At 35.4% G+C, this 144,179-nt stretch overlaps 8 protein-coding genes across 9 annotated transcripts; 4 read left to right on the top strand and 4 right to left on the bottom strand.

The window, feature by feature from the left end:
- The first annotated feature begins 1,545 nt into the window (after positions 1 to 1,545).
- Positions 1,546 to 6,033, top strand: LOC149951635 (uncharacterized). Of its 2 annotated transcripts, none has more exons than XM_090170090.1 (3): positions 1,546 to 1,603; positions 4,917 to 5,335; positions 5,959 to 6,033. In XM_090170090.1, exons 1-2 carry the CDS (start codon positions 1,592 to 1,594, stop codon positions 5,316 to 5,318), a joined length of 414 nt encoding a protein of 137 aa, XP_090026216.1. In that variant the 5' UTR covers positions 1,546 to 1,591; the 3' UTR covers positions 5,319 to 5,335; positions 5,959 to 6,033. The 2 variants fall into 2 exon arrangements, with proteins under 2 accessions (XP_090026216.1, XP_090026217.1); XM_090170091.1 differs by having other exon boundaries at positions 5,962 to 5,999.
- Positions 6,034 to 14,332: 8,299 nt separating this feature from the next.
- On the top strand, positions 14,333 to 15,179 carry LOC149951634 (uncharacterized). The gene is made up of 2 exons (XM_090169627.1): positions 14,333 to 14,392; positions 14,694 to 15,179. The coding sequence occupies exons 1-2, from the start codon at positions 14,333 to 14,335 to the stop codon at positions 15,150 to 15,152; spliced, it is 519 nt and encodes a 172-aa protein (XP_090025753.1). The 3' UTR covers positions 15,153 to 15,179.
- Positions 15,180 to 19,460: 4,281 nt separating this feature from the next.
- Positions 19,461 to 19,805, bottom strand: LOC149951633 (uncharacterized). Its single transcript, XM_090169626.1, has one exon. The coding sequence runs from the start codon at positions 19,803 to 19,805 to the stop codon at positions 19,461 to 19,463; it is 345 nt and encodes a 114-aa protein (XP_090025752.1).
- A 40,565-nt stretch (positions 19,806 to 60,370) lies between these two features.
- On the bottom strand, positions 60,371 to 89,750 carry Sf3b3 (splicing factor 3b subunit 3). Its single transcript, XM_090168119.1, has 23 exons — positions 89,677 to 89,750; positions 88,254 to 88,482; positions 87,096 to 87,172; positions 86,491 to 86,584; positions 85,972 to 86,144; positions 84,942 to 85,083; positions 84,762 to 84,874; positions 84,375 to 84,437; positions 84,129 to 84,307; positions 83,465 to 83,799; positions 82,002 to 82,153; positions 71,074 to 71,229; positions 70,432 to 70,587; positions 69,452 to 69,706; positions 66,389 to 66,718; positions 65,278 to 65,483; positions 64,013 to 64,295; positions 63,468 to 63,680; positions 63,304 to 63,402; positions 63,090 to 63,233; positions 61,759 to 61,863; positions 61,553 to 61,648; positions 60,371 to 60,826 (listed from the first exon to the last, which is right to left on the bottom strand). The coding sequence occupies exons 2-23, from the start codon at positions 88,477 to 88,479 to the stop codon at positions 60,782 to 60,784; spliced, it is 3,642 nt and encodes a 1,213-aa protein (XP_090024245.1). The 5' UTR covers positions 88,480 to 88,482; positions 89,677 to 89,750; the 3' UTR covers positions 60,371 to 60,781.
- Positions 89,751 to 92,375: 2,625 nt separating this feature from the next.
- On the top strand, positions 92,376 to 96,434 carry ppl (glycine cleavage system H protein, mitochondrial). Its single transcript, XM_090170086.1, has 5 exons — positions 92,376 to 92,598; positions 95,343 to 95,422; positions 95,803 to 95,866; positions 95,952 to 96,083; positions 96,174 to 96,434. Exons 1-5 carry the CDS (start codon positions 92,451 to 92,453, stop codon positions 96,269 to 96,271), a joined length of 522 nt encoding a protein of 173 aa, XP_090026212.1. The 5' UTR covers positions 92,376 to 92,450; the 3' UTR covers positions 96,272 to 96,434.
- robl (dynein light chain roadblock) lies at positions 96,351 to 100,259 on the bottom strand. The gene is made up of 4 exons (XM_090168118.1): positions 100,095 to 100,259; positions 97,817 to 97,892; positions 96,523 to 96,690; positions 96,351 to 96,465 (listed from the first exon to the last, which is right to left on the bottom strand). Exons 1-4 carry the CDS (start codon positions 100,098 to 100,100, stop codon positions 96,419 to 96,421), a joined length of 297 nt encoding a protein of 98 aa, XP_090024244.1. The 5' UTR covers positions 100,101 to 100,259; the 3' UTR covers positions 96,351 to 96,418.
- Positions 100,260 to 101,352: 1,093 nt separating this feature from the next.
- On the top strand, positions 101,353 to 118,488 carry LOC149951629 (glutathione synthetase-like). The gene is made up of 12 exons (XM_090168117.1): positions 101,353 to 101,533; positions 102,338 to 102,518; positions 105,228 to 105,303; positions 106,547 to 106,689; positions 108,750 to 108,786; positions 109,747 to 109,820; positions 113,352 to 113,513; positions 113,839 to 113,908; positions 117,193 to 117,384; positions 117,448 to 117,529; positions 117,650 to 117,839; positions 117,909 to 118,488. Exons 1-12 carry the CDS (start codon positions 101,449 to 101,451, stop codon positions 118,030 to 118,032), a joined length of 1,416 nt encoding a protein of 471 aa, XP_090024243.1. The 5' UTR covers positions 101,353 to 101,448; the 3' UTR covers positions 118,033 to 118,488.
- Positions 118,489 to 124,248: 5,760 nt separating this feature from the next.
- On the bottom strand, positions 124,249 to 124,830 carry LOC149951628 (uncharacterized). The gene has a single exon (XM_090169625.1). The coding sequence runs from the start codon at positions 124,828 to 124,830 to the stop codon at positions 124,249 to 124,251; it is 582 nt and encodes a 193-aa protein (XP_090025751.1).
- Between the last annotated feature and the right edge of the window lie 19,349 nt (positions 124,831 to 144,179).

Raw genomic sequence — 144,179 nt, 5'->3', positions numbered from 1 at the left:
CTTTACGATAATCCTATATTTATCCAACAGGCTTTATAAAGTAGAATTTAGAAAATTGGATTTAACATTATATTACATTTACATTTAATTATATTTAATTATAAACATAATTTAACACATTAAGTCTGTAATAAAAACTGTTACAAAAATAACGTATAGTTAGATGTACGATTAATAATTTCATACATTTTAGCAATGTCATATAACTTCGATGTGAACATTTTCTAAGACTTAAAGTATATCGGTTTTTAACAGCTTTTCCAAATCCTTCTTTATACTATCTTAACTATTATTTCATAACAAGAACCAAATAATGTTACTAAGATTCAAAAATTAAAATTATTTTCAGATAATGTTTTAAAATTACGTTTATGATAAACCATTCGTGTAGTAAAAATAATTTTTATCTCTATTACATATGGTTTTATAATACGTATTTAATATTTTTAATAAATTATAGTAAAAATAAGTGAATTGAGCTAACTTGATAACTTAAAAACGAAATAATCTTTAAATCTAACCCGTTTTGTTAATAAAACTTTGAAAATCTATCTATATTTTGGGCAATTTTTCTTAGCCAATGAGCTTTCAAACTTTCCTACCCACAATTCCCCTCCGAGTTTCGTTAAAGAAATTTAATCGTGCGATAGAGAAATTCCATAACTTGTTTAAGTACATGACAGATGCGCAATTACAGAAATCTAAGTCCTATTACGAAGTAATTTAGGATTTATCATTAGAATTAAGGATTCACTTTTTAAAAACGTAAAAGCCAAGGTTGAAATGCGTACTTCATAATCAAATTATATAAAATGGTTGAAAAGGATTGCGTTGATTAGGCAAAATCCTGTAGATGCTAAGCGGAAACTTCGGGGGGAAACTTCAACAAGAACTATGGACAGGTAGACGTTTCTGTTGGAACGTTAGCCTAGCGTCGGTGTCTGTTCGTTCAAATCATCACGGCCATTTAAAACAGTGAATAAAAACCAAAATTTAAATTTCGAATTGTTTCTGAAACAAAAATCTTTTTAATGATAAAGATACTTATAATATAATATATCATTAACGCACGCATCCGCGCCTGTTTCGAATGATTTGTCGGGTCGTACAGCGTCGTACATCTCGACCCCGATTTGCTAAAACGTGCTGATATATACGGGTATTTTTTTAAGAGATATTAATCTAGAAAGTGATGGATTTAGCTTTTATTTTTCACTCAAAAATTACCGCGTGCAAATGAACAGGGTCAGAATCTTAAAAGTCTTTGTTGTACGTGCAGTTGGAGCTCCGTGAAAGTTGCAACACATTTTGTCGCTTTGGTGTCAGTAGAACTAGCGAAGGAGAATAAGAAAAATTTTAAAGCGAGTGAAATGAAAATATGGCAAATAATAAAAAAAAAACCCGTTACCTGTGGGTGATATATTAGCCGAATATTGTCTTCATTCTTGTAGCCCGTCACGTGACTTTACGGGGATACCCCGACTCGTAGGCGGACCATATAAAAAGGACCCCTCGCTTTCATCCGAAATCATTAATTCAGTCCAACGGCGAATAGAACTGATCAGGATTCGTACTTTCCATCCAACGCAAAATGAAATCGACGGTGAGTGCATCGAAAAATAAATTTCATTTACAGTTCGCTTTAGATTTCGGGAATTTGAATCGTTAAGGACGAAAACGCGTATTTTTTACTACGAAAGCTTTGTCGGGTTTCCAGTTTATATTGATTTCATTTTTGTATTATATGGGATGTTTTATTCCCAACTCAAATGTCCACAACGGTTTTATTTGATGAAAGACATTCAACGGACAGTTCCACCGCGACCAAGTAGATAGCTTTTTATTTCGCGGGATCCTCTTCGGATGACGGATTTTGTAAAGATCGAGGCTATTAGTTCAAAACCTTTTGATGTTTAGTTCACTAGAGCACGGTATTTGACCATATTTCCTTCAAAAGGTACGACAATTATTAAAAATACCTGGAAATAGCATTTAGTGTATAATTTAAATTTGAACGTTAGTGCGTCGAAAAGCGGGGCAACACCTGAATGCATTTTTTTAATTCGCGTCCTCACTAGCTTTCAAGCGGCTTTGGTACCTTAGCGCTAAAAAAGGCGCGGATTTTTTCTAGCAACGCCGGATATATAGTTCGATAGATAAAGTGCGATCGTCTGAAGCAATATTAAATTAGAATTAATTTAGATGTATTTTCTGTCACAAATATGTGGGGTGGCGGAGTGGTTAGCACTTTCGCCTCGCAGCAAGAGGAGCCGGGTTCGATCCCAGCTTGTGGCACTGGGTGGAAACTCGGAACAAGTTCTCTCCCCACTGGTTTAAGGGGTTTTCCCCCGAGCTCTTCGGTTTCCCCTTCTATAAATTTGTTGAGGTTAACGGTAATAGTTAGTATAGAGAGCTTTTGGCTCGCGTGGCTTGCAGGGCTAGCCACCACCCTCCTACGCATTGTAACCCGGCCACCTGAATTAATGGCTTCAAAAGTCGCTTGATGACTTAGGCCTAAGGTGGTGCCTTGGGTATTAGCCTAGCCTAGCTGATTATTATTCAGATCTAAAGTTAAAGGATCTACGAATACGAAATAATTATTATTTTCTTTAAAATATTTAGTTAAAATTCAAATTGATTTTAATTTTTCCATCTGATTAACATTTAGCATAGCCTAATAAAAGTCATTTGAAATATACTTTTAATCACTATACAGCTATTTGCATAGCAAAAAAGATATTTTAAGGTATATTAACGTTAAAATATTAGCTATGAATTCAACTCCAAAATGCTCACTTTATTATAGCCTATTTCGCAAATTCATTTATTTCGCCGCCAATAAAATTAATTGAAGTTTTTAAGTATTTTCACGCACAACCAAAAGTATATAATATACCTCTTAAGAGGTAAGATTCCTTTAGACTAGATAAAAATTAAAACCAAAGATAATATAACTACGTACCCTAGATTCGAAATCAATCTCCTTGCACGTAAACGCAGGCTCTTACTGAGATCCCGGCGGAAGTCGGAAAAAACTGCCTCCATCGAGCTGGCAGGGCTACCGACATCTAGTTAAAACGTAAAGTTTTAGTGAAAATTGCGCCGTCGTTTTTGACTCGCGGTTTTCAAGATACCAGATATTTTTGCGTTATATTGTTTTAAAACAATAATGGATCATACCTGTAGCTCTAAAAATGTTTCTAAACGAAAGAAAACTAAAGGTGAGTTATATAATCTTGGGTTATCTATTGAAATTCCTTATTTCTCACCCTGCTATGGAGCCCGATTTTTCCGACTTCCGGCGCGAACTCAGTAAAAGCCTCACGAGAAAACGCGCTATCGAGAAACGCCGTAATTTCGAATCTAGGGTGCGTAGTTATATTATCTTTGATAAAACCGAAACATTTCCCTTCCAATTCTCTTTAAAGGGCAACGCAAGTGGTCATGCAGGGGGGGGGGGGGGGAGCTATGTTTTCTTCAACAAGCCGTTAGTAGGTTTTCCAAGGATGATTTTATACAGCGCGAAAGCCTTATTCTCCTTGGTGTAGCCACGTGGCGCGATTTCGCTCTCATTCGCGAATTTTTCGATTTTCTTCGCTGAGTTAGCTCGCAATCAACGAAGCCAGGAATTTAGTCTTAGCTTAATTTATTTATTATGGAGAAAAGAACTGGGTTAGTTTCCGAGAGTTCGACTTTGATATTTTCGATTTAACAATGTTTTGGAATAAAATTATTTGTGAATTGAATATTTTTAATAATGGAAGTTGAAACATTAGGCCTTGGACGCGGTAAATCTCTGCCGCTAGCCTCACATTGGATTAAGGAAATTCAACATCACACACACTCCTATATCCCGTCTCCCTTAACAATTTCCCTATCATTATACCCCGACAGAATATTTATCTTTTTTTATTACATTTATTTTGTAGAAGTTTAGGATCCGATTTGTCGGTAAGCACGGAGACTTCACTTTCCTCGGCCATTTTCGCGACTAAAGAATTCGTGGATTTTGCGTAAAAACCGCGAAAGGCGCATTTATACAAAATAAATTCGGCAAATATGGTTCTGCTTTTTTACAGAGGGAAAGGCTATGGCAGATAGCGCATGCGCAGTCGTTCTTTTTATCTATAAGATAATTTACCCTCCTGCATGGTCACTTGCATTGCCCTTTAATGATTGCGATTTTTCCCGCCAACCACGGAAGCGTACCACGCAGTGGCGTAAATAACGGTCCCCGAAGAAGTAGATCCCCATCTAACGATGTAACAATAGAAAATAAAATGCGTGTTGAGAGTAACTTATTTTTAAACCATATTTCTCTAATTTAATAGTTATATGATATATTTCGGCTAAAGCGCAATTTTTCTTCCAAAACGCGTTTGAAAGCTCAGTCTGATTAACCTGTAAAAGCAAAATTTTAAATAAAGTAGAAAAAAATCTAAAAATCGTCTGCATACTGGCGCTACTAATTTTGATTAACGTAACTAGCGTCAATCACTCAATCACCCCTATAGCGTTTACTAAACCTAATGGGAAAAACGTGAACTTAAAAAGAGTCCCAAGTATCGTGCAAAATATACAATTTATTAATGCCAAATTATTGGTTCATATCCGATGTACCAATGAAATTTATATTTAATTTATATTTAATGGGTTTTTTATTGTGGGTTGCCATAATTTAGCTTGTAAAAATTATTTATGTCTGCTACTTCGATAATAGCAATATTATATGCTAAACAGACGACGTGTCAAAGGTTAATATCATTGCTTGAGTTTCAAATAGTTGCATATCTCAAACGAAAAAAACCGGTCACCTAGTCACCTACACGAAAATTGTTGCGTTTCGGTCCACCAAAAAGAAGTATAATCTGAACGCTCCTTTACTTAAGCTGAATATTTTATTCGACTACTTTTAGTTCGCACTTTTGACACTCTCGGCGCTGCTAGTAGCGGTTTTGGCCGGTGGCTACGGTGCTTATGGAGGAGGCTACAACCGTGGAGCGTATGGCTACAATAGGGGCTACGGCTACTCAGGCTACCCTGCAGGATACGGCGGGTACGGAAACAGATACGGGAGCGGATACGGAAGTGGATACGGAACCGGATATGGGTCAGGTTACGGAAGTGGATACGGAGGTTACGGATCCGGATACGGAAATAGATATGGAGGATATGGTGGCTTCGGAAAAACCGGATACATTTCCAATTACGGAGGTTACGGCCGTGGTGGATACGGCGGCTACGGCTCAGGCTATGGCTCAGGCTACGGCTCAAACTACGGCTCAAACTACGGCTACGGCGGAAAACAAGGATGGTAATCAACGATAATTCTAAGGTAATGTAATTAAATTTATACATTAATTTTAGTTTGGGCTCTTTAAAGGGAGTAAAAGTATTTTAAAAATTGGGGATAGTTATTTAAATTCACACTCAGCCAAATTTGTACTTCGGTATAGTATACTAGTTATGAGTTTACACAGTGAGTTGTTTAATAAACCTTTTTTGCATAATTAATCTTCTACTAAGCTGGGTAGCCCTCGGGAGCGAAAAAATTTTCATAAGGCAGTAGGGATAGAGGCTACTACAAGCGTTTCATCCTAAAAGTCAAATCAAAAACGAATGAGACGATTTTTAGCGTTGCTCCAAAATCCCCTCAAGGTCGATGAGAAAGCCCCGCCTCCCAAATTAGCCCGCTATCTCACTGGTTCCATAAAATTTAAGCCTTCCGACGTGATTGAAGTGCACGCCGGTGACGGATTTCCTTCCCCCACTCTCGTGCCAATGGACATTTCAACTTTGATGCCCGCACATCGTCTCAAAAGATTCATGTTCTACCCGCAACAGTATAACAAACAAACAAATTCTGGTTTCCTTTAATGCCACTTGATAAAAAAATTCCATTATTGTCTTGTTTCTAAAACCTGTCAAAAATTGAGAACACTTTTTGATCTTTTCTAGCAGACTACCAAGTTGGAAAATACCGCTTTGTTTGAAGAACCCATACAAGCTAATCCAATTCATCAATGACTAGAACAAACCATTTGTCACGAAAGAAATAAATTGAACATTTTTATCTACGTTTCGTGTTTTTTTCGTTTATTATATATTATAATAATCATCTAAGCTAATACGCAAAATAATCAGCTAAGCTATTACCCATAATAATCGGCTAAGCTAATACCCATAATAATCGGCTAAGCTAATACCCATAATAATCTGCTAATCTAATACCCATAATAATCTGCTAATCTAATACCCATAATAATCGGCTGAGCTAATACCCATAATAATCGGCTGAGCTAATACGCATAATAATCAGCTAAGCTAATACCCATAATAATCAGCTAAGCTAGCTAATACCCATAATAATCAGCGAAGCTAATACTCATAATAATCAGCTAAGCTAATACCCATAATAATCGGCTAAGTTAATACGCATAATAATCGGCTAAGCTAATACCCATAATAATCGGCTAAGATAATACCCATAATAATCGGCTAAGCTAATACCCATAATAATCGGCTAAGCTAATACCCATAATAATCGACTAATCTAATACCCATCATAATCGACTGAGCTAATACCCATAATAATCAGCTAATCTAATACCCATAATAATCAGCTAAGATAATACCCAAGGAACCACACAGGTCTAAGTCGACTAGTACGTGACGTTTGAAGCCAATTACTGATGGTCGCGTCACAATGCGTAGGAGGACGGTGGCCAGCCCTTCATGCCACTGGAGCCGTTTTCCCGTATAAACATTGGTACGACGAGTATAGCTTGTACTAGATGTTAATGACATTTTCCTACCCATCATGCAGGCCATAATAAGTGAAACCACGTATATATCTAGCTAGATAAATTCATTTATAACAATAAAAACACTTTACGACAACGGATACTTCATAGTATTATGTTTATTTAAAACAATTATTTAAATAATTTTTAAATAATTCATCATTTTTAAATAAACATAATGCCATCTAGGAGCAACAAACACAAGGAGAACGCAGCTAGCCTTTAAACACGCTAACGAAGGGTTGTGTACGAATTTCATTGGACGAGCGTCATGAGCCTTTACGCTGACCGTTTTACGGGCGGGGGGCAAGACAATTTCCGAATTTTCCCCTTCCGAAGGCAGAAGGCGCTAAAGCGTCTAGCCAATGAAAAACGTACACAAGAAAATGCACGACTTTTGACCGGTTGCGTTCTCTTTGTGTGGGTAGTTGTGTTTGTGGCTCCTAGATGCCATGAAGTATCCGTTGTCGTAAAAGTGCTTTTATTATTATAAGTAATTAATAACCATGGCAAAAAATTAAACCTCTACGATTAGGTACATTCATGGTGAAACCGGTTTACCTTCCAAATGAGAATTATCTTTGTAAAATACTGTACCCTCAAACGTAAAAATCCCAAGATCGCCCACAATTACTAACGCGCCATCTACTATCACCCGTTTCTATACTCTATAGCATCTTCAATAAATACTGAAGTGGAGTATTTATTCTACAAGTATAGCCAACGAAACGTATTTCTCTTGTACTAGGCCTACTTTTTCGTAAAATATTTTTCATTTTTCTAACCAACCAATTTTGAAAAAATTCAGATAAAACTTGCCAAGGTATATGTTTCAATAAAACATTATTAGCAGTACAATATAATTAAAAGGTTTGAATTTCCGCAAATAGGGCTAGCGATTTTTCAGAATTTGATAGGTCGGATGGCTTGTCACGAGGTGTAGAAAATCAGGCTAAATTATTTAAATGATTTCTTTCTGCGATATATTTTATATATTTCTTGCAGTTCTTATTTTTTTAATTATTTTATCATTTTAACAAATATCGTGTTTTTAAAGGGCCATAGAATCAATTTAAATTTGAGGGTGGAGCTACATTATCACTTGTTTTTTTAAAGAAGACCGAAAGTATACCCGAGTCACGTGACGGAAGGGGGGAGCTGGGTACAATTCGTTCCGAATTTTTCAAATCCATATTTATAAACATTAACAATAATATAACAATAGATTTTTAAAGATATGAGGAAAAAAATTATAGACAAAATTAGCATTTTACATAAACATACCAATGATTTTTGAATATACTAAGGTAATTACGTAACTGATCGCCAAGTTATTATTAATAAAGGCTGTACTCTTTCATTTATGCCTTTCGGTGTACAGTTTTTAGATCATGTTAAGCCCCTTGGTGGAGTTAATCAATTTGCATCTTCACTTATGTCGTAAAAGGTTATTTTCAACTTATGGACTTATTTGGACGAACTTGAAAACCGCCTTAGTTTTGGATAATCCTAAAATCTTGATAAGAAAATAGGTTTCTAAATACTAAAAATTAGTTACTGATTTATTATTATAATGAAGTAAATATTTTGTTGAATTAAGTAAATTTTTTATATTTTTAAAGATTTATTACATTTTTGAAAAATCTGAAATTTTGGGTGGTTTTTTGAACATGGATAAACCAGGTGGTTTAAAACCGAACTGGGTACCACCGTGCCGACCCTGCTTTAAAGAAAGTATGCACGAAATCAAAAAATCGTCTGGTAGCCCGAGCTAAGACTAGTTTTGAACTTAACTAGCGCCAAACACCCCTAGCTTCTGTTAAATATGGTTGCAGAAAAGTAAAATTCGTTGAAACATACTCCCTTTAAGAAAAAAAAAGATAAGAAACCGATTTAGTCATAAAGTGAATGCCATAAATAAGAGAGTATTGAAGTTGACAAATCGTAAACACAGTTTCTCGTAAACCTTGGTGAAACCAACCCAAATGTTCACGGAGAAAAACGTAAAAACGCCCCGAAACAAAAAATGAAAAATAAATTTCCTGCGCGAGATAACCTACCTGCACGGATATTAATCTTAAACAGCCCGTATTTCCTTTTTTGTCCCCGCATGATTCAGAGAAACACTTTGAAGCTATCATTTACCTTTTGTCTGCTATGCTTACGAGGGTCAAATAAAAATAAAAAGTATATTACAAAAAGTGACAAAACTCTAAAAAAGCGAAGGGCAGATCACTCTTCTTTCAGATGCATACTTAATCGGATTTCATACAATTAAATGTATTAAATCGTGTTAATCACGATTTAATTTTTATTCCAATTTAATCACATTTTAATATTTTTTCTAGATTTAATCTTTTTAATCTTTTATTCTAGATTTAATCTTTTTAATCTTTTATTCTAGATTTAATCTTTTTAATCTTTTATTCTAGAATTAATCTTTTTAATCTTTTATTCTAGATTTAATCTTTTTAATCTTTTATTCTAGATTTAATCTTTTTAATCTTTTATTCTAGATTTAATCTTTTTAATCTTTTATTCTAGATTTAATTTTTTTAATCTTTTATTCTAGATTTAATCTTTTTAATCTTTTAATCTAGATTTTATATTTTTAATCTTGATTTAACTTTTTACTCTTGATTTAATCTTTTTAATCTTGATTTAACCTTTTTAATCTTGATTTAACCTTTTAAATCTTGATTTAACCTTTTTAATCTGGATTTATCATTTTTAATCTTGATTTAACCTTTTTAATCTTGATTTAATCTTTTTAATCTTTCAATCTAGATTTTATATTTTTAATCTTGATTTAACCTTTTTAATCTTGATTTAATATTTTTAATCTTGATTTAATCTTTTTAATCTTGATTTAATATTTTTAATCTTGATTTAATCTTTTTAATCTTGATTTAACCTTTTTAATCTTGATTTAAACTTTTTACTCTTGATTTAATCTTTCTAATCTTTCAATCTAGATTTTATATTTTTAATCTTGATTTAACCTTTTTAATCTTGATTTAATATTTTTAATCTTGATTTAACCTTTTTAATCTTGATTTAATCTTTCTAATCTTGATTTAACCTTTTTAATCTTGATTTAATCTTTCTAATCTTGATTTAACCTTTTTAATCTTGATTTAACCTTTTTACTATTGATTTAATCTTTTTAATCTTTCAATCTAGATTTTATATTTTTAATCTTGATTTAACCTTTTTAATCTTGATTTTATATTTTTAATCTTGATTTAACCTTTTTAATCTTGATTTAATATTTTTAATCTTGATTTAATCTTTTTAATCTTGATTTAATATTTTTAATCTTGATTTAATCTTTTTAATCTTGATTTAATCTTTTTAATCTTGATTTAACCTTTTTAATCTTGATTTAAACTTTTTACTCTTGATTTAATCTTTCTAATCTTGATTTAACCTTTTTACTCTTGATTTGATCTTTTTAATCTTTTAATCTAGATTTTATATTTTTAATCTTGATTTAATCTTTTTAATCTTGATTTAACCTTTTTAATCTTGATTTAACCTTTTTACTCTTGATTTAATCTTTTTAATCTTTCAATCTAGATTTTATATTTTTAATCTTGATTTAACCTTTTTAATCTTGATTTAATATTTTTAATCTTGATTTAATCTTTTTAATCTGGATTTAATATTTTTAATCTTGATTTAATCTTTTTAATCTTGATTTAACCTTTTTAATCTTGATTTAAACTTTTTACTCTTGATTTAATCTTTCTAATCTTGATTTAATATTTTTAATCTTGATTTAATCTTTTTAATCTTGATTTAACCTTTTTAATCTTGATTTAATATTTTTAATCTTGATTTAATCTTTTTAATCTTGATTTAATATTTTTAATCTTGATTTAATCTTTTTAATCTTGATTTAATCTTTTTAATCTTGATTTAATATTTTTAATCTTGATTTAATCTTTTTAATCTTGATTTAATATTTTTAATCTTGATTTAATCTTTTTAATCTAGATTTTATCTTTTTAATCTTGATTTAATCTTTTAAATCTTGATTTAACCTTTTTAATCTTGATTTAACCTTTTAAATCTTGATTTTACCTTTTTAATCTTGATTTTATCTGTTTAATCTTGATTTTATCTGTTTAATCTTGATTTAGTCACAAGCTAATCTGTTTAATCAAGATCTAATCTTTAAGTCACGATTTTATTGACTTAATCGTTATTAAATTGATTTCCATTATATAACAAGCACTTTAAAAAAAGTGACTTGCAGGTCCTGGCTCTCGGAAAAATTACTTCTTGGCGATTTCCTGGGAGGATGATTTATTGAAGCGCCTATTAACCCCTTTTTATTACGTAAATAATGTTGATTTATTTAATCTTTATTGAAGGGATATTAGTAAGTCAATTTAAAAAATAAGTAATATCAGAAGTATATATGATGTCTCTCAGGGGAAAAGTATCCATCTCGGCCGTAATAAGTGCCAATTCCCCGCTAAACTGCGGTAAAATTTATTTTAAACTTTTTGGTTGAAATAATAAAATATGAATTAATTTTTAATATCGATTAATTGAATGCCAGACTATAATTTCAAACGTGTGACGAAAAATGTTTTAATTTATACTTATAGGGACCATGAGTTTGTTGAAATGTGGCCATCATGATGGAATTTTTGCACTGGCACGAAAGGGGGAAGAAAAAACGGCACAGGCGTGCGCTTTAATCACGTGGGAAGACGTCCATTTTTAAAAACCAATGAGGTACCGAGCTGATTCGATATTTTTTATGGAGATGGAGCTAAAAATCGTATCAACTAGTCATTCTTCCGAAGTAGAAATAAATATATTCTTGGCATAACATAGTTGGGGAATTCCACAATAATTCTCGCTGAATCAGTAGAATATTACGTTTGTCAATCGAAAGGCCGAGTGCCGCCTGTTTGTAGAAGAACGCGATGTATACTAAAGGGTGTTCCGCCCTTTAAGAAAGTAAACTCGCAACATGTTAACTAAACAAATATCCGGGCTTAACTATTATATAAAGGCGAATGAATGGAAAATCTAGGTAAAAGCTCCAACTTTCTTGAGAAGAGGACCAAAACACTCTACGATCGAAAACGTAAGTAACTCACTAATTTCTTCTTTATATAATCGAGTCATACGTGCACTTCTATGTTGCGATAGTAAAAAAGATATTTCATTTTCATACTAAATTAGAAACTAGAATGGTATCTCAAAAAAGAATGTCTATTTATTTTTGCATCTACGCTATAAAAATGAAACATGAATCTTCGCAGGTTTGGGGTGGGTTTCAATAGTCGCGATTTTCCTGCCAAACCTAGGATGTGTACAGGGGCGGACCGTTAACTTTGGGGCCCTGGACTAACACTGTTTGGGGCTTATACCAACTTTGGGTTAGTTGTGTCGTCATTTTGTCAAAAATATCTTTTTTTACCCCTTTTAAATTTTTAATTTAAATTGTTTTTATTCATTTTTTACCACGAAGGGACCATTTGATTTAAGGGGCCCTGGGCTGCAGCCCATAAAGACCATGCCTAAATCCGCCCCTGGATGTGTACACCGCATTACGACTGAGCATTTAGCCCCACTGTTACCGGGACTAACGATGTAAAATGTAGAAATGAAATTTTGGAGCCAGTTCATGCACTAATGAAAATGAAAAATTGTTAATATTTCGAGGAATTTTTAATTTGGGGTCAGGCTATGCTTTTCAAATATGGTTTCTACTTTTGGCGGCTGGTAATTGATGATTACTGGTTTTGAGTTTTTGGCCTTTTTTGGCGACATTGGCGGTTTCTGCTTTTTGAACGAGTTAGATGTTTTGCGGTTTATCTTTGCCCGTTGGACGGTTAGTTATCTTACAATGTTATTTGTTCAAACTTGTATAATATATGCATGTTTATTTATCATTCTATTTGACTTTGAAAGTCATATTTCGGTGTCTTTTCAATTATTACTGAAAATATTACTCTCCAAACCTTAAATAAGTTTTAGACTTTTAGACTTAACTATACTTTTCCGAGGCTATATCTTTCATTTCACGGAATTGAATTTTAAAGAAAACTTATCGATAACTAGCTTTAATACCCAGCTTCGCCCGGGGTCTTAGTTTTAATGAATTAGATCTGATTTGTACGTAAGAAAGGTAAACGCGGTAGCAAATACGTAACACGCGTAGCAAAAAGTCCTGAACTACTTAAAAATCCCAACTAAACCTCCCCAGCTACGAAGTCCCTTTCTTTCACACTAACTCCCCTTCTACGAATTTCACACTCACCCGTTAAAAAAGTTTAAAGGTCGAGACGGGCGCAAGGAACTCAAAAGACGAGATAAGGGAAGCAAAGCGTTGGAAGTCGAGAAAAAATAGAAAATGGAAGCAAAGAGGCGAAAGTCCAAAGTCGAGTAAAATAAAATTGAATTATGAGCGAATTATTAGATTAATAACCATGTCAGGTATTTGGAATTAGGCGCTTTAGTTGGAAATCAGGCCCTGAACATTTAGTTAAAATTTCAAAGCTCTAGAGCTAACCGCCTCTAGTTTTTAGGAACATGACATACAAATAAATAAATAAAAGGACAAACTTTAAGACTTATAGTTATAGATATAAAACAAAAGCCATGAAATGATTAATTTCAGTATCAAGTTTCAAAGGAACCGATTCAGTTTGGTTCATTTTCAGTTAGACAGTTGAAATAACGTTTTAAATTACTTATCAACGTTATATTTAGTAAATAACAACAGTCTTCAACAGTACGTTTCACGTGTAAATTACGTTTTTTATCAAATACATGAAAGTTAACAGTTTTCAACAGGACATTTCAATAGAATTGTACACTTGAAAATGACGTGTTTCTTATTTACATCTACGATGTTTCTACGTAACAAATCAACGTTTCATTTTCGTGTTGCTATCTACAAAAACTACTTTCTACTATTTATAATGAAAGCCACTAGGTTATCGTATCGCTAGTTTTTAAAGAAAGCTGTAGACTTAAATTGCAAAACATTTTTGATCAACATATGGACCAATAAAAGATATTCATCTTTATTATGAACATCTTTTATTGGCCAATGGTCAACAGGAGTTCAGTGTTGACCATTGATAAAATATTTTTAAACCTTTCCTCACACATCCTTTTGATTTCATCAAACTAAATGGTAATATTAAAACTAAATAGCTTTATTAATATAGGCAAATTATTTAGTAGAAAAAGAATTTCCGACTTTCATGGGAGATGTGAGGTGTCGGAAGTCGATTAAAAAAACTCCCAGACCCCTAGAAAAACTATTTTTAAAATATTCCCACCACTGCTTAATGCGTGAACTAGAGATAAAATGACCGGGTGAGTTCGGTTAAAGTTGACGGAACCGTAGAGGGGGATTGAAGTGGTCTTCTGATGGTTGAACCTTAAATAACGGTACCGCAGCGCCAATACGGGATCATTCGGAAACGTTGTGCGAGTCATTTAAATTAAGAAACGAGTCGACGCGTTTTTAGTTTTGGACAAAGATCTGAAAGATGGATTTAGATCACAAATATTCCAAACCTAACCAGAAAAAAGAAATGAAACTGAAGGAGGTAAATATTAACTAACGAAAAAATTGGATTAATCGTAAATATTACAGCAGGATCCGGTAGTGGCGCTGCGGCACCGCGATTTGTGGTCTTAAAACATTGAAGTTCCGCCCCCTCTAAGGTTGCTCTAAGGCTCGTCGTCATAGACTACACCCCAATTAACCAGCGATTTTACCTCCCGTTCACATAGTCCTATATAATCTTCGCACCAGCAAATGTAGGCAAAAAATTTGGCTCGTTTAAACAGGCCATTAGATATTTTATTTACAGAAGTATATCAATAAAATCTTAAATGTTTTCGCAGATGAAACTTTTTATTCTACTCGCAATGTTAAGTTGTGGATCATATGGCATCTCTTCGAGTAGTTACGGAAGTGGCAACAGAAACAAAGGATTATATAGCGGCTATGGTGGAAATAGTTACGGAAACCCAATGAGTTCATACGGAAGAGACTATAATAGCTACGCCTACAATCCGCTGAACTATGGAAATGGCTACGGTAGTGGGTATGGAACTTACGGAAGTGGCTACGGTAATGGTTATGGAACTTACGGAAGTGGCTACGGTAATGGTTATGGAACTTACGGAAGTGGTTACGGTAATGGTTATGGAACTTACGGAAGTGGTTACGGCAATAACTACTATCCCGATATGACTGGGTACGAGCCTTACGGAAGTTATGGCAGTTCGTATGGTGGATATGGAAGTGGATACGGAGGTTACAGCAACGTGCTGGGTTCCAGAAGGTACAACTCTAAGTAGACGTTTCGCCCATACCAGAACGTTTTGTTATAATCTCGCGAAATTAAGATGTACCGATATATAAATTTAATAAAACCATTGTTCATATCTAATGGTGGTTTTGATTTATGCTCTTGGACAACACTCAGATCTCATATCGAGCTACATAATTTAAGATAGTTAATTGACAACGTGAAGTCATATATTTTTGTCTTGAGGTACCGATGCACAGGCTAATACCCAGGGCCTAGGGTATCAGTGGCGTCACCAGGATTTCAAAACTGGTGGCGCTTAAGCCATTAGCAGTGGTCAGGGGCGTCCTATAGTGAGTGATATGGGGGAGGGGGGAGCTCCCAAAAAGGTTTTAAATTTGAATTATTGAGGCCGACTATGAAAAAATTAAATTTTTGATGCCCATTTTTAAGTTCGAAGAAACGTTTCGACAAGTGAATTGGAAAAATTGGGAATTTTAGGTGGCGCTTCAGAAATTTGACAGGTGGCTCAAGCGCCGCCTAAAACACCCTAGCGACGCCACTGTAGGGTATTAGCTTAGTTGATTAATATTATGTACATTTGGGGTATCAGCGGGAATGGGAACCAGCAACCAGCCCTCCGATAATTTGGATTTTTGATATTAATAAAAAAAAACTATTTAGAAATTCCAATATTTTTTTGCGGTGTTTGGTAAGAATTTTTAGATCAAGAATGTAGCTATTTATATTTAGGGAGAATTACTCTGCTATGACGATTTTTATCGTTCCTCCCAATCCCCCTTCCATTGGTTTCTATGCTGGAGAAAACTAGACATACGGCGTATCGCCTGAGCGTAGTCCTTCTCCCGAGAGGTCCCACATTCACCAAAAATGGGTACGGGATTTTGGAATTCGGAATTTAACTCTGGATTTCATTACTTTTTGTGGGTTTTTGGATTTCTTAACTTTTGTCCCGATTTCGGTATTTCTCATCGGACTTCTCGATTTGGAGATTTAACGATTTCTCGTCGGATTTCGGGATTTTTCGATTTTTGGAATTAATGTCGAATTTCTAGATTTCTTGCTGGATATCTAGATTTTGGAAAAATCTCCGAATTATGAAGAAATTGAGGCTGGATTTTGGATGTCTGCTTGGATTCCTTGGAAAGTGGACGGGATTTCTTTGAATGTCCGACCACTCGCCTTCTCCCTAATTATAAATAGATACATTCGGGGTTGTATTATATTTTAAAGTTAAAAAATCAGAAATTCGAATTGATTTGGAAATAGATCTAAATATGAATCATATTTTTGAGGAATTATGTCACTTATGGTAATAGTACGATAATTTAATGTGAACTGTTATGGATTGCCTTTTAATGATGGGAAATGTGCGGTTCTCCACTTAGGCCCCAAGAACTCCAATTTCACTTACTCAATTAATGGTAATATGGTTAAGTCCACTCTATCTGAGCGGGACCTTGGTATCTTCTCATACCAATAAAGTCACTAAGCGTGTCCATTTCATTACTGGACTTGTAAGCCGGAATTTAAACTTCCGTTCCCCTATCTTAATCAAAACATGGTATAACGCCTTAGTTCTTCCCATTTTTGATTTTTGTTTGACACAGCATTTAGCTACCGATAAATTAGCGTTGCAAAAGGCTCAAAACTACTTCACGAAATTAGCCACAAAATTTCAAAGGCTACCTGCCCCATCGCGTTTAAAATCATTGTATATTCTCCCAGTTACCATTCGTCACAAAATTACAAATTTATGCCTTTTACATAATGTTTTCACAAAAATTTAATACATAACTTCTCCGATTTTTACCTCTCCGAGGGGACAAAGTCCCCTAGGAGGGGTTATACAACCACCGTGGCTGTCTGTGGGTCTGTGGGTCTGTGGGTCTGTCAGGCCTGCGAACGCGTTCGCATTTTCGGTGCAAAGTGTAATCACTGCGTACGCAGTTTCTCAAAGGGTTGGCAAAACCACCGTGTGACGGTGAGCGTTAACGGATGCATTTGCGGTTTGGTTTGGATGGTGTTTTTTCGCTCACCGTCGTGACGGTTTGGTGTATTACGTTTTTGTAATGTTTATGCGTAGGTTGTGAGTGTTGAATTTGTTATGTTTGTGTTCTGATGGTTGTGCATGTTGAGTCTGTTGTGTTTATATGGGCGTTTTCTCTCCAACTTCTTCTTAATGACTTTGAGACGGACTGAGTGTAATGCTACCTCTCAACGTCCAATGGCAGGGTTTCCACCAGTTGTACACGGTATTCGTCTTAGTATCAATTTGCGATCGCATCGGGCGGGATTTGAACCCGAGACCTCCTGATTGACAGGCGGACGTTCTACCACAGAACCACCGACACTTGTTACGACTTATTGAAAATTAGACCTTCAGCTTTATCGGAAGCGTATTTAATAGAGTACGAAATTTTGGTTTAATTGAAATAGAATTGAAATTGAAATTATTGCATCGAAGAAATTCTAATTTAGCGTTTCTCTATTGATTAAAAACAAATGCGCCACCCAGGTTTCGAACCCAGACCATTCGGCTTGGCAGTCGAGCGCTCTACCACAGAACCACCGATAGCTGCTTCGATTCACTGAAATTAAGACAGGCATCGTAAGCATAATAGGTAATAAAGTCTTTTTTTATTAATGAATTTATGAAGGCCTAATCTGGTTTTTTTAAAGGTTAAATCTTGTTTTAGCGCAGTCAGCCGAGATTAGAGGGTTAAAGGGTAGACCCTGTGGGTGGTCCACTTTGTTAGTTTTTTTTGTTATTTATTTACGGGTATTATTAACGACCTATATATAGTTGTGTTAATTCAAAGGAGATAATTTAACGTTAATTGCTTTAAGAGCTGGCGGTTAGTCAAGTGGCTCTCTGTGCTTTGTTGATGGTAAGGTTTTTGCTTCTTGTAAATATATTTGGTGTGGATATTTGGATATCTACGATTTCTAACGCAGTCAATGATTTCTTGGGTGTGCGAGTCATTATATGATATTGGAAATTGGACGGCATTGGTCTTTTTCATGCGGTATGTGTCACAACGTCAACTGGAAGTTGAAATAAAATAAGCGTTAAAGATGCGGCAAGTATTTCGTAAACGAGAAAAATACAAATACCATCTGTAGATGTTTCTTTCATTAAAATTTGCTTAGTATTATATTCAACTGATAAACATGTACTGTAAAAAGGGTTAAATTCAATTGTGCATTGTTTTAGTGAATCTAACTCGCTGTTGTAACTACTTAATTTATAATATTCTGAATAAATTAAACTCGATTGTTTCGTCTCAATTATTTAAATTAAAATTAAAAGTTTATACCGGGCAGGGTTTGAACCGAGAATACGTTTTTCGTAAATAACTCTGAATTGCGGAGATATCTTTGGGGGTCGTGTCGAGAAATTAATACCACTAGGGACCATACTTCCGAGGAGAGGTATATTTTGGCTTGCCAACTTGTTTTGTATTGATTAAGGGGTCTCGTACCAGACGCCACTCTAATAAATTAACTAAACCCAGGGCAATATCAACTGTTAGACTAAATTTTTTCTCTTATTTCGTTATCAGTGATTGGAATGACCTTCCAAATCCTTTGTTTCTGAAAACAACTATAAAAAATTTCGGTGATGTTCGATCAATTACTGCGAAATGTATACTCGACGGACCAGTGTATATTACTTATGCAAGGGATACTAGCTTAAACTTAAAGGGTTCTAGTGACGACAATAATTGTAAATTAAAAACATTCTTTATTATTCGGGAGTGATACAAGGAACAATGATGATTACAAATTCGAATTTCAGCGTAAATATACTTCGTTAACAGAAAAACAAACAAAGAAATCTTTTTTTTTTCCCTTTCTCCCCGCCTTGACGTCATAGTCAATTACTTGGGATCTTCTTTTATGGAAGCGGACACACTTTCACTACGGGCCTTTTGTATGTCTTGTTATTACTCTCCAACGTGATGACTCGGACGAAACCATCTGATCCAGGGTGAGTTTCGATGAGCCTTGCGAGACTCCAGCGGCGGGTAGGGGGTAGCTGCTCGTCTTTCAGGAGTACGATATCCTTGACTTTTAATCTGGCTGCGTGATGGCCCATTTTGGACGTGGCTGGAGTCCGGACAGGTATTCCCGTGACCAACGGTTCCAGAAATATTGAGTAAGTTGTTGCAGACGACTTCCGGGTAACGCACAGAGTGGCCGAGAGTTCAAACATGTTTCGATTTGTGTCAGTAGTGTAGCGAGTTCTGCAAACGACAGCAGTCAGTTGGCTGTAACACGACGAAGGTGGCTTTTTGTTGACTTAACGTCAGCTTCCCAAAGTCCGCCGAAATTAGGAGCTCCAGGTAGATTGAAACGCCAGGTCCGAATGCTCTGGAGAGCAGGATTCTTGCAACAGGTTCCTGAGTTCCTTATCCGCCCCGACGAAGTTAGTACCAATATCTGAATACAGTTCGGCACAGCGTCCTATGCGAGCGATAAATCGCCTGAAGTCAGCAATGAATGCTTGTGAGGTGAGATCACTCACCAATTCGAGATGGATGGCCTTCGTCACCATGCAGATTCGTTGCGTCCCCCGTAATCTGGATATTTTGACACAAAGTGGACCGGCATAATCGATGCCGCTCTTTAGGAATGGACGTGCTGGTTGCAAACGAAATGATGGTAGATTTCCCATCAGTTGTGGTATCGCTTTAGCCCTCTCACGATAGCAGATGATGCATTTGTGGACGACATGGCGGACCAGGTTACGAAGTCCCAATATCCAAAATTCTTCTTAAACTGTCGTAGTTAGAAGCAAAGCCCCTGCATGTAGATTTTCTCCGTGCGCTTGTTGTACGATCAATTTGCCAACAGTACTATTACTTTCCAAGATGACGGGATGCTTTGACTGTACACTACGTTAGAGTGCATAATTCGTCCTCCAACTCTGATCAACCCGTCCCTGTCTAGGAACGGGTAGAGCATGCGAAGGCGAGATTTACTAGATACGACCTTATTATTACCTAAGTCTTCTAATTCTTGGGTGAAGGACGTCGATTGCGCAGAATGGATCAATCTGATAAACGCTTCTTTTAATTCCATGGTAGTAAGGCGTCCAACTTTCCTTAGCTGTTGAGCTAGGGTACCTTCTCTCTTAGTCTTGAAATTTTGACCGAAGCAGATACAAAGAGCCGTGGTTATCTTCAATTTAGTTAACGACGAAAAGCGTAATAATAACTCCAGCTCTTCTACCGGATGTACGTGAAACGTGCGGATTGATTTTTCGTCTACTGATGTGTCCTTGATTATGATCTTTGGCCATTGATTTTCGTCTTCACTCAGCCATTGTGGCCCGGACCACCAAAGCGAATGCTTTGATAACTCCTCCGTTGAAACCCCTCTCGTAGCACAGTCAGCTGGGTTGTCCATTGTGCTAACGTGGCGCCAGTGTTCGCGGGTAGTTCTTCTTGAATCTTCGCAACACGGTTCCCTATATCCAGCTCAACGTAATTGTAGAATCAGACCAGACGTTTTTACATGGTAAGGCTTCCTTAATCTTCACCAGTAGTTCCGATAGCAGGAGAGCACTGCAAAGTTCGAGTCTGGGAAGAGACTTGCTAATAGAAGATGAACCCAGGGATGGTCACCACACATGACTCAAAGATAAGCGACCGCTACATAAGCTGTTGGTGACGCGTCGCAGAATAGGTGTAGTTGATAGCTTCCATCAGGTTGAAAACCAACCCATCGATTTACTTTAATTTCCTGAAGTAAGAGTAATTCAGATCAGTATTTGGTCCAGATTCGTGGAATATCTTCTGGTCAGAATTAATCCCAGGCCAATTTTCTCAACTAGAGCTGTTGGAACATGATCTTGGTGGTGATGATAGTTGGAGCCAACTAGCCCAAGGGATCAAAGATGCGAGCAGCCTCAGTTAGAAGTCCTCTTTTCGTTACGGCGTCGACGCCTGGTGGTAGTAAAACGGAGAAACGGAATTCATCAGTCGCAGGGTTCCACCATAGCCCAAATGTTTTAACCATATCTTTATTCGTGATCTCCAGCGGCAGTTGATACTCTCGACCTATCGCTGGGACTGATGATAACACAAAACTGCTGTTCGGCGACCATTTTAGAAGCTGAAATCCACCGGCATTCAGGAGCTGGATGACCTGTTTTTGAATTTCGAGAGCTGACGTGACATCGTATGCCCCAGATAAGCAGTCATCAATATAGAAATCATCTTTGAGGACAGTAGCCGCCAACGGCAATCTGTCGCTCTCGTCAACGCTGAGCTGTTTTAGAACTTTGGTCGCAAGATATGGAGCTAGCAGCAGTGAGGCTATCCCATAGGCTAGCGTCTCGAACGTAGGTAATACGTTCTTCGGAGATTCCAGTTCCCACTACCGACGAGCCTCTGGGGCAAGTTTACTTAATACCAAATATACTATGAGAGTATCCCAATGTTCCGTTTTTTGACCAAGTACTTGTAGGGAACGAACTGGTTCTACGGTGGTTTCAAGTAGTTTACGAAGATCTGACGTGGATTCCTGTTGCAAGGCCTTCTGTCCAAAAAGCGTATCCAAATGCGATTGGATGATGTAACGCTCATCAGCAATGTCCATGCTTCCTCATAATTGGCGTCGGTAACAGAAAACGACCGGACCAAGGAAGTTGCTTCTCCTTTCAAGGAGGACTTCAGATACTGGAGTCGTTGTGCGCCCGTTAGTGATACATTTTCGTGAATGGCGGCAACAAAAAAGATCTCGAAATGACAACAAGTCTTGATAAAAGTAAAAAAAAACCAGTAAGTCCAGTCGAGGCAATTTTACATTCTGAGCTGTTCGACTGTTCTGGACTGTTGTTGATAGTTTCTCTATGACGTCTTGAATGTTAGCATGTAATTGATAATACATCGTCTTGAACTACATCCGCTCAAACTCTTGTAATGAGACTATTTCATTGTTGGTACATAAGTCTTCTATCAATTCCTGTATTTCTTGAAACCGATGCCATTGATCTTCTACTGTTTTAAGAGGTATTTCCAGCTCGAACTTCGACATACTTTGCTGAGTGAGAGAGGTCTGAATTCTGGTGACAGCTCCCTTGATAGTCCTCGTTTTCTTTCCAGCGCATCCATCTATGATATCGACCGACCAAAAATGATGTTCAATCAATTACTGCGAAACTTATACTCGACGCACCAGTGTATATTAGTAATGCGAGATTAAACTTAAAGGGTTCTAGTGACGGCAATGATTGTAAATTAAAACCAAACAAAGAAATAGTTTATTTTTATATTTTCGAACAACTAAGTAAGATATTTCGTTATTTATTTTCTATTTTTTATTTTTTTTGGTTTATGATTGTTTTATTTATATTTTTTTCATCATCAGGTGGCTTAATGCCCGGGAAAACTTTCAGTCGTGATGCGGTGTATGCAGGGCCACGATATCAGATTTTCGGGCCCTTGGAAAAATGTTAAATCTGGGCCTCATACATAGCATTTTATTTTATTTTTATTATACTATGGTATATGCACTTCTTAAATATTTATTAAAATACCAAAGTCACTGAACTGGACCCTAGTAAAAACGAACCTGGGAGTCAAAAGGATAATATTTCGATGGAGAGTTTGTGACTGATGCACGCCGTATCGCGTTCTGTTACAACATTAGTCGGATTTGTATTATTATTTCGGACACAGCCTTATAAACAAATGAGCAGCAAAAACAGGCGCTTCAATAAAACCTCTTCAATGAAATCGCCAAGAAGTAATATTTACGAAAGCCAGGACCTGTAAGTTACTGTTTATATACGGCGTGTTGAATTAATGGAAATTCTTCACCTGTACTTTATGCAACAAGTGTTTCCTTTTAACCAGGTATCTTTTTTTTGACATATTAAGGCTTAGCAAAAACACGACGTTCTGTTTGCAGGTCAAAAGATTCCATTATTTCAACCAGCATTATATAAACAATAACTTGCATGTCCTGGCTCTCAGAAATATAACTTGGCGATTTCCTTAAAGAGGTTTTATTGAAGCGTCTATTGGACATCGCGTATTGTTCGATAAATTTATTGGAATAATTTTCACCACACGCGATGTAATTGTAGCTTTATTATTTTGGTAAAATTTATGTTAAAAAATGTTCCATGTAACGAAAATTTATTTTATATCAAAGCTAACTTTAATTACCTTTTGTGGTCCATGATTAACTAAGATTTTTGAACAAAATCGGTTCAAAATGAAAAGTAACTTTTGATGAATGGTTTCCATTGAAACTGCATCGAGTTACATGTTTCATTTTCCTCTCTCGGAAAAAATATATTATAACCTTCTAGTAGTACACGATAATATTTGATAATACACAAGAATATTTGATAATACACGAGAATATTTGATAATACACGAGAATATTTGATAATATGCGATAATATTTGATAATACAGGAGAATATTTGATAATACAGGAGAATATTTGATAGTACACGAGAATATTTGATAATACACGAGAATATTTGATAATACACGAGAATATTTGATAATACACGAGAATATTTGATAATACACGAGAATATTTGATAATACACGAGAATAGTTGATAATACACGAGAATATTTGATAATACACGAGAATATTTGATAATATGCGATAATATTTGATAATACAGGAGAATATTTGATAATACAGGAGAATATTTGATAGTACACGAGAATATTTGATAATACACGAGAATATTTGATAATACACGAGAATATTTGATAATACACGAGAATATTTGATAATACACGAGAATATTTTGGAATACAATATAATATTTGATAACACACGACAATATTTGGGAATACACGAAAATATTTGATAATACCAGATAATAATTCGGCATTTCACGAGATAATTAGTGGTATCATTTCAGCTTATTTGGTATTTCAAAATATTGTACACCGTAATAAGAAAGTGTTTTCTCTTCGATCTCAACCAGCACGCAGTGAGCCAATTAACAAGGCAATTTCCGTTAAAAAAGGTGTTTTATGTAGCGTGATTTCAAAGAATGGGGATATAACAGGCCTATCACTTTCACAACAAAACTATGAATGGCTGGGTGTTCTAATAAATGGGTGTCTTTCATTCTGTCACGCCTTGTGAATAAATACTGTGGAGAGTCGCCGAAAATTTTGGCAATATACGATATCTATGTCTATGGTACCGCGTCGCACTCATTTTAAATTTTACAAAAATTAACCTATATAAAAATGAGCGAACTTGCGCACTTATTTTGAAGTTTATAAGATAAATATTTCTATATTTTAGGTCTTTTCAAAGGCGCGATTAAAGTATTTCGCGACGTTTATCAAACCTTAGCGTAAATTTAAGTGCTGTTGTTAATATAATTCCAAACGGGATAGTTATATAAATATGGAGTTAAATTTACTGAGATTCATAGTCAGGTTTCTGATCTTAAAGACGAAACAACTTCACTAAAATTTGCAGCGAAACGAAAAAAAGTTAAAACATTTGGGTAACTTCAGAATCGTATATAGAAGAAACTAGTTAATATGAAATCTGTTGTAAGTATATTTTTGTTTAATATTTATGCATTTTAGCTTAATTTTTATATCGTTAGGCGGAGAAATTCGCGCGTTACATTTTGAACAGTGTGGTTTCAAGCTTTTGCAAATTTGCAAAATGTTCGTGTTTTACGTTAATGAGATCGCTCGATACCTAGCTGACGAAATATATATATATTTCGATGTGGAACTGAAAACGGGGGTTTCAAAGCAAAATAAAGCGTTCGTGTAACTTCGTTTCATTTACTTCTGTTTTTACTGAAAATGCATCAGAAATTTTTAATAGTTGATAATTCAAAATAACGGTAGAAAACGCCGTCGTTCAGTTTAGCAAAATATTTCGGCGGTGCAAACCTCCACTTTTTTCGGTTTGGAGCACCAGCACTGCCAGGCAGAAAAAGCTTGTCAAAAAATAATGTTCAGCTTTCGTTTTCCCGCCATAATGTGGGAGAAGGAAATTAATATTTTGCGGCCACGAATATTATCAAACACGCTTAAAGATGTGAGCTGATTTTTTTATAATATTTTTATTCTTTTTTTTTACAGATTTCAATTTTGTTTTTGGCTTCTTTGTTGGTGAACGTTTTCGGCGGTTATATCGGTGGAATCGGAGGCTATGGTCTAGGAGGCTACGGAGGAGGCATTGGAGGCTACGGAGGAGGCATTGGAGGATACGGAGGAGGCATTGGAGGATACGGAGGCGGCATTGGAGGATACGGAGGCGGCATTGGAGGATACGGAGGCGGCATTGGAGGATACGGAGGCGGCATTGGAGGATACGGACGCGGCTATGGCAGGGGATTCGGAGGTTATGGAGGGTTCGGAGGTGGATTTGGCCGTGGATATGGTTTATACGGCGGAGGATTTTACGGATAAAATGTTATATATTTGCTCCAGTACACAACTCAAATTAATTAGGTAGACACATTATCATATATTAATGTTGTTTGTAAACTTTGTATAATAACTATTTATTGATCATAAAATAAAATATTTTAAAATAATCCGTAAATATTTTATTCTAAACACATTAATTTGAAGGTTTTCGCGACAAAAGCTATCTTTACGCCCTCTTTTGATTGCCATCGAAAACTAAAAAAGTTGCGTCTAGGGTAACACAGAGCAATTACGACGCCCAGACTTGGGCTTTTTCTCTAATTTGATCATAACAGAAGCTACCTTGAAAGATCGTCACGTCGTAGCGCTACCTAGACTCGGTTCCATAGGTCAACGGGCTCGGGGTCACCCTGTGAGCCCAAGCTCAATTTGAGACCGAGCTCAGGTATTTTAAATAAATATTGTCACCTTGAGACGAGACCGATAAGTTTTCACGTCAAAGCCGAGCCCGAACTGAGGTATTAAATTAACGAACCAAGAGGTCAACCTTGAGCCCGACATAATATTTGAGCCCGAGTTCGAGACTGATTTTGGTAGTTTTCATATATGAGGTGAGCCGAGCCCGAGACCGATTTGAATACTTTTTTAGTATCTGACGATGAGCTCGACCTCCATCGAATTCGCGATATTGTTTAGCCCTAAGCCAACGTTTGAAATTTATTTTGGCAAAAAAAAAAGCGTTAGAAGATAGCGCCGTCTTGATTTCCCAGCTCAGTACTGCCTGACCACCTCCGACTGTCTTCCAGGTGTGCCAGTGATGCCGGAATGGAGCTCGAAAACACGAATTGGGGATATTTGATGAATAAATTGTGCGATGAAACATCGAGCTCCTGCTTGAACCTTTAATAGTTTTAAATTATAATAATAATAATCAGCTAGGCTAATACCCAAGGCACCACCTAAGGCCTAAGTCATCAAGCGACTTTTGAAGCCATTAATTCAGGTCGCCGGGTTACAGTGCGTAGGAGGTGGGGACAAGCCCTGCATGCCACGCGTTCGAGCCAACAGCTCCCTACACTAACTATTACCGTTAACCTCAACCAGTTTTTATGGAAGGGGAAACCGAAGATCTCGGGGGAAAACCCCTTAAACCAGTGGGGAGAGAACTTTCAAACTCTACGCAGAAGGAGTTGTTCAGAGTTTTCACCCAGTGCCACAGGCTGGGATCGAACCCGGCTACTCTTGCTGCGAGGCGAAAGTGCTAACCACTCCGCCACCCCACCTAGTGAGACCAAGCTCGAGGCCACCATTTTATTTGTAAGTAGCATAGTGAGCCTGAGCCCGAGATAACATGTCAAATTGTAGTTGTTGCGAGCCCGAGCCTGAGCCCGAGATGACCCGGTGATTTGTAAATATAGTGAGCGCGAGCCCGAGACTGCCCGTATATTTATAACTACAGTGAGTCAGAGCTCGAGACGGTTTGTAGGTTTTAAATCTACTGAGCTTGAGACCTCACATCGGTGGGGAAATTTAGATTGCGAGCTCGAGCCCGAGACCCGGCCAATAATTGGTGAGACCAAGGTGAGCCCGAGACCAACCGTAAGCTCATTTACGAACTCAGTGAGACGAGCTCGAGCCCAGCTCTTGGCGTTGATCTATGCTCGGTTCGGTCGCGAATTCTTTTAAGAATTTTTTAGACAAATATTCCTTTAAAGTTCATACTCCAGTATTTTTTATTTATCTTATGTAGACCAATATTCTTAAAGTAGTTTGCGTCATCCTAATAATTCGGAAAACGTTTCAAATATGGCAAAAAAATTAAATAACCAAAAATTTCAAAAGAGCGTGATCTACATGCTCTCAGATTTGAATACCACTATTGCAAACCTTAATTCAAAAGTAAACTTAACCTTGGAGAAACTTGGATGTTCACAACAAAAATGAAGATATTGAAATCGAAGAATTACCTAAAATGCCAATTGAAAATTGAGATGATCTCCAACATTTAAAAAACATCTTGCACTCAAAAGAGTCAAAGAAACAATTGAGAGCTGTTGCTGGTGAACTAGGGCACAATAGTAATTAATCAAACAATTTCTTGATAAGTGCATAATATTATCCTTTAGAACCAGAATGCGCTAGACAATGAAAAAGTTACTACCGAAAATTAATTGCAATTTAACACAAATTTTTATATTTTGAATTAAAATATCAGATAATTTAATTTTAAACTTTTGGGATAAAAAAAAATATATATATATATCCCAAAAGTTTAAAATTAAATTATCTGATATTTTAATTCCCAATATAAAAATTTGTGTTCATTCAAAAATTTGAAATTAAACGACGTTGTTGTAAGCTAGCAGCAACAAACACAAGGAGAACGCAACTAGCCTTTAAACACGCACACGCAGTGTTGTGTACGAATTTCATTGGACGAGCCTTTACGCTGAACATTTTCCCCTGCCGACGGCAAAAGGCGCTAAATCGTGAGTTAAGCGTCTAGCCAATGAAAACTGTACACAAGAAAACACGACTTTTGACGGGTTGCGTTCTCCTTGTGTGGGGTGCTGTGTTTGTTGCTCCTAGTTGTAAGTAAGAAACAAATCAGAGTTACTTTTTTTTTATTAATTTATTAATTAATCTGAAAACATTTTAGGTGCAGTACAAAAAATATTCCTACCTGCAAAGATTTTAAGTAATAAAAATCATAACAAATTGGGTTAAATACGCTCCTGACAGAGAAGGAGTGCGAGAGAAAAGAAAAGAAGCAATTAAAATTGGTTAACCTTTTTTCTACTCAATAAAAAAGCCTAAATTTCACTTTTTTTACATTTTTATATAATATAAGCATCACTTTCATATGGAACCAAATTTCTTGTCCGTTTTCGAATTGGCCAACTGTCGCCCAGAGTTGGCCAATAGTATTTACGCAACCAATTCATCAGCAGTTGACCAGGTCGGACATTTTGACGCGAAATTCACTGAGTGGTCCAACTGTTTTTCCAACGCAGTTGGGCCAGTGGTTTTGTGCTACAAGGGAATTAATAGGGTAAAGTTAAATTTTTTCTCCCCTTAATAATTGCTCACCTGTATAATTATTGTTCATTTACTTATTGATAAGTAAATTTGAACATAAAATAGGCAGTTGTTAACAGAGTATCCAAATAAAAGGGTCGGTATTGTGTATGTTATAACCTCTTCTTCTCGTTTTCGTTATTGTTTAACCAATTAACGATCTCAACGATACTTTCTCCAAGGCTAAGGGAAGATGATGTTAATTGCAAGTCGTGGTCTTTGGTGCGGTGAAAGATATCGGAGCGAGAGAATGATTATAAAATAAGGGAAGGGGGAAAAAAGGGGGAGGTTCGGATTTCAGTCTGGTAACACTTTGCCTGCGATTAAATTCCAAAAATCTTTATTTACGTATTAAAATATATATACATACAATGAACAAATATCAGACTGTAAGGATATTATAGCGCGGGAATTAAAATGCAATACAGTAAATTAGGGAACACAAAATAATAAATGAAAGGGAAATGGAAATCTAATTCTGATTTCCTGTCATTAGCGCGGGACATTCAAATGCTCTGACCACAATTTTTAACATTAAATATTTAGATTACTCACAATTATTTATGGGATCAGTCCCAATTTCTCGGGCGAAAGCCATCGGTTTGTTTAGGCGAGGGAAATGCAAATACTAAATACACTATTCTTAAATAAAACTACAATTAACAATGCTACAATTAACTTCACTACAATTAAGACTTATATAACAAAAAGAAATACACCACACTACGAAAAAGATTTATACATATATATGGGACAGAAAACTATTCGGAACGACCGTGAAAATAGTGGGACCTCCTAAGGGATAATCTACGGATAAAATGAGCTCTCAAACTCGGGCCTGATTTTATCCTCTTCGGACCATGGCGAGGGAAAAACCCTTTTTGCTTCTTTGTATTTTGGGAATTCTTCCAGTCTTACTGGCTACTACAGATTCTGACCCTAGGTATCTACGGGGGGAGGGAAGGAACGGAAAATTGTACTCATCACTGGTTATTTTCGGCTCGTCAGTTTGCTTTTCTCTGGGACGTTGTAGCACTTCGTTACGGTACGATTGGGGTCCGGATTGCGCAAGATGCTCACACACGTGGTTTTGGTTTCGCGGGCGTGGGATTTGACAGTTCGATTCGATAACGGCACGGGACACGGATTACGGCAAGACATGGACCGGATTACGGCAAGGACGTCCGGATTTCTACGTCGAACATCAAGACGGGGGCGTTGGCGGGGATGTAGATACGTCAAGGGTTTTGATTCTGGAGTTTCCGGCTAGGCGTTGGAAAGGATCCTTGATGTCGGATGGCTTTGGATGGAATCAGCTGATTGGTTTTCATGGGCAATTTGGTTTATCGCCATGGAATTGCGAGGGCCTGGTCCGGTGAGGCGAGGGTGATCTGGGTCCCTTTCTTTCCGGACTTCTAGCGGCGGTACATCATGGGTCCCGCTGGACTTCCGGGTAGCTTATTCGTCTTGTTCCTTTTTCATTCCGGTTCGCAATGTCTTTTTTCGGTCTTGTTCCTCGGTTTTGTTTAACCGATATGGGGCGGAGTTGAAATAAAAATAATTGGTGACTTCACTTTTTCCAGTGGTCATTGGCTGGTTGGTTTCACGTGGTTGCGGGGGTTTCAGAGGTCTTCCCATTACTTTTGTTTTTGAAGAAAACATCCGGGGTTGAAATTCGGCCCTTGACAACGGATATAAGCGGGGGTATCGGTTTCTATCTTGGAGTAGGCCAAACTCGCTTCTTTGGTCTCTTTAGGGTTACCTGGAAGCCTGAACGGAGAATAGCCACTCGGAAATATCTCCATGGAGTCGCGGTCCGCTGAGGGTATTGAGAAGTTAAAGTAGACCTTGCCCGGGCGCACCTCGTGATTGTTGAAGGTCTTTTTTGCGTCCGCGCCAGCAAGTCTACGTACGTTGGGAAATACTGAGCCACGAAGAGGAAAGCTTTTAATTAGCACCACCTTGGCGACGGATTAAATATTAGCCTTGTGGAAGGCGGGGATTTAGTTTATAATTTATTTGACCTATACTATTTAAATGATCGACTTAATTTTATGTTTAAGGGCGAGGGTAGATCATTTACTATGATCCGTATAAATTTCACTTAATTCCAACAGATCGTTGCGAAGTTATTTAATTTTAAATTTAATGTTAATTGTAAATTAATTTAGTCAATTTGGGATAATTTTTATCGGTTGGGGGTGACGATTTCCGTTCTTTTGATGTATCGAGCGTATTGGTTAATTAACCATTACTATAAAAAAGGGGGCTTTTAACATAAATATTGTAACAAGATGGTCAAAACCAGTAATTTTCTAGAAGGCGGGGATTTTTATATATCAGAAATTATGCAGCGTAAGTAAATACCACTAGTAACAAAAGGAAATAAAAAAAAATAGGAATGTCTGAGGAGAAGGTGAACCTGAAGGGTTACAATGTCTAATATTTCAGTTAAAGTCCAGGATATAGATGTTTCACATTCAAACACCTATTTTGGTAAATAGTTTCAGTAATGCAGTAGGTGAAGTGCCATTGGCAGGGAGGAGACTGTTTTAACGCGGGGTTAGATAATTCTTAGCACTGTGACCACGTGTTCGTCCGGTTTGAAAAAGACCATTAAGTTGAGGACAGAGGGCTTTTGTCAACTGGGTCTGATCACCAAGGAGCGGGGGCTCATTAACCCGTGAATGAGTTTCACAACATTAGTAGTGTGATGGCTATAGTTGAAGGGTTCAAATAAGCAGTTTTGGGATAATCAGTTATTTATTATTTGAACACTTACATTAGAGCCCACTATTAACCGAATAATCAACTCAATATCATATATGTAATATACATTTAGTATCGTTTACCTTCTAAAAGTTATAGTGTATGCACTTATCAATCCTACTTCACAACGCGAGGTAGAAATGTAACAGCTAATAACTTTTATATAAACGTTTGATACAGAGAGACTAATCACTAATTACGACCAACATTAACGTTTAAATACACTTATGAAAATTATGCTTTTGTCATTTTATGTATTTTTAAATTTTGATTTTGATGATTTACTTTAATCTATTTCAATCGGGGCAGTGCCGCGTGCATAGTTTTCAACAGCACCGATATTTAAAGCATGAGATAACGATATTGTTGTATTTAACTTCCGCATCACTTCCCGATATAAGTCAGTCTTGACCGTATTTTCAGAAATAGAAAGGGGATTGACGCGAAGGAAATGAAAAACTTGTCAAAGGTCTATGCTTAAGTTGTGATTTGCCCTTTTGCGAAGACTGCGTTTTACTATTCATGCTTGTATCATTAGAAATAAAAACTAATATTTAATAACCTATTTTACAAATTTACTTCCGCAGTTTTTATACTGAAAAGTGTCACTTACCACTTACCATCAGGAACTGAATTTTCACTGCACAACGTTACTCGGACTCACTCCTACCATAGAGATAGAAAAGAAATAGAGGCACTATTGTATCTGGCGAAGTTGACCGCGAGTGCCGACCCCCTTTTCGCCAATGTAGGAAGCCATCAGATGGGCAGATTACGTGGCGCCATCGATACGCGGTGAAATGAAATACATTATGCCTTTTTGAAAATCCGCTGTCATTTGATGAAACAAAGAAAGGATAGATGGCGTTGCAAATTCTGCCCATCTCCGCTTTCATACATGCGCTAGGGGGGGGATGAATTTTGCCGCTCAAAAACAGGGGTGTCTTAACGCGGTAATTTTCCCTCTATTTCTTTTCTATCTCTATGACTCCTACAATCGGGCGAAGAAAAACCGGGAAAGCGGTTCTTCTGTCAGTGACGAATTTTTAATTGTGGCCGGTACAACGAAGACCATTAAATACCATCCCGTTTATGAACTTACTTCATCAAGGAGGGGATAGGAAAAACACGTAGCCCAGGGAAAATTGTGCAAATTATTTTGTAGACGGCATGGCTCTATTATTCATTGTAAAACCTTTTCTAGGAGAGTGGAAACCTAGCTATTCTGTGACAATGGCCATGGCTCTATCCCCACAGTACCGACTTTGATGACATCAATTCCGGGTGGATAAAATACCCACCCGGAATTTCCCGGGTGAGTACTTCTACCTACCATACCCACATTATCCACCGGCCCTGCTTGCGAGGTAGGAACAAGATGGGCAAGTTTGGGTGTCATCCGCAAACAAATACGGGTGGGAGTTGAGGATGAAATCTGGTAGGGATATTATGAATATTGAAAAAAGTATCAGACCAAGGACACTATCCTGGGGACCCCACTCTTAGGCGAGAATGCGTCAGACGTGCAAGCCCACAGGAAAACAGCGTGGCGTCTTTCCGTAATAAAGTTCGTGAGCCATTTCCAGGTATACCACCGACTCCAACAACTGTAAGTGCATCGCCAAGACCCTGGTGAGGGTGGTGTCAAAAGCCTTACTAAGGTCAACTGGCTTTCCATCGTCCAACCAGGAGGTCCAATCAATAGTAGCGGACAGTTGGTTAGATACACATGATCGTTGAGAGTGGTAACCATGTTGACAAGGGTGGAGGAAGATGGTGTGATCTAGGAAAGATCGAAGGGGGCCATCTACATAGGAGTGGTTTGATTCCAGCTAATTGTGACACTGGGTGGAAACTTGGAACAACTCCTTCTGCGTTAAGTTTAGAAGTGCTCTCCCCACTGGTTTAAGGGGTTTTCCACCGAGCTCTTCGGTTTCCCCTTCCATAAAAACTTGTTGAGGTTATTTAAGGGTAATAGTTAGTGTAAGGAGCTGTTGGCTCGCGTGGCATGAAGAACTGGCCGCCACCCTCCTACGCATTGTAACCCGGCCACATGAATTAATAGCTTTAAAAGTCACTTGATGACTTAGGCCTAAGGTGGTGCCTTGGGTATTAGCCTAGCTGATTATAACACGGACAATTGGATTGTTTTAACAATGGGTGAGTAGTTAGACGGGTTTGAACGTACACCAGCCTTGTGTTACTTTGGGTATAGATGTAAAACTTCCCACAACAATGAAACTTATTTCTTTATTATTGTCAGCTGACCAAAGTTTTGATGATTTGTTTAACGGAGTTGTCTGAACTTGTCTCCATCTGATTTTTCTCTTAATATCAGTTTGGCGGTAGATTTGAATTTCATTTGGATATTTTACAAAGGTGTTTATCACCTTCCTGTAATTTTTTATTAAAAGAGCAGTTTGGGGTTCAATAAACATTGTATTAAGTATATTCGGGAGATTTTTATCATTAGGTACCAGGTCAAAAGGGAGATGTGACCCCCTTTCTCTTTAAACGATAGCTACAATAATAAATAAATACTTCTATTTGAGGAATTAAAATAATAAAATAATTTTTATTATAGTCGAGCATATGTAAAAAAATCAAGGTGTGATACAAAAAATTATTTGGCTGTTGAAGTTTACACTGTGAACGATTCGACAAACACTCAACTTGTGTAACCCTTCAGATTCATTTTCCCCCGCATACTTACATTTTTTAATTTGTTCTGTGTGTCATTTACTTGTTATTACATTCGAGCCATCTCCACCTAGGTTTTCCCGAAAGCTTTCCAAACTAGACCCGTAAGGTCGCGAGGGCGTCTGGACATTTCCGCTTGGAGACAGAAAATCGGGAACCTCGAGACTCTTTGGCACCCACCCCCCCCCCCCCCCCCGCAATCCCGAGCGACCTTTCGTAAATCGGACGACGTCATACGTCCCATGACAGGACACGAGTCCTAGGTGCACCAATGACATAAATAAAATGGGACGTCACCAATTACTTTTAATTTCCGATCCGCCCCACAGATCCCCGGAACAAAACCAAGAGACAGAGCCCCAAGAAAGAGAGAAGTTTTTTGGATTCTCGACACAAGTCTGCCATTGCCACGAGGAGAGAACTTGTAAGAAGTTCGTCGACGTCATCCGGACACCCGTACCGTAATCCGGCTCGTTATTTACCGTAATTCGGGCATCCGTGCCGTAAGCGAGACGAACGGACAGTTAGGAACTGTCATCGCGAAACAAGAAGTCCCCCGTCGAGCCCCTCCAAGAAAACGCGTGTGCGTGTGTCTTGCGTTATCTGGAACCCCGTAACCCGGAATCCCGTAAATCGAAGAGCAGCCACGAAGAAAATCAAGTGTTAAGTACCAATTTCGTTCCCCTCCCCCCGTAGAATACCCAGGGTCAAGCCTGAAATAAGTGTTTAAACGTAGAGAGTAAATGTCTACGAAAGGTGCAGTCCCTCGCTATTGTCCGAGGAAAGGTTAAAATAGACCTCCCCCGAGTTCGAGAGCTCATATCCACTTTGTATCGTTGTACTGTTAGGAATAGATTTTGTCAATCGTGTTTTTCCCCTCGCCTTGGTATATTTATTCAAGTTTTTGGAGTTTAAAATTAATTGTAGTCGGCCATTATTGTACTGTTTTATTTTAATTGTAGTTATCAGAGTTTAGTGTATATTGTTTATATACACAGAACGTCAGAACGAAAAGAAGTTGGGACTAATCCTATTAAGAACCGTAAGAGAAACTTTTAATTAACCAATTAGTCAGAGTGATTTAAGTTTTTGTCTCTACTGTGCATGTTATCCCCCGCTTAAAAGTAAAAATAATAACTAGCATTAGTGATGGCCTAACTATCCTACTAATCAAAAGAACCATAATATCTGATTTCCCCCCAAATTTTATTACTTTGTGTAGTGTTTGTCTATGAGTGTTAAACAAAGATTTTGTGATTGACTAAAGACAAAGGGTTTCCATTTTGAATTCGAATCTCCCCTATTTTTTAATTTTTTTTCTTTCCCCCGTATGTAACCCCCTCTCTCAGATTTAATTCACGCCACGAAAGGCCACGACTCGCATTTTATCATTATTTTCCCCCGCCTTAGTGAATTAGTATCTTTGAGCCAGGGCTAGGAATATTTCCGTCCGTCATTTTATTATGACGAATTCCTAAAAAGGTTGCATAATGGCGCAGTCGACAGGATTCAGAATAAAGGGACATTTGTTATACAATCACCGTGTCTGTCTGTCCTGCGAACGCGTTCGCATTTTCCGTGCAAATGTTAATCATTGAGTACGCAGTTTCTCGAAATCTCTGCGTTCGTGTTTCTCAAAGGGTTGGCAAAACCACTGCGTGACGGTGAGCGTTAACGGATAAATTGGCGGTTGGCTACGGTTTGGATGGTTTTTTTCGTTAACGTGCACCGTCGCGACAGTTTTAACTCAGTATGATTGGATATTTCGTTATTTTAATGTTTATGTGTAGGGTGTGAATGTTGAGTTTCTGTTATGACGGTTGTGGGTGTTGAGTTTGTTGTGTTTGTATTATGACGGTTGTGGGTGTTGAGTCTGTTGTGTTTATGTTTGTTGTGATTGTACGGGTGTTTTCTCTCCAACTTCTTCTTATTATTGACTTTTGGATCGAACCGAGTGCTGAGTGTTATGCAACCTCTCAAGGTCCAATGGCAGGGTTTCCACCAATTGTTCACGGTATTCGACTTAAAGTCCATTTGCGATTTATTGGCGCCGTTTGGGAATCGAACCCGGGTCTGCTGCGTGCAAGAGATTTACTCTAACCACTCAGCCACCAACGCTTGTTAAGCTACGGTGTTTTTCTAAAAAACAGCTTTGACGAATGTCCTTTACGAAGTTATAACGTTAGGTACTATAATTTATTCTACATCATTTTAAATATTTATAAATTATATTAATCTTATATTTAATTAAATATTTATAAATTATATTAATCTTATATTTAATTAAATATTTATAAATTATATTAATCTTATATTTAATTAAATATTTATAAATTATATTAATCTTATATTTCATTAAATATTTATAAATTATATTAATCTTATATTTAATTAAATATTTATAAATTATATTAATCTTATATTTAATTAAATATTTATAAATTATATTAATCTTATATTTCATTAAATATTTATAAATTATATTAATTTTATATTTATAAATTATATTAATCTTATATTTAATTTAATATTTATAAATAATATTAATCTTATATTTAATTTAATATTTATAAATAATATTAATCTTATATTTAATTAAATATATAAGTATTTTAATGTAAAACTTGATCGTGATCAGGAATTGAACTCAGGTCGCATTGTTACAATGCGGATAGTTCACTGCCTAGCCATTGAATTCCTTAGGAACAGTATTAAAGTAAAGGAACCATTATGATAAGGCGGGGTTTTTTACTATACGGATGAATACAATATCTGTGAATTTTTTTTTATTGAACTTTGTTTTTTAATTTTTGTTAACTTTATTTTGTCGGGAATTGAACCGGGAGCGCGGTTTTAGGACTTTGATTTGTTTCCGCTGTGTTATTGATTCCTTGTACGTTGTGTTATAAATCTGTAATATATTATTCAATGACGTTGTTAAACTCTTTAATTGCCAGTAGGTTTATTTTTTCGGATACGCTTTTTTTTAATATAATATGTATCTGGGTTTTAGGCAAGGAGGGTCGTATGTTTTTTTTACTGATCGAGATAATGTTGTTTTTTATCTATTCTTTGATTTTATATTTTTATCTAAACATTTATATGTTATTTTTTTTCACGAAAACGTCCAGTTTTGGAGGACACTTTATAGCAGGGTTTAAAAAAACCCGGGTTTTTTTAAAATACCCAGCCCAGTGGGTTTTTTAGGGTTTTATCGGGTTTTATTGGGTATTTATGGGTTTTTTTGGGTTTTTTATTTTTAAAATATTAAATATATTATGTTTATTAAATTATTATTGTTTATTAAATTATTATTGTTTATTAAATTATTATTGTGTATTAAATTATTATTGTTTATTAAATTATTATTGTTTATTAAATTATTATTATTTATTAAATTATTATTGTTTATCAAATTATTATTGTTTATTAAATTATTATTGTTTATTAAATTATTATTGTTTATTAAATTATTATTGTTTATTAAATTATTATTATTTATTAAATTATTATTGTTTATCAAATTATTATTGTTTATTAAATTATTATTGTTTATTAAATTATTATTGTTTATTAAATTATTATTGTTTATTAAATTATTATTGTTTATTAAATTATTATTGTTTATTAAATTATTATTGTTTATTAAATTATTATTGTTTATTAAATTATTATTGTTTATTAAATTATTGTTTATTAAATTATTATTGTTTATTAAATTATTATTGTTTATTAAATTATTATTGTTTATTAAATTATTATTGTTTATTAAATTATTATTGTTTATTAAATTATTATTGTTTATTAAATTATTATTGTTTATTAAATTATTATTGTTTATTAAATTATTATTGTTTATTAAATATATTATGTTCATTAAATATATTATGTTTATTAAATATATTATGTTTATTAAATATATTATGTTTATTAAATATATTATGTTTATTAAATATATTATGTTTATTAAATATATTATGTTTATTAAATATATTATGTTTATTAAATATATTATGTTTATTAAATATATTATGTTTATTAAATATATTATGTTTATTAAATATATTATGTTTATTAAATATATTATGTTTATTAAATATATTATGTTTATTAAATATATTATGTTTATTAAATATATTATGTTTATTAAATATATTATGTTTATTAAATATATTATGTTTATTAAATATATTATGTTTATTAAATATATTTTAACTACAAACGAGGTGATTATTTAAAGCTTTACCATAACCTACGCTCAATTGACTGGTCCCCCTTGTACCAATCACATGATGTAAACAATTGTGTGGCTATACTTACAGAAAACGTTCAGCAAGCTATGGCAAGCTGCATTCCTAAGGCGGGACCAAGAAGAGCATCACAATATCCCTTTTGGTATTCCAAGGAACTAGTAACTGCCATTAAAAGAAAGACTATTTACCATCGTAAATTCAAACGTAGCAAGGATCCCGAGGACAGAGCAGTTTACGAGTCGCTGCGTAAAGACATTAGGAAATTTATCGCCCATGATCAGAAAGAACACGCCAGTTCAGTTTATGAAAGTTCTATATCCAAACCTAAACACCTTTGGAACTTTGTTAATGCAAGGTTGAAACCGAAATCTCCACTGATCACCCTGGAGATAGGTTCAACTTTAATTTCGGACCCACAATCAATCGCTGAAGAATTTTCGAAAAATTTCAGCAACATTGCCACCGATACCCTCACTGACGTCGACTCGTATCCGCTTACCGACTTACCACCCGTCGCTGACACGCTTTCGAACACTCGGATCGACGAGGTGCAGATAAGTAACACCATAAAAAAATGAAGTTGACTTACTCTACTGGCGTTGACAATATTCCGCTCTTTATAATCAAAGGGTGTTCTGCGATATTAGCGCCTCTATTACGCCATATTTTTCAATTATCCATCGACACTGGCATTTTTCCCGAGTTATGGAAATGCACTGTTGTTTCACCAGTGTTCAAGAGTGGTTACTCTGGTGACGTAAAGAATTACCGTCCGATATCGCTGCTGTGTTGCTTTGCCAAAGTTTTCGATGCAGTCATGCACAAGGTCATATACATCTGGTTTAAACCCAACCTCACAGAGCACCAGCACGGATTCATTCAGGGGAGATCTGTTGAATCAAATCACGTGTCCTTTCTGAATGATGTCATGCCGGAAGTATTGAGTCAAGGCCAGGTTGATGTTGTATCAATCGATTTATCTAAAGCGTTTGACCGCGTTTCGCACCCTCTACTAATAAAAAAGCTTCAACACTATGGCCTAGTCGGCCCCGCCTCTTTATGGTTAGCAAACTACCTGGATATATAAATATATTATGGTTATTAAATATATTATGGTTATTAAATATATTATGGTTATTAAATATATTATGGTTATTAAATATATTATGGTTATTAAATATATTATGGTTATTAAATATATTATGTTTATTAAATATATTATGTTTATTAAATATATTATGTTTATTAAATATATTATGTTTATTAAATATATTATGTTTATTAAATATTGTATTGTTTCTAGAAAATATATTATATTTTCAAGAAACAATTTAATTTTACAATTTTACATGTGAAAAGGCAATTAAACTTGTGAAAGTCTATAGATATTTCCGCGCTGAACCAAAACACTGGCTAATAGTCTAATAGAGTAGTAGCACTATCTGTAGCTTTGGCCATGGTCGCCATTTTGGTCGCAAATTTTTATCTTTAGGAAAGAGCATGGGTGACGTACTAGGACGTCACAGTGCCATTATTCTATAAAGATTTAGATATGAGGTTGTTTAGATAATAAAAGTAATAAAAATCTTACTCTTACAAGGACCCAGGTGGTTATCTCCGATTTGGTTCAAACTCTGAAACTCGGGTGGTAAGTAGACCTTCATGTAACTTGAAAATTCCTAAAAGGGTGGACAAGAATGTGCTTTCATATTGCCATGGCAACCAAAAATGTTTTTTACAACTTAAAAAATGATTTTCTCTATGAAAATTAACATGGGAAAATCGAAGATTTTAAGGGTCCCACCCCTAACAATATTTTTCAAAAAATTAAAAAAGGTTCAATAAGATACATAATTCAGATCATGGCTAAATCTGGTACCTTTGGACCAATATACGTCAATTTTGGTAAATATGAGAAAATATACATATATTGGGTAAATACGAGTAATCAGTTTTTAAGTTGTTAGAAACATTTTTGGTTGCCATGGCCTAAGGAAAGCCCATTCTTGTCCACCCTTTTAGTGATTTTCAAGTTACATGAAGGTCTACTTACCACCCGAGTTTGAACAAAATTGGAGATAAACACCTCGGGTAGTCTCCTAGTTAGTAAGTTAGTCTTTTTAAGTTCTTAACAAGTTGTAAGAATATTTTTAAATTTCTAAAATAATAAACATCTAAAAATTTTCCACTCGTGTTTTTTAAAATTCAAAACTTTGAATGTGGGTTTTTTAAGTGGGTTTTTTTAAGTGGGTAATACCCAAAAAAACCATGGGTTTTATTGGGCTGGGTTTTTTTTAATTCGAACCCTGCTTTATAGTGTGAACCTCGTGTGCTTTAGCTTATCCAGTGTCATTATAATAACGTCGAAAATTCCTGTTTGTTAATGGTAAGGTGTCGCACTTCTTGCTATAATTACATTTTCTATTGTTTGGATATTTGGATATCTACGATTCCTAATGCAGTCATTGATTTCCTGGGTGTGCGAGTCATTATATGATATTGGAAATTGGACGGCATTGGTCTTTTTCATGCGGTATGTGTCACAACGTCAACAGGAAGTCTACGAGTCGTCCACTATCAGATGTCGAATATAGCTATTCTACGGTATCTTCACGAAGGGCGAGTGTTGAAATAAAATGAGCGTTAATGATGCGGCAAGTATTTCGTAAGCGAGAAAAATAGAAACAGCCTCTGTAGATATTTCTTTCCTCAAAATTTGCTTCGTATTATCAAGAATGTATTTTTTCATATTTAGGAAGAATGATTATGTTGCGACAATCGCGGGCACGTTGAACGCCTTTCCCCCGTCTCGCGCGGGGGGAAAGCCAAAACGTCACCGGCGTTTGATTACCATCGCGTTAGGTGACGTAAATTTTAAGCAGCCAATGAAATACCGGGACTATTTGTTTTATTTTAAGTGGAGGAGCGTACTGGGGGGACCAACGGGTGGATTGAGAGAAAGGCTAAAAACCGTCTCTACATAGACATTCTCCTTAGGTATAAATAAATACATTCTTGGTATTATATTTAACTGATAAACTTGTTCTGTAAATAGGGTTAAATTCAATTGGTCATTGTTTTAGTACGTCTAACTCGCTGTTGTAACTACTTAATTTATATTATTCTGAATTAATTAAACTCGGTTGTTTCGTCTCAATTATTTTAATTAAAATTAAAATTTTATACCGGGCGGGATTGAACCGGGATTACGATTTTAGTAAATAACTCTGAATTGCGGATATATCTTAAAGGGTCATCTCGAGAGATTAATACCACTAGGGACAATTCTTCCGAGGAGAGGTATATTTTGGCTTGTCAACTTGTTAATTAAATAATATTAAGTTAATATCTATACTATATTCCTAAGTGTCTTCTGTCTGTCTTGCGTCTGTTTCTCTATAGACGTCCGAGGCGTTCAACCTAGGACCTCCAAATTTCTCACAGCTATTCTTATGGCGCAAAGGCAGCGAGTCACGCTATTTTCATCGATTTTCAATTTGGGTTAAGTTAATTTATTAAATAATAAAATAATAATAAGCGTCGAAATCTTTTTATTTTTGCCCCTGGAAAGGTGCCGTGAATCCTGCAACCTACATACACCTATACAACCAATATTTTTCTGTCTCAGTCAATTTGGCGGCTGCGTCATCGTCACTTGGAGAATGGAGACTGGGTGGGGGGAGGTAAATAGGGTTTTGCTTACGACTCAGGGGGGGGGGGGGGGAGAAAATAGGGTTTTGTTTATGACTCAGTCTTCACAGGATTTTAGTTATAGCTAACGTCCCAAATTTCTCACAGCTATTCTTATCTTGGAAGAGAGAAGTATTCTGGAGTGGAAAATCCCATAGCGGTAATAAGAACGTCCTTTCCCGCCTATTGCTGTTAGAATTACCCAGACTACCCCGGTTTTTGGTCGGACGTCAGCTTTATCTGCCATCATTCTGGCTATGACGTCCGACCAAAAAGTGCATGATGGGAATTTTACAAAGCCGCAGGTGGCGCCCGACTTTTCCACTCCAGAATACTTCTCTCCTCCAAGTTCTTACGGCGCAAACGCAGCGAGTCGCGCAATTTTCATCGATTTCCAATTAAGTTAATTATTTAAACCGATTTCCAATTAAGTTAATTAATTAAATCATGTATTTTTGCCCCTGGAACGGTGCCGTGAATCCTGCAACCTACATACACCTATACAACCAATATTTTTCTGGCTCAGTCATTTTAGCGGCTGCGCTGGGAGGGGGGTAAGGGTTTGGTTGATGACTCAGTCTTCACGGGAGTTTAGTTTAAGCTGGGGCCCGGCCGAAACAGTCTTCACGGGATTTTAGTTCTAGCTGGGGCCCGGCCGAAACAGTCTTCACGGGATTTTAGTTCTAGCTGGGGTCCAGCCGAAACAGTCTTCACGGGATTTTAGTTCTAGCTGGGGCCCGGCCGAAACAGTCTTCACGGGATTTTAGTTCTAGCTGGGGCCCGGCCGAAACAGTCTTCACGGGGTTTTAGTTCTAGCTGGGACCCGGCCGAAGGACGGGCTACCCAGCTAGTATATTTTAAGTGCAATTAATTATAATTTTAGGTTTTAACAAGTTTTAAGCATTCTTCATTTTAAACATAGAATAATATTGTATATTTAGTAAGGGCTAGTTTGTAATTTTATCAGACTGAATTTTTTTTTCAAAATAAAGGTACAAACCTGAACAGAAATCATACTCCTTGAAATGCAGGCTACAGACCATCTATCTTTTACCTATTTTGCTCAAAAGATGTAACTAAGCATCTTTTATCTTCAATTATATTAGTTTAAAGATTCTTACTCTTAAAACTAATTAGATTTACAGAAAATAGTATCTAAGAACGGTTATAAACTTGTGAATTTTCTATATATATATACTATTAATAAAGATTTGTTATTATTAAAGATTTATAAATGTTAAGAGAGACATTATTTACGCATCAAAACGCTCTAAACACCTCTACAGCCTTCAAAACTATGTATTCTAATATGGCGCCTTCGCGTAAAAAACGCGTCTCTTTTTCTTCATTTCATATTTATAAGGTAATATTTTTTTTAAACTATGAATTATATATAATATATTGCGAAAAGATAGTTTAACTTTATATACCTTGTTTTTTTTTCTAAAAAAGAAAGTGGAAAACCGAAGAAAATATTTTTTTCCGCGATTTCACTTTGGTGATAGTACGTTTTTGGTCGTATGTAGCGCCCCTATCGGGATTATTCATACACGCAAATTAACATTAGATGCGAGGTGATTTACGGCGCCGCTAAAGCGCGGTACGCGCGATCGAAGTTGGCCGTGGCTCTACGATAGCTCAGTAGCTCTCGTAAAAATACTTGAATCCTCCTAGAAAATACTAGACTTTTTGTCTCGTTAAAACGTCTCTGGAACGCGTTTTTGAAAAAGTATCGTATTTCTACTAGACACGCCCCTTTTTCGTAAATTTACGAGAGTTTTTCGTCACTGGAACGCGCCCTTAGACTATAAACGCAATCGACTTCCAACAAAGACAAAAAGACTTATTCAAATAGCTTTATTGGCGTGTTAGGGTGTGCAACAGACAAACATATTTTAATTGAGGTAAATGAAAAACATCCCTAAGATGATGTTGCATTCCAATTCTTAAAAAAAAACAATTCTTGCGCCCTCTGCAATTAAAATTATACCTCTATTAGGATTTACCCAATAGACGACTTTAATCAATATTTCCATAATGTTATATATTTTTCATCAGGAAACTATAGAGGTATACACTTGAAATGTCTAAGGTTCCATTGGGACGGTGATACGATAGAGAAAAAAGCGGGGCTTAACTACGTCAGGTGTAAGACGTAACATGACATTTCTAATTCATTGACTGGAGGTTTGACGCGAAAAGAATGCGTCGTCATGGTAGCAAATAGGCGATCTTCCCGCGCAAAAAAGTCCTATAAAACAATGGATTTAAAAACCTCAATTTGTTATCGTACTTAATATTTTGAAGTATTTATAATGTTCTTCGCGAAAGAAGTGTAGTGATACCTAATTTCAGGTATTTGTATGGTTATAAAAGAGATAATCAGGTAAGCTAATAATATAATTACCATGACTAGGCTTAATGACGAGTTTTCGTCGAATTAGGGTAGCGAGGCGTGAGAGTTTTTCTCGTGAGTGTTCCCGCGTTAAGACACGCCCTTTTCTACGAGCTTCATCACGGCCGTAATTTTTTTCCTGTTTTCATTTATTAAGCACTTTTATATACATATTCTGCCTTCTCCGTTGTGTCAGACGCCCCCCTTTGCTCTTTTGGTGGCGCCCTCTGTGGTGATCCCAGCAAACATAAAGATACCCATAAACATCTCCCCTTTTAATTGTCCTTCATAAAAAAAAACTTTTCTTTGAACTGGTTTCATTTGCTTAGTCCAATACAAAATCCTTTTGCCACTCCGGTCGGCATCTATTTGAGCTCGGTCGCAACTTTGGACGCTGGGCATGGCCTGTTTGTATCCGTTCCCGACTATCCAATTCAATTGGTTGACTAAGCACCCCCGCATACGTAGGACTTCTAGTTCTGACTGATTCCGGTAAACTGTTCGCACAGTTATCCATATCTGCAGACGGAATTACCACTGGATGAGCAGTCGGGATATCTTTTCCAACATGCGCTAGTGCCGTTGAGCCCTGAAGGAACCCTTGATTTAATTGCTTGCTTCCTTCTATAGTATTTCCCTGCAGCGACTTCCCCGTTTCTATTGACTGTGGTTCTGGTAGCGCTGTAATAGCTGCTAATGCTGACTCGGTGCTGGAGGTTTGTGCTGTCTGTGGTCTGAAGGGTTGATTGGCGCCCTCTCTACGTGTATACTTGTTCACTCGATGATTCGTTGGTTGGTTGGTGAGCTTTATTTGTTTGGTCTCATGCGCCTGATGATATGGTACTTGATGCCCCATCTGTGTTTGTAAGGCTGGCGTTATTTGACCTTGATACTGAGGCCGGTAAATTACGCTATTATCTTTTTTATCAGACCTCGTAGTATCCCGTGGTGGTGGCAACCGTTGTCCTCCTAATTCTTTAAGAAATCTTCTATTCCTCCGTAGAATTGCGCCGTTTTCTGTTTTGACTAAGTACGACCTCGGTCCGACTTGTTTAATTACTTCCGCTGCCACCCACCGAGATTGCCTCTCACGTGGTTGTACGTGAACTTGTCTACCTATGTTTATTCGTCCTAGGTCTTGTTTGCCCTTGTCGTATTGCTGTTTGATTTTCTGTTGTCTTTCCTTGATTAACTCTGGAATCCTCGGTATAACCACGGGCATTAACAACTGATTTGTAACCGGAAGCAGTCCCTGCGTCCGCCGTGCATAAAATTTCTGTACTGGACTCACACCGTCTTGTTGTGGTGTATTTCTCCATTCTAATAATGCCAGTTCCAATTCCTGTTTGCAGTACACCGCCTTTTTGACCAATCTTTTCGCTACCTTCACAGCCGCTTCAGCTTTCCCGTTCGACTGGCTGTGATATGGGGATGTGGTGATATGCACAAAACCCCATTGTCGAGCAAAGCGATCATACTCCTCACTAACAAAGTTGGGACCATTGTCCGTTATTACTACTTGGGGCACTCCATGCCGGGCAAAATGTTGTCGTGAGACTTGTATTAGCGCCGATGATGTTGTGGAGGTCAATCGATCAAGCTCCCAGTAGCAACTAAAATAGTCGACTGTCACAAGGTAGTTAATTCCATTGATGGTAAATACATCCTGTCCCACCATCTGCCACGGGCGCTGCGGAATTTCATACGGCTGTAAGGTCTCTAGTTTTTGTTTAGCCATGAAGGTGTTGCAGGCACTGCATTTACTGACATATCCTTTGATGTCCGCTGCCATTCCCGGCCAATAAATTACATCCTTGGCTTTCCTTATAGTAGCTTTTGCGCCAACATGACTGAAGTGTATTCGCGCCAATATCTCATGGCGAATTGAGTGTGGTATTATTATTCTTTGTCCTCGGTACAGTAGCCCTTCTTGGAACGTAATATCGCCCCTTTCTGACCAGTACTGCCTGACTTCTTGAGGTACTTCTTGTCTATTTATGGGCCAGCCCTTCAGCACTAACCGCGTCAGTGACTGACAGACTGGGTCTTCCTTTGTTGCTTGCCGCACATATTCTAGAGTTGCTGTGCTGACTGGCAAGTATTGAACTGGATTGATTTCTGATACTTCATTTAAAATCCGTTCGACTGCATAAACTATATCTTGATCTCGTGACTCTGGTGACTCCGGTAGGTAGGCTCTACTCAGCATATCCGCAACAAACAGAGTACTTCCCGGACGATACTGCAGTTCGAGGTGATAATTTTGGAGCTGTAAGATCATCCGTTGCAGTCGTTTTGGCGCACAGCGTAAAGGCTTCTGAAATATGGGTATCAGTGGTTTATGATCGGTGTGTATTGTGACTAATGGCCGTGCTCCGATATAGTGATCAAACCTTAAACACGCAAACAGAATTGCTAAGCACTCTTTTTCTATCTGCGCGTAATTGCGCTCAGTTGGTGTTAGTGCTCTCGAGGCATATGCAATAGGTTTGCCTTCCTGCAGTAACACTGCTCCGAGGCCTGATTCTGAAGCGTCGCATTGAACGGTTGCTTCCTTAGCGATATCGTAATACGCCAATATGGGTGCGTTGCTCAACTGCTCTTTAATGCGATTGAAGGCCGCGGCTTGTGCTTGTTCCCAAGTAAAAATGACGTCCTTTTCCATCAGAATTCTCAGCGGTTCCGTGATTGCAGACATAGATGGTACAAAACGTGCTAAATAGTTAACACTACCCAATAGTCTTTGTACGGCTTTCCGATCCGTCGGTGGTGGCATTTTCATTATCGCTTCCACCTTTGCTGGGTCTGGATAAATGCCTCTGGTGGTAATCACGTGTCCCATGTATTTAACTTCGGCCACGGCCAGTCGTAATTTCTCCTTGTTAAGTATAAGATGTTTTTCTCTGGCACGAACCAATAGCGCGTGAAGATTACGATTGTGATCTTCTATATATTCCTGCGGTGTTTCTCCTCGACCCATTATTAAAATATCATCCGCTATATCTTCTACACCGTCCAGTCCCTCCAGCAGTTCCAATAAGCGACGTTGGAACTCTTCCGGAGCGGAGGATATCCCAAATGGTAGTCGACGGTATTTGAAGCGACCAAACGGGGTCCAGAATGCTGTCAGATCGGTACTCTCCTCTGCTAACTCAATTTGGTGGAACCCGTCTTTGGCGTCCACGACTGAAAAAATCTTGGCTCCTTGTAGTCGAGGTAAAATACTATCCAAAGTGGGCATTTGATATTTCGGGCGCCGAATGGCTTTATTCAGATCCTTCGGATCCAGACAGATGCGAATTTTTTCCTTTCGTCGTACAATCATTAGGCTACTGATCCATGCTGTTGGACGTGTGACTCTCTCTATGACCTTTCGCCGTTGTAAATCATCCAGTTTATCTTTCAGAGGCTGCAGGAGTGCTACCGGAACTCTCCTAGGTACGTGTTGTACCGGTACTACCTGCGGATCCATGTCTATCTGGTACTTCCCCGGAAAACAGCCCAATCCTTCGAAAACGTCGGGAAATTCTTGAATTATCTTTACTGCTTCTGATTGCGCTCGTGCCAAAACTCTGGTTTCTTGGTCATCTTGTTTGATTTGAGGACAGGATGTATTCCATGTACTTGAGGTGCTTGAGACTTGATGAACGGTGAGATAACGTTTATCAAATGTTACGAGACCTAACTCTACTGAGGTTCGGGCTGACATTAAGGGTGTGACATCTTGTTGCAGTATTTGAAATTGAACGTTGTATTTATTTTCTCCCAAGGAGCACTGCAGAACACACGTTCCTTCTGGCGTAATTATATGACCATCATAAAGACGTAACTGTGAGTACGATACATTTAACGGTGGACTGTCCTGATGTGTGATGGTGCAGTAATCCCTGTAGGAAATAATGTTGCAGGTGGCCCCTGTATCAATTTGACAAGTTAGTGAAGCTGGTGGTTGTCTTGGCTGAGAAGAGACTGTTAATGTTACGAAATATTTTGCTGCCCTGTGACTGTGTCCGATGGACTCTAGTGCCTCTATCTGAGCTTCATCTTGTCCGATGGACGTGATTTCTTCAACTACGAAAAGATCTTCCGAATAGTTGCTTTATTCCTGGGTGTATTGCCCCATTCCAGAGGCTACGAGATAACTTGGTCTATATTCTTCACCTTCCACCTGACGAGCGTCATCTAACGTTTTTTGCTTCTTCTGTTTTCCGCACACTTTCTTGAAGTGATTGTAGGATTTATAGTAATCGCATTGCTTTCCCCAAGCTGGACATTCCCTTGGACCATTAATGTGGGCTGTACTGCTACCACAGTACCCACATCCACTGCCTTTATCTGCATAACTGTTCCGCCGAAAATTGCCCCGCTGCTGGACTGTGGAACCACCTCTTCTTACCGCTGCTGCGCCTCTGCGTTGATACCGCTGTATTTGGTGAATGGTGTCTGTTTCTCCTTCTGTATTGGACGCTTGGTGTGTGGCGGGATCAAGTTTGTTTAGTTCGCTTAACTGTGCTTTGGCTCTTTCACTTATGCGTAGTGCATTCAATGCTTTGTCTATTGTGACAATATCCTCCTCTCGAAATAAAGATTCCTTGGCCTTAGTGTCTTTAGACCCCATCACTAATTTGTCACGGATACACTCTTCGACCACAGCTGCGCTGTAATTACAGTCCTTGACGAGTTGTCGTAGCCTGATATAATACTGATCTACAGTTTCATTCACTAATTGGTGAGCGTGTAAAAATATGGACCGTTCGTATAGAACATTTGTCTTCGGTTTAAAATGGCTATTCAACGCTATTAAGATTCTGGTGTCATCCTGTAAATCTTCCGCAGAGAGTGGTAGGCTTTGCATTATCTTCTTACATTCGGCTCCCATTAACGATCGAAGCAAGGCCACTTTATACGTCGCTGGTTTTCGATTCAATTCCGTGAATATTAAATAATCTTCGTACGCCTCCTTAAAGTCCGCGAAATTCATGCACATGGGTGAGGGTATAGGCCCATGAGCTTCCATGATTCTTGGCGCCGATGGCAAGGCTTATCGTGGCGGAAAAAGAATTGTACTCAATATATTGCACACATCACTGACGAATTTTATCTTCAAAACTAGCTACTTCTGACACCATGTTTGTCGTTTATAATAAAGAGTCGTATTATAACTAACAAAATACTTTAATGATCTAAAAGCGTGTCTTACATGCATAGCATTCGTCAATCGTCTGACTGCCTTCTCCGTTGTGTCAGACGCCACCCTTTGCTCTTTTGGTGGCGCCCTCAGTGGTGATCCCAGCAAACATAAAGATACCCATAAACATATTCGGTTAAGAAAAATGGTAAACCAAATTATGTTTTAAAACAGTGATCTTACTGTCGAATTTACAGATTTAAATCGTTCATAATTTTACAACATCCACTGCTGAACTGACGAATTAGTACTTGTGATATGTAAATCATATGTTGGTCCCAGTAGAATACAATCACGAAGACTTCATGCCATCCGATTTTACTGTCGGATTATATTTATGTCGATATGAATAATTCGGGTCCCTAGACTTGAATATATTAGAGGCTTGGTCTCGGGCGCCCCTATCTTTTGACCAGTTCCAGGCCCTAGGATTGAACCCTCTCAGCCTATTGGTTAATTTGCCACTGCATGTATTAAGCAATAGACCCATAACAAAAGAGGGGCCGCAGACGAGGCTTAACTGAGACCTCTGGACGGAACATCCTGTTTGTGACGTTTTGAACCACGTGACCGCCATTGAAATATACAGGCGGAAGTAAGGAAACGGATGTTCCGTCCAAATGCTGAGTTGCCAGGTAAAAATTTTAATTTTCGGCCCCCCAACTTTCAACATGGGTCTATTATTAGAAAATTGAAACTAGCTTTTCAACGAGAGTTGCAAATTTTGAATTAATCTGTTTTACGTTTTACAATTTTATTTAGTGTTGTATTACCGTAAACAAACATATTGTATTTTAACCGTTAATTTCACGGTCAAAAATACGAAATGTGGGTTAACCATTAATTTAAGTATTATCTAGACCCTGTACTTCAGAATTTTTATCAGATACAACCCTGTTCAATATTTAAGAAACTCTTCGCCACGCTGGTATCATTACTTCTCTTTTCAAATCAATATTGTCGTTAAAGAGAGTTAATTGATCCTGTTGGTGATCGAGCGTACTGAGGCGTTGCTCCTCATCCTCATGTTCATAGCGGGTAGTATCATCTCGGTGTTCATCAAGGGAGGAAGAAAGGCTTTTAATAGTCTTTTCCCAAGCTGCAATAGACGCATATCTAGCTAGTACGTCAGACCTAACCTCAGCTGTATCACGTGACTATTAAGCCAGTCCTGTTTGTTTAGTAATGATTTCCGCAAGTAGGAACCGTAAGGTATTATAATGTTACTTCCAGAGTGGATGTTCCAGGTTTAGGATAGGCAGATGATGTGGGCGAGTTCAGAAATGCATCCGATGATTTTTTCGGGGGAGTTTGATTCTGTTTGAAGCTGCAGAATTGTAGCCTTTAGTCATTTTGCAGGCCGACGAGTTGCTTGGGGACTTAAGTGCCAGTTGGTCTTAGGGCGTGTCCGAATTCATAGTAGGCTAGCAGGTCGGCCTGTAATAGCGTTTTCCATTGGCCTGGTCCAAGCGATCGCGGACTGCTCGTAATATTTTTTCGTTTTCCATTGGGCAGAAAAAACCTGCTCCAAGGGAGAGTTTCGTCCACCATTGTCGGAATCGGAATCGAGTTCTGGGTCTGCTGTAGATAATGATTATTATGGTTTGATAGAGGAGCAGTGCCCCCTCAAAAATAAATGTTGCCCCCTCAAATGAAGTTTTTATTTGCCCCCACCTGCCCCCTCAATTGAATCCATTACCCCTCAAAGAATACTCTCTGCCCCTTCATCTTTATTAGTTTGTTAAACTTCTATTCGTTGAAATTTTAATTTTGTCTTTGTCGAAGATTTAGATCGTTATTTATAGGAAACTATTTCTTAATAAAATACAAGTTGTAGAATGGTCTGCTTCAGAAAGCAAGGTTTTTCTTTTTGTTGGACACCAAAAACATTTCACGGTGCCACTTATGTTAATTTTCGAAATTAGGTAACGAAAAAAATGTGCCCCCTCAGCCATCACAAAAAGCTTCTGCCCCCCTTAACGAAATTTTTCTGGCTACGGGCCTGTAGAGGAGGCAGAAGTTATAACCTCGTTTGAAATTCATGATGTGTGTAAATCGAAAAGAACAGTTTTAGAGTGGTTACAAGATAAAAAGTTGTTGGGAACATCTCAAAATTGTTCAAACTGCGGAGACGAATTGACACTTTCGGTTCGTGAAGAGAACATGCTTTGGTCCCATTCGACCGAAATCCCATTCGTTCGAAAACGATTTAACATTGAGTCCCAATTGATCGAAAATAAACCAATTGTGCGGTTTACAGCCCAATTTTGCACGTTTATATTATTTTTTATAGTACATCAAATTTCGTTTTTATGAGACGTTTTTTAAATAGGTCGAGGGGCTAACCACTCTTAGAAAGTCTGTACACCGGACTACGCTTAGATTACCACTGCCAAAGGCAGGGACTTCAAAGATTACGCGTAGTCCCATTAGTACAGTCAAAGGTACGGCTCTGTACACCGATTACGTGGAGTGATCAGCCCCTCGAAATAGGTTTACTTCTTATATAAATAAGTGTTGATATTCTTATTGGAGCCAGTTAGCTAAAATGGAGAAAATAGCTCTCAAAGGAGGGTTCGAATGAAGAAGTCGCGTTAGCCTTACTCGACGCAATTGCTACAAACTTAACCATTCACATTAAAAAATGAAATTGTTCGAATTATTGTATTCTTGATATAAATAAAAAGTTCAAAGCATAAATATATTTATAAAAGCGCGCCACCCTAGAGAAGTGAGAGACTAGCCTAACCTTACCGTTAGTACACCTGTAGCAATTTTGTTTAGGTATAACGTTTTTTGCGTACCCTGCTATATCTCGGGGCAGAAGTAAAAAACAAAACAAAAGGTCCCAATGAACCGAATCCGCCTTTTGGGCTATATTTCGGAAACATATTGAATTCGGTCGATTGGGATATACCAGAGAACATTGATGGCTTCGTTTGGCGTTGCCAGATGAAAAGAAAAGTCCCGAAAAAGAATAATAACACATTAATATCAAAATTAATTAATTTTAAAGGTATTTGTTCTCATAAATAAAGGTACTTCCTCTAAGATTAACGAACTTTAAGAATTTAATTATGCCAAATATTAATTTTCATAATTCAATTTAAATCTAAAATAACGAGGCCAACTTTCAAAATGGATATCTAACTAACCTCCGTAATTTATCATTTCAATGGGTCTGGGTCATGGTTTTGTGGTTAAGCCTCGTCCCACATAATCAAGCTAGTGACGCTACGCACGTCTCCTAAAAAGCATTTCGGAGATAAGTTCGAGCAAGAACCCATAGACGTACTAAGAACACGTAATCATAGCTTTAGCCCGTCGTGGAGCCTCCTAATCTGTATTTTCAAAATAAGCCCCGCATTTTTATATTTTCCACCTGTAGTAACTTAATAGCGTTTTCCATTGGCCTGGTCCGAGCGATCGCAGACTGCTCGTAATTTTTTTTCGATTTCCATTGGGTAGAAAAAAACCTGCTCCGAGGGCGAGTTGCGTCCTCCATTGGCGGAATCACTCGCTCGCCGACCACTCAAAACTGGTCTGTCTCGAGTTACGGATCAACTTTTTTTTTGCTCTCTCAACGATTTCGCGTCGATCCGAGTAAGAGTCCTGACGTCATCGTAGAATTCCGAGCGGTCTCCGAGCGATCCCAATGGAAAACGCTATTAAGTAACTAAGAAAAAAGCGGTCTAAGAACTATAACTGATAATTATTATTTTATGACGTCTATCGGATGTCCATAGGACGTGTTTGTGTTTGCTGGGCAGTTACAAATAAAGATGTTAATTGAAATTGGATCTTTTTGATAATTTGACATTTAAGGCACAAGTATGAAAAGTAATTAAATTACAGAAACTGTTCAAAATGACCACCTTGGGCTCTGATATAGGCATGAGCCCTTCGTACGAAAGATTGTCGAACCCGTTTGAAGATTCTGGACGTGTTACGAATAGTGTCACAGCCGTCAATTATTCTTTGGCGTAGGTCGTCAATGTCGCGGACTTCAGTTTTATACACGAGGTCTTTGAGTTGTCCCCAAAAGACTATTTTCGACGATGATCCCTGAACGAGTACCCGGGACGTCGGGAGGCGATTGGGAGTCCATCACGTTATTGTGTGAAGAATCCAGAACGGCCATCAATATCACAACTACCACCTTCAGAAAGTTCAATCACTTAACCACGGGGACTGTCCGAGGCGAACTGTCTTTTGTCAATGGCTTGTGGATAGAGTTGCAGTAGATCCAGAGTTTCCGAAATCTGTCTTATCAGCTGACGAGGCCAATTGATCCCGTGATAGTCACCAGTGGTGTCAAATAAACCCTCACGTGACTACTATTAGAACACACAAAGAGCAGTTTAGCGTAAATGTCTGGTGTGGCATTGCAGGCGACCATTTAGTTAAACCTTACTTTCTCCCATGTCGGTTAAAGGGTGAGGGGCCGTATACCAGGTGTCTTATTTGCTCGGAAAGGGTGTTTTTAGAAAAAGGAATTATAGGTAGAGTTTTGAAATTGTTAGGGTATACATATAAAGTCGGGAACTATTTAATTTCTATATTTCAGAAAAATTTAAAAAGATTTGCATGTTTTTCAAAAATGTATGTTTGGACCAGTAGGTGATAATCGAAAAGTTTCAAAGACCAAGTTGTAGAGCATACTTGAAAACGTACAAATAAAGTTGCTTCGGTTGAAATAGATCGATTTTTCACAAAGATATGAGCTCATGAAAAATAACAAACTGGTCATAGGAGGCAATAGCCATAAAAATGTGCCTATTTTGAAGAAGCCCCATCGGGAAAAAAAATTAGTGGTGTTATCTCTGCTAACCTTGTAGGCCATCTCACGGGGCCGTTCCTTCCAATCCAACGCCGAGAGAACTCAACGTTTAGATATTCAGCAACAAGGTGCTGGGGCAACGTCATGCTGGAACCAAAGCGGCCACAAATCCACAGGGTATCTACCTATAACATTTATACATATTTCGCTTTGTTTTGGTGAGAGGAGTTCGAAAATGTTACTCTGGAGACGGTAGCGCCACCTGGTGGCTACTTCGCCTACAGGTGGCGCTACATACTACTGCTTTTGATATATCATAAACCTATCATAGGTAGATTTTTATACGAAGTAAGAGTATATTTGAACGTAATTAACCCTTTCATAAATTATGATTTAGGTTGAAAACCACTGAAATTTTAACTTTTCGGTCAACTTTAACCCTAAATATTTCAAAATTGCGCGTGAATGCGCAGCTAAATATTTCGTAGAAATTTTTTTAAGCATTTTCTCAGTACATTTCGAAATTTTCAGATTGGTATCTCGTGGAACTTTTAAATAATTAATTTTCAAAGTAACGAGTAAAGTACCTGAAAATGACGGGGGTCATCACTTAAGATTTTTTGAATAACGCGTCCAAAAAATAGTGGCTTGAGATTAAAAGCAATGATTCACCATCGACTATTCTAAACTAGACGAACATTTTAAAAAGTACTGAAGATGTTTTTTAAAACGAAAACGAATAACAAATTTGCTTAAAATAAAGCATGGTAAGGTCAATGATTCACCGCAGACTTTTGTTAAAGGGAATATAACCTCTGGTATTTCTGTCACCCTCCGAGGGTTCCAATATTGCCCGCTGCCTCCCATGGCTTTTCACACCTGCGGCGCTGATAATCGCCGATTGTGAAGGGAATAAAGGAAATTTATGGGGTCTCCCATAAAGAATGCGTTGGAGGTTCTATTCCCTTTAATAGATGGCGATATTTCCGTAAACCTCTACAAAATTTTAAGGAAAGGTGCTATTAGTCGCGGATTTGAATTATACCCTTCTTATATTGGTAGCTCAAGCGAAAAAAAATGTTATCCTCAAGGATCCACGTTGGTTAGTGAGACTCGTATAGCGGTTTCTCTTAACTATCTACTGCACCATACTGGTAAAAGAATTATCGAAATACGGCGTGAAGTATTGAACCAATATTCTAAGTCTATGTCAATAAAAATTCTCGATTTGGTTTTGGTTTGCTCATGAGGTTTTGACTGCAGTACAGGCCAATCAATATACAAACAAATCCACACCGGTAATGAACCTTTTGATCTTAATTCTTTGCTAGCGACCATTGTCACTCCACTTCAGCTAAAATCGTTAGACGTAGTACTATGGCAAAACCCTGCGCCTCAGTCGGTTCGCTACTGGCGACCTCTTTCTTTAAAGTTCTTGAAGGAATCTAAAGAAACTATACTGGCTGAAAAAAAAATCAGTGGATTCGGAAATAGCAAATCTTCAAGAATTGACCTGTGACAAAGAACTAGAACAAAACGTACCTACTAAAGTAAATTTTCACATGAACGGTACCGTGATTGATGGAAAAGTATTAAGTATTTTGACTAATACTAAATCTCAGGTAACGTGCCCTATTTGTGGCGCTTAACCAAAAATGTTCAACAACCTTGAAAACTCTTCTGTCAGGTTTAAACGAGGGGCTAACCACTCTTAGAAAATCTGTACACCGGATTACGCTTATATTACCACTGCCAAAGGCAGGGACTTCAAAGATTACGCGTAATACCATTAGTACAGTCAAAGGTACGGCTCTGTACACCGATTGCGCGGAGTGATCAGCCCCTCGGGCTTAAACCAAACCCCGAGAATTTGCAATATGGCATTAGTCCACTTCACGCGTGGATACGGTTTTTTGAATTTTGCTTACATCTTGGGTACAGGAATTTTCCAGGGTTATATTGTTGGAGAGTTGAGGGAACCGAAAAAAATATAAATATGCCCAAAGAAATGAAGGTGTTCATACAAGATTTCTGAAAGAAATGGGATTAAGGGTAGATTTTCCTAAATCTGGAGGCAGTGGAACAACAAATGACGGCAATACTGCCAGAACAGCTTTCAGTATCGAAATTTATTTGCAGAAATCCTTAACTTAGAAAAGTGGCTAATAGATGACCTTTTTGTTATACTGTCCACAATTTCCTGTGGTCTACCTATTGATCCTCAACTCTTTGACCAATTCTGTCAAAACGTCGCTAAGAAGTACGTCGCGAATTACTCTTGGTACTACATGAGGTTACATTACACAAGGTGTTGATACATGGAGGAGACATAATTCTAAATTCAACTTTACCAGTAGGCGAGTCTAGAAATAAATTATATCGCCAATATAGATAATTTCACGCTAGGAAGTGAAGTAGCGTCGCTAATTTATTAGACGTTTTCAATAGATCTTTGGAATCATCTGACCCAGTCATCTCGAATTATTCGTTGGGATAACGACTCAAGAAGCTAAATAAATTCAATTTACCTCAAGGAGTACGCCAATTTGTTGGCTGAGCCACAAACAAACGTTCATACAACAGAAAATATTGAAGAGGACGAAGAAACATCCGCATTCCATTCAGAGAGCTTTGATGTTTGGATAATTTAGAATTAGACTCAAACGAATAAATTTATTTTTGATTTTCGTGTGAAATTTTAATTTGTCAATTTGCCTTTAATATTTATGGAAGACCCCCTTCATTTTCAGGTACTTTACTCGTTACTTTGAAAATTAATTGCTTAAAAGTTCCACGAGATACCAATCTGAAAATTTCGAAATGTACTGAGAAAATACTGAACAATTTTTCTACGAAATTTTTAGCTGCGCATTCGCGCGCAATTTTGAAATATTTAGGGTTGAAGTTGACCGAAAAGTTCAAATTTCAGTGGTTTTCAACCTAAATCAGAATTTTTGAAAGGGTTAATTACGTTCAAATAGACTAACTTCGTATAAAAATCTACTTATGATAGATTTATGATATATCATAAGCACTAGTATGTAGCGCCACCTGTAGGCGAAGTAGAAACCAGGTGGCGCTATCGTCTCCAAAGTAACATTTTCGAACTCCTCTCACCAAAACAAAGCGAAATATGTATAAATGTTATAGGTAGATACGCTGTGGATTTTTGGCCGCAAATTTGGTCTCCCAGCACCCTGTGCAAAGGTGTCTGTAATTACTAGTTAGCCAAAGAAATGTCGTCTTAGGTATTAGCTAATTCGTTTTGAAGGAAGGCCAGGTAGTTCTGTCCATAGATGTGATTAGGAAGAAAAGAACAGGCCAATTACACGATCACCAACCAAACCTGCCAGACGTTTAGTCTAAATTGCACTTGGTGGTGATGAGGAAATCCCCAGTGAGGATTTACGTCACTCGGCATGTGATTAAATAGCCCACACGTCGAAAACGAACATTCATCGAGCATATGATGGTAAGCCAGTTGCAAAAATTAAATCAACGTTACATATCTCCATTATGAAGAGCTTGATAGAGGGTCGCTCGGAACAGATGGAAGTGGTGGTGGCGAAGGATTCTCCAGACAGGATCCCTTGTTAAACGCAGATCCTCACTTGCGCTTCTAGTGCTTGCTTGCGGTTGTACTACAAAATAGGCTAGTATAATGTCTTCCATGTCGATGTTGTGATGGCATTGACCGCGGGATCTGGGATTGACATTTCCATTGTCGTTGAAGTCCCGAACAATATCTGAGAACGGCGTTACAACTTTGTTTTCTGTTAGGATAGCGAGATAGCGAACTTGAAACAACTAGGTAACTCTAGAAACGTTACGATTCCCTGGACCGCAAATTATTTCGACCATTAAAGTGCGCTCTTGCTGACTGTAAATAAGCATACCAGATTGGAATGAGACTGATGACAGTTAACAATATTGTCGCTTTAAATACTAAATTGAAAACCGACAAATCGTTACGATTAAAAATAATTGCATGTAAAATAGAGTTCTAATTAGTGTACCATAAACGTTTTTAAAAACTAAAAAAGGTTGTAACCGATATGGATCCAGTAGACCTGGGATCGAGCTTAAAGTATTAACTACGTACTAAGTAATGACTAAAAGACAAGAAAGACTAGAAAAAAGGTGTTTACTGTTCATCGTTTAACATCGATACATTACAACGTTCTAAGGCTTAAGCCTATTTAAATAATATAAGATTAAGAAATTAAGTACGAGTTTAAAGTAGTATTTGTTGCTTAATAATTAATAAGTACGAGAAACCATAAGGGCAAAAGTTCACTCAGCCATGGCGACCGACCGGCGAAACAGACCCTACAACTAACCTCTGTACGTCGAGATAACGACGGCAAAAACAATACTGGTCGAACTAATCGCTAACCAAGGACTAACGAGAGGGTTGTTCAGTGGAAGAACAACTACACTGGCTGGACTGGACTCTTGCAGTGGAGACTCTTCTCTCCACAGCCCTCCTGTTTCTCTCTCCCTTCTGTATGGTTCTGACCTTCTCCTTCTGCCGCCGAGGTATTTATATCTCCCGACTGACGATAACGCCCTGTCCGGTGCGTGGAGAAACGCATATAAAAAATAGTGACTTTTGCCCTATGCCCCGCACTAGGAACATAACGACGTAAGTTTAAACAACATTGAGTTAATTGATAACCGCAGTCTTCACAGTTATACAAAAAGATAATATAAGTAGGAAATAGGATGTGGCAGGTTGTCAAGTGGGTAACGCTATTACCACACTTACCTTAGGCCTAATACTATTGTAAACTAAGGAAGCGCCAAAATCCGTCTGTTACAAGGTTATCGCAGCAAACAGGGGTATTATTGAACCATAGATTTCATACGAGACTAATGAAATAAGCTATGCTGCACAGCTACAAAATAGGCACACTGTAAATTTTCAGCATTTTTTAATATGGCTATTGTCTCCTATGACCAACTTGTTATTTTTCATGATCTCATATCTTTGTGAAAAATCGGTCTTTTTCAACCGAATCAACTTTATTTATACGTTTTCAAGTATGCTCTACGATTTTATCATATAAAATTTTCGCCTTACACGTACCGGTCAAATGATAAATTTTTGAAAACCATGCAAATCTATTAAATTTTTCAGAAATTTAGAAATTAGTTCCCGACTTTAAACGTATACCCTAAAAATTAAAAAATTCTACAAATAATACTTTTTTCCTTAATACACCCTTTTCGAGCAAAAACAGACACCCAGTATATTATTGATTGGATGGGTGGTTGGGTCTGAATGGCAGGGTCAGCGTCATAGAACATAGCCTCTGCATTCTCCTTGACTACAATTTTGGCCTTCTCATTAACTTGATACCCCATATGACCAGGCACCCAATAGAGTTATAGGCGCTTAGTTCTGCGAGGATATTAAAACAGCTAAGAACAAATGTAGAAGTGATACTAAACTGATTTAGAGCCTGTCCGAGGAAATAACCTATAGTTTTGCCCCAGTATTTCTTTTTAAGACAGAAGTCTGCACAGCAGCATATGGCAAAAATTTCTGACTGGAAAAGTGTCAAAAACAACACGGCTTTCATAAAAGCCCAGCTGCTGAGTTTTGGAGCTATCCATGAACAAAACAATTTCAACTTTGGGACTTTTCCCAGTTCAGTCGACTTGGAAAGTGAACACTAAACAACTTGTCAAAGTGTAACATTGCAATCATCTTGTCAGAACCCACAAATAATATCAGAAAATAATGAGTATTGGTGAAACAATTTGTTGTGGCTACATTACCAGCCATTATGGAATAACTGATTGGCACCCATAACTGCAACCTCCTTCCCCCAAAGAAACCACCAATGAGCGCCACATTTGGTAGATATTTATGTTGGTACTCCAAAACTAAAACATTTTATGTATCATTAAAATAATTCCAATTGATGGTAAAATTTGTTTCTTTTGGTCCAAAATTTATTTTAAAATAAAAATGATTATAAACAGGGACCACAAAATTTGTAGCCAAAGCGTGGAATGGTTTTAGCACCCTTACTTTTAATAGAGGAAGAAGTTGTAGAAAATATTTATGGGAGATTTTGAGTAACACTTGAAAAATTATGATAACAAATGAGTGTTAAGGCACGTCACTACACTGGGAAATAGATGGTCCCAGAGATCAAAATTTTCGAAATATTAAAATATTTATTATGAAGTATGACAATTTATTTATAGTGACAATTTTAGATTAAAACATGAGAAAAATTAATTATGCGATGAACTGAACCAAATTTTTGGATTTTTTTTTGGCTTAAAGAATTTAAATCCACTCACATTTTGCATTTTTTAAAAAAAAAATATCAATTTCTTTCGAAGTATGCGTGAATGATATTTATTATGTACAAAATGATTTCTGAATGAACAGAATTTAAAAAGCATATCGAGTACGTATATCCTCAAGTTTCTTGGAGACCTGAAAAAATATATAAAATAAACAAGAGTTGCAATGTGCTAATAGCAATCAGTCTACCGTTATTCAAAGCAATGCTATGCTACCCATAGACAACTATTAAGACAATTAAGCTTTTTTACCCTGGAGGAAAACACCAAATAAAATAGGTTTTAAATTATAATCCCTTCCCTGTTCAAACTTCGTAAAAGGAAGGAATTGTTTATAATTAACGTAACCTCTAGCATTTATTAGAGCCTAAGCTTATGATGGAGCATCAACCAGCCGTCCATTGTGCAGCCCCAGCCTTTTAGAGATGGAATAGCCCAGTCACTGAAACAAAGCTCAAGATTTGCTTCACCGAAATTTTGGAAAAAATCGCTTATTTCCAGCCTTTGCATACCAAGGTGCTCAAACCTTTGGGCTGCATAAAAATCACAGACATAAAGGACATGAGAGGAAGTTTCCTCCTCTGCAAGGCATGCCCTGCACATAGGACTCTCACTGATGCCAATCAGATGCAGATGTCTTTTAAGCTGGCAGTGACCTAAAAGAAGGACTGTAACCACCCTGATAATAATCTTAGATAACGATTGTGTAGCCGCATCATACAACTTCAAGCTAATGTTACCCTAGCTCTTGCGCTAAGTATGGCTACAATCTCAAATATGTAAGTTAAAAAATTACCACAAATTTCGTTTTAATAATCCTATTGAATTATGTTGGTTCAAAGTAATGAGCTTTGTTTACCTCACTTGGATTTCGATCCAGATCTTCTGCAATACTTTTTTGCTTAATTGGTTCAAGGGAGTTAAACTGCTCACAGAGATCTCCATCAATAACATTCTAGAATTCATAAAAAAATTGTTATATTAATTTAGCTCAATTATTAACGACCTAAGGCTCTCTTTGTAATGTGCACCGAGATATTACAATAAATAATTAATTTTACATACCTTAACTGGAAAATAGTATGACCTAAAAGACAGATGTTCCCTTCCACAAAGAGGGGGATTTTCAGATCGCACATGCATTTCTAGATGTTGGAAAAAGTCATGATCCTGAAAAATAAAAGTTTTTAATAAAGTTAATGCAAAACAACTTCATTTTATAATTCCTACCATTAACATTGGACCTATTACACTGAACTTGGCATTAAAAATTAGTTCCCAATGTTTTACATATTTTTTAGTTCAGTGGTGGATTAACTACTACCCAGGCTTAAAGCGGATTCAGCTCATTAATTCACAGTCACTGAATTAGATGTGTTATTCCTGACTGAGGTTGTTACGAAATTAAAAAAAAAGTTGGTTGGACTATGTCACACTCACTGTCTAACATGCTTATATTTGATATTCAAATAGGAAATTGGAAACATTCCCTTTATAGTTGTATCATAAGTTTCTATTCATCTATCAGGGTTGCCACAAGAATTTCAGATTCAAATTCCCTGAACATTTTAAGAGATTTTCCCAGATTTTTTTAAAACCAAAATTAGACAGTTTTTAGCTTTATATTTTACTTTTATCAGAAGTTTATAAATTGAAATCAACCTACATTTCAGTACAAAAGAATTATTGCAATGTTAAGAAAATTAGCAAAAAATTAAAGGAACTAAATAATAATCATAGAATTTTTCAGATAACTAGCATAAAATTACCTTTAAAAAGTGTCAAGATAAAATTGAATTCCCCGACTTTTTACAAATTCTTAAAATTCTCCGTCCTTTCTGACTTTTAGGCCCATTTTAAAAATTGCACTATATACTTTTTTAATTAACATGAAATAACATTTTTGTGTTAACATGAATTAACCCATTTTGAACTAAGTGCAATTACTTTGAATTTTTTTTATCAATAATAGAAACTGATTGGAATGTTTAAGAGTACAAGAGATTCCAAAAATTGCAAGTTAATTCACTAGTGAGTGCATGTGTGTGAACAAAGATGATATAGAGCTCCATAACCTAGATTGGAAAACATCTAGCTTTCTGATTGATGGTTTTGTAATTAAGCTATTACCCACTTCTGGAATATGCCCTCCATCGGTTGCTGTAGGTAAATTATGGAGATAAGTTTTTCAATGTTCTGAATAGTGGGTAAGCACTATTGACTAAGGCTATATTATCTTTGGTGGGAGCCAAATTATTAGTTTCCAGAATGCCTTTGTATTTCTTCTACATACATTAAATTAATGTAATTAATGTAATTAACTTGGGTTAAACGTTATTAAGCTACTTGTGTATAAAATTTTAATTTAATTCTTCTGATATGTAAGAATGACTTACTTCATGAGATGTAAATGGCACCATTACACCCACTGATCCAGATACTGTTGTGTAAACTAATGATTCTGAACCACCAGGAATTAGCGTTGCTTTCTGCAATGACAATATCACCTCTCCAATATGGAAATTTGCAACAATTTCGGCCTGTAAAAATTTTCAATAATACCTTAGCACAATTAAGCATTAAGTTAAACAAATTACAAAGAAAGCAAACCTTCTGCGAGGATCCTCCTAACCAACCACGATCCCATAATGCTTTCACTCCAGTTGGATCTTCATCGACTTCATCATTGATCATAGAAGGTAGTCGAATCTATACACATTTTATTAAAATCAAAAACCAAGTAACCGTGACTTTTTTAAATAAGAAAAACTTACCACTGAAATATTGCCAAATTTATCCGCACCCGCAATTGTATCAAAATCTAATAAACAAGCTGCTGTAATCCAACGTGGATTGCTGTCATCAGCAAAAATTAATAAATGATTTTCTTGGCGCTTGTATCGTAGGAAGAAAAAACTTTCTTGGACGTCACTCACTATAACTCTATTTCCAATTGCATGTATTGTGACAATGTAGTTCGCTAAATGCTATAAAGAAACATTTGTTTTAGTATTATCTTTGAAAACAATTTTTTTTACATCGGACTTATCGGTGCTGTCTCAAGAACTTTATTTAAGGTGAAGGCCTAAAATTTTTGTAGATGTGAAACGCTTAAAATCAGTAACTCAAGTCAAATAGTATCTAATTAATAAAGCCAAGACTACTAAATCTCTAATCTGTACTTGTTACACTTTAAATCAATGGTACAATAGAATTATGAAAGAGAAAGTACCAGCATCCTATAGCTATTAAGCAGTGTGTATATATTTGTATTCAACCAACAGCATAAATTTAAATATGAAATTAAATTTTTGCAAACCTTATTTTCACATTTCCGAAGAAGTTTCTTTTTTCCAAAATCATAAATCCTCAAAATTCTTCCAACACTGATGAGAACCCTTCCTTGAAAAGGGCAAATGGCGCCTGGTACCTCTTCTACTGGCGTTGTATGTACCAATTCTAATTCTCGTCCTTCAGTGATAAACCTATATGTGTTGACTGTGCCACCCGATACTTGTCTTGGACAAAGAACCAAATCCTTCCCAATTCCAACAAGCAGAAGCCACTCATCTGAATTCTGAATGAATTTGGTCATGGCAATGCTATAATAAAAATTAAATATGTAAAGAATTTAGTTATATTGGTGTTTGATAGAAACTTAAATTATTCTTTGTATATAATTTTGTACTAACAATGTTGTATATTAGAACAGGTGTGCACAGATTCTAACCCAAGGCGACCTTAAATCGGCATAGCTATCCTGACTAGGGCTAAGAATCACCTCATACTTACAAGTAAAATTAAGAATAACCATGTCATAGTCTAATTTTTAATCACATCAGTCGATGCTGTCAGTTTTAGGGAACGAATGAGATACTAGGCTGATTTAATTTTTTTGGGGGGGAAGAAGCCCAATCTTTGAGTGAGGGTGATAGAAAGCAACGCTAAAAATCGTCTTTAACATAGTAATTATCTCAAGTATAAGCTTTACTTGGGCTTTGGAACCATGTGCTCTCAGCTGAAACTCATATATAATAAGATAATTTCACATTGGACTCATCTCATACTTAGAAGTGGTACATAATAATTGCTAAGTTTGTGCAAAAATGATTATGCAGAGGGTATATCTTTTAATAGTAGTGGAATTAGGAATTTTCTAAAGGTAAGCTACAAATTTGGTGGTCCATGTTGACGTACAATCTTATTTGTCTTTCATATTAATACTATTATACTTAAATGTTGATTTTTCTTACAATACTTTCATAAAGTCTCTACTATTTTTTAAATTCAAGTTAGTGTACCTATGTAAATGCTGAACACTATAATCCCATAAATTTATAATATTTTTAAATAGCTATGTCTCTTTACAAAATATTTTACTAAGAGCTGAAGTGGCATAGCCACAGTAAAAAATTACCCACTAGAGAGCAGGCAGATGCAAATGGCGATAAAGAGTCATTGTGAATAGCTCTTGAAAACAATTTTCCATATGAAGGATAGGACATACTTATTTAGAATACTGTAGACTTATAATAATACCTCTTGAAAATTTTATGATTAAGAGAAACATTTTAAAATTGCTACCTAAAAGCAGCTTCATTTTGCTCTAATGGCAGTTTAAAAATAGTTTTTCCATCAATAGGGTCCATGATTCTTATTATTGATGCCCACATTCCTGAGCCAGCCTTTGGTGAGCCAAACGCATTTTCTGGAAGGTTTTCACTAAGAAAAGCTGCAGCCATTTCAGCTGCCAGTTCTTGTTCATCTTCTCCTGCTGCTTCTACCATTTCCTGAAAAAATATAGCTTTCATAAAGTAAATTGGTAAAGTGACATGATTTTCTGATAAAGGGAATAGCACATGCTTTTAAAAATTTCATCTAGTGACACTCGTGTAATTATAATTTATCGTGCTAAACGGAAGTAGTTGGAACTGAACTGATAGATTGCAATATGCGCATTTTTCATACCAAAATTTTAGAATTCTTAATTTAAAACTAGCTTTCCCAAAATCAATAATTTTTTTAATTTGTATTTTCAAATTTAGTTACTACTCCCTTTAAGTGAACATCAAAAATAACCTACAAGACCAAATTGCATTTTTATATTGTAAGCCAAAATAAATTTTATGGCTTTCAATTTCATAATATCTCAATAATTTATTAATAATAATAATAATAATAATAAATTAAAAGGCTTTATTGGATGTCTCTTTCAGAAAAAAATCTGATTTACAAAGAGGTCCCGAGTATTAATTTAAAAAATAAAATAAAAATAAAATAAGGAATTTAAACTCTGAAATATAGTCTCAATACAATTATATGTCCATGCTAATAATATATTTTGTCACATCTTCCCTGAATTGTTTAAAATGGTCTATTTGTTTTAATTCGCTTTTCATATTGTTCCATAAACTTATTCCACGATGCTTAGAACTCTTATTGCGTAAGGATGTTTTTAGATGGTCAGAATAAAAGTTAGTTTAGAACCGCGGGTTTGGTGTTTATGAACTTCAGCAGGTTTTCTAAAAAAGTCAAAAAGATATTCTGGACAGCGATTTTTTGACACTTTATCAAGATATTTTTAACATAAAGCTGTTTCAGTGTGAGCCAGTTTAATTGGTCTCGTGTATATGTAGCTGAGGTTCCTTTCTTAAATTAAAATATCATTTATTTTAAAATTAATTAAAAGCAATACCTCTGCCATTTGCTGCTTCCGTTGTTGCTTGATCTTCTCTGTGTAAGCGTTATGATCTGTTTCAATGATGATTAAATATCCTGTCTCAGGATGGATTACAAATTTCCTTGGTGTGTACTCCAGAGGTGTAGATATTTGATTGAATACCGCTCCAAGTTTTTCCAAGGCTAAAATTCGTAGCGTATTGGCTGAAATAGCAACAATTCCTTCAGGACACTGTTCAGATGAAAATCCGGAAGCGTACTCTAGTGTTTCATATGATAAAGGTGTTAAATGAAATCTATTTTGGTAATAGTAGCTTAGCCAAGAGCGACTAGACATAGCTAAAACCTGAAATTAGCAAACAAAAGATTTGAAACAACATTAGATAACATGGTATCAATATCAGTATTAGGTTACCACCTACCACAATAAACCAAGTGCCCACAGTTTTTAATCATAATAACTTATAGGGTTTATTTACTTAATCAAGTATAGAGCACGTCGAAAGGATTGCATTTTAAAATAAACCTTCAAAAGCAGTTTATAATTACTGGCAATTACAAGACTTGACTCAATTTTATATAAATTGCTAATATTTAGCCCTTTTGAAAGAAAAAGTAGTACCAATACTGTAGAGAAACGTATGTAATGCATTCATAAAATGCCAATTTTAGGTGTTCATAAATTTTTTTACTAACTTTGAAATAATAATAATTAAGAAATTGGAGGTTCACAATTGGTACCAAAACTGGTTTAAGAGTCTCTAACCTTCAAACATTCCTAAGTAGATCAAACGTATTAACCAAGGATTACAGGATAATAGTTTAAAAATCACTTGCTAAAAATGCTTAATAACAACAATATGATATAATTGTTTTCATACATAATTATTACTAATTTTGTTTAATATTGCATGCACTCTTTAATTACTAATTCATGGGCACTTGATTTAACGTCAATACGTGATTAAAACATTGTATGTACCCAAGAACGTATTTTTGTTGAGAATGTACAAGTTTACCTACAATAACCAAAATTGTATAAATGGAAGCATTTCTGTTTTTAGGCAGAAAGGGGAAACATAGGAACTGACTACTTTTGGTAATTATTTAACTTTGGCTTCAGGCCTAAGATCATCTCTAAATTAGAAACCCTCCATTTACACAATTGTACGATGTCATCTAGTATTGGTTCAAAGGACATTTTCTTTAATCTTATATCTTATCCATAATCTCCAAATGAAAAATTTAATTTAACTCTAAGTTCTGAGACTGATAAAAGCTTAAGTTCATAATTTAATTAATTGTAAATAGAAAAATAGTTGGTAGATTCTCAATTATTGTGTTAAGAATTTTTTAAAACAAGTTTCCGCCAGATGGTGTTACTGTTTAAATTTTATTGGCAATTGTCAGTCATCTGCAAACAGGTCAACTCGTACATTTGCAGTAACCTAAATAAGTTCTTGGCATACCATAAAAAGGTTTAGATAATGTTTAACAATTTTACAATTAGGGCAAGGAAGTGGGCATTTATTAGAAAAAAAAATAAAAAAGAATTACCTGTAAAAAGGGCAATGTGTTTAAAAATTAAGGTAATAATTTATACTTTAGGGAGAATGACCACAAGTTGAGACAATTTTTTTTGTATTGCTCCCAATCACCCGTTTCATAAACTCCTCCCCCCACAAAACAAAATCATATCCTAAAGCTCAGGGTTTTTCCTACCCCCTAATTGCGCTGGCGAAAATTCGACCATGTTGTTTGTCTCAACATAAGTATAAATAAATACATTCTTAATTTGAATAAAAAAGAATTTGTTGCCGAGTTGAAAAATGCGTAATAATATTAGAAATATTAAGGTTTTCAACTCTTCCTAACATTAAATAGCAAGGTAGAACTGAGATATTTTAGGTATTTTCCCAGGTATTAACATTTAGCTTTTAATTATATGAATCGAATGGTTGACAGTGAGTGAGAGGGTTGCTCGAAAATTTAGATCACTCAAAGTAGTGAGGTCGATCACCAACTATAGCACCTTTAAATTTAAAAATTTTCTCTGCAGAAGTCAATACTAACTAAACAATTTTTGTCATCATGGTTTTAAAAAAATTGCCATACAGCAATTTTAAATCTATATTAGGATGAGGAGTTTGCAAACTTTAAATACTTAATAGACCTCTTAACCTATCTGCCTGAAATTCTAGTACTCCAAATACAAGTAAGAAATGTAACTACTCTCCTAACATCGATGTCGTAAAGTAATTGAAACAAACAAATTTTCATTACGCAGTGGCTTTTCCATAATAAACCAGTATATTAAAACTAATAATTGGCATAAATAAATATGAGATTGGAATCAGAAACCAATTAGTTGTGAAAAATAACAATATCAATTTTTATAGTATTTCAAAAAGAGTAAGAGCCAAGATTTAATAGACTGTACTTTCAGCTATCCCCCATCTGGACTATTACGTGCAAGGTCCAAAAGACCAGCCTGGTGGATCTGGGGTCTTATTCAAACTCATTCATTAGCAATAACAGTCAATCATTCTCTATTCCTATTAAATATGGTAATCATTTTTCATTACGAATGAGGCCCCAGTCTAATTAAACACTTCTCAAAAATAGGTGAGAACTTGAAAAGTAAAAGTTAAAATAAAGAAAGTAACATTCTTGCTAAAATTTAATAAGAGTAACTGGAAATTGAACTTAAATCAATGGAATGTTAGGATCATATAGTTTGAATTTCAATGGACTAAACACTAGAAGCAATAAATAAAAGTATTAAACAAACTCAAACTTTAGAAAAACTGTATGGTTCTTTCTGATATTCCAAATAATGTAAATTAGATAAAACGTTTTAAGGTTAGTATTAAGTGGTCTTAAATTATATATAGAAGTTACCATACAATAAATTTAATTATAATATAACCTTGGGAAATAAGTGGAATAAGCCTTCAACTAAATTCTAAGTTTAGGACTATTCACCATGACACTATTTAAAATCTATGCCTAAAATATTCGAAGAAATATATGTGGTGTTTGTAGTTCGATAAAAATTGATGATGTACGTAATACTTACAGCATCATTTCCTTGCATTTTCACTTTAAAAAGTTTTACTGCCCGAGAACCTAAATAACGTGTTCTAGTGTCTGACAGATCACCGGTTACTTGATCCAAGACAGTTCTTAGTAGAACACCATTTTGAAGACCAATATTCAGGTAAAGTATTCCTTGACTCCTGCCATCACCAACATCTTGACCTCCCATTTCCACAATGCAGAGTGACTCGGGAGTTGCTGGTAACGCTTGCATACTCAAAGGTGATAAACAGTCCTAAATTATAAAAAAAAAACAATATGAAACCATTATTTAGCAAATTTTTTTAAAGATTTTATAGATAAATCCAAAATATTTGTGCGTCAATTGAATTCTATAGGAAAAACCGATTTAGAACTACTCTGCTTATTCATTGTACACGCTTCCCATAATCTCGGTGTACACTGCAGGTAATTAAGGGTTAAATCATGTTTCAATGGAAAAATAAAAAAATAGGTTTTTAAACAATAAAATACATAGAAAATCTGCGCAAGCTAAAATATTAAATAGTAATTAAATTTAACTAAGATTTCATTTAATTTAAAATTAGATAACTGATAAACGTAAAATATCCGTTAATTATATAGAAGAGCAATTATTTGTATAAAAATCGAAAAATTCAATAAAATCAAAAAAATCTAATCTAAATAAAAAATTACTTGATTTAATTTTTTTTTTACCATTTCAATATATTTATCTCATTTCTGTTAAATTGTTGATAGTAAAATGATGGTTAGTTAAAAGTATAATATTCATTAAGGACTTATAATATATGTGGTTACATGACGGGTGCCAAACTAGAAGTACGTGCCGGCTCAATCCCAGCTAACCACTTCCTAACATTCCCTTAGCAGTAGCAATGTCAACTACTTCAAATACATATACTACAATCTTAAAATCTCTACATTCCTTAATGCTTAGATCTTTGTACATTTAACAAAAAATTTCAAAAATAGACTTACGGAGGGATCCAATGAAATAACTCTCACAGTATTATCCGCCAGACCAACTGCCAAGAAACGAGAGCGTTGTTCACCACTAGGAACACTCGCAAGTGCCATACAAATTACATCGGAAGACATCTCTTTGCGATCTGTATATTCATTAAGTTGTCCAGTCTATAAAATATTATGTCCAAATATAGTTACGCTTGGGGGAGAAAATTGTTTAAAGGAAAAGTCCAGATTGAGTAAAACTTGGGTCTATTTGAAATATCATGTTTAAATATACTCAAAAATATCAGTCGTAAAATTTTATCTTTTTTTATGACGATAAATTAATTTTAAAACGAGCCAAATTTACCCGCCAAGCGATCTGCCATTTTTTTTCGCGGTCACATTAATCACGCGCTGTTTGCGCTATAACAGCGCACTGTTCCCTGCGCATGCTTGCTCCGCGTGCAGTCTGCGGAGGGAAGGCGAAAAAAATTGGCAGCTCGCTTGGCGGGTAAATTTCGCGTTTAAAGATTAATTTCTCGTCGTTAAAAAAAGATACAATTGTACGACTGATATTTTTGAGTATATTTAAACATGATCTTTGAAATAGACCCAAGTTTTACCCAACCTGGACTTTTACTTTAAGTGTAAATTTGGACAACTACTTACTGGATCCATTTCAAAATACACAAGTTCTCCTCCTGTTAAAGCTATAACAACTTGTCTTTGATTAACTGCACATTTTACAATGGTTTTCTTTCCTGGAGTTCGCCATTCATTAACTCTTTTATCAGCTCTTATATGACGTATTCCTTCGGGATAGACCTAAAATTGTATCCAAACAGAGAACTTTTCACTTCCACTTGGATAAAACTATACAAATATAGATAATATATTCTAGCAAAAGTTAGGTTTCTGAGAACATCGGAATGGTTATTGTGCACATATGTATCCACCCATTTCGTTTATACCAATTTCACCCCAAATCAAGGTTCAAAAAAATAAAATATTTTTTAATAATAATAATAATAATATGGTCTTTATTAAGGGATATTGTAGCCGCCGGGATTTTCACCCTAGCTTCCATCAGCCTAGGCCTAAGCAAATGGGAAGGTTCTTATTGTTCCTTACCATTGACAGCTTGACATTCCTATTTCCTATGAGACCAGAACAATCTCTTTATACACATTCTTATTTATCTATTATTCTTTTAATGTTCCTACTTATTACTTATTGGCATAGGCTTAAATTGAACCGAGCTTAGTTAACTAAATTTTAGCAGTCGACGTTAGTGATGTCATGGACGGCATGTTTTGGGTAGACGTCACTTAGAACATGTCTCTCATGACGTCATTAAATTATCTTTTTTACTCCTTTTGGCTGTATGCACATAGTGGCTGTATATAAAGGGAGGTTAGCTAGTATTGAGGGAGATTGATAGTGATGATGCTGTTGGAGTAGGTTGATTATGTAGTTCTTAAAGTATATTATTATTATGTTGTAAATATAAGTGTATTTTGTTAAATTATTATGTTAGAAAGAGTTAGTGTTTTTTTGACTTGTCACAACCTCGCCATTCTTCACTCTTACGGAGGAAGTTAGTAATTATTACTTTATATTAGTGCTATGCTATGTCTGCTGTATGATGTTTTGTGTTTTTTTTACTCTTTCATCTTAAATTATTATTGTATTTAATTGAAGAAATGTTACTTTCTAATGTTTTGATTATTGATATTGCTACAACTACCTAAATCGCCTCAAATAAATAATGATTGGAACTTCTTTGGTGCTTTTTAAATTGTAATGCTCTCTCACTCTAACGCACTAACGTGGCTAGGGAACAATCGAACTAGGTTGTAACTGGGGAAGATATATCGGTTACAATATCCCCTTCAGCAAAACTGATTTTCAAGAGGGTCCCGGTTAAAATATACAAAGTTTGTAGATAACAAGACAGATAATTAAAAACAATAAATTAGTTAATTCCTACATTATATGCAGATTAAAAATTAAATTAATTAGTCACCGTTTTCGCGGATGGCATTCTTGAATTCACGAGTGTTAGTCATAGTACGTATAGAGAAGGGAAGATTGTTTCACTGTTTTATGCCTCTGCATTTGATCGATAGAGTACGTAGGTTAGTCTCTAGACTTTCAACATGGAAGGTGTTCTGACATCCTCTTGTGTAATGGGTATGAAGTGAAGCAGGTATTAGAAAAAGTTCGGTAATATAATCAGGAGTTAGAGCAGTTGTAATGAGGTGCATAAAGATTGCCATGTGGTTATCTCGTCGCAGCTTGAGAGGGAGAACCGATATAGTGTTACGAGCAGTGGTAGCAGAGGAACGCCTTGGCCGACTGAGAATGGACTTACAGATAGCATTTTGTTGAGTTTGAAGTTTGTCAAGTTTTGTAGCAGTTGCCGCACCGTAGAGAATATCCCCGTAGTCGAGTAGGGGCTGTATAATTGAGTTGTAAAGCATCGTGAGTGTATGAATATCAAGATTTGGCCGAAGAGATCTGATGATCCAGGATCGTTTATTAACTTTTTCATACGTATTAATGATGTGCTGACCCCATGTCAGTTTTTCATCAAGTTCCAATCCAAGATATTTAAATGATTTCACACACTGAATTTTTGAGTCAGGAACAGTGTCATAGTTTTCTAAGCCTTTGGTTGTTTTTTTGTGAAATAGCATGAAAAAAGTTTTAGAATGATTTAAGACCTGCTTCCGCTGCAATAGATAGTTTTGCAGGTTGAGGGTATTTTCGTCAAGAATAGCGATAAGATCCTGTGGGTTGGGGCTTGAAGAGAGCATTGCCTGGTCATCGGCATATAACATGAGGAGACCCTCCTCGGTGATTGCAAGATGGGCTTCGTTGATATAGATTGAGAAAAGTAGTTGGCCCATGATACTTCCCTGAGGTACACCATACCTGGTAGGTAGGCTTGTAGATGAGTGGTTGCCGATATCAACCTTTTGCGTTCTGCCTCTGAGATACGTATTGAACCACAAGAGAGCGTCATCAGAGAAGTTCAATAGTTTAAGGTCTTTTAATAGGATTGAATGGTCGACAGTGTCGAACGCTTTCCGGAGGTCTATGAATACCACACCAACTATGTGTCCGTAGGATAGCCTAGAAATTATGGTTTCTAGAAGAAAGACGGCACAAGTGATTGTGGAGTGGCCAGGTCGAAAGCCGGATTGGTATTTGTACAGGTATTTGTTTGTAGTTGGGTACGGTATTAGCTGGTCATGCGCAGCCCATTCCAGGGTCTTAGAAGCACAAGGTGGGATAGCAATTGGTCGGTAGTTGTCTGGATTGGTGGGGTCCCCGCTCTTGTAGATAGGTTAAGTAGAAGTAGAGAAAGAGTGATTTATAATGGTTTGTAGGTATGGTGCAAGGACAGGGCCGTTTGACTTTAAGATTTTAGGTGGAATCAGGTCAGGGCCAGGGGCCTTCTTTGAGAAAATACGTTTTAATAGCTTTACCATTGAAGGCAGATCTATTTCAGAAAAAGAGAATCTTTCTGTCAAGAGATTACGCTTAGTAGTCGATCTGATAGAAACGTGATTAAAATTAGATGGTAGATGTTCATTTAGACATTTTTCAGCAGCTTCAGTAAAATGGGTGTAAAAGGCATTGGCAATATTCATGGCGTCATGATAAGAGGTTCAATTTTGATCAGTGATTAGAGTAGGGAGGGTATTTGGTTTGTTTTTGACATACTGCCGCAAACAATTCCATGTTCCAGAGATATTACCTTTATTTTCCTTGAGTTTTTTCTTAAAGAAAGACTTCTTTGAGTTACGTCAGTGTGTAGTCACTGCATTACGAAGATTTTTGTACATTTGAATATGTGTTTTCGCTATTTGGTTTAATCCTATGACTGTGATGGTTACGTAGGTACATAAGTTGTTTGGCTGTGTCATCAATCCATGGAGGAAGTCCTATATGTATGCGGATAGATCTAATAGGTGCATGTTTATCAAGAGTGTTGCTAATAGCCCCTTGGAAGTTCCAGCATAGGGATTTAGAGTTATTAATTGCCCTGAGATTTTATTGTAGAGTACTAACAAAATTCGTAGGTTCTATGGAAGAAAGATGTCTAGTCTTGATGAAAGTAGTTGGCTGTTTATGCAAGTGTATTTTTCTGACACAGTAGATAAGGTCGTGATCAGAAGCTCCGTTGACAATGACACCACTGTCGATAATTCGTAGGGGATGACTGACATAGATGTGGTCAATCAAAGTACCAGAGGATGGCCTAGTAATGTCCACAATTAATTGCTTTAGAGTAATCATGGTAGAGCAGAAGGCTTTGGCATTACTTGTTTTGCGATGTGCAAGGAGGTTACAATTAAAGTCTCCCATAATTATAATTTTATTATTTACGGAGTCAGTAATTGAAGTACGGTTCAAGTTCAGTTCTTGAAAGGATAGAATGTTGAGATCTGGAGGACAATAACAGACGCCAATGAGAATAGGGCTTGCTTTAGGGTAGGTAAGTTGGCACCAGAGCACTTCAATATGCGAGGTGTCGGGTAGATGTGTAATCAGTGTTGAGCTCCAGGGCTGAAGGTTTAAGAGTTGTTTTACATAAATGCAGAGGCCACCTCAGCGATTTCTTTGTCGATCCTTACGAAGAAGGGAATATCCGCTAATTTCAATAATATTATTCGGATGGGATGGGGTAAGCCAAGATTCAGAGATACTCATTATGTCGAAGTCATAGTCGTGTATTATACATGTTACTTCGTCCAGGTGGGGTAGCATGCTTTTTATATTAATGTGGCCGATCTTTAGTCCTCAAGGAAGATTTTTTATGGTATTAGCATTGCTTGGGTGATCAGTTGCTTGACTCCTTATCAGACTATTTCCTTGTATTGATTCCAGTACATTATTCACATTTTGGGGATAAGTAAATTTGTTTTGTCTAGTGCGTCCATACCTCATTAATATCCAAGAAAGTCCTTCTTAGTTCCTTATGGCCAATTTCCTCGATTTAGGATTTCATCATCTTGGTTAATTGACGATTCAATGATAAAAGATACCTTCCAATTAGTTTTCTGTTCTGACTTTTCCGACGTAATAAAATTGTTATCTACTTCTATATCTAATAAGTGATCCATTACCTCCTGGATTTGTGTGTTTTTGGGACAGTTTGAGAGAAAGTATTTGTATGTGGGAATGAGAGATAACTCAAGCCCTTCCTTAGCATGGTTTGAGCCCCAATTTTTTTTTGTTTTTGCTATGGTCAGCTCTAAGCATATGGCATGATATGCCAATAGGCCAAATTGCCTGGGTAAGTACAGTATCAATATCCGTAGTGGTGTTGATAATATAACATTTACTATGGGTTTCCAGGTTTTTTTATTGTCTAGTTGGTCTGATAGCATGAAAATCAACTACCTGCGACTGAATGTATTCTGCCATTAGTGTTCGTACGGGGATCCCCGACTTTTGTCCCCGACCCCGACTGTCGCAAACCAAGTCGGGGTTTTCCATTTCTCAGGGTTATGTTTTCGTAGTGTAATTTTAAATTTTCGCGCCAACGCACCTCCCTAAAATCCTAAAAATATAAAATAGATAGGTTCCTTCTCTCCCTTTTTTCGTGGGCGACAATAGAATGATACGAATGACCTTCGGCTGATGCCGCTGACGTAGCCAGCGCCGTAGCTAGGGCTGGGTGGCTGGGGCGGCCGCTCCGGGCGCCGTCCCCGCGATAGGGTATAGGGGCACCAAAATTGGTCCATATTATTATATTAGAGGGCGCCAAAATTGCAGCTCACCCCTGGCGCCATTTTCTCTAACTACGGCCCTGGACGTAGCTCTCGCTTGACGCTTGCCTCCGACTTGAGTCGCTTTTTTAAGTTTTAGTTTCGTAATTGCCGTTGTTTCGACTTTCGGGCTCTCTCAGTCTCAGCTAAGGAGTGTGGAGTTATGTTTGGAAATAGCTTGTGAATTTATAAAACTTATTTAAACAATTACAATGCCTAAGCTATAGACCTCTATTTTAAAATCTATCTATCTTATCTATTTTTACAATAGTCTTAGTCGATAAATCAAAATAACGGTCAAAAATGCCGCCGATCAGTTTTGAAAAATATTTTTGGCAGCGTAATCGTCGGCCATTTTCGATATGGAGATACAGGCCGGAAGGCAGGCAAGGCTGCCAGATTTCTATAGACCGAAAACGGCCAACTCTCTCAAATGTTTTCGTTTTCAAAATGAAAATTTTGCGGCGTAGCTATCGACTAAGACTATTACTAATAGTCCCTAGGCTCAGAGGCTGGCTTGCACAAGATACACTACCTAATCTTAACCAGTAAAGTTGGGGTATTTTTATAATTTTTCTATTCTTAATAAATACAAAGAATTTTCCATCCCCGACCCCGACTTGTTTTTCGCGGGGTTACACCCACCACGACCCCGACTTTATTTTGACCCCGTACGAACACTATCTGCCATAGAATCTTCATTTGATTTAGCTGAGCAGTTACCGATAAAAAAGTCTAGTCCATCTTGTTGGATTGGATTGTTACTTGCCGGCATTTGGCCCTGGTTTCGATCAAATACCCTGTTGGACTTTAAGTTTGCAGAACTCGATTCCTTAGAATACCCCTGTGGTTTCTTAAATGCATTTTGGAATCCTGGTTTCCCTTTTCTTGCTGTATTTAGGGGATTTAAGGGATTTCCTGAGGTCTTTGTAGGTTCCTGGAATAATGGAGTTTGTAGTTGTATGTCCGGCTGCATGTTGCAAGTATTTCCTACAAGTGAGAAGGGGGGAATGGAGGGCTTCCCAATTCTAGGAAACTTGTTGTTAGTTAACAAGTTTTGTACATAATAGAGGAGTTGAGATTAGGTGTAATAATATTCCGTGGTCTGGAAAACCTGCAAATAGTGTTTTTCTTGTCAGTCTAGAGCCAGCCATCATTAGTGTAACATGTCATTAAGCTTTGTATATAGTCAGTAACCAACTAATAAATTATGTTGATTCATTAAGTAGTTTAATCATTCCATAATATCTTAAAACAAAACTCAGTCAGAGGTCGCGCATCTCGAGTACATTGTAAAATACAAAAAAAAAATTCCATGACGATATGGTTAGTCTGTTAACGCGCGACTCGGACTGAGCCCGACTTTCTTCATAATTCGCAATATGACCGGCAAACGTTACTTGTCGGGAGCGCAAAAGCGTCTCAAGAGAAAAAAAATTAAACAAGTCAATGATGGACAAGGTGCGATAGAAGCTTTCGTTACTAGTCAGCAAATAAAATCGGCTCGTCAATTAGTTCGGGAGAAACCGAATAAATTTATGGACACAGGGTTGGTCTCCGGAGGAACAAAACAACAAAGTAATTTTGATTCAAGCAGTTCAAATAAAGAAAACCGGGATGTACCAGACACAGAAGCAATTTTTAATGTTCGAGAACCGGATGGCATCGAAAAAATAATTCTTCAGATCGGGAGCTAAAGTCTCTGCCAGAAAAGCAAAAAGAACTTTTAATATCTAATTTATCAGCGCGAAAAAAACCAAAACCCAAGTGAGGAGCAATCAAACCAGGAGCCGAAGGACAATATACCGACTAAGAAAATCTAACTCATTAAGCACCATGTCAACCATGTCATGCGATTTAACATGGTATTTCCCAAAACCATTGTTGGTAATCAAAATCGCAGTTTCAACCAGTCGCGGTACAAAAAATACCCTTTGATTTAATATTCAGTGCAAAAGGACAAAGTGTATTGTTTTTGCTGCAGGCATTTTTCTACCTTTAAACTTGGTTCTTTTATTACCGGTTTTTGTGACTGGAAAAATTGTTAAAAAAATTTCAAAGAACATTTCAATTCCGAGAAATCTTCTCATCAAATAGCTTAAGCAAAATAAACGTCGTATTTAGAAAATAAATCGTAAGGATCAATTGTTTTCCAGATTAGCCAACAGCAAAAAAATGATATTTTAAGAAGAGCCGTTTTATCAACTCATGTAGAAGTAGTATTATTATGTGCTCAACAAGATATTGCATATCAAAGCCATAGACAAAATAGCAAAATGTTGAACAGAGGAATTTTTTTTGAAATTTTGGAACTTATTAAGAGAAAATGTCACAATTTTAAAGGAATTTCTGAAAGTATGCCCAATAATGGAAAATACATCCATAGTACTGTACAAAACGAATTGATTGATATTGCTGAAAACTTAATTCAAAAAATGATTGCAAGCAAGATAAATGAATCTGGTGGATATTATACCATTATCGCTGACGAATCCAAAGACAATGGAGGAGTTGAACAGCTATGCGTGTGTGTAAGATGTAATGTTAATATTCAAGGAAGGTTTCTTGGTTTTGCAGACTTGCATACCTTTGATTCGATTTCAATTTCATCAGCTATAATTAAACTTATAAGTGATAGTGGTCTAACCATATCGAATTGTGTTGTGCAAAGTTACGATGGTGCAAGCGTAATGTCTGGTGATATCTCAGGGGTTCACGTTCGAATACAATCCGCTGTCGAGGGAAATTGCCCTTATGTTCACTGTTACGCGCACTGACTTAATTTAGTGTTAGTTGATAGCTGTACCAAAATTTCTGAAATAAGGGAATCAGTATAAAACTTTCAAAGTAATTCAGTACTTCGATGTGAATATTTTCTTGAAGCTCAGAAAGAATTAGGCTACAAAAATATTTAAAAAATGCCTCAAAGCTGTCAGACCAGTTGGTCAAGTAAAAAAAAAAGGGATACACTATTTTAGAAATAGAGTCGATGCGGTACTTTTGGCACTTGAAAATGTTGTTGAAAAAGGGAAAGCTGAAAAAGCGGCAGAATGTAAGGGATACATATATCAATTATAAAAGTTTGGCAATATATTAATGTTCGTCGTATTAGACGAAGTTCTTGAAATGACTAATTCACTCTCAGAGGTTCTGCAGAAACCACAGCTTTTTTATTCTAGAGCTAATGAATTATGTCAAGGAACTATAAAATCTTTAAAGGATATGAGAAATGAAGATAAATTTAACGAGATGTGGGCTGAGGCGTCTAAAGTGGCAAATATGATAGAAATCGAAGTAGCTGATCCCGACGCTTTAGCCAAAACAACAGGAAAAAGAATAAAAACTCAGAACAAAAAATTAAAAAAAAATTTTGTTCTTGATACAATTGGTGAGCAACTGATGAAAGAGTTACCATAGGTCAAAAGCACCGCGTCACTTTCTATTCCATACAGGATATGTTTTGTCAGTAAAATGCAAACGCGATTTACGGACAACAATAGGTTACTAAAAGGGATAACAGGAGCTGAACCTCAAAACGAAAACTTTTTAAATCGTGAAGAAGTAGTTCATTTTTGTAAATCATTTGAAAGATTTTCTTTTAATATTGACGCGCTAAAATGTTAAACTAAAATTGCTAAAAACCTTTTAATTGATGGAAATTAAAACCATTGAAGATTGTTTCAAACATCTTATTCCAATTAAGGAGGGTTTCCGCGATCTCCTAAAATATTTGAATCTTGTCAATTGTATACCAGTTTCAAGCGCAACTGCGAAAGAAGTTTTAGCTCGTTAAAGAGAATAAAGTCATTTACTCGAACAACTATGGGAGAAAATAGGTTGTCGAATCTCTCCATTTTATCAATAAATCGCAACTTGTCTAACATTCTTAGAGAGAACAGTATGCGCGTTGTGGATTAATTTGGAAATGCAAAAAATAGGAGAATGTCTTTCATTGTTTGAAAAAATATTTCCTTGTCATTTTGAAATATTTTTAAATTGACAATAAACATTTCTCTTTAAGGTTTCATTGTGTTATTTCTTCTACACATGTCTCTAGCTTTGATAATTTTTTAGGGGCCCTCTCAAATGTTTAGCCTACGTGCAAAAAAAGCTTGGCGGCGCCACTGGCAAAAATATCAAGTTGTTTTCGAATGTTCACTTCCAGTTCTTCGACTCCATGGTCGGTATTTTCCACTTCAAATTTGTTCAGTGAGTTTCTTAGAGATTCTACAAACTGATCTATATTCATATTTTAATAGTCTCTTATTTTTGCCATAATTTTCGGCATTTTTGGGCAATATTTTTTTCTTAGGCATATATGATATCCTGATCTGAGCCTCCACAGGGTATAATACCACTTTCTATTATTCTATGTGGGCATGATACATATATATATGATCTATTAATGTTGCTGTTTCAGATGTAATCCTTGTCGGAGATTCAATTAATTACCTATAAGTTGAAAAACACTTCTGTAGTGTTTTGGTTTTGGGCTCGAGAGGTTTTTTTTAGGTCACAATTAAAGTCTCCAATTAAAATTGTTTCCATACTTGACTTGTCATTAGAAAGGGATAAGAGTTTTTTAAGGTTGTAAGTCACTATCTCAGTATTCTGTGATAGACCAGGAGAGTAATAACAGACTCCTAGTTGCATTGGCTTGGTATTTTCTTCATATAATATGCACCAGATATTTTTGATTGGGAAATGTGGTTCTATATCTTGTATTTTGATTTGATTTAAAATTAAATTGGTTCGGTAGTACACACAGAAACCTCCTCCATCTTTATGTGTGCGGTCATTTCTGAAGACGTAATAGTTATCGATGTTAATCAGTGAGTCTGGGATTTCACTCTTTAACCAGGTTTCAGTGACACCAAGGAAGTCAGTTTTGTGATCGTGGATTATTTTCCTGAAAACTTCAAAATGAGGTACCAGTGTTCCAATGTGGATATGACCTATTTTAAGGCCTTTGAGTGATTTTCTGATGTATGCCGGATTCGTAGTGGGTCATGCACGTTGCGAGTTTTCACTGGTGGTGTTATTATTTTGAGAGTCCCGAAACCGATTTATTCTTAGTGGATATGGCCAGTTTTCCAGGTTTTTTATCTCATATTTCTTGTCACATTCTATTTGAAAGGCCTTTTTCCAGGAGGTTTTTACTTGTTCCAGCACAGTAACTGAAGCTTTCTCGATTCCTATGCTTTGTAAATGGTCGGTTATGTCATCTATTTCTGTTCTTTCACAGTTCATGAGTCTATAGCTGAAAGTTGGCAAGTATACCATCTCCAGTGCTTCTTTTTCTTCTTCACTTGTGCCTATTTCTTTATTGGAATCTTGATTATTTATAGATAAGCATATACAGTAAGTTAACCTCAACAGGTTTTTATGAAAGGAAAACTGAAGAGCTCGGGGAAAACCACTTAAAACAGTGGGGAGAGAACTTGAAAACTCAACCCAGGAGTTGTTCCGAGTTTTCACACAGTGCCACAAGCAGGGATCGAACCCGGCTCCTTTTGCTGCGAGGCGAAAGTGCTAACCACTCCGCCACCCCACATGGCTCTATGTAAACTGAAACAGATAATTGCCTTGTGCCATCAAGTACCAGGTGTTAGAACATTTTTGTTTCTTTATCAAGAAAATATTACGGAAGGGTTTAAATTAACTCCTAATTCAATTTGAGCAACATTAATTCTAATTAAATTTAAAATTTGAACTGATTACAAATAACAAAATAGTTATCATCTTCATACCAATAGCGAAAATAAGAGAATTTGGACTATATATGAAGAAGAATGATAAAGAAATTTTCATTACCTGAACTAGAGCTTCATCTCCAATCTGGGCACAGGACAATGTTGGAGTTGTTCCTAAAAAGCCAGAATCTGTAACTTCTTCCACAGTTTCACCAATAGAAAGAACCAATGTTGCATTTACGAAGGACACTATGATGTATGCATCAAAATCATCTGAAAAAATCAGTCTGAATTAGCTCTATATAAAATTTTATTTTGAAAAAAAATTCAGTTTGTGACATAACAACCAATAACATAAATTCATAACAGGGGATTTTGTAACATGACTGACATTTGCTATAAACTAAGAAATGATGAAGTTTCATAAGTCATTTTGGCCATAAATAACGACTAACAAGTTTGGAAAAGGATCTTAGGTTTTGATTTCATTTTTTCTTTTCTTAAAGGAAAAGCATCACTTTAATTAAAGCAAGATCTAAATGAATTTGTGCAGCAAGAGGAGTCATGTTTGATCCCAGCTTGTGGCACTGGGTGAAAACTCCAGAGTTTATTTTGCAAGTTATCTCCCTACGGTCCATTAAATCTTATTAGAGGTTAACGGTAAAAGGGATTGTAGGCTCTCATGGCATGAAGGGCTTTCCACCACTATACTAAGCAGATTAAACTGGTCACCTAAATTAAAGGCATAAAAAGTCTCTAGATGACTTAAGCTTAAGGTGGTGCCTTACTGATTATTATTATTATTCTCAGGGTTGGAAAAAAGCCAGACCAGTGGTTTTATTTGGTTATAAGTTTTTTTTTCTGTTAAAGCAAAAATTTATATTAAATAATTAACTTCTTTTGATTCCCCACTAGTTTTTGTTAAGGCCGCGCCGATCGAGTCACCGAAGCTTTTAACCTTTAAACCTACCGCTGTCCCCCTCAATTAGAGGTGAATTTGAACTCATCCCGATTTTTTTAAATATGAAAAAAGCTAAACTAAATAAAAGCTAATATTTTAGTAAAATATTGGTAATTTTTTTATTTAAAAAAAGCCAAAAAAAAACAGGGTTGGCATGGAACCAGCAGATTATTTTGGCTTTTTTGAAATGAGTAAAAGAGGCTGGCTACCATTTAAAAAAACGGATATAACTAAATAAAACCACAGGTCTGGCTTTTTTTAAAAATCCGGCTTTTACCCAGCCCTGCAATAAAAGCTGGATTTTTTCAAGTGGCTATAACCAGTTTTAACCAGGTAGATATAACTGGTATGGCGGGTTCCATGCCAACCCAGATTATTCTCATAAGACATCTTGCCCCTTTCGCCAGTGTTGTAAAATTGATATGCCCTTTAGAAATTTGTCTTTATAATTTCAGTTATTAACAGAAAGCTACGCTAACCTGTGATCTTTCAGCTTAAGCCACTATTCATGCAAACTCTTCATGCCAACCACTCCCTACACTTGCTTGTAAGATGTTATAGAAAATAACATCATGGGTGAAATGCGGTTTTTTTTGATTATACATCAAATTACAGAAACTTACCATCCAACTTCTTTTTCACAGTCCATACAGCATTTGGATTACCAGGCAATTCTGACACTGCCATTTCTGAAACTTCAAGACCATGCCTTAATACTCTCATAGAGGATCTTGGTCCCCTACCACACGCTACATAAAGCTGAGGCGTATCTTCATTAGCTAAATCAGCTATTTGACAATGCATTATTGGAGATAGAGATTCTAACTCGTCAACTAACACCAGGTTCTTTAACGGCCTTGGAGCAAAGAAAAACGTATCCCCTTCTTCAAGAGGCATAGCGCTACTAAATTCTGGTTCATCATCATCATCACCAAGATGAGCAATTTGATAAAGGCAACTATTGGAAAGATAAAATATTCAAATGTATAAAGAATTAATAAATGTTACCATTACCAACAATAAACACTAAAATAAATTATTCGCGTCAAAAGGAACGATTTTTAATTCTAAGAGCTTGAATATCGATAATATCGCTAATATTTCCTTTGCACGTGGAATTTTTTCATTCTGATAATAAAATCGAAACACATGGACTTAGCAATATTTATCCACATATATCTTAGCCAATTAGATTAGCCCTTCTAAACTAGCGCACATCTATTTATACAACATAACCATTTTAAGTTTTTCAAATTAATTTCTTTTAAGATCTATTAAAACACTTACTGATTTCCAAACTCGGAAGCAACAAAAAGAAAACCAGTTTTCAACACACACATGGAAGATGAAACTGGTACTGTGTCAAAATATTTTAGTTTAATTTCCGTAACCATGTCTTCATCGGTTTCCAAGGTTATTTTGAAAATATCCCCTTGCTCGGTTTGTGTCAGGAAGAAAAACATTGACTGAAATATAAAATATACACTAGTAAAGAAAGAAACATTAGCTTCAAGCAATATATGATCAAGATACCTTAGTTTTGTGTGTAGCGCTGCACACAAAAATCATTCCTCTCTCAGGATCGTCCAAATCATTCTAGAAATTTTTTTATTTTAAAATGTAATTTAAAGAGATGTATTCTCAGAATATACATTTTATTTATCTATATTTGTAAAAAAGCCGAGAAAGTGAAAATTTTCCCTGTAATAATCCCCCTTTTCAACTCGGCCAACACACGCAACACACAGTGAAAAACTAATCGCATATGAGCTGGGTGGAAAGATAGGATGAATTAATGGGCTACAGTTGAACATAGGGCCTCGGTTCTTCTAATTGGCCTCGGTTCAATCCTTGAATGGCCCTGATACCCTTAACAAATGACAATCATAGTAGAAGAGCAAAAAAAAAGAAATATCTTACCCTACGTCTAGGAATAGGACATCGAATATCTGGTTGATCACCAAAATTTTTATACGTTATATAGTTCTCTGAACAAATCAAAACACCACTAGGCCCATCACTTCCTCCGGGTACTAAAAAAAATAAAAAATAATTGAGATACATAGTCTCTTTATTACCAATAAAAAATTATAAAATTACCTGATATTAAAAAATTTCCATGTTCTTCCAATGGCTCACTATATTTTCTAACAACATGATTTAAGCCTAGATCTAATTCGTAGAAAGTCAACGTTTGTTGAGTATTTTGAACAGCTTCGCCAGTGGGGTCACTATCTGCTTCCTAAAATATAATTTAAAAAAAAGTTAGTGTTTCCCATTTGACTGCTCTCAAGCACTCTAATCGACTTTCTATGTTAAAGTTGAGTGCTTGACTATCGATGTTTTAATTTTAAAGGTTAAATATTTGTACAGGGGTATGTTGATTATTGAAATTATACTTTCTGATAACGTCCGAGAAATAAACTCAAATCCCATAAGCTTGAAAGATTGAATTTTAAAGGTAAGAATTGACACTGCTATATTAAAAATTTGCAAAATCCAAAAATTAATTTATAGTGATCAATAACGCTACAAAATTTAGGATTAGCCTGAATATTTTTGGTTATAGCAAATAATAGCATTAGCATAGTGGTATTTTCACATGCTAAATAAATTTTAAGGGTGAATATCAACCCACCAACGCATGTCCAATATATATATTTTTTATTTTTGGATACTTTAGATGATACTGAACATTTCTGTGTCAAAATTATTTTGCAGAAATTAAAATAGATATTAATTTTTGAAAATTAATCTTTTCTAGCATTACTTTTCCGTTTGTGGTATAGTAGGGTACACTAAAATTTCCTTTTTGTGCAATATTGTGCGGCAAAGAATTTTTTAGCGTAGATATTAATTTGTTAAAATTAAGAATTTAAAAAAATTAATATCTACAGGAATTTTCATTTCCGCAAAATAATTTTGACACAGAAATGTTCAATATCGTCTAATGTATCAAAGAAAAATTGATAAAAAAATTGGACATGCGTTATTGTGTTAATTGATATTTTGCCAATTTTAAAATCAGTCCATTTATATGCTGACACAAGTGAGTCAGTGAAACTCAGATGAAATTTCATTAACTTACGGCAATTGTCTAGCAAATGGAAACAAATACAATTTTACAAACCTCATAATCCATCTCAAGGCAGGCAAACATGGGATTTTCAAATCCTACATCAACTCCAACCATATGATACACTAATGTATTTGATTTATGAGCTTCTAATGGCGATGATATGGTCAAACGAGCAGCAGCATCTCTGTTTAATATGTAAACCAGCTTTTGCTTCTCAACGGCACCTATTACACAAATAAAAATATTTTAAGAGATTTAAAAACTATATCATGATTTACTTGTACATTTTTTAAAATTGAAGTGTATTCACTGTACTCATTATCCATTAACAAAAAAATTCATTTGAGTAAAAAAACCAAAATTTTGGATTTAGATTGTAATTTATTATACCGATGAGCAAAAAGGGCAAAACCAGTCTACAATTGCAATTTCTGGTTAATGGTTCCTCTTTGTTAAACAATTCTATCTTCTTAAGTTATAGCAGTTATTTAGATAGTTAAGATTTAATAAAGGCTCTGCTTTTCTGATTAGAAACTTTTCGGGGTGAAAAATAATAAAAAATATACATACCAACCATAACAGCTCTGCCCTTGGGGTCAATTGCTAGGTATTGCCCAGGAACAATTCTTCTACAACCACTTTTACCAAAGGTTTCTTGGTGGATCTTAAGAAAAAAAAAAACATTTTAAAGCCTATCAATTTGTTGCATGTGATTTAGAATGATAAGTGAAAAACCTCGAATATAAGTACTTTATTAGGTTGTGTGACCCAATACTATAATGAAGCAAGATACTGAGCAAAATGGTGAATTTCAACTACATTTTTCAGAGACAACACGCTAAACTTAACCCTAGACTGGAAAAATTATTTTTAAAATGGGATTTACCTCACTAGTTCTAAATGGATCGAACCACATTAGATCAAATATTCTTGCACCTATGAATTGATTTAAATCAACAAAGTATTTGAGGCTTCAAGAAATCTACTCCCAGACCCTTAGAAAAACTATTTTGAAAAGACTAGTCTCACCACTGCTTAATAATTTGCCCATTGATAAGAAAATAGTTATGAACTAAAAGAAAAATAAATTTCATAATGAGATAGAAGATCTTGGTTTACAATTAACAAGATGCTTTTTCTTTAAATATTCAAAAGAAAAAATTCAAAATTCAAACCTTTTCAAAAAAATTTTTGGATGGATTATATTCAAGTATCACAATACGTCCAGAGTCAGAACCAACAACCAGGTAATCTGAAAAGAAATAAAATTGATAGTTTTATATCACTTATTTAAATGCAGTATTCTGTTTGTCTATCATGAGATAGGACAAATTAGGTGGCTTTTTTAAAAGGAATTTCAATTCTTATTTCTGCCAAAATTCAATAAAAAAAATCAAATTTGTGCTTTTATTTGTGTAAATAGTCTAAAGGCATTGAAGATTTAGATCTCAAGTTTAATAAAATTCCACAGAATGTCAAGAATAAACACTAACAAACAGTTTCAACATGCAATTTGAATCTACACATGCGTTCTTTGAAGTTAGAATTTTGCTATAATATCAGGATTGCCACAGTTTTTTTAAGATTCCAGGTTTTCCATGACTATTTCTAGAGATTTTCTGATTTTTTAAAAATGCTTTGTAACCAAAATTAAATTGTGACTTTTCCCTGAAATATTTACAAGTGCTTAAAATAAAACTTTCTCGATCAAACAATAATAAAAGATTGCTACAGATTTAGTATTTTATAAGTAATTACAATTTTCTTCACTGCTTAAACTCAGAAAACGACAGAGCTTCTAGTTAGCTCGTAAAATTAAAATAAAAAGCGTTGCTTTGCTGCAACTACAGGTTTTAATAAACAGCATACGAGATTTTTGCCATTGGTTTTACATGCTTCTTTAGGAAATATTTTACTGATAGCTATTGAGAAAACCTGGTAGCAAGGCTGTGATGAAGGCTACATAGGACGCGAGTGTGAAGATAGAACTAAGTTCTCATTGAAATAAGTATGAAAATTAACTATAAAGATATGAATTGGTATCATATTGCTTAATACATACCAATGAAGTCTTAAAATGCATAATCTACAATCAATTTTTTCTTCACACAGATGAGATTATCTCTCTTTGTTAGCAGAATGACTAACCGGTTACGATGATGGTGATATATATATATATATATATATATATATATATATATATATATATATATATATACATATATATACACATACATACACATATAGATATAGTTTTAAATCTCAAAATATTTTTCCTCCAAAATACAAAATTTAAAAAAAAATATTGTACTAGTTCTATACTTTGTTTATACCTTTTGATCCACCAGTTAAACGAAATCCCATCATAGAACGTATAACACCAAAAATTTCAACAGTGAGCAGTGTTTGAATTTTTCCTGTGTTAGGATCAGGCCGCAAAAGTTCCAAAATTTTTCCTCTTGAAACAGCCATTTCTTGCTGCTTGGTACCAGAAAAGTTCCCATGGACGGCATGGGTTATACCCGTAGCCTTTTGAAGGGTTAAATTATAGAGGAACATGTTCTAAATTAAAAAAAAATCAGAATTAATGCTGGTGGCTGAAGTGAGTGACACATGTCCAACAAGGCCATGGGATCGTACAAGGAGAGATTTTAGCCATTGTCAGGGATGGGAAAAGAAACAAATCCCAAAAAGTTAGGGTTAAATCATATTCAAAATACAGCAGATTTTCAATGTTTTTCACAGAAATAATACTCTTTCAAACTTCAAAGGTATAACACTAGCAACATTGGAGCTCATGCAAGAATTATTGTTTTGTTGTTGCGCAATTTAAGGCATTAAGATTATTTTTCCCAATTTAAAATTTACTAACACTTTCTTCACCAGTTCTAGTTTAATTATAAGGAAAAATGTTTACTAGCTTTTAGGGAATCCTTTTTTAAACAAAACTCAAAAATTGACCACCCTGATCCATTAGGACATGAAAACCCTGGGATCCCATACTTTATGGCTTTGAATTGGGGTCCTAATACCCTCTCTAATTGGCACCCTGTGTGTTTCTTTCAGAGGTAATTCCTTTAATCATCCAATGTAATTTATATATGTTATAATGATAACTTGTGTTTGAGTAGAAACTGCACATCTTCAATCAAAGAGAGCAGTTAACTGGTTTAGGAATGTAATGCCTTTACTTCCATGGATGATACTTTTCATTGAAGGCATCATACGCTTTAAGATATATTTTTGGTTTATAGGAACTTGCATATAAATCAGTAAAGGAATATTATATTTTCCATTGGACTTCCTGTAAACTGCACCGATAGAGGGATAATAGAAATTGTTTCTAAATTTGAATTGCAGTGGAATATATCAGAATGTTTTTACTTATTGATTTTCAAGCAACCATTAGCTTGATTTAAATCAGGTGTATGCCAAACAGTAACTAAATCCAATGGCTCATCCTTTCGTTTCTGCTAATCAGTGCAAAATATTCAAATTGGAAAAAAATGCACTGGAGATTTTAAGAAAAGCTGCGGGCCATCATAAAACGTTAAACACCTTCGCAGATTTCAGATTTTAGCGCTTTAAATAAACAACATGGTAGGCCTTAGACCTGGGCACCGGTAGATCGTTATTTATCAAAGGCTTATTCCTTGACTATTCGGAAATTAATGACAAACAGGAAAATAAAAATAAGACATTCCAAAATAACGTTTTAAAATAGAAAATGTTTATACTGAATTAAACTGCATTTACCTCAATTTCAAACCTTACACTATAATTTTTATATTATTTCGATAAGAAAGAGACATAGATTAGGAAATTTGACTTTTTTTTTAATTAAAAATAACGGATGGTGCAATCCTGGAGGCACGCTTTTTGATAAATACAAAAATGGTGTCTTACAAATATAATATTGAGGGCCCCCGTCTTCGAAAAAAATGTTTTTAATTTTTTTTAATATTATTATTTCTATATTTTTTTTCAGGTCTCAATTTTGTTAGGGTGCCCAATAGCAATAATCCGGCCCTGTATGCACTATTTTTCAGATGCGAATTGTTTTGTAATGGATTCTTTGGCTCTTTTGTTGCAGGGCGATTTTTTTCTCTGTGTGAATAGCCCTAGTCAAACATTTTCAGAAGAGACCATCTTAAACATTTAATTGACTAAATCCCTTAATGCACCAAAACTGTGTACCTCACGTGCAACTAGATGCTGTATATAGCACCATGGAGGAAAAAACTACTATCCTGGAGATGAAAAGAAGGCTAGCGAACAGTGGCTCAATCGACCTTTGTGCCTAGTAGAGTGTCTCTACCTATGGATGAACGGAATAACTATAACTTTATAAAAATTCCGTAATGGCTGCCCTAAAATAGGAGGCGCTAAAAGCCTACAAACCAGGCGTAACGCCTGGCGCCTCTAGCGGATTTTCGTGCCGTACTTCGAACAATTGGCCTGTGCTAGAGGTATCGTATTTACCTCTCCAGAAGTACTTTCTTCCTCCATGATAGCACCTAGTTGCACATTAGGTACACAGCCTAGCCCTCTCCTATACAAAATCATTCGGACTTTATTGGCATTGGCGGATACTAATGGGGAGCACACCCCTCTTTTGACGCGGGCCTTTCATGTGACTTGATGCTTTGTTATTACACCCATAGCTCAAGATGTCTTGAGTTTTTTCTATAGCCACCAATGTTTACTGGCCGCACCCATAGAAATCTCATAGGTAATTAGAATGCTGCCGTGTAACTGGCAATGGACCAAACGCCGTGGCAGACGATAGTCAGATCTCAGCCAATCAGAGCTCAAAGAGTGGTTCTGCCAAGAATTTAATGTCACCAGAGAGAATCACGTAACCTAGCTCCCGCGATAGTAGCGGAACCAAGTAGGATTATTATCCTCCTTGGCGGAACCACTCTACGGCCTCTGCTGGTAATTTGAATTTTCACGTCTCGGTCTGCCATTTTGCCACAAATATTTAAAAGGAACACGCAAAAATTTGCTCTGATATCGATCTCGATCCGTTGATCTGTTGAAATCGGCAGATCGGTTTTGGGCGATCTCGGAGCACCCAAAAGCGGAGAGCGGGAAAAGGAACACGTGAAACTTGATCGTAGCAAATCCGAGCACGCAAATGGAATATAAAATGTTGATCAGAGCGCTCGAGAACAGTCAAAGGGAAGACGCTATTAAATAAACTTACAAAATATAATTAAACGATGCAAAAATTATTTTAAAATGCAAGTATCATTATTTATTAAGTCAAATTTACGAATAACGATGAGTAAAAACTAATAGCATGATTAGCATCTGTTTTAGCTCTACCTATCTAGGTTTCAATGGCGAATCAAAGGGGGCGTAGCGATAGTTTTCGGTCGCGAATAGCCTAGAGACTAGTACCACCACGGACTCCACTCAATCGGAATGAATACTTGTTGTCAAGAATACCAAAATAATAATCAGGCGCTGTTTTCTTAGAGTCCTTTAGCTTGGTTGAGAGTTTTATCCCTAGATATATTAAAAAGATAGATACCTTACGCGGAGTGCTATTCGCCTAAAATATATGGGAGCGCTAACTAGATAATTTAAACTCGTACCCTAGATTCGAAATCACTCTCTCGCGCGTTGCCGATAGCGTTTACCCACTTCCCGCTGGAACTCAAAAAAAATTTGCTCCATGGTTTGTGCCTTAACGCAACCGATGGAGCCCGATTTTTCTGAGGTCACGGGCCGGAAAAGAGTAAACGCTTCGTAACAAAACCGTCAATGGGAAAGCCGTAGATATAATAAATGTATATAAAGGTCTAGATAAATTTCGGGGCGTCTAAGCCTAACATAAAATACGGAATTGACACCTAGCAGACACCGAGGAAGGCATGTGACCAAGAGCGCGAGCTCTCTTAGCATTTTAGACACCATCTGTTGGTCACTTTTAGTATAATTTCTAAGCAGGAGACAATGGCTCTCGCGACGATAGCACGAGCTTTCTTACCGATAGATAGCGCGTTATAAGGATAGCCTGCAGAAATTACGCGTTTCTGCTAGCTGTCACCTCCGTATTCACTCCCTTTGAAATATTTTATCTAGATCTTTATATACGTTTCCTATATCTATGGGGAAAGCTCTCAGTATTCGAATTTAGGGTACGAGTTTAAATTCTCTTTGCCCGTATCAAGGTCTATAAACCTTGCCCGTATTCCTGGTGTACTATGTGTACACCGCCACCTAACGCTTAACAATATTTATCGAGCTTAAAATCACGCGATGATTTTTTATTTTCTCACCTACTCGACAGGCGTCGCTTAAACGTAGAGTGAGATCGAATACATAATCGATAGATTCTTAGCTTTTAGTATATATGAAACAGGTCTTTGATCAGCAGACTACCACGACTTATTTTCGAGCCTGTTTACATTTAAATTTCAAAAGGAAACTCGACTTTCTAATCGTCTGCTCGTAGTGCAGTTTGAATTCGAAGGTTAAATAACTTAAATTCCGTTTCAGGATTCACTGTGGTTATAATTATGCAGTGCTTTTCAATGTTAGTGAACAGAAGTTCATTGCTTGCACGCCGCATTTCCATTTATAAGTCGTCACTAACGCCAGTTGTGTTTAAAACTAGCGTTCTTCAATGCAGTAGAGCTTTTTCGTTATCACCAAGCACGTGCTCAGGTACCATATTAATTGTATTGGATCCCTTTGAGCTTGTGGGGTACTAAAAAATAGAACTAATATTTTGTAATCGAAAGAAATGGTTATGAGAAAAATTACTTAATTTAATCAATAAAATTATTAAAAATCCCAAGCGTTATAAATTCTTCTTGTGACCCTGAACATGTTTTAGAAAGTGGTACAAACGTTTTCCCTTAAACTAGATTAGTTCATTCTATTTAAAATTGCGCACCTTGCAAAATCGATTTTGCTGGAATTTGTAGAGTCTTAGAAACGATGAGGGTGAAATAATAGGGGGATAAAAGCTGTTTTGGCAAGTAGCTAATATGTTATACCCCCTATTATTAACTTTTTATAAAATTGCCCATTCACCATACATTTCATAACTATTTCATTTTTTAAATAAGATTGATGATTTTGTCTTTATGTAATAATAGCTGCTATAAATGATCTATTAATTGTAGAAACTGCTGCATTTTAGTTATTTATTACTATATTTGTTCATTTTGGGCTGTATTATTAAGACCTGCGTTTTTAGTGTGGATCAAATGGGAAAAACCTTTATTGGCATTTTAATATTCAAAACATAAGATACTCTTTGAGGTTAGAAAAAAAGTTTGTATTTTATTCAAAAATAATATCGATTTTTGGTACAAATACCCCCATAAATCATATATATATTGCAAAGGACTTTCTATCAAAAGATTAACATAAACAATGTTTGTCCACTGACCAATATGGGTCTCTTTCTGAATAATACCCTAACTGGAAAAAGGGATTTTCCCCAGAGTTCGTTGTTTTCCTCTTTCCATAAGAAGTCTTCGAGGTTAACAGTAATAGTGGCATGAAGGGCTTTCCACCACCCTCCTAGGCTCCTACGTATTGTAACCCAGCCATCTGTTAGAGGCATTATAAGTCCTTGGGCCTAATTTCCGATTTAATAACAAAAAGTAGTAGATAGAAAAATAGCTCAACACCATGGTTTTCATCTGACAAAAACAAATGTGAAAAAAGTCATAAACAGTATACAATTTTTATTTCTATTGCATAAAATCGTCAACCTGAAATGTTAATGCCCGGCCAATTTGATTAAAATCGATTTTTCATAGTATAATAGACCTGAAAGCATTGTAAAGTCTAGTTTTAATAGGAACTATTGATTGCTATCATGCAAATAGAATATTTGTAGCTGTTGTTTTAATGGTGATTTTGTTAAATATTTATATTTACACTTTTAACACGTCGTATATTTAACACACTTGGATGTCTGGGAAAGAAGTGTTCAATGGTGGAAAAGTCCAGGTGGAAAATAGTGGATTCTTCCAGCACTGAACAATGAGTTTACTGGCCAATGTGGCAAATAGTGGACAATGTTTTTTATTTAAACAATCGTAAAAATTATAAATCAGATTAAATGCATTTTAAATTAGAATTTTTCGACTATTTATTGTTGCTTTATAACAAAATTATAGTATGGGTTTACTATTCTAAAATAAATATCAATATTACTACCCACTTTAGGCCACTGGCCTGGACTTGTATGAAAAACGTAACCTTTCGGTGATGCTGCTCGGAAGTGTTATTCCTATTTTTTCCTTTTTTTACCAATTGAATAAATGGGATAACAAAAATATTACAAAATAATAATCAAGGATTGGGTGAATCTGCAAAATTGAATTGCAAAAGTTATTTTTTAACGCTCCTGATGTCATTGCTCTAGCTTTAATAATGGAATTATTGTTTCCAATTGTTTATTTAGTAACTAACAAGGTGAAGAGAAGCACATTGTGAAAAACTAAATGAAAAGAGACTTAAAACGGTTTTAAAATTCACAATTTATTTATTTAAAAATCCAACGTTTCGGAGGAACTCTTCCTCCTTCTTAGGGATTTTTACAAGTCTTGTAAAAATCCCTGAAGAAGGAGGAAGAGTTCCTCCGAAACGTTGGATTTTTAAATAAATAAATTGTGAATTTTAAAACCGTTTTAAGTCCCTTTTCATTTCACTAACAAGGTGACTACCCGAGGTGTAACTCTATCAATTTTCCCAAATTTTTGTGAATTTATATAACTTTCCAAAAACTTTGAGTTTTGGTTTTATGAAGCTAAGATGCCACTTCTATTCTCAGTGGTGTAGCCAGAAATCCTTCAAGATATAAAATACCTGAAAAAGGGGTGAAATTTTAGTATCACTAAGAGGGTTTGGACACGGAAGCTCTCCCCTTGTCTACGCCACTGTTTATTCCTTCATTTTCTTGTACAAATTTTAAAACAAACGTTTTTTTGGGAGTGCAGGGGACATCTAAATTTATTGCTAAGGTTATCTATAACAGTTTCCATTTTACAACCCTCTTCTTGAAGAGGTGAATTTATAGTCTTTCTCAGTTAGCTCCTAAATGCCTCTTTTATTCCACTGATTCAAGGCTATTTTTGGTTCTGGGTGTCCAGCCAGGATTTTGTTTTACTGAGACCTGACTATTGCCTAAAGTTTTTGATTTAGAATTACAAAACTAACTAACTCCTAAGTTAGATGTAAGAATATAATCACACCGTTTCAATCACTATCACTTATTTATAATTTTTATTAGATAATAAAGTAATAACACAAAAACATTGTCATTTTTAAGTTAGTCCTTTAAAAAAGCTATTGCGGGCTCTTTTTATGGGTTTTGGTTAACAGCACTTCTATATTTCTAGTTCAGTAATTTTTTTATCACAAACATTCTGTTCAATTTGTCGTTGTAGGTAGACTTTTTACTGAAAAGCATGAATGGGTCAAAGCAGATGGAAAGAATGCAACAATTGGAATATCTCGATATGCTCAGGTAAATTTCCTTCCAAAAACGCTCTTAGAGTGTATTTGATAAATCTACATGGCTCATACAAACCTGAAAAATCAGGAAATTAAGTTTCTTTTTGAAAAAGAAAACGGAATCTCCAAATATTTTTGTATAAATCAGTATAATTTTTGTGCTTATGATAGCGCGCAAGAGCAAGCTTTTGCATTAGAAAATATCAGAATAATAATACCCTTTGCGTCAAATGAAAGTTAAAGTGATATTGAAATTTAGATAGTGACAAATGATGTTGGGCCTAAATTTGATACCAACTATAGTCACATTATAGGAAAAGTAGAATTAATTTCCTCTCAATATTCATTACCTATAGGACCAAATATGTGTTGTAATTTTTGTTATTCATGTAGGAAGCATTAGGAGATGTGGTTTATGTTCAGCTGCCAGAGGTGGGAACAGAGTTTAATCAACATGGTAATTTTTATTGATGTTTTAAATTTTGCACCTACCTCGTCATAACTAATTTCATAGTTGTATTTATTTTTAATGGTGATTCTAGATGAGTGTGGAGCTGTAGAAAGTGTAAAAGCAGCTAGTGAAATATACACTCCAGTGTCAGGAAAGGTTACAGAAATAAACAGTGCTCTAGAGGATAACCCAGGTCTTGTAAACAAATCATGCTATGAGGAAGGTTAGTATTTGTAATCCAAATAATATACAGAATTATAAGTAAATATGAACGCAAAGTAAAAACAATTCGATTTTAAATTTCATTATTTAGGGTGGTTGTTTAAGGCTGAGTTAACAAAACCTGAAGAATTAGAAGAATTACTAGATGAAGCAGCTTATGAAACATTTCTTAAATCACTTGATGAATAAATTTTGTACTAAAATATCGTATGCAAATGGCTGCCATTTATAAAACTTAATACTTGCCATTTCAAGTACAACTAGTCACTGTGGTTTTATATAAAGAATCAAACGTTATTTTTATTTTCATGTTACATTTTTTAAATATAAATAAAGTTATATTTCACTTGGATTTTGTATAACAATTAATGTGAAATCCTTATCTAAAAAAAATTTGAAATTTAAAAATCATACTAGATTATGCGTGATGGGTTACTTACCTGGAGCAATCATGATCTCATGTTTTTTCGATCTTACTCGAAAAAATGTGAGGTCATCAGTAGGATCAACGTCCCTAACAGTACTTCTTGCCTTCTCAGTCAACTGACTTATTAAACTAGAATAATGCACAGTTGTTGCATTGTCCATCGTTGTTTTAATTGGAACTCCTATTTTCAAATGAAAAATATTTTGTTTTGTTCCAAGGCTATTTTGAATTCTAGTGTCCTGGGATCTTTCAGTATTTATACTTAGGGGAATGACTATGTTGAGACACTGGGCAATAGGGCTTAATTTTCCACCAGTGCCAAAGCTGGATGGCATACAGCGCTGATATTTTTTTAAAAGACAGGAGCATACTTAAAGACCGTGAAGTGGCTTATGAACAACATTAAAATTGCGTCTATGATATAGTCATTCTCCTCCAGTAAAAATTAAAATATCAATACTTAAAGGGCAATGCAAGTGTCCATGCAGTGACAGCACTTGATTCGGAACTGTTTTCTTCTACAAGTCGTAAGTTGTTTTTCCAAGGAGGATTTTTACACCGCGCAAAAACATTATTATCCTTGGTATAAACACGTGGTGCAATTTTGCTCTCATTCACGAATTTTTCAAAATTATTAAACTTCTTTTGAATAATTGCCCTACTTTTTATTGTGTATAAATGATCCGATATGTCGGTAAGCTTGAAATCTTCACTTTCCTCAGCCATTTTCACGACAAAGAATGCATAGATTTTGCTATCCCATAAGAAACGCAAGAGGCATTTATACAAAATAATTGCTGCAAATATGGTTCTGCTTTTTTTACGGAGGGAAATGCTACAGCAGATAGAGCATGCACAGTCGTTCTTTTTGTCTATAAGATTATTTACCTCTTAATGGCCACTTGTGTTTCCCTTTAAATACAGGCTAACGAACTCAAGAAAACAGTATCATGAAACACAGACCCACCCATATTCTAAGTTTTGTTGTTTTGGTAATTATCAGTAGTATCAGTAAATTTATACAATCAGATGTTGAGTGTAATTGCTACAAATTTATAAGTTAACGGAGTTACGGTATTATAAAATTCATGAACAAATGTAAAAATATTAAGTCACATAATTTAGTCAAATGCATAGTTCAGAAGAAATTTATTAATTATTTTAATTAACTTAAATAAAAATATTACATAGAAGAAATTCTGTAAAACAACATAAACTGTGTCGTTTGATAAAAAAATATATTATAGCTAAAATATTTGGGACAGTCACCAGCAGTGTAATAGAAAGAATATTAACAAAGTACTAACCTTCATTGTTAATAACAATTATTCCAACAACCCCTTTGTGACTTTGAATTCTTCTCAAGGAGTCTTCAACCTCAGACTGTTAATAAAAGTAGAAATATTAGAGGATCTTTGGTTTCTTACGAAAGTAAATAAGACTAAATCTGATCCAAGCCATCCCGGAACAAAAACGGGCCCCTCTATTAAATGTATTTATTTATTCTTAGAGAGTATGATTTTGTTGAGCCAATTTTTATTGTTGCTCCCTATCAACATTCTCTATAAGTGAAAATAAAAAAATTTTTAGTGTTACTACAAAATTTATGCCAATAGTTCACCAGTGCAGAATTATTAGAAATTAATTTGAAACTTTCAGAAAAAAAAGGAAAAATTTTGCCTGGAGCATGGAACTAATTAAAGGGAGTGTGATGTAGGACGTTTAATGAAGGATAATTTATTTCCATGCGCATGAACTTTTAAGGTGAAAAGTCTGTAGTAGCTTTTCCCATGGCTGATTCAAAACACATCTGTAGTAGCTTTTACAATAATTGTCTTGTATATCTTTGTATTTACTTCCCCCCTAGCTTTGCCTTTTGCTTAGGGATGCACCGATATATCAGCCGATATTGGCTGATAACGATATTAGAAAAATATTTGCAGAAAAAACATTGAAAAATAATAAAATACTCTATTAACTACCTTATTATAATATTTTATTGCCTCAACCTTACATTTCCCTTTAAAAAAGCAAGTTCTTCAACAAGGCTTGGCTTTAGTCTGTTTCTTAATTTTGTAAGTAACTTTCCGGTTGTACTAAACAGCCTTTCACTATCAACACTGGATGCAGGTGCCAATAGATATATTCTAGCGAGGCTGGCAAGAATTGGGAATTGTTCTTTATTGGCGCACCACCATTTGAAAATATTGCTTGTCTTGAGGATTAGAGGTCTGATAATTTTTCGCCACTAAGTGCGTAAGGCCAAAGAGCGTTTTTAAAAGACCCAAAGAGTGATTGGCCGCGCCACTTACGCCAGACTTAAGAAGCTAGACCATTTTTTTAAGAAAGGAAGTTTCAAGTGTAAACAAATAAATAAATAAATAAAATCAACGATATTCGATTTGTGAAAGATAATATTTATCAAGTAAAATGAAAAGAAACATTCTGATTTGCTCTTGCAAACTTTTTTAATGAAAAACTAGAATATAATGGTATGACAGTGCATTGAACAGTCTTTTACAATGATTTTATCATATACACTACTGTTATGATAGATGACTTTGTTAAAGGGCAACGCAAGCTCTGAGGCAAAAAAAGAAAAAGCATGGTGCTTTTTAACCCCCTCCACCCCCACTCGATACTGGCGAGACCATGCAGAGTTTACCGTAAATTTCGCACTTTGCATACATAGGCACACAAATGCCAGCTCACTTGCGTTGCCCTTTAATATCAGCCATGGATAGCCGATATATTGGCTGTACCCATATCGGTGCATCCCTACTTTTGCTGGCTTAAATATTCTTTAGAACTTTAGAGCTAATCAACTTTCCAAATAAGTTTGGGAAAACTCGTATCATATTATACTAAATTGCACTTTTGGCTGATTGTGAAACAAAGATATGAAATTTACAGACCCAAATTTATGAAACACCATATTTACCCTATAACTGCTTTACTTGGGTACAATTCGCTTCAATAATATTTCTGTATGAATGTGTGGTTAATGCTTGTTTTTAGTTTTTAATCGCCTCTTTCAGTTTCACCATCATTATTGGTACATCTAGTGACTCAATAATTCTATCACACTGTTTTGGGGGCCTGAATGCCATGGAAACGTTCTTTGTTTACACCACCAAATTTTAAATTCCATTTGCTATATTTTTAAAGGTATTTTTTATATGCTGCAAGTGAGCGGAACGACATATCTTCTCAAGGAAGAGTGAATCATCCCTTAGCTCGGTAGTGTATGAACCATGGTCTAAAGTGCTACAGCGGAACCCCTGCCTAAGCCTACAGCAGGTCCTAATGGTAAAAGCCATTACCTTCTTTGAGTTTATTTGTAAATTAGATAAAAATTTCTTTCGCTAAAGTAAAAATAGGGGCCTGAGGTACCAATTCCACCTATTCAATCGTACTGTACTGCATAAGCTAGACTATTAATTAGACCCATGTCCAGAGTAGACGAATGATTTATCCCTAATTCAACTCAAGGAACAATTCAGGAGAACTTCACTAATTACCGGGTATTTTGTTTTTAAGTTTTCAAAGAAAACAAAAAAATAACAAAAGTTACACTATACTCACAGCCATCTATACTTAGTCTTCAAAATTACAATAAAAATTTAAGGTTAATGGTGTTAAAGCGTAGAAGAACCTTGTTAGGCTTAAGAAATGTCAAACAAGGTAGCCTATTTTTTAATCGCGATCACAATTTATCACAACGCCCTCTTTCGGCCACTGAAAAAACCTGGCAAACCTGTACCACTACCATAGAATATAGGAAATATACAAAAATTATATTTCATATATCTATTACCACTACACTGCCGTGATTTGCACAAAGGCATTAACGACATTTTTGACATTTTAATGTTTTAGTTTTATCTGGGTAAGTTGGTGGTGCTGATTCTGAATCTGAAATTAGTTTGTTTCTAGCCCTCTTAGGTTTTAAGATATACGCTTGTCACAAAAGCATTATTTCGGTACTTTCACGGAACTACTTCGCAAATAGGCATTAAGCGCCATCCTTTACTTAGCACAAAAGCATTTTATGGGTTTATCCAATCAGCATTAAATGCTTTTGTGCGAATAATTTAAGTAATATGAGATTACCTTTAAATAATTTGCGCAAAAGCATTATTGCCTTTGTGAACATTTAAAACTCAAAAAATACCATGCACATCGGAATTTAACTTAAAAAAGCGCGATAAAGGAACCGCTAGTTTCAATCAGGAACTATAAATTTAAAAAGAACAGAAAAAATACTACTAGATAGGATATTTTCCAGAAAATTCTGAGGGAAAGTTTTTCATTGATAAAAAAAAGCAACAAAACTGAGTTTTTCTTAAAATGACGTTTTGGTCGTTAATGCCTTTGTGCAAATCACGGCAGTACAGGATTTATTATTTATTATTTATTAACAGAAAAATATCTACCAAGCCAGCAAGGCTTTTGTGTAGATTTCAAATACATATGCGTGAAACAGATACAATAAGCAAGGACCCTATATTGTTCTAACTATATAGGATCGTCGGTATATGCACTAAAAGAACTATACACTACTGCAGAGGTTTCATATTTAATGGTAGTACAGAAAAAAGCTTTGGCACTGCAAATATATGTTAGTTGGTGTTTAAGGCTAAGCCTGCACCATAAATTTTATACTTAATTAGAAAGTTGCAGAATTAGTAGCAGACTCATACCATCGAAAACTTTTGGAAGAAAGTAACGGTCGGGATTCTGTAACAAAAAAGGGGAAGCTTAGAATTTCCCACTGATTATAACGTAAAACTTTAAAGCGACATCTATTTTAATTAATTATAATATTAATTTAATTCTTTAGTTCTGACTTTGGCGGTCCCAGTAAACGATTACTTGCATCCTATAACATTCAAAAAGTTTTGAAAAAGTTATCAACACACAGACCTATTTATAAAATATGGATACTTACATTGATTTCAATTTAAGTGAAGATTTACTTCAAATATTAGTCAATAATGCAAAAGAATATGCTATATCCAATGGTAAGTTGTTAGACTTCAAATATTAGTCAATAATGCAAAAGAATATGCTATATCCAATGGTAAGTTGTTAGACTTCAAATATTAGTCAATAATGCAAAAGAATATGCTATATCCAATGGTAAGTTGTTAGATGCTGATTGCGTTCATTATTTTTTGTACAATGAAAGTGAAATGTTTTACTGGTTCCACGGTAATTTGCCTAAAATTAAAAAGAAACTGCATTTTGACTCATGAACTTTTGTCCCTTTGTTTACTTTTTATGTACATCTCTGTCTTGTGTTGGTAATCTTGCTTTGTATTATTTTGTTTTATTTTAATATTGTTTTTGAATGCTTGGTGTAAGTAATATAAGTGCTTACTCAGGAGCTCAATAAGTGTATTTAACTTTCTCTATCCTGACAATAAAGTATTATTACTGGTTCCTTCAGCCGCGATAGTTTGTCTCTTAATGGGAAGCTTCTGGTGAATCGGGATAGCTGTACAGCAAGGGAATCTAGCTTCCATTTTAAACAATTTACCCATCAAATTATTTAAAGAGCAAACCATATGTCCACCGTGTGCTTGGAAAAAGTTTCTTGACAAGTAGTGGTATCAAGTATTCCTCAAATAACTAATAAAACATTTTCATGTTGCCCAAAATCATTTGTCATTAAAATCCTAAGGTATTCCACATTGAAAAACGTCATTTCATTATATAATTGGGGAATAACATGGGGTCATCCTGATAGGGCAATTTATTCGCTAAGCCCTCAAAATAAATTTTATTTATTGATATTTTAATTTTACATATGGTTTTAATTTCAGGTATTGTTATGGGTTCAGGAAATTATGAAGGAGACATGGTTACCTTCAGTCCTTTTTGTTTGTTTCCTTCTTCATTCTCCAAAATGTGGTTTGACTATGCCAAAGAAATTCAACCAATTTTAAATAAACTAATCAACAAAATTGCTCATGATTATGACTTCTTAAAAAACTGCTTAAAAAGGTAAAAATTAAATAATAATAATTTTATTTCATCAGGTAAAGAAAGCTATACACTTATTGTGCCCTGACAGGTAATGAACAAGCAATGGACAAGTAATTGAAAGTAATAAAACACTAGAGTTTACAGGCATAAATAAATAAAAGAGCAAAGATTACATAGACATAGCTATAGATAAATACACCCAGTACCCAAACAATATATATACAGACATTAGCGCCATCCGTGAAACTTACCTAAACGTGCCTTAAAGGCAAACACCGACGATTTAATTTTAAAGTCCGACGGAAGACAGTTCCAAGGGTTAATAACGCGTTGAGTAAAGAAAGTTTGCCAAACCGTACTAAGGCACCTTTTTTTAATGATGGTGGGAGCTTTGCGCCCTGTCCATTTGAGGTCGAAAAATTGCGCTGCAGACACGACATAATGACCATAGATAATTTTGAAGGTTTCTACAATGTCCGCCAGAAGACGCCTATCGGCGAGTGACAAGGTTCAGGCGATCGGGGTAGGAAAGACCGCATAATCCAGCTACAAGTTTTGTGGCCTTTCGCTGCACACGCTCGAGGTTATCTATGTCCTTCACCAAATGAGGGGACCAAATACTGGAGCAGTAGTCGAGGTGGGGACGTATGTATGTATGATACAGGATTCTAAACGATTTAGGACGGAAGTGTGAGAAGGAGCGTCGTAACATATATAGGGCCTTCATCCCACGAGTAGAAGCCACCTTACTGTGCGACGTCCCCAATAGATGGCCAGAGAGCATGACTCCGAGGTCACGAACAACAGCCTGGGCTTCAATATCTCTACCTCTCAGCCGGTAATGAAATTTTGGATTTTTCGCTCGACAGTGGAGCACCATAGATTTGGCAGCATTAAAGCTCATACCGTTTGAAACCACCCAGCAGTCAAGAGCGTCAATATCGCTCTGAAGAGCTTGTGCATCCGATAGTGAGGTGATCTTATGCCCAAAATTGTTGTCATCCACAAAGAGTTTTAGGAGAGAGTCACGAACCACCGAGGGCAGGTCATTAATAAAGATAACGAACAGTGTAGGACCGAGAACAGACCCCTGAGGCACCCCGCTAGTGACCTTAGTCCAGGAGGAGGTAACACCACCAAGGACCATGCTTTGAACCCGACCACTCAAAAAGTCAGCAATCCAATTAAGAAGCATACACGGAACTTCAAGAGCTTCCAGTTTACGAATGAGCAAGGAGTGGGGGACGGTGTCGAAGGCCTTCCGTAAGTCCAGATAGGAGAGATCAACCGAGTCTCCATTGTCAAGCCATTCAGTTACCTCCTCCAGGGTAGCAAGTAGGTTGGTAAAACACGACCGTCTTAGGAGAAACCCATGTTGGTCGTTGGAGAAGAACGAGCGCTTATCGAGGAAAGATACCAGTTTGTCCCGAACATTTGTTTCCAGTTCTTTACAAGGGAGGCATGTAAGACTAATACCCCGGAATTTGTCATACGCACTGGAGGTGGGCGATTTCCTGATCGCCGTAACATTGGCTTGTTTCCAAATCGTAGGCAGGCGACTGGACTCCAGGGAGCGCTTGAATATGGCGAGGAGGGGGGTGGTAAGCGTAGACGAGCCCTCTCGCAAAAGGCGTGGATGAAGGTTGTCTGGGCCTGGTGATTTGTCTATTTTCAGACGTCTGAGATACTTACGGACAGTGGCATATGTTAGGCCAAAGTCCTGGGTGGTTAGTTCATCACGGGCCGGAAGGGTTGACATCTCGAGTTGTGAAAAAAAGTCACCCAGAAGAACCATTTCCTCATGAATTTCGTCGTCAAAAACTGACCGGAAAAAGGCATTGAGTGTTTCAACAATCGCGGTTGAATCCCAAATGGTGTCCCCTGCTTGATCAATGACCACCGCTAGGGGTATTTTAGGATTAAGTGAGCGAGCCACATGAGAATAGAGTGCTTTGGGATTGGTTGGGACTAAGTCCACCAGTGAGGCTTCATATATATATTTTGCAGCTCGGATGTGTGAAATGAGTTTGTTGCGGTGTTTAGAAAAGTTCTGCCGAGCCTCCAGCGAATTGGACGTACGGTACCGTCGAAAAGCGGCTCGCTTAGCCCATATTAAGACCTCCGTTTCCTTTGACTACCATGGTTCCCTGCGCAGGCCGGACTTCTTAGGGATCGGCATTTGCACGAGGGGAACGCTGACATCTCTAGCGTCGTTGACCAGTGAGAGGAACTGATTTACCATGACATCCAGGGATTCAGACGAACGAATACTGCTCCAGTCGTTAGTCAACAGGGCAGCTCGAAAGAGATCATAGTCCCCACAGTTAAAGGAAAAACGAGCTGGAGGGGCGGTTTTTCAATTCTTTATGTACTGTTTCTAGAAATTGTTGATTTCTATGTTTCTTTTATAAACTTAATTAATTAATATATTTTAATTAGTTACAGAGACTGCTTTATTTTCAATTGCAAAAGTTAGTTAAGATACAAATAGAATTTGTAATGCTTATGTGTTTAACTACAAAATTGTGGCTAGTAAACCTTTGGGATTTAATGATTGATATTGATTGGAACTTAGATTACCTATTGTTAAACAAGCCAGAAAGCAAAATCCATTAGATTAGATATTTATTTTTTAGAAGTACGAGAAATAGCAATGAAATTTTATAAAGAAAACCACATTAGAATCTTCTTGGAAACAATTATAATAATAAATACTTTTACAAATAGGACTATTGAAGGGGATGACTTTACTAAGCATCTTTTTGAGATATATGAATTTGTTCACAATAAAGGCTTTGCTCAAGTAAGTGATTATCCACTACCTACACTATTAAAGAATGCACATGCATGAAAATAAATGTGCCAGAAACAAATTTAAAAACCTGTGATTCCTTCTGTTTTAGATAATTTTTAAATGTGTCTAACAAATTTTTTAATTAGTCATTAATTATAATGTAGTCTATGCACCAAAAAAATAAAATTTCCTATAAATTGTACAATATTAAACTGAGGTTTAAGTCTATCCAGATCCCATCTCAGAATCAGGTTGATGGCCCTTACCAATAAGTTGGCTAAAAACCACTTAGGACAACTTGTATTTCAACTTGGTTTTCAGTTTGTATTTAGGACAAATGCCTACTTAAAAATAACTTAAATCCTCTTTATTAATCAACTTATTTCCAACTAAACCAGAATCAACATTTACATTTAACTACTTAAAAGCAACTTAAATCCTACTAGGGAAACATCTAAAAACCAACTTAAAAATATTATGTAATTTCCTGACTACTAAAAACCAACTAATTATAAACTTAGCAAAGCAGTATTTTCCTATCAACTGAATAACAACTTATTACCCCTTTAATAGTAACTTGAAATATGCTGACCAAAAAAATAAAATTTCCTATAAATTGTACAATATTAAACTGAGGTTTAAGTCTATCCAGATCCCATCTCAGAATCAGGTTGATGTCCCTTACCAATAAGTTGGCTAAAAACCACTTAGGACAACTTGTATTTCAACTTGGTTTTCAGTTTGTATTTGGGACAAATGCCTACTTAAAAATAACTTAAATCCTCTTTATTAATCAACTTATTTCCAACTAAACCAGAATCAACATTTACATTTAACTACTTAAAAGCAACTTAAATCCTACTAGGGAAACATCTAAAAACCAACTTAAAAATATTATGTAATTTCCTGACTACTAAAAACCAACTAATTGTAAACTTAGCAAAAGCAGTATTTTCCTACCAACTGAATAACAACTTATTACCCCTTTAATAGTAACTTGAAATATGCTGACAACTTGAGCCTACTTAATACCAACTCAATATCAACTAATAATGTGTATACAAACTGAAATCCAACTTATTTTTTGGTAAGGGGTACATCTCGTTGTTGTTTGAATTTAAATTAGATTTGCCTTTATGAACTTACTAGGTAAAAGTTACCCCTTCCAAGTTAGCGTGCACAATCCTTGTTTAATAGTGTAGGTAGTATAATACCTAAAATACCTTTTGTGAACTCTGGCTTTAATTTGTAGGATATCAGTTTAGGCTTGCTTCGGGCTGACTACATGTTGGATACAGATGAATCAGGGAAAACATCTGGCCTAAAACAGGTTGAAATTAACACAATAGCATCTAGTTTTGGAGGTCTAACTTCTAGATTACATTCTCTACATACGTAAGCTATACCATACAATACTGACAAAACTTTTTAGTGCGATACTAATTCCAAAAGATTTGCATTTTCAAAACCTATATTTTCCTTAAATTGCTTGGTCAAATCGTTTAAATCAGTATTCAGTAAATATGTATGCAAAATTTATTTAATAAATGCTGGTTCTTTTGCTCACTTAAAGAGCCACACTTTTGTTTGAATTTGACTAGTGCTTAAGTCCAGAAATAGGGCTGCAGGTACAAAAGCTATTTAATTTAGGGTTGCAACAAGTCCAGGAAAAGTAAGGTAATTTTAAAATGGGCCTAAGAAGTCAGATAATTCAGTTTTATCTTGACACATTTTTAATCTAGCTAGATCTATGGCAAATTTAGATCCTTGAAAGGTTTTTTAACTTTCGTACTGAAATATAAAATGGTTAAATTTATTAACTTTAGGGATGCACCGATATATCGGTAACCGATATATCGGTAACCGATATATCGGCTAATTTTACAAATATCGGTATCGGCCAATATCGGCTTAAGCGAGGTCGATATTAGCCGATACTTCTGGTATTAGAAAAATATTTTCAGGAAAAACTTTAAAAAAAGGCGATACTCAACTAACTAATTAATGGAAAACATTTATTGCCACAACCTTACATTTCCTTTTAAAAAGGCCAGTTGATCGCTGTTGTATGAAATAATTATTCGCGTCCAAAACGGTCAGGAATCATAAGTGGTTTTTCGACTCCAAAAGCCATAGATCATATCATTTTTTAACAGGTGGTTACGAGAGTAAACAAAAAAGCATAATATTGTGATAGGTAACTTTGTTAATATCGGCCGATATATCGGCTATCCTAGGCCAATATATCGGCCGATATTATCGGCCACGATTAGCCGATATATCGGCCGGCCGATATATCGGCTGTACCCATATCGGTGCATTCCTAATTAACTTCTGACAAAAGTAAAAGTTAAAAACTGCCTAATTTTGGCCTTTAAAAGTCAGGGAATAGTCAGGGAGTTTGAATCAGAATATTGTGGCAACCCTGTAATTTAAACTTAGATTTTGTAAATGCAGGTAAAAGTTCTTCAGTGCAAACATTTTACAATTTTTTTTTTAAATTTTTGCGTAGTATGTTCTAAAATTGGGTGTAATGTATATTCCCTTACCAAAAAATAAGTTGGCTAAAAACCACTTAGGACAACTTGTATTTCAACTTGGTTTTCAGTTTGTATTTGGGACAAATGCCTACTTAAAAATAACTTAAATCCTCTTTATTAATCAACTTATTTACAACTAAACCAGAATCAACATTTACATTTAACTACTTAAAAGCAACTTAAATCCTACTAGGGAAACTTAAAAATATGTAATTTTCTGACTACTAAAAACCAACTAATTATAAACTTAGCAAAAGCAGTATTTTCCTACCAACTGAATAACAACTTATTACCCCTTTAATAGTAACTTGAAATATGCTGACAACTTGAGCCTACTTAATACCAACTCAATATCAACTAATAATGTGTATACAAACTAAATACAAACTGAAATCCAACTTATTTTTTGGTAAGGGTTATCAGTGTTACAGTTAAGTACACCCTAACCAAAAAATAAGTTGGATTTCAGTTTGTATTTAGCTTGTATACACATTATTAGTTGATATTGAGTTGGTATTAAGTAGGCTCAAGTTGTCAGCATATTTCAAGTTACTATTAAAGGGGTAATAAGTTGTTATTCAGTAGGTAGGAAAATACTGCTTTTGCTAAGTTTATAATTAGTTGGTTTTTAGTAGTCAGGAAATTACGTAATATTTTTAAGTTGGTTTTTAGATGTTTCCCTAGTAGGATTTAAGTTGCTTTTAAGTAGTTAAGTGTAAATGTTGATTCTGGTTTAGTTGGAAATAAGTTGATTAATAAAGAGGATTTAAGTTATTTTTAAGTAGGCATTGGTCCCAAATACAAACTGAAAACCAAGTTGAAAAACAAGTTGTCCTAAGTGGTTTTTAGCCAACTTATTTTTTGGTAAGGGGCACTCATCACAAATAACTGCATATCCTTTTATTTTTTTTCTAGATACATACTACGGCAGTTAAATGTTGATTTGTCAAAGGTAAATATATTTTTTCTTTTAGGTGTAGTTATACAGTAACATTATTTAAAACTTAATCAGCATTTTGAGAAATTGATTAATGAAAAAATAATAAAAGCGCATTTACAATCACAATTTGCAGTTTCAAATCAAATCCATGAAATTTTATAGATGCTCTCTTTTAGGATGAATGTTTTTCATACATTTACTCAAAACCAACTTTCAGCATTAGCCTTAATTTAACTTTCTAGTACATGTAACCTGATTGTACATCCCACATTTTATGGGACCGTCCTGATTTGGAGCTCCAGCTTTTGACCAAAACATTTAAAAAAATTAAGCTTTTAATAAAATGATAAAAAGTGTAGCTTTTTCCTTCAGGTGTCATGAATTGTACCTTATTTCCACCATAACAACTGGGCAGCCCTTCCCCTGTTCCTTTCATAAAGCCTTGTCAGAGCATGTTTTACTGATTGTAAAGGACTATGTAATTTCCACATCCTTCCCACTCTAGGATAGACAATATCTGGTCTTAATTTGTACATAGCAATAATCCAGATTTGTTTTTAAAGAATATTTAAAGGGAGTGTAACCCTAGCAGGAAAGGTCAAGCTTCCATCATTACTCACTGGTGGTGTGACAGTTTAGAACATTGTAGAAACTTTGCTGCAAGTGTATATCACACAAACCCTTAACTGTGCACCTCACAGTAGGATGCAGAATTGGAATTTGCTACTATGTTCTTAATTAACTGTCACATGACGAGTGAGTAAATGAAGGACCTTCCCTGCTGTCGTTATATTCCTTTTAAGCACAAAATATATTGGAAATTATGAAACCTTATTGATGTAAATATTTAATTTCATCAATTGTAAGGAAGTAAAAAAAAATGAATAGGGGAGAGAACAACATTATTAAGTAAAAGACCTAATTTATTAAAACCACCAGATTCATCTGCATTTTATATGGTTTTTATATTAGTTTCCAATGCCAAATACAGCATCTCAACTGGCTCTTGGAATGGTGCATGCTTGGGAATATTATGGAGAAAAAAAGTATGACCTATTATTTAGTGTTTTCATATACTTATAGGGTTCGTTAACTTCATGAATTCAGTAACAGCAAAATGCTGTAATCTTAATTTTCATATTTTTTGGTACTATTGCAATTGTTACACAGTTTTAACCCATTTTGTTTGCGATTTTTACCAGTATTATTCTTCACCCAAAATATGCTGCCATATATTATACATTTTACCAAAGATCCACTTATAAGGGGGATATGTTTTGTTGAGTAAAACCTTTAAGTGACACAAATTAGTGGGCCTGTAGAGCTAGCTTCTATCCTAAAATTTGAGGCTCTTTCATCAATTTAGAGCGCTAAAATGAAGTATTTTTTCCCATTAAATAAAAGTAAAATAAAACCAACTGAAATACCCAAATTCAGAACAGTCCAACTGCATCACTGATTGTGAGAGTGCCCTTGATTTCTCTTTTCCACGAAAACTTGAAGTTAATAGTAACAATAAGTGTAGGATTGAGTTGATGGCGCTTGTATGGTATGAAGGGCTTGCCACCACTTCCCTATGCACTTGCCACCACTTCCCTATGCACTTGCCACCACTTCCCTATGCACTTGCCACTTGGAATAATGGCATTACAAGTTGCTCGATGACTTGATTTTGTTTTAACCTAAATATTTCCTCCAAATTTTAGAATAGTGTTAATGGGGTTAAATGTTATGAAGAGGTAAAAATTAGGGATGTGCAGATAAGTGTTTTTTTGGTACCAGTTCAGTTATCGAATAATACTAATAGTTAATTTTCAAAATAGTTCAGTTTAGTTATCGATTTATGGAATTTTTCAAACTGTTTTTGGTATAGAATTTTTGAAAGTTTTGGTTCCTAATCAATTAGCCATTGTTAGAATACTCAAGGATTTTAACCATTAAGAACATGGATTAATTGGTGAATCCTTAGATATTTTCAAGTATTTAGTTATTTTTGTAGTGACAACTGGCCATGTTATGACGTAGATTTCACACACGATTAGTGTTTTTCTTTTCCTAGTCCAAATAAGTCTGGCGACCAGTTTGTTTTGGCTTATGAGTCCCCCACCTGCTCCCAGAAAACTGCCTTTTTGGTCATTTAATTTCAAAAAAAAATAATCATTAAGATAATCTGTAAAATTAATTAACAGAATAAAAACAACCAATTTTCAAATACTTTATAAGCTCCAAGTAGAATTTTAAAACAATGAGTTTCAAATTTACTCAAAAAATGTTATCCGTAAATTCGATTCGATTAACCAGACTGATAAGCCTTAGTTAAATATTATCCAAACATTCCTAGTAAAATGACCTAAAGCAAGTATCTTTGACTTTGTATTAGATCAAGGTGGAGTGGCGGAGTGGTTTGTAATGTCACCATACGGCAATAGGAGCTGGGTTCGATCCCAGCTTGTGGCAATAGGTGAAAACTTGGAGTAACTCCTATTTCTGCGTTGTGTTTGCAAGTTATCTCCTTTTGGTTTGAAGGGGATTTCCCCAAATTCTTCGGTTATAGAAGTGTAGGGAGTGGTAGCTCACGTGGCATGAAGGGTTTACATTGGAAAAGCTTTTGAAATTTGGGTTAATACAAGGAAAATTAAACAAATTAAAATCAATTTTGAACATTTCAAGCATTTTGGATAAAATTAAGGAAAGTTACGTAAAATCCATCAAAGTTTGGGAAAATTGGGTAAACTCATAGTTCGGGTTTAGTTATTTATTTTTTAATAAAAATTGGGAAATTTCAGTCATTGTAGGTAAATTTAGTTATGTTAGGTAAAATGCATAAAAATGGGCAAATTGGGTAAATTTTTAAAATTTGGATTAGTCTCGATTCAATTAGGTTAATATCAATAAATATGAAAAATTTGAGGCATTTTATGTAAAATTAGGAAATGTTTGATAAAATTGTTCTAATGTTCAGGGAAAATGAAATTAGATAATCTCGTATAATTGAGGTTGGTAAAATTAATAGCAAAAAAAAAGAGTCCGGATGTCCTGCCCCTACAAAAATTGGGAAGGCTATTTTGAGTTAATAATTATAATCAAGAATGTCGGAAACCCTGACTATTTTTTTTTTACCAACGATAAATAGAAGAAAAATTGGACCTGAGTGTTCATTTGTTTTATACATCGGATTGCTGTTGATTGCCTCGGGGAAAACCAACCTGTCTGTTACCTGAATTTTAGACTTTTAACCAACTATAAATCCACTACTGCTACATGGGAATTTATCGCATTTTGCAAGCTGTACTCATATTTAACCAAGTTTACTCGTATAAATCCAAGTTTGTTTAAATTAAGAAATTGGTTCGGATTTTATCCAAAAATTTAGAAATTTTTAGTTTTGAAAAATAAATTCAAAAATACATGAACTAACCCAGTTGCATCGAGCTTTGAACGAATTTACCTGACTTTTGTTAATTTTACCGAACTTCTGGAATTACACACATTTATTTATATTTACATATTGAACCTGAACTAACCTAATTTTAAAGTTAACTCAATTTTGTTCTCTTTGCCGAATTTTTAATGGTTTTTACACAACTTTCCTCAATGTATCCAAAATGCTTATTTATTGGAGTTAGTTTAAATTTTGTTTAAAAGCCCAAATTTCAAAAGTTTACCCAATTTCCTCAATTTGTTGATTTTATGAAATAAAATATGGTCTGGCCAACTTGTTAAAATGTTGCTCTTACATCACAAGACACAGCTTTATTCGTATATTCTTCGCACGAGCAATTTGCATCCACACTAGCAAAACCTAGTGCTTCGTGACTGTAGTGCGTGCTTGTAGACTTGTAAAAGTGAGAGACTATCACGAAAAAGCAGCATTAAACAAGGACAAGTTACTTTATAAAAAGAAGTTTCTCAATTTTTACTAAAAAAATAAATAAACGTAAATAAAAATTTACATAATTTAACCAATATGCTTCAAATTTCACAAATTTATCTTATTTAACCTGAAAAACCTGAAGTTGTTAACTTTTCCAAATTTCATCCAATTGACCCAATTTCATCTGTTGTACCTAATTTTAACCAATGTATCCAAAATATTGAATTTTCCTCAACATTTATTAGACATTACCGAATATAAGTTTTCGAATATTCTTAAGATCTGTGAAATGAAAGCCCATTGTAACTTTTCCCTTTAGCGAGTTTCAAGTTACATGAAGGTCTACCAACCCCTCTAATTTGAACGAAATTGGAGATAAACAGCTCAGGTAGTTTCCTTTTAAGTGTTATTTTAGAAAAAAAATGTGGTTCTTTAAATAAGTCAGCCCCATACCAATTTAACACCAACTTATAGAAAATTCAAAAAGTGGAAGCTTAAGTTTAGAGTCAGGTTAAAGCTAGATAAAAACCTTATTTGAAGGAAACCAGGTAAAACCTATAATAAAACAAATTTTTTTTAAGGGATTAATTAGCCAATCTTAAAACAGAGCTGTATTAAAAGTTAAAAACAAAGTCTTCTTTAAGAGCTCTAATGTATTTACTTTTGGTAATATGTGTAAACATTAATTTTTACCTTCTTTTAGAGCATCTATTTTGTTTCTAGTTGAAGATGCAACATACAACTTCAGTGATCAGAGAATTCTGGAGTATGCTATACTAAATATTAATCCTGAGATTAAAATCATAAGATGCACTTTTGATGATATGGAATCCCAGGGTAGTCTTAAAGATCAGAAATTATTTTTGTAAGTGTGATGTTCGTTAAAATTTGATACTATTTTGGTTATTGCAAAAATTTGTGCCATAAATATATTGTTTCTTGTCCATTGCTAAAAACTGCATCGAAAATAAAAATGTTTTAACAGCTATAATAACAAGAGCTGTACCAAATTAAAAAGTTTAGTGCTTAAAGCATCAAGGGGAATGGTATTAATTAGATCTAAAATAAATGTACATTTTAAAATTATTTAAAACAAATAAATTCTGAATTTCTGATGAGAATAGCCAATAAAAAAGCTTTATTATTTTTATTATCATATTGTATTTCATAATATTAAATTTAATTTTCAGATTTGACAAAGAGATATCTGTGGTATACTTTCGAACTGGGTATGTTCCTGATCAATATAAGTCTGAAAAGGTAATTGAAAGAAATTAATCTAAATGGCTTAGTCCAAGAGCCCATGACAAAATAAGCATGTGATAAGGTACACTATGGGTCAAGGTATTTTTTTATTAGGTTAGTGATTTGTAACAAAGAACTGTTAGTCTTACGGGTCAAAATGGGGGCTTTCCAGTAATACGAACCACGTGACGTCACTTCCGGTGACCTTGAAAATTGATATGACCTGATATTGGTATCATTCGATTGGTCTCAACGTGCTCTTACCAAATATCGCTAAAATAATAAGGGTATTTTTCATTTTGGCCGCAAATGATTATTTAATTTTTTAATTTAATTTTTTTGGCAAAATTGCACTACAGCGGCCTCTTGTAATTTCGTATTTTTTTTTGGTGGAGAATGTAGCACTTGACGCGTAGATTACGAAACTATTTTTTGGGCCGCAAATGATAATTTAATTAATTAACTTAATTTTAAAAATTTAGTAATTTTAGGGAATTACCGTGTTTTTGTATTTTTTTTGTGGGGGAGAATGTAGCACTTGACGCGTAGATTACTAAACCAATTTTTTTGCGGCCGCAAATGATAATTTTTTAATCAACTTAACTTTTAAAAAAGGCGTCATTTTAGGAGTTTAGTAACGTTTTTCTAAAAATTGTTTTTCGTCGTGTATCCGTCGACACCACTTTTTTGACACAGCCCCATTCCGACGAAGATAATTACTTCCAAAACACGTAAAAGACGTTACTAAACTCCCCGTATTGGCGCCTGACGGCGCCGCGCACTCGCTTCGCTCAAGCGCTGGGGGCGCGCGGCGCCTCCCCAACCCCATGCTTAAAAAAGCGATGGGCCATCTATAACGCTACCTAGAGGACAGTACCAAGCATTACGCATCAAGTATATACTTTTAATCTCAACCACAAAAAAGTGGCCCAAAAATAGAAAACACCTAGAAAATGAACAAAAACTGTCATAGATTTGATAAAGTAAGGGAATATCACTTTGTGGCCCAAAAATACAAAACACCGAGAAAATGAACAAAAACTGTAATTGATTTTATATAAAAAGGGAATATCATGTGGAATTCATTAGGACACCGAAACTGTGGTGTCGGCGAACACACGACAGAAATAAGTACAACGAAACATGTGAAAATGCCCAAAAATTAGAAATTTAAAATTACATTAAAAAATTAAATAATCATTTTCGGCCAAAATAAAAATTACCCTCGGCATCTACGTGACAAGGTCTATTAGGCGCAACCAAAATTCATGTAAAATTCAATGAAAATGAGAAATTTTTAAAATTAAAAAAATTAAAATAAACAATTAAATACTCATTTGCGGCCAAAATAAAAAATACCATCGGTATCTACGTGACAAGGTCAATCAGGCGCAACCAAAATTAATATAAAATTCCATGAAAATTAGAAATTTTTTAAATTAAAAAAATTAAGTTAAACAATTAAATAATCATTTGCGGCCAAAATAAAAAACCTGTTCTCATTTTTGTTACTATTTAAGTTGATACGATTTCACTAATTACGATGCCACTAGGTACGATTACTGAAGGCCCACCGTCAATGCTCGGAATGGGGCTGGGGCGCGTCAAAAAAGTGGTGTCGACGGATACACGACGGAACTATTATTTAGAAAAACGTTACTAATCCCCTAAAATGACAACTTTTTTAAAATTAAGTTAATTAAAAAAATTATCATTTGCGGCCCAAAAAAATAACTTCGTAATCTACGCGTCAAGCGCTACATTCTCCGCCAAAAAAAAAACAAAAAACGGTAATCCCCTAAAATTACAACTTTTTTAAAATTAAGTTAGTTAAAAAAATAATCATTTGCTGCCCAAAAAAATTGTTTCGTAATCTACGCGTCAAGTGTTACATTCTCCACCAAAAAAAAAGCAAAATTACATGAGGCCGCTGTAGTTCAATTTTGCCCACTAACCTAATTAAAAAATACCTTATCACATGCTTATTTTGTCATGGGCTCTTGGACTAGCTCTTTATACTGTTTGAGGAGCAAGGCTACCATATTTAACTGTTATTTTTTGCATATTGGTTTCAATACTGCAATTCACTACCCTTCTAAATATTGAGCATCTCAAATATTAAAGAAATGGCTATAATATTTGGTGTTATACAGGGTGTCCACTAAAAAATGAACCAGGGCGAATATCTCAAAATCTGTTTTAGGTACGATTTTGAAATTTTCAAGTCGTATACAAGATGTAGGGGGAAACCTAATGCGAAAATGTCGATGACCTTGAACCATGTCTTCAAGGTCATCCAAAAACTAACTCGAGAACCGTAAGTGTTAGAAAGTTGGTTCCAATTAGAAAAGTGTTCCACGTGACTTTTTAAGTACAAGTAGGTTTTACTTGATCGGATTTGACCAATAGGAAGCCGAGAAATGCTAGATGAAAAACAAGAAGGTCGTTAAGTTGATAACGTGTCGAAAGCGAGGTTCACGAGCTGATAACTCTAAAGATACTCGTGTTAGAGTACTGAATTTTGCTACACATCCTCAACAGGATTGAGGGTCTTTGGTTTAAAAATTTCAATGACCTTGAATCATGTCTTCAAGGTCATGCAAAAACTAACGCGAGAACCGTAAGTGTTAAAAAATTGGTTCCAATTAGAAAGGTGTTCCACGTCACATTGTAGGAATAATTAGCTTTGATTCGATCGAATTTGACCAATAGGAAGTCGAGGAACTGTTTTTCCAAATCGCTAAGGTCGTTAAATTGAAAATTGAAAGAAAACGCACATAACTCGAAACCAATTCGTGTTACATCGAAATATGCTAGACAAACTCATTATTATGCTAATAATTCTTTAGGACCATCTTCTCCTGACAGTTAAATTACTATACTAGCATAGTCTTAAGCTTAAGTTAAGTTACAATAAAGTAAATTGCGTTGTGGTTATTTCTTGATTCATAATAGGATTGCTGAGTACAAATGCCTGTTCTAATTTCTCTTATTGCAAAAAAATGGTTCTAAAGTGTCATATGGAGCACATCTCCTTTTTTTAGACATGGCTGCTCCTTATGACGTCTTCACACATGTGCAATTGCGCAGTTGTTGTTATTCCTATTTTCCCCAATAGTGATTAAAATTTGGCTCCTGCTAAGAAACATTCTTGTACAGTACATTATTTAGTTCAAGGTATTATGTATCGTTTAAAGGTCAACCATAAAGTTAAGAATTAAAATACTCGTATATATCAATGAGTTTAAAATAGGAATTTGAATTTGTATCTGTGTTCATATTAAATTGTTTATTTATAGACTTGGGAAACAAGAAAAATGATTGAAATGTCAAAGGCTATCAAGTGTCCTTCAATACATTACCATTTAGCAGGAACAAAGAAAGTTCAGCAAGAGTTATTTCAACCAAATGTGCTCGAAAGGTTTTTAGATGATCCATCAGAAATAACTAAAGTTAGGGCAGTTTTTGCAGACCAGTTTTCACTTGACATGGTAAGAGAGGTGATGGTTAGAATTTAAAAATTGTTTAATTGGTATAATTTTCAATAAATCTAGAACACCAATGGTGATAAAGCTTGTCAACTGGCTTTGACTGAGCCAGAAAAATATGTTGTGAAACCTCAACGAGAAGGTGGAGGTATGTTCATATATTTTGGGGACAGTTATTAAATTCAAAATAATTTTTTGTTCACGGAACTTATGAGAGTATTAACATTCAAATGCAAAAGATATCTTCAATTTTGGTAATCTTTATTAGGAAATAATGTATATGGCACTGATATTATTGAACTTCTTGAGAAATGTGGAAATTCAAAGGAAAGAGAAGGCTACATATTGATGAAGCTAATAAAACCACCACCCACACCTAATTATATTTTGAGACTTAAAGATAATATAACACTGTCTAATGTTATTGGAGAACTTGGAATATTTGGAGTAATTATTGGGTTTGTACATTTTTACAACACTTATTAGGTTGATAAAACATTAGTATCAAAATGTGTTTTTTTTTAAAGTAATAGCTCAAAAGTGTATGAAAATTTTGAGGCTGGTCACATGCTTCGCTCTAAAGTTCAAGGAATAAATGAAGGTGGAGTTGCTGCTGGATATGGTTGTCTAGATTTACCATATTTATTATAAAACACGAAGTTAATTTTTTTACATATATTTGGAAAAAGTAATATAAGGAAGGTACTGGTATTATTAAATAAAGATAGTTATATATTACATTATTTAAGTTGTTTAACTACTTTTGTGCTACAAAGTTTAAATAGCCCAGCCACAGAACAAACTCGCTTAGCAACTTTCTTGGTATGCGTTGAGAATATAAGGTTGGGGCCCATAATGACACTAAAATCACACTCTGAAATTGTGGATGGGTTTGGGAACCTTTAATGATAGTAGTACAGAAAATTTGGAAGTGTTAAGTACCAGCATATCAGGCCAACGTAAAGCACAGACGTCAGATTAATAGAAGGGGACCAAGGACAGACTCTTGAGGGACCCTCTCAAGGAAGCTCAAATCAGATGCCTTAGAAAAATCTGAAAAGTTTTCTTGATATTTTATTTTACCCCCAAAAATTGTATAATTTATTATTTGTGTACTACATGATGTATTGCAAATAAACTTTAAATTACAATTTTTATTCGTAACTGGTTTCTTATAAAATATTTTAAATAATATTTAAATTGGGAATTTTTTTTTCATTATTAAATTATTTTTAACCGTATTACCCCACTCTCTGTAAACATGTGTTTTATTTTGGAGTACTCAAATTGACAAGCCAAAATTTTTCATAATTTCTCATAATTGTTAGGGGTGTGCGAGCACTCGCTTAAATCGAGTACTCGGCTCGAAACTCGATAAGCCTTGTCCAGAAACTCGCCAAACTTTCAAGTTTAAAATTGGTTCCAGGTTAAACTCGATAAAGACTCGTTAAGCAGTTTTCGTATTAACGAGTTTCAGGGCTATGCGAGCACTCGTATAAACCGATTACTCGATTCGAGTTCGAGTACTCGGATAAAAAATGAAACACTCGCCCAGCTTTCGTTCTTATCGAGTTTCAAAAATATTACGTCATAGCTCTCCACCAATTAGGGCTCACAAAAAACATTCGACGTCATACTTTATCAGCTACTTTTTTTTCATTGGATCATGTGACAGATTTCGAATTTTAAATTGTCATGTGATGTTTAAAAGAGCTAGCATTGGCTGTGTCGATTTAAGTTTTACTTTTGGTTTCAAAAATAAAATGAAATACTGCGCGAACTCCGCCGATTGTCATTTCGTTACAAGTAATCATGGATGAAAGTGATGAAGAAAACGCTAATTCTACTATAGAATTGGATGACAGCAACTCAAATGATTCTGGGCCTAGGTCAAAGCCAAGAAAGACAAGTTTAATTTGGAAACATTTTGAGGATCTTGAAAATGGTTATGCTCAATGTAACATATGCCAAAAGAATATAAACTGCAAGAGTCAAAATACTTCAAGTATGCGAAATCATTTGAAAAATAAACATAATGACAAATATCAAGAAGGACAGTTAGAAGTTCATTCCCAAGATAGTCGATCAAAATTAAAACAAGTTTCACTCGAAAGCTTAAAGCTACGAAAAGATAAATTTAAAATCGAAGATCCAAAGGCCAAAAACATCACGAGATGCATTTCTGAGAGGATAGCACTGGACTTCCAGCCATATTCTGTTGTAGAGGACGTTGGATTTAAGAAACTCATCGCAACGCTTGAGCCAAGATATGAAATTCCAAGTCGTACTACATTTAGCAGAACACTGTAATGCGAAATATCAAATTAATAAGAAATATACCACACCCTTTCCCCCAAAATAATTGCTGGTCGAATATTTTGGTGATTGGGTGATTCGATTGTTTGTGTTTTACCCCAGGTAAGGGAAGGGCCCGTCCTTTTACCGGGAGATCTTTGTTTTTGTGGGATAGCGAGGAGATCACAGCGCCCCTTTGACCCCTTATTGATATGCCGACGTGTCTAAGACCAGTTGTTTGATAGTCATTTATATTTCTTATACATTATATATATTATAAATTATTTATTGTGTTAAAATATGCTTACATGTATTATACATATTTTTACGTTTATATTTATTCTCAAAATTGAAGAGTTGGAAAATAATACGCGAGATAAATAACGCGAGTTTTTTTAATAACGCGCGCTCGGACGCGAGCTAAAAAAAAGAAATAGTAACGGTTCGGATCTTGATTTGAAAAGGACTCCATTTTATGATCGGAGCAAAATAATTGATTTTTCAACTAATTTTGGACGTTAAAGTCGTGTTTTGTTAAACCTTCGAGCTGTAAACGTGTTGACTTGAAGATAAGGACAGGAACAATCTATATTGGCCAATTCGTTATGCCCAACCATCCAGCGGCTACATTCAACATATTGTACGAGATACCATCGCCACCAACATAAATTCTGTGTTCCGCTGTTCCGAAACGTCAACAACGTCGCTCAGATTCTTCCACGGCTCCAACCGGACTCTGCCACTTCGATAAAGTTTCCGCAGTTCAACTGAACATTTCGGGATGAACTTTGTTAAGTAATGGTTGCAACCTAGATTTTACATTTCGTTAATGCCGCGAGCACTGGCCAGTTGCTTAGTTTGATAATATTTCATTTAGTTTAATTAGTGTTTAGGTAGTTTTAAGTTAGCTTAAATGTTTGGTTAGGATATTGAGTTTAAATTAAATCAATTAGTGTTTGGCAATCTAACAACTGGCTTGATACGTTTAATAACAAATTTCTCCTAGACACCAATTTAATACTGAGGACCCTCGCTAACCCCACCATATCACGTTACGCGAGTAGTCCCGGGCATATTCAGTCATTATTATTAATTGTAGACGGGTACCTTAGGGGTTCGCTTAAGTCGATTGTCCCTAGGTTGAGATCTCCAACATTCGACACCCGCGCTACAATTTGGGGGCCCAGCCGGGATCTTTTATGTTTAATGGAAGAGTAATTTTGTTTCCTCTTATAATTTGGTAGTCAATTGTTAGTTGGTAGTTTTTATCAAAGTCTCTCATTTCTCTCTGGTTGACAACGCAGTGATATTTGTTGCTATTCCCTATACGTAATAGGTGTGTGTGTGGTTTTTTTTTTATTATTTTAAATTCGTCGGCTATTCCAGAAAGTTAGCTAGATTTTATTTAGAGTCCCTAACCGATTATCTGCATTTCCATATTTTATTGGTAAGATTTATATAGCTTTATGAGTGGTGATTACAGTCCCACTTACCTTGAATATTGCAAACGACAAAGAGAAGCTCGTTACCAAAAGCGAAGCGCAAATAGAGACGCGTCGAATACTCCCGTATCCGCGAACCCCGCTAGCTTAATACCTTGTACGATGAATACAAGTAGTGGTTCCGCCAATCAGGTCATCGCACCTATCCCAACGCTATCTCCAGCCGCAAGTAATGTTGCTACCTCGGGCATTGGTTATACTAACCCCCTGTCTCCGAGTAACGCTAGTGGTAGTGGAGTCAACGTCCCACCGGACGTATTGACCAATATTTTAGCGCAATTGCAAGCTTTAGCGACACAGCAGCAGCAGCTTCAAAACGCACTAACCCAACTCCAAAATTCAAGGCCGCCCTTAGCGCCTCCAACTTCTTCCGCACCTCCCACGGGTACTATTACTTTTCCTTCAGCAATGCCTACTGTAACTTCGGCGTCGCAAGCGCAACTGGCACTATCTTCAGTTAGTAATCTAACTTTGCCCTTGGCACCAACAAGTGCATTTCAATCTCCCACGAACCAAAATCCGTCACCATTGGCATCAACGGTTGCAAATCAGAGTCAAGCAATTCCACCGGTTGGTGTGAATCAAATTGTCCCATCCTTGGCTAATCTCAGCATCAGTATGCCCTCTTTATCGTCACAATCGGTAACAACTAATTCAGGGAACCCGATGGTTACCTCCTCAGTGCAACACTGCTTTTAATGTTCAAAGTCAAATGCCAGCCGCACCAATGAGTTTGGCGCCATTTATTTTCTCAAACCCATTTAAAACTCCTACCTATTCCGGTAAACCTACTGACACAGGTCCGAAAGATTTTCTCAGACGCGCCAAACAAATGCGTATAACTAGCCGCTTAAGTGAAGAAGATTTCCTGGAACAATGCATTCCGGCTATGTTAGATGGGGCCGCGCTCGACTGGTTTTGTGATAACCAGCCTTTTAGTTCGTGGAATGATTTTGAATCGGGTTTGCGCGCGCAATTTGAGCGTACAGCGCACGACGATCACGTAAAGGATAACATTTTCGATCGCTTCCAGTACGCTCAGGAAACGGTTTACGAATACACTGAACAAATTCAAAAACTTTTTAGTCAGTTGAATATTTCCTTGTCCGAACGTGAAAAGATTAGATATGTAGAAAGAAACATGAGAGATGACATTAGAATTCATTTAATAAACCCGCGAGGATACGATACATTACGTGAACTTATTAATAGCGCTACCCAGGTGGAAAGAATTGAGAAAAAGCATGGACGCCGTAAGGGTGAAAATAGTTTTCAGGCTGAATCTGGCTCCTCGAGAAACCATGATTTATCAATCAACCACACATCTTGGGGTAATAGTAATGCTAATGGTTTTCGCAACCAGAACTCTCGCCGTAATATTCGGGGTAATCACAGTTTCAATAACACTAACCAAACTGAGCACCAAAACCCTAATCAAAGCGCTCATAATAATACCCACTCGCGTGGTTATAGCGGGCAACAACCTAGCAACATTAGTAGTCAGGCTCCAAACACTCAATCCATTAATGGTAGACCAGGACCATATTTCAACCCGAACTTGACTTGTTACGGATGTCAAGAAGTCGGCCACGCTAGAAATCGTTGTCCTAACCTTAGGAACCCTCCGAATCCGGTTCAGGGAAACGGAGAAACGGCCTCTGCCGCATTGACAGGCAGCAGGCCGCCATATCAACAATAAACACAACCCAATTAGCTAGCGCGGCAGTTTCTCCACCAGGGTACCCAGATATTTTTCGGGAACATGCACGGATCTGGACGTCACGTCTTCGGGAACATGCACGGATCTGGACGTCACGTCTTCGGGAACATGGACGGATCTGGACGTCACGTCTTCGGAATCCGAATCGTCGGAACTCAGCTCTCCCTGGCCAGAGATATCCATACATTCTCCAGGTTTAGTTTCGAGTATACACTTCTCAGGATCGAACTTGACTTCTCGAGATCGGATGACGTCATTTAGCTCTGGAACGTAGACTCGATATCCATCCACGTTATCTTCATAACCAACGAGAATGCCTTTCAAAGCTTTCTTAGACAGCTTCCTTCGCTTCTCCTTTGGCACATGAACGTAACAATCGGTTCCAAAAATGCGCAAATGCTTGACTGAAGGATTCGGCTTTCCAGTCCATAGTTCGTACGGTGTATTCCCTTTGATGCGAGTTGGGGCTGTGAGATTTAAAATATACGTCGTCGTGTTGACAGCTTCAGCCAACAGTTTTGGAGGAAAATCGGGTTTCGAATACAGCATCGCACGAACAGACTCCATGATTGTTCGATTCTCACGTTCAGCTACTCCATTTTGCTCAGGAGTGTATGGCATTGAGGTTCGATGCTTCAGGCCAACTTCTTGGGTCGCTATTCGGCGAAATTCATCATTGACGTACTCGGTCCCGTTATCCGTGATAAGTTCTCGTACGGTATGCTCCTGGTTCTTGCAGAATGCGAGAAAGTCCTTGAAACGATCCACGACTTCAGATTTCTTCGCCAAGAAATACGTGATACGTATGCCGGAATACTCGTCCTTGAAGAGAAGGTAGTAGAGCTTGCCCTTCATTGATGGAGTTGGTGATGGCCCCCAGAGATCTGAATGAATTCTTTCTCCTGGCTTCGTGGCTTTATCAAACCGAGTGCCAAAGCTGTGATGAGTCATTTTTCCAAAGATACATCCTTCGCATAGTTTATCAGTCTCCTGATTGATAATATCGTAACCGAGTTTCTTTAGAGTAGCCGCTACATGTCGTTTATCTTGATGGCCCAATCTTTCGTGCCAGACTTGGAGGTCCACCTTTTTCTCGTTTCTTGGACCAGTGGCAAGCTATAAGGAACTCGATGGCTGCTCCACAGTCATATCCACCCGGAACAGTGATTCGACTTTCCCAGGAAGACGTAAATCCTTTCTTCCCTTGATGTTCTCATACAGGCCGCAGGAGAACGCCGTGGCTTGAAATTCCAAGTTGGAGTTTCGTTTCATGGCGCTTTTTAGAGAAAATACGTTGCATGCAAAACCGATGTGGATAATCTCGTGACGAATGGACTTTCCATCATTAAATCATACGCGAATGTCACCCTCGCCGTCCGCTGTCATCTGAGCTTTGTTCCCAACTTGTAGAGTGGCTGGACTGTCAAACCTCCTGAACTGAATGAACTTCGTAGCGTCATTGGTGATGTGCTGCGTAGCTCCGGAGTCAAAATACCAGACAGTGTCTGCCGTAGTATGAGCAACAAGGCCATTCACCGCGTAAACACCACCGCCATTGTCGGTGCCAGTGTTGCTTCTGTTTTCTCCAGTTCTTAGATTGCCGGATGATTTCTTCCCTCCTGTGCAGTCCCTCGAGAGATGTCCTAACTTCTTGCATTTAAAACATCTCGGTCGATTTCCTCTTGAGCTATTGCCAGTGCTCTTGACATTTCTTCTACCATCTCGACGAGCTAGAAGACCAGAAGACTCTTTAAAGGCGTTTCCATCACGTGTTGAACGGCCAATCAGTAGGCGCTCCAACTCAGCGACAGTCTGCTTTTCTTTGGGCAATGTATCCCAGAGCATACCAAATTCTTGGTATTCGTCTTGAGGTAATGACTCGAAAATGCAGGCGATCAGAATACAGTCATCAAATGAAACGTCCTTTTCCATCTTCGCTGTCGTCAGGATGTCTGACCATAGGGAACGCATTTGTGCAAGATGGATGGCCAGGTCATCTTCTGGAGCTTTCGTCGTTTTTATCAATTAGCCGGTTGGACGACTTTTGTTCGAAGATTTCCAGTAGTTTACTCCACATTTCCCTTGGTGTTTCACAATCAGCAATCATGCTCTGGACCTTCCGGCATAACGCTGACCAAATGACAGTACGGGCTGTACTGAATGCAACTTGGTATTTCTCTAGGGCTGCAGAAAACGCTGCCCCTGTCTCATCGGTTCGTACTGGTTCCGTACGACTTCCGTTGACAATGTTGTAGACGCTTCATATCGTCAAGACGTCACAGACTTGTCTTTTCCAGCTTCGCCAATTCTCTGGACCAGACAGCTTCTCGGCGTCATGGCGTAGAAGACCATCCATAGTGGCAGGAATTAAAACGCTGTGAAACCGGATACGACGAAGACAGGTAACCAGTTCAGTTGATCATCATAGACAGTAGTGTGGCGCAGTGGGAGCGTGCTGGGCCCATAACCTGTTGAAGTTTTATAGCAGCAGCGCTTCGAGTAAAGATAAGAACTCGAGTAAACGATAAACTGGTTTAATTTATATAAATAATAAGAGCAAGTTACATGATTGAAAGCTGGTAAATTAGTGACACACTGATACGCAGTGTAAAGGGTTTTTATATTAAAACCCGGAGGGGGGAATAATTAAAAAAAAAACAAATATAAAAACAAGTTGGCAAGCCAAAATATACCTCTCCTCGGAAGAGTTTTAATTATCAGTGAAGCGTAACTGTATCCGTGGTTCTGCGGTAGAACGCTCACCTGTCGTGCATGAGGGCTCGGGTTCGAATCGCAGCCGTTTAAAAAATTATACTACACCCAATGACAAAAAGAGGTCGCTTTTGGAAAAACCTATTCCCTGATTCTTAGAAACTGCGTACGCAGTGATTACCCTTTGCCCCGAAAATGCGAACGCGTTCGCCGGCCTGACAGACAGACAGACACACACGGTGGTTGTATAACCCCTCCTAGGGGACTTAGTCCCCTCGGAGAGGTAATAAAGCGGAGAGATAAAGTAAAAAAAATCTCTCCGTGGTTTTGTTCTCTTTCCCGCTGTGTTGTTAAACAATCTTCGTCGGTTATCTTCAACACTTTTATTACGAATTAACCCACGTTATTTCCAAACAACTCACGATATTCATTGCGTTTACATGGGGGAGAAAATCCGTTTTTTTGTAGCACGGATTTTGGAAATCCGAACTAGCTACTATGAAAACACATGCGAGTAGAGAGTAACTAAATATGAACATGTAAATCCAAGATGGCCGCCAAGATGGCCGCCAAAACAACCCTCCACCCCCCCAAAATATTTTCCAAAAACAAAATTTTTGTTTTCAATCTCAAATTTCACCTTGAAGATGATCCTTGACCTCGACGCTCGAACACTGTCCACAACCACTAAGCCTCGGTCTATCACCCCAACAAGTTTGGTCACGATCGGACAAGGTCGGCCCGAGATATCGGCGGTAATATGTAACCCCACCAAATACTTCCACTTATTAACTTTTGATATCGTTTTTTCGTTTTTTTCGTTTTTTCGCCGTTTAAAATGCTAATTAGTTATTTGCGAGATGGGGAAACGAATTCGCGACCTTCGTTTTATACCCTTGGAGGTTTTGGACCCACCCAAAATATTTTAAATAACTAAACTAATATAAATAGGTTTTCATTTTTCGCAAATATTTTATTATTTTAAAACAATGCTAGTTTAAGTAATCAAAAAAACACAATTAGTTATTATAATATTTAATAACTAATATTTTCAATATATTTTTTTAAACACTTAACAAAATATGAAACACTACAAATAAAACTAAAATCTAACAAATTAAATTAATAAATAATAAAGAATTAAAGAAGGATATATAACTAATTTGAAGGCTGAAAAATATAAAAACACAATGTTAAAAATATTTTAAGTGTATAATAAAAAATAATTATAATTACATCAATTCGTAGAAGGTATTTTTCTTCTTCGGTACAAAACGAGATGTCGGGTTGGAAATTCAGGCTAGAATTTATAAATATAAATAAATTAACCTATTAAAAATGAATATATCTAAAAAATATTTACCACAAGAATTCTTTTTGTTGCTCTACCATCGCACGAATAAAACACTGGTTTTGGTCTTAATCGCTTCGGAAGTATACAGTTCGAGAATGTCTGAATTAAAACAGATCGAATGTTGTTCAATGCCAACATGATGAATTTGATCTAACATATGAAGTTCAGACTTTAAATTCTTGTGATTCCATCGCGAAATTTGACGAGTATTACAAAGAATAAACATTCTTACTACTCGAAGAGAAAAATTTTAAAGATCACGGCAAAGAAAGTACAGGCTTTACATGTAATTCACCAGACATCTTGAGTCTATATTTCTCCTGGTAAAATCCTTTACATTGAGATTTTATAGTTTAAGCCCGACTTTTATTTTAAAAATTTAAAAATATTGTCTTTGGGAATAATTATTAATTTTTAATACAACTAAGGTTAACTAATTATCACTATCCTTCTTAAACATGTTTTTATAAATTAATAAAAACAATTATATTCAATTTTTTAAAAACAACCTAGTACAAAATGTACTTATACATTTTTTCAGTTAATATACTAATCAATTACAAAAACAAACATAAAACATTAAAGTTTAACCGATATTAGTATAAAAAAGTACATAGAATACATGAAAAAAAACCAGAAAGAATAATAAATAATTAATGGGTCGTTTGATATAGGCGGTTAGGCTCAAGGGTATATAGCGCAAGAGATGAAAAACAAAAAAGATAGCGCAAGAGATGAAAAACAAAAAAGATAGCGCAAGAGATGAAAAAACAAAAAAGATAATAATAATAATAATAGAAAAACATCAAATCTAGTACAAAGCGTACTAATCAAATTTCAGTTAATAAAATCTAATACTATAAATTAAATTAATAAAGCTAGTTAAAAAAGAAAAAGTAGATTATGAAATATTAAAAACAACCTCCACCGCCTGAATTAAATTAATAAAGCTAGTTGATTTGGAAAACATATTTAAAAAACAGTTAATCTTTCTAAAATAAAAACATTTAAAATAAAAAATATAAAACATTTTAAAAATTAAAATCTTTCACCAAAATAAACAAATTAAAAAATAAAAACACAAAAAAGTCTTTAAATAAAAAAATTAAAATTTTATAAGGTTTGAGTCCTATTTCAAAAAATAAATAGTTTTAGTTTTTTAAAAAAATTAATAAATTATTGTAAATACCTTAAATCGCAGTTGGAAAAGTTGCCGACGATCGTTTAAATTTTGATTCGGTCGAGATAATTTGCAACTAAATAAAAATATTTATTTTAATTATTGTAATTATTTTTTTAAAATTAGTATTCCTTACTCTAAAGTTGTAACTATTTTAACTTCTTGTCGATCCAAATCATTAATAAAAAATAGAACGATCATGCCTAATTCTAAACGGATGTTATATCGTGTTAGGCGAAAGTCAGTTGTAATAGATAAATGTTTTTTTCGAAAAAAGGAAACTTGTTGTAATTGAAAGAGTATCAAAAGATCACGTTGAAGGCTCCTACGATTTTTGTGTTGATGGAACCATGGGATCTTATTTAAATTTTGATAAACGCGCAAATGTTTTCCAATTAGGCGTAAAATTTCGTAAGAAAACCAGCCTTCAAGAGAGGATTGAGTGTGGAACAATAAGCCGTCAAACTCAAAAGCCTCGTGGGGACAGACAAAATTAACAGAATGAACGTCAAATAGACAAGAATTGTTATTGATTCTTCTAGAAAAAACCGAAGCGAAAACAGCTGGCGATAATTTGAAAGAATTTTTTATAAAGGGACAGGCAAAAACAATTTTTTTAAAGGGTTCTATTAATGCTTTACACTCAAGAAAGACAGTTCTCATACAGTAATTTTCAACTCTAATTGAAATATCGTTAATTTTAAAAAGGTTATAATTCCTAACTTTACGTAAAGCTAAATATTTTAGTGAAAAAGGGTTAATAGCGAGAGGATGAGAAATCTTACCAGAAACAGTCAAAACTTCGCGAGAGCCCAGGGTTTATAAAAGTAATACGTTGAGAATCACGCTTTTATAAGAAAAAATTTCAGAATATTTAATTTTTACATCCTGATTTTAACCTGTTTTAAAATCAAGTCAAAAGACAATTTTTTATCAAATACACCCTGCAGAAATATAATTTTATCCCTTCGTTTAAATTTTATACCTTGCAGAAATATATTTCTTCCCATAGAATTTTAAAACATCTAACCCTGTAATTACCAAAATTCTTACATCTATAATCGATTTTTAAAGCAAAAATATTAAAACTCTTAGGGCGTTGTCTTTTTTGTCACGAAATTAAATATAAAGTCCTTCAAAAAAATAATTAATAATTTTATATTTTTATACATGTCTACATATTTAAATTGTTATTCACAAACAATTTTAAATACCGTTGACATACTGATAAATTATATCTAGGTTCTATCCTTGTAGTATTAATCACTTTAATATTCAAGGTTTTATATTTTGAAAAAATTAATGAAAAAATACATTTGGTATAAAAGGGCAAAATTTTACTATTGAATCATAACAGGTTAAAATGGCTTCCACAAGTAATAGTCAAATCTCCGCGAGTCAGGTAGTTTCAGTTTTAGATAGGTCCGAACAGGAGATGTTATTAGAGTCGGACGAATCGGATGGGGACTATATTCAAGAGGTTCGTCGCATGTCAAACATCGAAGAAATCGGTATCGAACAATCAGTGAAAGTCAAGAAAGGTGGAGTGTCTTACGAAACTAAAACTCCGAGAAAAAAAGCGAGCGACAAGGGGTTATATCTAGATATCCAGATATATTCATATAAAAACATCAAACATCTTCCCCAAGATGAACTCTGGAAGGGTGATTATAAGAGGGTGAAATTCTTAGCTAACACCCTATCCATGGATGTTATTCGAATCATAAACTCAACAAACAGGCTGAAAAAATTAATTGAGCAGACGGAAGGAAAAATTGTTGTTCCACCCACGAAGGCAAGTTAAACTCATTAATTAATTATTCGTAATAGTAATTAGAATAATATTTTAGACCTGGAAACGAAATTAGAACATGGAAGACTCGAGTGATTACGATTCGGACTCTCAATTAGACTTTTCATCGTTAAACAGTTTTAATTATAAAAAGTTTTATAAAATTAAAAAATTAAGCCCTAGAAATTCAAAAAAATGGAAATGTAAACAATTGGATATTGCCCTAGAACTAATAGACTTAAACGAAATCCCCACACATTTATTTTTTACAGTATTTGAAAAGATTCTGTTTAAAATTATCAAATACGTAAGACAAGAAGCACCCGGTTTCGATTTCCTCAGATTTGCAATTCAATCGGAAAATTTAGAACATCCAATTAACATTAAATTTATTAAAATTGATCAGTTAACTGTTTCTCGAATATTTAACCATATAGCTCACGTTGCTCAATCGAAAAAAGATTTCTTACTAGATGGAGAAATTAAATTTAGTATAATTCTTTTGAAATCCCCACAGAAAATGGGAAAAAAAATTTTATCTCTAAAAAATAGAGATATTATCGATCTTGATGCTTTTTTGAAAACTAAAACCAATTTTTACTATATCAACAATATCGATAATTTATGCGTAGCAAGAGCCCTTACAGTAGGAATAAAGCTCTGTGAAATTGCCGAGTACAAAAAGAAAAAACTTCCATTAACAAGTGTTCTTAAAGAATATAGAGCCTTAACATTCTTTCGTAGTAAATTACAAACTAAAGCCGCTAAGAAATTGCACGATGATGTAGGAATTGCTCGAGGCGCTGTAGAAATTGGCGATATAGCTAAATTTCAATCATATTTAGCCCCAAAGTATCAGATAATAATATTTAACGCCACGGAAAATTTTCAAATTTATTTCAAGGGTTTTCCCCCTGCCGAACACAAAATTCTACTTGTAAAAATTGGCACGCACGTTCATTTAGCTAAAAATCTACATTCCATTTGGGGCGGTGTAGCTTCGTGTTTAGATTGTGAAAAAATTTTTTATTCTACCACACATAGAAACAAACACCACTGTTTTGACACTAGAAATATTAAATGTAAAAGGTGTTTAGGTCGAGAATTTCACGAAATTTTAGAAATTCCTTTAATTCGTTGTAAACTTTGTAATAGATATTTAAAACAAGGGGAATGTTATAGTTTTCACCTTAAAAATGAAACTTGCAAGCTTTTCCACAGATGCGAAAAATGCTGTGTTCAATTTGAAACTTCAAAAACTCACAAATGTGAAACAGCTTGCGAATCTTGTAAAATCGATCATCCTCCAAACCAGCATTATGTTAAACAATCGACATTTAAAAAAGAACCACGATCCTATGTATATTTCGATATTGAAACTATAATCGAGAATAATGCGCATAAACCCATTCTCTTAGTGGCCCAAAGTGAAATTTTAAATCAGCCTGTGGAAACTACGGTTTTTGAAGGACAATATTGTGTAAATAACTTTCTCAATTTTTTGTTTCAACATGAAACTATTTTACTTACGGATGGGAAACGAAAGAGAAAAACTATTAGACCAAAATTTACCAACCTCATCGTAATGGCCCATAATCTAAGATCTTTCGACGGAATGTTTATTATTTCTAAATTAATTAATCATGTCATTCCCGAGGTTATTTACGATGGAGCCAAGATACTCACTATTTATATTAAAGGGGTAGACATTCGTTTTGTAGATTCTTTGAACTATGTTAGTGCTCCTTTAAGACATTTTCCTAAAATGTTTTCTTTGCCTCAATCTAAAGGATATTTTCCCTATATTTTTTGGACGAAAGACACTTTGAACTATTCAGGTAAAATTCCGGACGAAAAATACTTTGAACCCAATAAAATGAAAGAATTTGAATACCGAGAATTTAAAAATTGGTATTCACACAAACAGCTCGAACCGGTCTATTGTATTAAATCAGAATCCAGAGCGTATTGTCTTTTAGATTGTAATTTCTTACGCTTAGCTATGCAGAAATTTCGCATCTTATATAAAGAACTAATTGAAATTGATATCAGTAATTATGGGGGTATTTCTCTTTCTGGGGCACTTAATAATGTATTTATCGACAAGTTTTTAGAACCATATACACTATGTACTATACCTGCTATCGGTTTGGCAAGTAGACAGAATCAAAGCGAGATTGCATTAAAATATTTATCTTGGTACGAGAAGAAAAATAATTTAATTTTGCAAACTGTCAGATCCGCGGCTGGGGAACAGGCTGTAGGTCCGTATTTTGTAGATGGCTACTGTGAAAATCCACCCATAGTAATTGATGTAATGGGTGATTTCTGGCACGGTTGTCCAAAACATTTTTCTGGCTCGAGCTTTAATTCAATTGTCGGAAAATCATTCAAAGAAATTAGAGAAAGATAATTAGATCGAAAAGAATTTATTGAACAAAATTTACCAAAACATACATATATTCAAATTTTTGAATGTGAAATATTAGAACTGTTGAGAAAAAATGCCGAGGCGAAAGTATTTTTTAATACAATTAAAATTATTCCTAAAATTAACCCTAGAGATTCGCTAGTGGGTGGCCGTGTAGAAACAATTAAGCTGTACCATGAAATTGAACCCTTACTTGGAGAACAAATCCGATATTTTGACTTTTGTAGTCTGTACGCCTATTGTTTACAAAAAATGGAATACGGTTGTAAAAATGTTAAAGTTATCACACACAATTTTGATTATGCCCCAGACGCGTATTTTGGAATAATTAGTTGTCGAATCCTCCCCCCAGAGACCTCTACTTACCCGTTCTTCCATACCGATTTAATAAAAAACTTTATTATCCTTTATGCAGAAGTTGTGTAATAAATAATGATTACAAATGTACCCACAGTATTGACGAACGCGCTATAACGGTAGTTTTACCCGCGGTGGAAATCTACTACTCAATAAAAGAATGTAACTACAAACTGTTAGAAATTTTCGAAGTATACAACTATAGTATTACAACCAATTTTTTCAAAACATATTGACATTTTTTTTAGAGCAAAAGTTAAAAATTCAGGATTTCCACCCAATATTAAAACATATCAAGAGCAAAAAGAGTATTTAGACGCGATATACGAAGCTGATGGAGTAAGGTTAGAGCCTGAGGAAATTGTTGATAACCCATCCTTAAGAACTTCCGCGAAATTGGCGCAAAATTCGTTATATGGCAGAATGGCGTTAAGAATGGATAAATCATCAACTAAAATTATACATAGATACTCCCAATTAACTGAGATTATAGCAGACACATCGAATAAATTAACAGACTTTCATTTAATCAACAACGATGTTGCCATGGTAAGCTATAAAAAAAAAGTGAGCTAGCCCCAACATTTCGCAAAGGTAATGTTATTGTGGCTTCCTTTGTCACCAGTTACGGTCGTATTCATCTGCATAAGTTAATTAATAAGCTGGGAAAGCGTGTAATTTATTATGACACTGACGGAATAAAATTTACACATAAACCACACGAGTGGTTACCCCCCCTCGGTGGTAATTTAGGTGAACTTACGTGCGAGACTCCGAATTCATATATCACAAAATTCGTATCAACTGGACCAAAAAGCTACAGCTATAAACTTGAAAATAATCGGACAATTATAAAACTTAAAGGAATAACTCTTACCAGGGAGAATTCAGAAATCATACATTTCGACGCCTTCAAACAAATGATTTTTCTGCCAAATACCGAGTTTAAGGTTAAAATTCCCTTTAACGTAATAAAAGATAAGTACAAAATGCTTTTACGTGTTGGCAACTTAAGTAAAACTTTCAAAAAGACTTTTTGTAAACGTGTGCTACAAGATAATATTTCCAGTGTCCCCTATGGTTATTTAGAATGTGAAAATGATGAATTGTAAAATAAAGTTGTCTTTTAATTATAAATCTAAAAAACATGTAACAAAAAAACTTGCAAAACAGGTGTCATTTAACAACATAGTTATCGTAAATGAAATCTCTTCCGAAAATCGAGTAAATACTTTATTTTTAAATAACCTAAGATTTAAACTTTTAACTTCCAAAATTGAATTTTTACTAAAAAACGGGAATTAATTATTTTTTTGGTGAAGGAGATATTATGATTTATTTTTTATTCAAAATGTTATTTTTGTATGTTATTTTGAAACTTTATATAACTGGTGAAGGGATGGTTTTGATAAGAAACATTAAACTTTAATAAAACAATTTTTTAAATTTAAAAATGTGTTTGTTTATTTTTTCATATATTCTATAAAACAGGCAATGTACTAACAAAATACGTAGTATGTTGTCTTTGTTTAAACAGTAATGTCTTATATAAAATTTCTTTCACCGTTTCGAATGATGGTGTCAGGCCCTACTATGTCGGGCAAGTCAGCATGGGCGAACTCACTAATTAGATGGAGGAATGAATTAATTGATAAACCTCCTATTAAAATTATTTATTGTTATTCTGTTTGGCAATCAGGTTACCATGATTTATCTCAGTTTTTAACCGATATAGAGTTTATTCAAGGACTTCCTCCAATGGACAGCGAGTTCTGGGAATCAAATAGAAATTCTTTACTTATTATTGACGATCTAGCAGACGAACTTTACAAAAATGATCAAATTGCTAAATTAGTTACCGTAGACAGTCATCATTATGAAATTTCAGTCGTATTAATCTCACAAACCCTATTTCCTCGAGGCAAACAATCTCGTTTAATCTCTCTTAATATGTCATATCTAAATCTGTTTAAATCTCCTCGAGATCTAAGTCAAATCCAATATCTGGCCAATCAAATATCTCCAAATAATACAAAAATAATTAAAATGGCCTACGATATGGCTACTAGAGAACCTTACAATTCACTATTTATAGACACATCTGTAACCACTCCAGATAGCTTACGATTAAGATCGTACACATTTAATCAAATCGGACCACAAATGGTAGTTTTTTCCAATAATAAATAATTTACTATATTATTATCAAGTTCATTAAAGAAAATGACACCAAAAAAGACAGTACGTAAAAAAACTACTCCTATTGCAAATCCCTCTGACAGGTTTAAAACACACTATCCATATTTAAATTTATTGTATAAATCTAAAGGAGGGATACGTAAAAATTTATTAGCTAACAGTTCTCCAAAGCAATTAAAAGCCTTACAAACCGTTTGCAAAAACTTGAAAGGGGGTGGAATTATATTATCTAAAGCCAAAAAAAACAACTTTCTAAATATAAAAAAACAATACGGTTCTTAGCCAGTCCGAAAATTTCGCAAAAAAAGAAGCGTGCTCTAATAATTCAGAAAGGTACGGGATTCTTCATACCGGCTTTATTAGGCTCTATTGTTCCTTTAATTGCCAATTTATTCAATAAAAGATAAAATGAAAAAAATGATTTTAGTTCCCGCCTCGAGTGTCGGACAAATATCTCAAGAAAATAAACAGCTTGTTTCTCCCCAGGAAACGTATTATAACTTATTAGATAATGAGTTGCAAAATATATTAACTTCTAATTTAAACAGCCGCTCTAAATTGCGAGAATTTCTAAAAATACTGAGCGAGGCTCGGGAAATGAGAAAAGCGATTCCGGTACCTAAGGTTGAAATTACAAACTTTCAAGCCCCCGGACCTGTTGCTCCATTAAATTCCCCGTTCACCTCGCAAATTTATTCACCTTTCAAAACGCCCGAGGGAGTTAACGCTGGCGACGCTGCGGAGCTGCGTTTAAATACTATGACACGCAAAATGAAAGAATATCTCAGCGAGAGAGAAAACGAGCAGAGTAGAAAATTCCCGAGTCTCTTAAAAAATGTAGAATCTTGGAAGAGGAAATCATCTACGCCGATTGTTAAGCAACAAAAGACAATTACCGATGATAGAATGCATAAACGATTAAATCGAGAAAATGAAATATTTGAAGAATACTTAGAAAATACCGATATTGGAAGTCAATTAAGCCAGGAAGATGATTGGGATCGAGAGCTGTCTTTGGAGGAGGGTGCTGTCGGTGGTGTTTCAATATCGCCGCAAAGAAAATTAAAATTACCATCCCCCAAAAAATCGCCAAGGCCTAAAAGACAGACCCGCCCTCCTTCTCGTTGGCAAGAATAATAAAAATGTGTAAAAATAATTATGTGTGAAATAAATAAACATTTTTTTTTATTTTAAACAAATCGATTTATTTCGTTTCCACTCTTTCATCAAATGAATACATATATTCAACAACGCTAAACTATCATTTCTTTTTAAATCGAAATTATACAATTCGTTAATTATTTTACTGTAAGAAATCCCCACACATCTCGAGGTTATAAAATAAATTACATGAGGTCCGCAGTTTTGGCTTTAATTGATTGAAATTTATGAGTATTGTGTCGAATACGCTTGCTATATCGCTCTAGCAAAAATCCATAATCACGATGTGATCTTCCTAGAGAACAAAAAAAGTCCAGAGTGTCGCCCGATTTGTAAACAGCCGTCCAATGAGACCCTGGAAGCGTATCAGGATCGGTGTTGATTACGAAACAATATGATTTTTTTTAATTGGAACTTTTGGTAATCTATTAGCGGGAAACACTCCGATAAATTTATCTCTCGAGCGGGGGTCACACTTAAGTATAGCTTGGATTTGATTAGTGTTCATCTTTCACGTTACTGTCAAAATGCATAATTTCTCATATTGATCTTTTGTTAAGTTGATTCCTCTGATAGATGGTTTTAAACTACCGTCTTCTTTTTTAAAATGTCGCACGTCAAAAGTTTCGTTACATTTTACAAGGTACGTGTCTCTTCCTAAATCGAAGGCTTTGTCGCAAATTCCAATATCTAAGCTGTATTCGGGACTTCTTTTTTTAAATTTCATCGCGGATGAAACTATTGTTGCGCTCACGCCAAATATTACAATCGCGAGACCCAGGAGAATGTGTACTTTACCCATGGATAACAAAATGTTGAATAAAAACTGTAGCGCTCTACACTTGAATTTTAACTATTTCTTGAGCGTAAAAAGCTCCTTTAATTATATTGCCGGTCAAATCTTTCACAATATACATACAGGAATCTCTCGTAATTACTCTATGAATTTCAAATATTTCGGCTGTAAACGTTCCCTTGTATGCTTTATCAAATGTTGTTTTTGCAACGGCTAATCGAACTTTATCCCCAATTTTTAAACTTGACTTTCCAATCATACTAAGATTGCCATAGTTTTTTTCCCAAATTGCCGATTCATTGTTTTTATTGACATCTTTAGGGGCGATTCCCGTTGTTGAATGTTTTCGAGCGTTATAAGATTTTGCAATTAATGGTAGTTTATTAAGATAGTGTAAATCGCCGGTCTTGGTAATTATTTTAAAAATTTTAGATTTTACCGTGCGAACGAATCTCTCAACCATAGAAGCCTTTTTCTCGGAGTACGTGAGGTAATGGTGGATGTTATAACGCTTTAAGAGAGCGCGAAATGGGGCGTTTCGAAATTCTGTCCCTGCGTCGGTACATAAATTAAGGGGTACTCGTTTTTTGAAAATCTCTCTAAAGGCCTTCACAATCTCGCTCGAGGTTTTATTTTTAATTGGCAGAATAAAAGCGAATTTGCTTAAGATATCCTGAACTAATAACGTATAACGGTAATTTTTATTAAAAGTTTGTAAAATAGGGAGGTCTAATAAATCGGCCATAAATGTCTCATCAATAGTTGTTACATATAATTTGTTACGTTTAAAATTTAACCTCCTAGCTCTGTGTTGTGTGTAAGTTGGTTGTTTGCTGAGAAAATTTTTAATTTCTTTTTCCGAAATTTTGGGAAATTTTTTTCTTAAAGTAACACTGTCAGAATAACTGTATGGGCTTTCAACATCGTAATAAACTTTACTTAATTGTTTGTCTGTTTTTGACAACACCATCTTTAAATGTGTGAATAGAAATAATAAAAAACAGATTATAGTAAAAGTTTTTATTTTAATAAATTAAATCACATTTTAAGTTTGAAACATTTTGTACAATATCAAAATATAATTGACTTTCTACTATTAAGGGATCAAGACCAAATTCCTTTTGGAATCTTACAACAATATGATCGTAGTTTAATTGGGGGATAGCTATTAATATCATATTTTCCACTCGGTCTTCAAAATTTGTGCTAAATCCTAGTTTACAAGAGACATCGTGAGCAATCGAAGATTTACAATGCGGATTCTCACAATTTTCGGTAATTTCAAACATTTTATCCGTGAGCTCATGTACAATTATGTCACGCATAATATTTTTTGCCGACAAAATTAAATTAATTTCCTGATCGATTGTATGTTTACAATGTTTTAATCTTTTCCACCCTGCTTGGTTGAGATTAAAACCATAATTTGTTGAATAAAAAAGATGATACAAATGGTTTTTTCCTCTGGCACAAGCGCGTACATCCACGAGTTTTTCCTTTTGTCCCTTGAAACAGTCGATTTTTATCTTTGAACCTTCAAGAGGAAGCCAGGTGTGAAAACTAGCAACTTGATCTTCAAAAAAATCAGTTATTTCCTTTTCGAATGTGAATAGAGATTGCCAGGCTTCCAAATTCAGTTCAAATTCGGCGCAAGTGTCTAGTCGGTAAATTTTGATGGATGGATTTACATAACCTAGCACCGTTACTTCTTGTTTAGGTGAGAGACTGTGAGTTCGAGACATCTTTACCACTACGATTTCGCGAAACAACTAACCAATCTTTGCCCTCGTTGATTGATTTTATTCCGTAATATACGTAACTTGACGCTCTTGGTTAATGACAAATCGGTTTTCGTATTCTCCAATAATAATTATGTTTTGAATATTAGTTAAGGGGGAAGAAAACTTCATTACCATCCGTAAACTACCATTTCGTTGAATTGAGAGGTTGTTAGAGTTTGCCGAGGAATCGTAAGTTAAATCAAACGCGAATAATGTATTACCGTTTTCATAATTTTCGTAATCAATACAATTACCAGAGTTATTTCCGATTAAATCCATTGCCGAGAATAGTGAATAATACGACCTAGTGTAAAGGTTTTTATTAAAATCTGGAGTTAGAGCAGTTTCTGGTATATTCTGGTCGTCTAATGAAAGTTGTAAGAACGAGAGATTATTATGGTTAAATTGAAAGGGATTTTCTCTACTAGATCCATTGTAAGCTGAATTGTTTACCATTCCGATTATTACACGATTTGGAATTTTACCTAAAAAAATATTTGACTTCACGAAATCGCTCGCGCCTGCTGAAATTGTCAGAGTTTTAACAACAGTTTGTGTTAGATCGTACAAAGCCCTCTGTTTGTGCAATATAGCATTATGTGCCAGCTGGAGATCTGGATTTACGAGAATATGTTTAGCAGTAAGAACCGATTCTTCGATAATCAATCTATATTTGATATTAACATCTTCTTGTGAAATAATTATAAATTCCTCGGAATTTTTCAAGAGTCGAATTCTTAAATTCACTTTGTTTAAAAGAAATTTGTCTATTTTACAAGAGTCTACATGAAGTCTTCCCATATATTCACAAAGTTTCGATCCAGCAATATCTTTACTTCTTTTTAAAATTCCATTGTTTTTTTTATCTTTATGAACATCGTTAAACGCTAGCGTTGGGTCGCAAAACCCGTCTTCGTAATAGCCCTCGGCGGTTTTGTAAGATTGTTTGGCGCCTTTATCAAAATTTAAAACTGTTGCTAAATATGCTAAATATGGGTAGCAGTTGTTGCTAGATTGTACTAAAGTCTCATTCATAAACACGTCTATTTGGCTAAAAATAGAATGCAATGGAAGATTACATATTGATACTTTTTTTTCGGCTGTTGGAATATCTATTAAAACACCGTTTTGTTCTTTTTAACCCGAATTCGAATTTTAAGCATCAAGTTTGACATGTCAATATAATAATCTCCCCCGGGGATAGAAAAATCAATCTGTGTAGCATTAGATAAGGGAGCTATAGGGAAATAGTCTACAAATTTATTCCCCTCAATATTACCATTAATCAGGGGTTCGTTAAAAAGCTCTAACTCTGAACACATAGATTCAAATTGATGCATAATGCTTTAGTCAAGAAAATCGGTTTTTGTTCTCTTGCGTTTTCTTTGCTTATTGCGTAATTTTGATTTGCGCTTCTTTACTCTTCGAGCTCCAGAGCCTTTCTGTGTATTTAATATGGTATCACCGAGACTATTTAAAAGATTTGTTCCAGCAATTTTACTATTTTTTTTTAACGACTCCTTAAAATTTTGACCCGCAACAACATCGTCCATTATCCTTTTCCCCATAACCAACCCTTGAATACCGAGTGATTTAGCTACGGGTCGAAAAAGAGGTGTTACGAATCTTGCTAAACTTTTAAAAATTGACCCAAATCCACGTCCAGTCTGATATTGACTTCCTCGAAAGACGTTATATCCGCGTCCTGTTTGAACATAATGATGATAATATCTTTCCACGATGAGCTTGTTTTAAGTGTACTTTAGACTAAGCATCCAGTCTTTTAAATATTAATTTAATAATAGTCTTGCCTGTTTTATATGGCAGGAGTTCACCGTAATCCGACCTTAAAGAAATTTCTATAGTCTGTATTTGATCGTAGAGAACTGGAAAATGGTCTAAAAAATGAAATCTTTCAACCTGTGCTCGATTTTTATTTTCGTTTAATTTGATAATTCTCAGCAGGGGGTATTAGTGTGTCCTGTTATTATAGGTTGTATAATATTTGTATAGACATAAATTCCGGATATTCCGTGGTTGAGATCTGCGGGGTACATACCTATTTCGTTAAAAAGAGGCCTTTCAATTTGATTGTTTGAAAAACCTAACATTCGCCCGAGTTTGGGGTTATCTATTGGAAAGGTTAAAAAACTGTTTCCACCCAAACCTTTAACTGAAACTGTCGAATCTGAATTAAAATTAAACTCGAATTTAGCCCAACTCTGATGTGGCAATGATTGTTTCATTGCTAATAAAATATCATCAATAGTGTGGTACACACCAGTTGGAATTCGACAATGGAATTTGTCTACAATATTTAGTTTATTATTTTTACCATGTTCGTAATTGTGGAAATCAATATCACGTTTTTGTCGTCGACTATTCTCAACTCTGTTTAAATCGTTTCGAAAAATTATAAAATTAGCCGTATTATCTAATTCTAATCTAATTTGAAGAGGGTCTAATGGTTTGCTTTTATAAACTGAGGATATATAATCTACTTGGTACTCAATTTGTAAGAGGTCTGCTAGAGGACCGAATATTTTAATTTCCAACCCACTCATTAACTCAATTTGAAAATAATAATTTCCATTTTCTTTGAAAATAAAAAATCCAGCCTTAAGTGAGATATGCGAATCAAAATATTTTTGAAGTTCATTCAAAATTTTGAAATGAACAGATAACGGTTTAAAATTCCCGCTTAAATCTTTATCAGACTCGTAATAGTTTCGTTCAAACGTATAACTGTCATTTTCCCAGTTAGGGTGTTCGATTGGAATATTTTTATTGTACCTAAAATCTATAACAGATTCCTCATCTGACATAAATTTTTCCTCATAAACTTTTAAAGGATTTTGACTGCTAATTACACCATTTTGAAATTCTGGCGCTTTTATATTAAAAATATTTGCTAATCTCCCAGTGAAGGCAATTTGTAGATCTTTAGGGAATGAAATTCTTAAGTAATGACCTCGATTTATTTCTTCTATTGCGTAACTAATTTCGTACCGATTCAAAGGGGGGAAGTTAGTCACCTGTTGAATCTCGTTTTTTAATTGCCTATGCAAAGATAATGGGATAATATTTCCAAAATCATCTCTCTGACCTTCAAATAAAAAAGGTTGGATGATTGATACGGAATAGAAAGCCCAATCTTCCTGCTCAAATTGCGGTATTTTTGTAGTCTCAATACGTATGTCGATAAAATTAGTACGCGAATTAAAAGTAATATTATTTAAATTATTTAACGGTCCAAATTTTTGAATACCCGTAAAATAAGTGTCTGGTGGAATTTTAAAAAGATCTGCTAATGGATTTTGAAATTTAATTTCCATCCCTACCGGTATTTCTAAATTAAAATATAAATTATCTTCATCATCGGAAGATATTGCGGTTTTTAATCCATCAAACTGTCTTGGTTTACATCGTTCTAATAAATCACGTATAATTAAGTGTAATGTGAACGGTTGAATTTCATTATTATATTGTCTTTCTCCCTCATATCTGCCCGCTTCAAAAACAATCGCGTAATTATTCCATTGTATTTGTTTAATAACAGGCTGAGATGGTGGATTAACTGGTATTGGGAGAGAACTTGGTAGATTATTTTCTTCGGAAGGATTTAAAACTTTTGGTTGGTTGACGTCTTCATTAATATTTAGAATTAAAGGTTCTGTTGGTAAAATGTTGTTTAGATTTTCTTCTGGTTTCAAATTTGGCTTTTCTTCTAAATTTGTTTTTGGTTCAAGTTTTGGTTTTTCCTCTTGTTTCACTTCTGGTTTTAGTTTCGGTTTCTTGTTAATTTTCTGTTTTTTTCTCCTGGGTTGTGATTGTATTTCTTCCACGGGAATTTGTCGTGGTAAATATTTTTGTTGATATTTATTCACAACTAACGCTTTTTTAATTCGTACTTCGATAAAATTTGTTGCGTAAGTTAAAGAAATAGTTTTGGCGTGATTCGAGAGAGGATAATTAGAAAGATAATCACTGTCGACAAAATCATTTTCTCGAAATTCCAGAACAGATGCTAGGGGCGATGCTTGAGGTATTCTTACTTGCACATCTTTTTGTAACTGTATTTTTAATTTTGAACTGTCTTCGTTTTCATCAACTTTTACCGTATTCATATGTATTTTTCCTTTAAGTGTTTGATTGGCCTCAATAGTTTTAGCAAACTCATTGAGTATATTATTTTGAAGCGATGTTGGAATATTATTCTTATTTCGATCTAGATCACCCTCGTAACGTTTGGGTGGAATTTCAATTTTAATATAATCCCATTGATTTTCTTCGGGTGAAATAACATCTGACACGTGCCCTACTTGGAAATGCGAATACTCATTTGTTATATTCGAATAAGTTTCAGGAAGAATTATTTCTGCTAATGCGCAAGACCATTTTTCATTGTTAAAATTTAAAGGTTTTGATAATTGAACTTTAAAGCTAGAAGGTGTATTTTCCGGGTAAATATCGGGTGATGCGTTCGAAGGTAGAAATACTACGAAACTTGACATCTTTATAATGACAGTTTCAGTTGGGCGACATCTCGTTTTATACTAATAAAAGATTTAGCGTGATAGATCGAAAGGATTGGGATTTGAACTTGAGACTGTTTGAATAACGTCCTGCAACGCTACCGATCTACCACGCTAAACCTTAACACAAAAGAGTTAAAATATCTATTTTTACGTAGGAAAAATAAAAACAATATATTAGAAAATCAACTTTATTCACATATTTTCAATCATTTGACAAGTTTGTTCAAGATTTTCCAAAACCTCAATGGGTGTTTCAACTTGATTAAGAGTTAAAATTTGATTATTTTTACAATATTCTTGAAAAAAAATAATAGCTTCCATCTGCTCATCAGATGGCATGACAAAGTCCGGTGGAAATACAATATTTGATTTCATTGTTGAATTTAAAGTTTCTTCGGACTTAATACCAGTTGTCTTTTTTTTACGATGAATTTTCTTTGGAGTTCCAGTACCATTAACAAACTCGTTTAACCATTCTTGATGTTTTACGTTAAACTCGTTCAAATAATCAATAATTTGATCGTCTAATATTTCTTCTTTGGTTGTATATTCTGGTTTCTTTGAATGAAGACAATCGCAAACATCAATACGAATTTAATTTTTATAACTACTCGATAAGTGATCCATTAAGTGTTGTTTAAAAATTGTCTTGTCAAGACATTGTTCTTGACAAATCCAGCATTTAACACTAAAGTTTAAATTATCAAAGAAATTAAAAGCGTGTTTGCGACATGGCTCATTATAATAACAAGGATTATCGTTAGGCGATTTGCATTTAATTTCTGGTTTCCCCATAAATAACTTTATTTTTTTAACCTTTAAAGAGCTCGATTTTTGAGACGTCTTACGCTTACACATGTCCTTTGACTTTTAAATGTAAAACAATTATTATTTATAGAAATAGTTATTATTGCAAGTTTAGACACGTTTATTAGCTATTTAAAGTATTTTGGGTGGGGCCAAAACCGCCAAGGGTATAA

The sequence above is a fragment of the Leiobunum rupestre genome, chromosome 3 (genome assembly GCF_980474605.1).
Source record: "Leiobunum rupestre chromosome 3, qqLeiRupe1.1.hap1, whole genome shotgun sequence".
Lineage (NCBI taxonomy): Eukaryota > Metazoa > Arthropoda > Arachnida > Opiliones > Sclerosomatidae > Leiobunum > Leiobunum rupestre.
Note: the sequence above shows the minus strand (reverse complement) of the source record. Positions and strands in the feature narration are given on the sequence as shown.

What these genes read in the sequence shown, in the direction of transcription:
- ppl (XM_090170086.1), top strand. Translation starts at nt 92,451, where the DNA reads ATGCAGTGCTTTTCAATGTTAGTGAACAGAAGTTCATTGCTTGCACGC. An exon ending in ATCACCAAGCACGTGCTCAG is followed by an intron (nt 92,599 to 95,342) that starts GTACCATATTAA and finishes TTGTCGTTGTAG; the next exon opens with GTAGACTTTTTACTGAAAAG. An exon ending in GAATATCTCGATATGCTCAG is followed by an intron (nt 95,423 to 95,802) that starts GTAAATTTCCTT and finishes TTATTCATGTAG; the next exon opens with GAAGCATTAGGAGATGTGGT.
- LOC149951629 (XM_090168117.1), top strand. Translation starts at nt 101,449, where the DNA reads ATGGATACTTACATTGATTTCAATTTAAGTGAAGATTTACTTCAAATA. An exon ending in AGATTACATTCTCTACATAC is followed by an intron (nt 106,690 to 108,749) that starts GTAAGCTATACC and finishes TTTTTTTTCTAG; the next exon opens with ATACATACTACGGCAGTTAA. An exon ending in AAAGATCAGAAATTATTTTT is followed by an intron (nt 113,514 to 113,838) that starts GTAAGTGTGATG and finishes TTTAATTTTCAG; the next exon opens with ATTTGACAAAGAGATATCTG.
- LOC149951628 (XM_090169625.1), bottom strand. Translation starts at nt 124,830, where the DNA reads ATGGAAAAGGACGTTTCATTTGATGACTGTATTCTGATCGCCTGCATT.
- LOC149951633 (XM_090169626.1), bottom strand. Translation starts at nt 19,805, where the DNA reads ATGGGAAATCTACCATCATTTCGTTTGCAACCAGCACGTCCATTCCTA.
- Sf3b3 (XM_090168119.1), bottom strand. Translation starts at nt 88,479, where the DNA reads ATGTTCCTCTATAATTTAACCCTTCAAAAGGCTACGGGTATAACCCAT. An exon ending in GCTTCCGAGTTTGGAAATCA is followed by an intron (nt 83,800 to 84,128) that starts GTAAGTGTTTTA and finishes TCTTTCCAATAG; the next exon opens with TTGCCTTTATCAAATTGCTC. An exon ending in TTATTTCATTGGATCCCTCC is followed by an intron (nt 69,707 to 70,431) that starts GTAAGTCTATTT and finishes TTTATAATTTAG; the next exon opens with GACTGTTTATCACCTTTGAG.
- LOC149951634 (XM_090169627.1), top strand. Translation starts at nt 14,333, where the DNA reads ATGGATTTAGATCACAAATATTCCAAACCTAACCAGAAAAAAGAAATG. An exon ending in AAGAAATGAAACTGAAGGAG is followed by an intron (nt 14,393 to 14,693) that starts GTAAATATTAAC and finishes ATGTTTTCGCAG; the next exon opens with ATGAAACTTTTTATTCTACT.
- robl (XM_090168118.1), bottom strand. An exon ending in AATTGTTATTAACAATGAAG is followed by an intron (nt 96,691 to 97,816) that starts GTTAGTACTTTG and finishes ATTTGAAAATAG; the next exon opens with GAGTTCCAATTAAAACAACG. An exon ending in TGAGATCATGATTGCTCCAG is followed by an intron (nt 96,466 to 96,522) that starts GTAAGTAACCCA and finishes AATTTTTTTTAG; the next exon opens with ATAAGGATTTCACATTAATT.